The following is a 108,005-nucleotide window of genomic DNA, read 5'->3' on the forward strand; positions in this document are numbered from 1 at the left end:
AAAAAAAAAAAAAATGACCAACATAGCCAACTTTAAACCACACCCCGTTTCACCTACCTACCAAAGTCGCAAAAGACAGTAGCAGTCCGTGGTCCTGCCAAGGATCTCTGTGATGGCCCTGGAGCCCAGAATCACGCAGAGACTTTGCAAGGGAGGGCACCCTGGCCTGGCAGGCAGAGAAATCTGCCCTCCTCCACATCAAGGACCCAGTCAGGCCCTTCCTGTGTTTTTTGTGAGAAGATAACAGTCAGGGGTGATCTGAAACAAACCCAAAGTCCAAATTAAAGTACGTATTTGGGGTGAGGGGAGAGCCATTCGGGCTATAAAGCAGGCAACAAGATGCTTTCAAAGCTCATGGACACCCAAACCAACCAGGGCCACATTAAGAGGCCAGATGAGACTTGTTGGTGTCAGAAACTAGACATCCATAAATTTGCTTTTTGCACTTTATAAGAAGAAACAGAAAAGGATTTCTTTCTTTTTCTTTTTTTTTTTTTTTTTAAGGAAAATTAGCCCTGAGCTAACTGCTGCCAATCCTCCTCTTTTTGCTGGGGCAGACTGGCCCTGAGCTAACATCCATGCCCATCTTCCTCTACTTTATATGTGGGACGCCTACCGCAGCATGGCTGTGTCAAGCGGTGCCATGTCCACACGTGGGATCTGGGCCGCCAAAGTGGAATGTGCACACTTAACCGCTGTGCCACCAGGCCAGCCCCTCTTTCTTTCTTTTTAAATTCAGGGCTGGTTAGATTTTTGGGAGGTGAAGTGCCCCTGGGTTCAGGCGGGACTTCAGCCTAAGACAGCCACTAGAGGGCCCCAGAGATCCAGGAAAACTGCATGGTGTCTCCCAAGAGACGCCCTGAGAGCTGTCAGGCCTGGTCTGGGTGAGGTGTTTAGGGTGAGCCCGGTTCCTGAGAACCTGCTCAGCAGGTGCTCACCTTTCCATGAGAAAGACGCAGCCAGCTCTGTTAGGGAAGCTACATAATTAATGGGCCAGTTTATTCACTGACAAACACTTTCTGCGTGCAGACCCTGTTCCGTCCTTGGTGTGATAGTAAGGACTAGGGTATAGGACTTTTATAAGAGAGTCTCCAATGGAAAAGAAACCTGATTTTAGGGCTCAGTAGTGGTATCAAGGATAGGCTTGGAAGATGTGTACTTTAGTACCCCATTTCTTCCATGTGCTGCCCCAATAAACGTAAAATCAAAATAAATAGCATCTTGCTGTGCAAATGTCGCTTGGAGCAAAGCCCCATCGGGTAAGCAGATTGCCACACATTAATCTCCCCTGTATAGAAATTCCAGCGCTGTCCTGATTGGGGCTCTGCACTGTACATTGATGCAGGGATGGGGCTGACTTCTCTGCTACTACTCAAAGGGCCCTTAAAGTATACAGTAAGACGACATAGCAGAGAATTTTAGAAACTCGTCCTTTCTGGAGAGATCTAGAAAATAGGAGGGGCTATCTAGAAAGGAGACATGCTAGAAAATGACCTACCAAGGTATGTTCCAGCCCAAGGAATTGCTGGTCGTGGGAACCATGAGGACAGAACACGGGGCAGAATGAGCACTGCCTGTCCGCCAGCTTCTGCTAGGGAAGGGATTTGTCTCCCTTGCCCTCATCCTCTGTGGCCCCTCCGGCAAGGCATTTTGGCTAAGGAGGGCCTTTACAATATGACCTACACTTCCCACCCTCACTCCCACTCCTCCACAGCTGGCACAACTTTTGTGAGTCAGGAAGGTTGGGGATAGGAAAGAGGGGTTCCCTAAAGTAGGAGAAGGGTTTCCCAGTCTATGGGTTTGCTCTAGAAGAGCTGAGTCCTAGATGACTTGCAAATATGGTCTCCTCTGTGCAGGGAGCTTCTGGAAAAGGAAAGAAATTGGTTGAGTTTAGTCTATTTTCTTGATTGTACGAGATAGATGGATAAAATAAATGAGATGAAACAGATTATATCAAGCAATATAAGGTTGTATCCCTTTTTAATAGAAATTTCCTTTTCAGAGACTAAAAACCCAGTGAACCTCTTATTTCTCAGTGTCTCATGGATAAAAGGAAGGATGTCTTCGCTGTGAGACTCTCTATTGCTGTCTCCACCACTGTGGCCAGCCCCTCTAGCCCCTCTCTTTCTAGGTGGTATAGTTGGCCATATCAATCCTCCTGTAGATATTGCCTTTGTCTTATTACTCTTTGCTCTCTAGTTCCCAGCACATCAAGTCCAAGCATCCTTACCTGCCTCTCAAGGACAGGCCATCCCTTCCAACTGACACCTCTTCTCTACTCTTATCCTACTGGTCATCTCACTGTCCAATTAAAGGATCCCTGACATTGACCCTTTGCGGCGTTTATGAGTGCTGTTCCCCTTGCTTGGGACATCTTTCCTTCTTTCTGGCATAAAGGTTGAACCCAAGATACAGTTCCTTCGAAGAGTCTTTCCTGGCTGCTTAGCTCTTATTGATTGCCTCTTCCTTTGAACTCCCACAGACACTGGAGGACTTAGTCCAATACTGGTTTTCCTCTGTCTCTGTTATTCTAGGAAGCTTGATTGTGACCCGACAATTAGATGGCTAAGTCTTTGAGGACAGAGGTTTGAGCATAGCATCCCAAGCCCCTAGCATTGTGACCCCATGCACACATTAGAAACCCAGTTCACATCTGCCTGGTTAACTCCTATGCATCCTTCAGATCTTGGGTTGAACCTCACTCCCTAAGGGCAGCCTCCTCCATTAGACCCAAATCTCCTACTATAGTTTCCCAGAGAACCATGTATCTCTCCTGCATAGCACTCCTCAAAGATAGAAATTTTTATTTACTTATTTTATTTTATTACTCTGTTCCCCACATGAGGGCTGGGCTTATGTCTGGCTTTGTCCAGTGCCTAGGGCAGAGACGGGCACACAGTGGGTAGTCTATAAATGTTTATTTAATGGATGAATACATATTGGTTGAATGGCTGGACTGGAATGTGACGTGGACTTCTTGAGAAATGAAGAGAACAGAGTTGAGGATATTAATCTCCTGGGAGCTGGTCTCCTTGAGCACAGTCCTAATCAGAGTTGAACAGCAGAGGCTCAGATGGGCCAAATTAGCAAAATCATATTAGGGTCGTTATTGGCGACAAGTGACATGATATTTCCTCAACGATTTTGTCAGCAAGTTATAAAAGTCATACATGCTCATTGTGGAAAATATTTAAAGTTTAGAAAATTATAAGGAAGCAGAGAAAAGTAACTACAAGCCCATCACTCAAAGGCTTTTGAACACTAATATTTTCTTTCAATACTGGTTCATTACTTTGTTTTACACAATGGAAACCCTACTGGCTATACAATGTTGGATCTTGCCTTTTTTTAAAAAAAAATACTTTAGCCTTAAATGATAGGCATTTCTCCTTTTTATTGAAAACTCTTCATGAATCATAATTTTAAACTCCAGAATGTTCCACTGTATGGAGGTACTCTATTATTCCATCAATGGAGGACATGAAGGTTGATAAATGTGAGTTTTGACCCTTATGACTTTGAAGACATTTTAAAATCTAAAGGCAATAAAGATAAATGGAGATGTATTAGAGATTTCCCAGATATTTCAGTGCGACACCAACCTTCATTCATTGGCATACCACCCTGGCTGTCCAGATCTCAGCCCTACCCAAGTGAGTGCTCCTCCTTCCTTGCTTCCTCATCCCCAGCTCCCTGCTCCTCCATCTGCTACTTCTCCCCATGTAGCAGACACTATTGGCGCCCTGCCCATGTACTCTCAACACTCAGCCTTCCTGGACTTGCCAATGGCTTCTCCCTAAGCACCTTCTTTGGCTACAGGAGCATGCTCAGTGGTGAGTGGAGCAGGCTGGGAGTGCCAAAGTATTAGTGCCCCCAGGAAAAGCCCTCAACCAATGAGAAATGGGAATTAGTGGATAAATATCCCAGCTTCTCATCGCCCATGAGGAATAACTTGGAGATGTGTTTCCACACAGGGCTCCCCACCAAGACTGAGCTCCAGTTACCCACAGGTGTAACTTATTCTTTAAAGCACTTGTATTACTGTCCTTTCCTTCTCTGCCTCATTTCCACATTCTCCTTCTGTGTTTCCTGGGATCACCTCACAGATAAACCATTTGGACTCAAATCTTTCTTTCAGGGCCTGCTTCTGGGGGACCCAGTCTAAGATACCCCACGACCCCATTTCTTAAATATGAGTTCAAGCACTTTCCATCTTAGAGTTCTCCTCTTCTTTTTGACTAAAGTGGAAGCTAAAAAGTCTAAATGATCCAACATATATTTTAAGGAACAGAGTAAAAATGCAAAACCATGCCAGACTGCTGACTCTTTGTCATCAGAACATCTGATAGGAACTCCCAAGGGGCAATAAATTATATGGAGATTCTGGTCACTTTGGAGGTGACTTTGGATTATTCTTTCTTTCTCCTCTCTTTAGTCCTCGTATTTCTTTCTTTACCTGCTTCCTCTGTGGTAGAAGGCATCCTAAGCTGAACTATTTTTGCTGCTGTAGGGGAGGAAGTCATATTCCTTTACTTTCTAGGTTCTTCAGGCTGGTCTAAGAATTAGATTGACATGAGACAGAACAACGGGAGAAAATAAAGCCAATTTAATAACTTGCACATGGGAGAAACCCAGGAAAACTGAGTAACTCCCTAAAATGGCCAAAGCTGCCACCTTAAGTACCATCTTCAGTTAAAGACAAAAGAGGATGTTGGGGGTAGTGGTTTGGGGCTTCCAAGGGGAGGAAGGCCATTCATATGGAGATGGAAAAGCAAATGTTTGGTAAACAAATGTTTGCCATGCCTTGCAAAGACAATGAGATGTGGAGAGGACTTTGATCAAATTAGCCTTGCTAGGTTCCTCCTTGTCTACCGTTATAGATGTCTATGGTGATAGCACCTTCCTGGAACAGACCTTCTATCTTAAATTCTTTTAGGCAGTTAGGGAGAAAGTCAGTTTTCTTCTGAATCTTTTGTTCTTAAAAATAATCAAGCCAAAGAATCACATTTTGGGGCAAATTCCGATCTCCCATAGTGCCAGTCCCTAATTAGGTTTCCAGATACACCCACAAACCTGGATGTGATGCTAGGTGTGCTATAAAGCAATTTCATATTTATTTTATTTAATTAATAGTTACTACTAGTTACTAAGGGCCTCATGCACTCTGAGCTCTCTATTAGGTTCTTCAAAAGATTCTGCAAGGACCATTAGGTAGGGAAAGACTTCTTTGTAGGGAAGATAAGACACACAAACAGCTGGACTCGGGCAAGGCTGAGTGTGATGTCAGTTGAGGGGCATATATTGACCAAAACAAACAACTCTAGGAATTCAGAGAAAGTAGTGATTCATTCTGGCTAGATTTTGAGAAAACTTCATGGAACAGGATAAGAATGATCAGTGGGTTGGATTTTAATAGGCCAAGACAGAGAAGTAATCCAAGCTTCCCCCATCTCCATTCCTAGGGGACTTCTATTTGATGCTAAAAGGTAGACTGCTGCTTGCCTCCCTCTCCCCACAGTAGTTATGAAACCCTGAGTTTCCTTCTATCTCAGCTCCTCCAATACCCAGTGAGGAAACGACGACGTCTTTCTGATGTAAACAGATGGGGCCAGACCCAAACCGTAAAAGAGGCGTATCAGATAGGAAGGCATTTCATTTTAGATATCAGAACGCCATCTGCCAGGAGTTGAAACAAAATAGACACTGATTGTATCTTGTGTTAAAAGAAGACTGGAGATAGGCATTTGTCACGGCTGGTTTAGCTACTCAGCAACATCATCAAGGAGCCAGGCTTTTTCCATCTTCCTCCTCTGCCCTCCTTAAGCTGTTGACTTCACCTCCCGGTTGCAAGTTGGCTGCCACAGATCAGGCATCAAGACTGCCTTCGAGGCAGGAAGAGGGGAGAAGGGCAGTCACAGAAGTTCCTTTTCTTATCAAGACAGCAAAAATTTTCTTAGGAGTCCTTTGCAATACTTACGTATCATTGGCTAGAACTGGATCATGCAGCCACAGCTAGCTGTAAAAAATTCTGGGAAGGGGGATATTTCATTTTTTAGATTCTGTAATTATAGAAAACAAGGAAAAAGGGATAGGGAATGGCTGCAATGAAGTTCCTACAAATTCTGCCTTCCCTTACAGGAAACTTCACCTGCTATGGCCCAGAGGCTCAGAGCCCTGCTCTCTCTCAGCTGATAGCTGATGTATTAGTCAACTATCACCACAAGCGCACTATATAGCGAACCACTCCAAATCTCAGTGGCAGGTAACAACAAGCATGTGTTATCATGCTCACAGTTTTGCTGATCGGCCAGGGTGGCTCTGTTCCATGTGTCTTTCGTTCTTCTGGAACCAAAGAATGGGATGGCAGAAGCACAAGAGAAGCAGGCAGAAGGACGTGCTGCCTCTGGAGGTGCAGGCTCAGAACTGGCACACCACTGCTTTTGTCCATACTCCACTGGCCAGAGCAAGCCACCTGGGACCAGAGCAAGAGTTCTAGTGGAAGGAACTACGGAGTTACTTGCGCAAGGGTATGGGTCTGGGGAGGGACGAGGAATGGGGAACATTCTCAGACCCCAGCTGCATCATCTAATATGTTCTCCATGTGAAAGAGGTGGTGGGGCTAGGACGTTAACATATGTCCCTGCAGGTGGCAAATGTGCCTGTCATAGGCCAGGGCCTACTTAAGGCAATGCCCCATCAGTGAAGTGACTCTAGGGGGTAATTTTAGACCAGGTGTGAGGGAAGGGAAGGCTACAGCACACTAGTCCTTTAGGGAAGGCAGAGCACGTTGTCCTTGAATCACCTCTCATAGGTGGTTCTTCCCTTTTATTGATTGAATATATCCAACAAAAAAAGATTCTGAGGCTCAGCTTCCCACCGTATATCAATTGGCATTACCAGGAGCAGGCGGTTCCTCAGGGCGTTTTCATACCTCGAGTGGGGATTGAAGCCTGCTTTCCCAGCAGTTGTGCCTGGAGATGTTACCTGCATTTCTCAAGGAGTCTTTTCCCAGCTAAACTCCATTTGCGATAATTACTTTAACTAAATTAAACCAAATATTGTGACAATACGAACAGAATAGAGATGGAGACAATTCCTCATAATGGTCATAAGGCCCAGCTTTTTATTAGTGCCGTTCAATTAACCAGAGCATCCTTCACAGGAGAGCTTTATTGGTTTTAATTTAATTAGATTCTGACGTGTGCTCACAGAGGGAAATTACAATACAGGCCAACCGTAGTTAAGGACATAGGTGTGTCTGTGAAAAAAAGCGTGTATACCCTTTTCTTTGAAAATCAGATCCACTCATTCATTCAGTAAACATTTTCAGTAGGTGCTCCTCTCTCCAGAGGCCGCCTGTCCTACTTTTGGTCCCATTTTACAGATGGAAACTCTGAAGCACAGTGAGTTTAGACAACTTCCTCAAGGTTTAATAGCTTGAAAAAGGTATGGATTCCCACACGACTAACTAATGGAAAAGAAGATGGGGCACTTGGTGGAGGACACAATTTTCCTCATGAAGCCACATAAACTTTGAATAATCATAATCATTTTTGGGGAACCAAGTAGCCTCCTCATTGCCAAGAGTCTTGATTTGACATATGAGGAACTTTTCCTGCTCACCATCCCTTCTCTCTCCTCCTGGCTATAGCAACCTGATTTTCCCTCGGGAGAACCACTTCCATTTATCTAGTCCATGTGGTTTGAGTGGGGAGACCTGACCCTCCACCTCCAAGGCTGGAAATCAATCAGGCCTGAGGATTAGTTGAGGAATGAGCATGTGACCCAGGCAGAGGCCAATGAGCATCAGCCATAGGACTTCTGCTGGGGCCTTTAGGAAAGCAGCAGGCTCTCTCTGGTAGGGATGTTAAGGAAGGACATAAGGCTGGGATAGCTGGCGGCCGCTGTTGGAGAAACTCGGACTGAAATTTAAAGCAACACAGGGGGCATTGATGCTGAGAGACTGAGACAAATAAATAATGATATTATCTGAGCCCCTGGATTTAGCCAGGCCTGAGTTTCCCATTACAGAGGCCGCACACTTTTTAGTTGCTTGAGCTGATAGAGAACCTTCATTGTCAAAGCCAATTTCAATCAAGTTTCTGTCATTGGTAACAGAGCCCTGTCTGAGAGTGCGCCAGATCACTGTCCAGGCCCATTCTGCTGCCCTGGGGGCCTCTGTTCTTTCTGTCCAACAGACCTTGGAGAATTAGGCTGATTTCCTTTCTCTGAAGCTTCCACCAACATCCTCCCATTCTTACATGGAACTTCCCTGCTTCTGGAACCTTCTTTAATTCCTTATTGACACCAATAACAAGAACACAGATGCTTTTCATTTAAAGGCTTCAGGCTAATCATTATCAAGAGAAAACAGGTCACATAAAAATTAGCATGAAAAGGCTGTAAAGGTGGAAAAAATCTCACATGTTCTTGCAGTCATGGTCTCTATCTAGTGTTTCGTTGTTCAATATGGCAGCCATGAGCCACAGATGTGAACTGAGCACAGCAAATGTGGCCAATGTGAGAAACTGAATTTTTAATTCTATTTCATTTTAATTAAAAATTAAGTTTAAAAACTTATCTTCAATTCGGTTGTTGGAAAACTTTTTCATGTATGCTTGGAACAATCTGAATATGTGAATTTTTCTTACCAATTGTACATTTTATAAAATCTAAGTACAGATCAAGTATTTTTTTTTTTAAGTATGCTTTTTTTTTTTTCTGGTGAGGAAGATTGGCCCTGAGCTAACATCTGTTGCCAATCTTCCTCTTTTTTTTTCTGCCCAAAGCCCCAGTACACAGTTATATATCCTAGTTGTAGGTTATTCTAGTTCTTCTATGTGGGATGCTGCCACAGCATAGCTTGATGAGTGGTGCGTAGGTCTGCACCCAGGGTCCCAACTGGCCCACCCCAGGCTACTGTAGAGGACCATGCGAACTCAACAACTCAGCCACAGGGCCGGCCCTAGATCAAGTATTTCTGATAAAAACTTAGTGTCTGAATTGAGACATGATATAAGCATAAAATACACATAAGATTTCAAAGATTAGATTTAAAAAAAGCAAAAATATTTTATTAATTTTTATATTGATCACATATTGAAATGATATTTTTGATATATGAGGTTAAATAAAAAAAATTCTTAAAATTAATCTCACCTGTTTCCTTTTACCGTTTTGAACATGGCTGGCGTTATATTTCTGGTGGACTGTGCTGGTCTACAGTTTCTGTCTAACCAGTGATTTGAAGGCCGGACTTGTAGTGTATATGCTGCAGGGTGGTGTTCACCAAATTTAAGATTGTGGTATTTTGTTCTGAAAGTGTTTGAGATTTGAGCTTTTACTCTGGAAAAGCATTGAAGAAATGGGTCAGCAACCCCTCTCAGATTAGTCTTCTTATGAAAGTCTGGAACTATCTAATTATGCCGTTTTTAGTATTTTTCATGTCATTTCATCGGTGAACATCCCTTTTGCTTGTTCTCTTGGTCAGTATGACACTCTTCTAGCTGAGGGTATAAAACATGAGTTCCTGAAAAATACAAAATGGAAAAATATTCTATTTAATGCAAAATGTTAGATGTTGTTGTAGGTTATTTCCAGGAATCTTTTCATATTGCATCAGCTTTGCTGCTGTTTTGTCCATTTTTTCACTCCTACAAGTCTGATACTTTTATGGAAATAATCTGGCAACCCTGGGAAGCTTGTATTTTGCTCCATTTCTCCCACTGTTAGCACCCACAAACCAAGGCTCTTTACCCGCCACACAAGAGGGGCCAAATAAAAACCAGAAGGCCAGGCTTACAGCAAGGAAAGGGTTTTTATTTTGGGTGACATCAGCTGGGAGACGAGAGTGAGCCCTCAAATTCATCTCGTTTCATCTCATCTCCCCGAAAGAGGGGAGGCAAGGGGTTTTAAAGGTTTGTGAGGAACGTGGCTGCTTGTAGATGCGGGCTGGGGTTGGGGGAGTCAGTGGCCTGGCTGGTCGGAGCTTCCCCACCAGCCTGCATTAGGCCTTGGGATGCTGCTTGCAGGAAGGAGGAGGAGATGATAAGGAAATTTGCAGGTGGGCAACCTTGGCTGTTTGTTTCCATGGTGGATAGTGGAGCTGGGAAGCCAGGGAGTAAGCAGAGAATGAGGGTTTTGGCTTTAACCCCATATATGCTGGGTTTAATGTGGGAGAACTGACATTAGGGGCGGCATCACCACTTTCCAGACATCGTGATTCTTCCTTCCATTAGACTCCTTCTCCCCATGCAGAAGTCAGAAGATACAGTTCCAGCAGAACCATAAGTGAGGGCTTGAATCTCTAGGGACATGCCAACTGGGGGGCTCCTGTCCCATTGGGCCCCCACCCCCACGGTAGAGGCTCCCTGCAGAATATCCTTTTAAGCATTCAAAGTTTCTTTGGCACAAAACAACAAAACTAAACTGAAAAACATGATCTTCATCCTGGAAAGCTGAAAATTGGAAGGTTTTTTAAAGAACATCATCTTAAGTCCAGAATGTGCACTGCAAAGCTTGTGCCAGACACTTGTCTGCTTGGGCTCAGATCCATCCTCCACACCTCCCCTGATCTCCTCGGCATTGCAGGAGGCTCATCCTGCAAGCTCCGTCTCTCAGACTTCCCAGCCAATTGGCTTCTGGCTGGATTCTGTCCATAGGAAGCTGGGGAGGAGACGAAAGATAGAAAAGCAAAGGGAATGTCACCTACTACTTGCCCAGAGCAACTCAAGGGAGGTATCAGAAGCATTTGACTGTTCCTCCAAATTGTTTTTTCTTTTTTATTGTGTTAAGAGATATAATCACCAACCACCTTGAACCAATCCAAACCCTACTGCAAGAATCACGCCTGCTCAGAGGGGCTGAAAAGTGCCCGAGAGATGACCTTTGCCTCATTTTAATGCTAAGATCTCTGCCCCAGGAGGAGCTTAGGCCTTATTATTATAACAAGTGATGTATGTGGAAACATATTTTCCAACTGAGCCTGCCTCTCCCTTTTGAATATTCATTCCTCATCTGAAATAAAAAGCCCCTGCTGTCCAGTGCTCAGAACGCCTTATTTGTATGGGCTCCTTTGTAAAACAATTTGCCGGGGGCCCCTTATTTGTGGCAAATAAACTTTACTTTGTGTGACAACTACTTCTGGTAGAGATTCTGATTTCAACTCACCAAGTAGCAGACTCGCTTGGTTTGGTAACAGGAAGCCAGGGAGATGCCAAGGGGCTTACAGCCCCTCTCTCTTTCTTAAGACGCATCATCTTTGGTAATGGTCTTGCGACCTGTTTTCCAGCTCTTGTCTAACAACCCTTCATTCTATGACATTATATGTAAAAATTTAGAAAGTGCACACAAAATAATACTATAAATTGATTATGCATTTCTGTATAATATTTTTAATGATTATAAGAGTACATGTTAGAATATGATTATGGTTGATGGAGTGGGTCAGGGAATGCAGTAGGGGTTATGGCCCGAGGGGACCTGATAGTCAACTGTAATGAATATTTTGCTTTTTTACAAAATAGAGTGAAAGGCCATAATGCAAAGTGTTAATAGCTGTTAATTCTGGATAGTGGAAAAGGAAAGAAAAGAAGAGGAAAGAAAAAAGAAAGGCCACACTTATACACATCTTTTGGGGGAAGAACTAAACTTTACCATAATACATTTTCTCTTTTCTTACATAAGTTTTTCCAGGAATTATTTGAATATCATAACTGTATTTTTTTTAAGATTGCCACCTGAGCTAACATCCGTTGCCAATCTTCTTTTTTTTCTTTTTCTTCTTCTCCCCAAAGCCCCCCAGCACATAGTTGTATATTTTAGTTGTAGGTTCTTCTGGTTGTGCTGTGTGGGATGTCACATCAGCATGGCCTAGTGAGTGGTGCCATGTCTGTGCCCAGGTTCCAAACTGGCAAAACCCTGGGCCGCTGAAGTAGAGCACACGAACTTAGCCACGGGGCTGGCCCCTGTGTTGTTTTTTTATTGCTGCTGCAACAAGTTACCACAAACTTAGTGGCTTAAAACAACATAAATGCATTATCTTGCAGTTCTGGAGGTCAGAAGTCTGACATGGATCTCACTGGGCTAAAATCAAGGTGTCATCAAGGCAGCAGTCCTTTCTGGAGCTCTAGGAGAGGACCTGTTTCTTTGTCTTTTCCAGCTTCTAGAAGCCAGCCACATTCCTTGGCTTGTGGCCCCTTCCTCCATTTTCAAAGCCAATGGGATTACATGTCTTTGACCATTCTTCCATAGTCACATTTCCCACAGATTGCAGCTGGGAAAGGTTCTATGATTTGAAGGACCCTTGTGATTAGGTTGAGCCCACCCAGAAGATCCAGCAAAGCTCCACATCTCAAGATCCTTAAGTTAATCACGTCTGCAAAGCCCCTTTTGCCATGTAGGGTGATAGATTCACAGGTTCCAGGCATTAGGATATGAACATTTTGGAGGAAGGGCCCATTATTCTGGCTACCATGGTCATATAAAATAGGAAGACACCCTTCATCTCCAAACTAAGGGCTCTTGCAAGCCCTTCTTCCACATAGCACACAATCTTTCTGAAAAGACAAAGCTTGTATTCAAGTTCAAGTCCACAGCAGTGAGGTTGTTCATCTTCTCATTATGCATAGCTGAGCAGGAAACTTGCTGTACATTTTTATAATAGAAAACAATGAGAAATTTACAAGCTCATTAAGATGGTTTTCATCAGGATAGCCAGGCAGATCTCAAATTAAAATCTTATAGATTTCCCCCACTGAAGAGACAAGCATCATTTGCTCGAATTGTTGCTGCGCTATAGCAACTCATTTTGGCTGAATGACAAATTAACACAGTTCTATGAGATACTACATTTTGCACTGGTTGCCGTGGTTTTGCTGAAAAACAGGTCAATTTCCTCTGAACCAGGATTTTGCTGAACTGGTTAGTTGTCTAGAAACTGGGGCTTGGAACTAATTATTAGAAAGTGCTAATGTTCACTGACCTACGATGAATAACCCTTCCTTCCTGAATAGGTTAACTTCTCTTTAAGGAAAGAGCTAACGAAATTCCGAACCTCCCAAAGAGATCACAAGGAGACATTTGATTAAGCAAACAAGGTAAAGCAAGAACTTGGTAGATAATCATGAAAACAGTGCTTGTAAAGTCTTTTCACTTTTCATTGAGCAATTGCATTCCTCCAGCAAACAAAGGAATAACGCATTAATGTTCCAGAACTTGAATTATGCAATCAACCAACCAGCAGAAATACTCAAGCTGCCCTTCCAGTTGATCAGAGAACTGCTTTTTCCTATTATCTCCAAGCATTTGTAGGGCTTTTGTCTGCTTCGTTTCTAAAAAACTATTTTAGCAGGTAGAAATTGTTCCAAAATTTAAGACAAAAGAAGGGGGAAATCTCACTGATTTCATAGCTCAAGTCAAAGGTTGCTTGTGAAGGTTAGCAGAAAGTCTGACGGTATTATTTTTTCCTGGCTTCTTCCTCTTTTTTGGACTGGTGGCAACCAGGACAAATGGGACTACGGTTTTCAGGCTGCCAAGACATATATTATCATCCCAAATTGGGCCAGTAACTTGTGGGCAACTGTTTATCAGCACCTGCCTTCTCTAGGCCTAGCTGGGTGCCGTGAACTTCACAACTATCCCTGAGGATACAGTGCTCCATGTTTTAAATTGATTCCTATGCAGCCTCCCCCTTATGGGTGCTTCCACTTTTGAGATACAGCATGGGAGCTGAGCCTTCTACCATTCCAGTCTTGAGAAATCCAACCCTGTCCGTGGCCTGGCTTCCCCCCTATGAGACAGAAGGTGAAAACCACCTTTTCATTCATTCCATAAGTATTTGTTGAATGTTGTCTTAGTTCAGGTTCCCTCAAAAGCCTGAGACCCTGAGACAAGAATTCATGTGTAAGCCTGAGACCCTGAGACAAGAATTCATGTATAAGCAATTCATTTGGGAGATGATACTAGGAAACATAAGTAGGGAAGTATGGAAGTGAAACAAGGAGAGGAGGCAGCCAGAAGGAGGTACCCTATAGAATAAGCTACCACCATGGGCAACTGGAGCTCAAGCCCACTGGGGCACTCTGGGAGCCAGTGTAGAGGACTCAGAGTTGACTTACAAAGGGTGAAGGGGCTGGGTTATATATCCACCAGCCCCTAAGGATCAGTGTCTGAGGACAGCCAGTGGGTAACTTCCCAGATTGTCCAGTCTACTGCATGGAGGCCAGAGTGGCTTTGTGGTGTTTGAAAGAAGGCCCTCTGGGAAAGAGGTGCACATACTGGCAGTTGGAAGTAGAACAAGCTCACAGTGCAGTGGTAAGGTGTGAGGGGCAGTAACACAAACAGCTTCTTGTTCCAGCCTATGAGCAAGGCCTTGAAATAAGTGCTGTAGGAAAGCTTAATCAATCCAAACAGTACATTAACCAGAAGCAGCTGTGTTTTGCTGACTGTGTAGGCAGAATGATGCCAAGTGCTGTAGGGGAAGCAGCAGAGAAGGAGGCATGGTCTCTCCCTGATTTTGAGGAGCTTACTGAGTTGGGAAGACAACCCCGACTTTACCGACAAATGAGCAGAATACAATGTTACTCTAAGCATGAGGGGGGATTGAATTCTTGAGAAAAGCCTCATGGAGAAGGCAGGAAATAAAGGAAGGAAAGTATTTTCAGAAACAGAACAAAAGCCTATAGAGTTGGAGGAATAGTGAGAGAGAGCATGGAGACAAATTTCGCCTTGCACTTGTTGGTAGACCACGAACAAGCCCATGAGATTGAAGTTGATGGAAGAGTTGTAGGGGAGGAAGACATTTCCTCTGCCCACTCTGGGTCCTTCTGGCCAGAAAATGAATTAAATTCACATGAGACAGAATAACAGGAGAAAATCAAACAAAGCTTTATAACATGTATACATGGGAGAAGCTCAAGCAAACTGAGCAACTCACCAAAATGGCTGAAGCCACCACCTTAAATATCATCTTCAACTGAAGACAAAGGAGGATGTTGGGGGTGGGGGGAGTTTGTTAAGGGAGATAACCAGAAAAGCACAGTAAACAAGGGTAAGTTATTATGCAGATTTAAGTCCTTGCCTTCCAGATTGATAAAAGTTTCTAGAGATAAGCTCACCTCTCCTTCCTGGTACAGAGGGGAGACACCTTTACAGATGGAGATTTCCCTTAGAAATGTAAATGTTTCTTAAGAAAGAGCAAGTAAATTCTACTTTTCAGAGTTTCTTTCCTGTCTGCAGTTTTTAAAAGTAGCCAGCCCAAAATAATCCTCATGCCAAAGAGACATATCTTGGGGTGGCCAATTCCAGTCCCCCACAATGCTCAAGAGATGCGAGGATCTTCAAGCTTGACTGGGTAGGGCAGGGCACACAGTGAGAGGTTTGAAGGCAAAACAAAAAAGTCTTGGTTTGTTGTTATCTTAGAGATATAAGTCATTGCCTTGAACCTATGATCCCTTTTAAAAAGGCCCACCCATGCCCACAGCACTGTTGAAGAAGTGGCCAAGTCGTGGCAGACGACCCTGCTTCTGAAGCCACATCTGACTGAGATGAGCAGACACCTGACCCTAGATGGACTAATCAGGTTCTGGTGCTTTGGGGTTTTTTCCCCTGGCATTTGGGCCTAGGGCACTAAGAGATTGACTAAATCGGTTCTCTGTAGAGCCAGGGCAAGAGTTCTGTTCCCTTAGTAAGCCACAGCCATGTGCAAACAATTACCTTACAGTGAAGCATCACAGGGGTATTGAACTGCAGCAAAATCGGCAAGTACAAGTGCTGAAAGAATCAGAGAAGAGAGACCATGCGGCCCAACAAGTTAAAGGTGACTTTCTAATTCCCCCAAGGCCATAGTGTACCTCGGGCCATTTACAGTCTTCTGTAAACTTTTCATTCAAGCTCATTGGAATGCATTTCTCTCCTCATTGGAAATCAAGGGCCCTCAACTAAGACAAAATGGTAGCCATTAATTTGCATATTGCCAGCTCTCGGATTGATTTTTAGTCTCTTGGGTTGATGTCTTAGCTGATGATCCTCAGAAGAAAACCTTGAGATGAGAATCACGTGTAAATTGTTTAGTAAGGAAGGTCTCCAGGGAGACAGTAAAGGAATGGGGGAAGCAGGACAGGGAAGGGAAGGAAGCCAAGCAGGTGGTGAATTCAGACTAAGTGGGTGGAGCCTGCAGGGGGCGCTGCAGTGGAAGTCGGGCCTCAGGTTTGCTTTCTTCCTTAACCCCAGGCAAGGGAACTGAGCTTTCCCTCTTGGCTTACTGACCTGCACTGTCCTGGAAAAGGGAAAGTAAGTTAGACAAGATGCTTGCCCTCAGAAGAGTGAATGATTTAACATGGATGCACCATGCCCCCGCACCCCCTACCGCCCCCCACCCCAAGACAGTAGAATCTCTCAACAATGTACACGTGGCTGATTTCCTCACAGGGACAATTTTCTGAAACCTCCTCCAGAAAACAACTTCCCGAAAAATGACTGTTGAAAGAATGTGGCAAGAACCTGGCAGAAGCCCAGTTTGTGATCAGCAGGCTTGACCCAAGAAAGAGAAGAGTAAATATCAAACAAGCATCGATAAGACTGTTGTGTGTTTTTCTTTTTCTTCTTCCCCCTCAAGGCATGTTTGCTCTTTCAAGGACTGGGAACTTACTGTTTAAAGTATTTTTGGTCCGAGGCTCAGGCTGTCAAGAAAGGAGTGGGCATCTGCTTGCACTAGTGAGGTTTTTACCCTGTGTGACCTCTGTCTCGAGCAGGAATTGTGAAAGTGTGGGCCAGCACTGGGGAGGCTTAAGGGTCCAGACTGCTAAAACACGGAGAGCTTTTTCTTTTTTATGAGCAAATGGTATGCCATATGATATCATTTTATTTTTTATATATAAACCAGTGCTACATACTAGTCAGTTACTCTATGCAGAATTCATTATTACTAAAATTTGGTATTTGTCCGTTTTAAATAGCACAATATTGGAGTTTATTAAAAACAGTAATTCAGGACTCCAATGAAAGTCGGCTTCCACTAAATATTTCACAGCCCTATAAAATGTGTAACGCTGCTGCACACAGGCGGATAGTAGGAATCCCCACAGGCTTGGGGAAAACACTGATCGGTGCATTTGGTGGTGTTATCTATAGTTTTTAATTGCTGCTATTCTTGCTTATTGATCATCAGACATCGTCAGTTCAAATTCATCTTAATCTGCTTTCTTTTATATTTGGTTCATTTTCTTATGTGGAAAAATACTGTTTTAGTTTGGGTGAACCCGGAAGGAGACTGAAATAAGGATGTGAGTGCAAGTAGTTTACATGGGGGTTTTCCCAGGAACCACTATAAGGCAAGTGGGGAAGTGAGACAAGGAAGGGAGGAAAATCCATCAATGGGTATACACAAATGAGCAGAATTACTGCTGTGGACAGCTGGAGCTAGGCCTCTGGGGACTCTTGAGAGACTTTGCATAACATGTTCAGTGTTGTCCCACCCAGAAGGAAAGGATTGGGGTATTTATCCAACATTGGACGGTTGTTGAGGGCTGCTTCTGGAGGCAGCAATGCACAGATACCTCCAGCCTGCCTTGCACTCTGGATCATGCTCCTGCAGCCAGAGAAAGCCCACAGAGAGGATGCAGATGCATTAGAAGAGGCTGTCAGTGAAGAGAAGAATCAGAAGGAAGGTCAGCAGGGATTGGGCAGGGCGCAGGTGTAATGGCACAGGGCACATCTAGTATGGATGCACATTTCCATGAACAATATTTCGGGCCCACGGTTTTCTAATCACTCAACTTTGAAACAAACATGGTACATTGCAATCAACCATATAAGCCCATATTGCTAAATTCAGGGAGAACCTTATGTAAGGACGTAATTCTAAAGTCGAAACCTGGAGGATGGAAAGATGCCAGCCATATGAAGAGGGGAGAGTCATCCCAAAATCTTCTACATCAGTCTGCCCATTTAAATTCTGAGTCTGGAACAAGAAAATTTAAATCCTGGATTACTTGAAGAGTGGTTCTTAGCAATCACATTCTCATTCAGAATAAAATTGTGTCTCCCACAGGATAAATTTTCAAATTTTCCATTTGATATCATTTTAACATCATGCTTCTTACCTTTAGTCAATTTCTCTATGCCCACCCATTTGTCAAATTTCCCAATCCCATTGTCACAGATCGCTACTCTGACAGTTCCCATCTTCCATCCTAGGTTTCTCTAATATAGTTCCTTAGAAAATAGAACATCTCATTGGAGACACAGAAGACCTTAATGCCCTCTAAAGATGGTGAGGATGAAAATCAGATACCTGGGACTGGACTTGCTCAAATTTTTCTGGTTACAAAATTTCCCACTTCGTCTTGTCTCTCCGCCAAGGGGTAATTCCGTATCTCTCAGACACTAGTCCTGAAGTTTGTCTTAGGACCTTAATGTTCTGTGGGTAACTGTGTGGCCTTGAAAAGGACTTAAATCAATTTGTGAAGGGATGTCTTCCCCAAAGGCCCCGAGTCACAGATCTTTTTCTTGCTCTGGAGTCACCGTCAAAATTGCCTGAGTCACGCATTTCTTCTTTCTAGTGTAACACACTCCCAAGGGCCATGTGGCTTCATCCTGAGCAAATTCAGTAAGTAATACGAGAGAGAATACTAAATACTTTAAAGGACTATGAAGCCAGCTCAGACCTCAGTTCTTAGAAGATTTCCTGAAATCTTTCAGATGGAGACAGCATCACTTCTCATCAACAATGGCAGTGTCCCATTCCATCACATTTTCCCCTGGATGGCATCTCCCTCCCTTGGAGTTTCTCTGATATTTCCGACTTTCGGCAGAATCATTTTCTTTTACATGCATTCGGAGTTGTCATCTTCTCTGCACGTGATTGTTTCCTGTCTCCCAGAGAGTCTTCACAATTTTTATTCTTCTGATGGAAATCTCTATGTTTTTATGTACTATTATGGATTACTTTCATCAACTTTTCTTTCACCGAAAAATCTTGCTAATGCAAGTAGACACCTGTACTCAGTTTTTAATTTGATACAATTTTCAACAGCTGTTTATATATGACCTATTTTTTCCATATCTAGCAACACAAAGTTAGCTCTCAATTAAGGCTGAAGCAAATATCATTGTTTTATAAGAAGATCCAACCTAGTCAAGCCATACGCAAACTTAAAATATGGGTGTTAAAGGAATTCTAGGTATTTGGTTGTTTGCCCTTGTGTCTGAAATTTTATATCAACTTAGTTGAATTTGTTTATGTGGTGCTGGGGACCAGGAAAGAAGAATGTAATACATAAACACAGCTTCACATAACTACAACAGAAAAAAAACCCTCAACACTGCAAACCAGTATTTTAATCTGTGTATGAATCCTGTCTAAAACTTCTCCAGTGGTTTTCCAGCCTTTTTTTTTGAATACTTCCAGTGACAGCAAACTCATTATCCCCTCATGAAGCAATTTAAGCCACTTTCAGGAAGTTCTAATTGTTGAAGAAAACAAAAGCATCCAGGAGCTAATTCTGGACAGTTGTAAGTACTGTGCTAAAGAATTTGGACTGTTTCTGTGTCAGTCATCTTGATTAAGAGAACTCTGCAAATAAACTATGTTAGCAACCCAAGTGGAAAAAGAAAACAATTAATATTGAATCTCATCGTCCCCTGGCATCTGTAAAGTTCTCAACCTCTACCCAACATGTTTGTTTATTCGGCAAATGTGTACCCATTTGGGTAAGTGTCTCACTGAAGCGCCATGAATGACGGTGATTTACTCACTGTGTTGTTCAGAATAGATTCACTCTCCTTTCACCTTGTAGCTCAGATAAATCACCACAGCCCAAAGGAGTATTTTTCTTGTTCTTCTGCAGTGGGCACGTTGCCCTAGAAGGGTCTTTGAGGTCATCCACCTGAGCCGTTTGCTCTCCATCTATGACATAGCATAGGTCCCTAGCTCCTGACTTTAGTTATTGTGTCAGAATCTTACCCAGGTCTTATGCAATGATCCCTTTGGAGTAAGATCCAAAATATGTTCTTATTTGTCATGTTTAACCTCATATCATAAAAACTGAAAGGAGATTATCAAGGCAAGTCTTGAGATAGTGTCTTATTGATAATTTGGCAGGCATGATCAACATCTCAGGTTAATCCCCAAGTGGCATGTGGAGGGGTAAGGAATATTCTAAGCCTCCTCGACATCCCTAACATCCATTGTTACCGCTGCCTCCGCTCAGACCCTCTCCATTTCTCCTCTGAATGACTGCTGTCGTTTATTGTCCCCTGCAGCCTCAGCCTTGCCAGGTCTCTCATCCCTTCCCTCCTGCAGCCAGAAGGCTCTTTCTCAAATGCACACCTGATTACATGACTTGGTTGCTTAATTGCCTCATTGCCTTCTGCATAAAACTCAGACTCCTTATCATGGACTACAAAGCCTGTGCCAACTTCTCCCACCTCATCACTTGTCTCGATCTTTCTACCTTCCAGCCATGTGGGATTACCTTTGATCCTGGACAGTATATGCTCCCTGCTGATTCTCCTCTTCCCTGCCTTTGGCTGCATCCATCCCTCAGAGTGAAGCCCTACTGCCGAGCCTCCAGGAAGCTCGTTTCCCTCACACTTTCTTCCCCAGCAGGACAGGTTTGTGCTCCGTCCACCCAGTTCCACTGCATCCTGAGCTTATCTCAAATGCTATCACTAATTGCTCTGTGTCATGATTGTTTTCTAGTCTACATCCTTCCCAAACCTGGAGCTCTTGGCAAGAACAGGCTGGGTCTTTGATATCTATAACATCAGGATGAAACCTTTGCAGTTGCCCCATGTTGCAAATGCATGCTGACTGCAGGTGCTCTAACTCAGAGATGAATAAATATTCGGCATCGGAAAATGTAATTGTGCTGCTGAGGACCATTCTACAGAAAACACCCTTTGAGTGAACTCTGGAGTAACTAATGGTTGCTTTTAGTGGAAGCACTAAAACACGAATAACAGTGATCTCTGGTGGTTTGCCCTCGATTATGTTTTTCTCTTAATAATTTTTCTGTTTTTAAAATTCTCTGTAAGGAACCATATAGGTTACATTTATAATCAGGAATGAAGGTTAAAAAACAGTATATATTATTTTGTATTTGCATTTATCTTTATGGCAAATGTGTACAAAAAGACTGAGACAAAGTCCTCAGCGGATTAACAGTGGGTTTTTCTAGGGTTGGAATAAAGGGTGATTTTTTTCTTCCTTCTAATTTGCATATTTTGTATGATTATGTATTCCTATTTAAGAAAATATTTACATATGGGCCAGCCCCATGGCGCAGCGGTTAAGTTTGCACGTTCTGCTTCAGCAGCCAGGGATTTGCCTGTTCAGATCCCAGGTATGGACCTACACACCTCTTGTCAAGCCATGCTGTGGCAGGCATCTCACATATAAAAAAGTAGAGGAAGATGGGCATGGATTTAGTTCAGGACCAGTCTTCCTCAGCAAAAAGAGGAGGATTGACAGCAGATGTTAGCTCAGGGCTAATCTTCCTCAAAAAAAAAAAAAAGAAAACATTTTTTTAAGTATTTAAAAATTAAATAAAAAACGATTAATAATTTGAATAGTCAAATAATAAAGCCATCTCCTGTCAAGAGACTACTGAATTTAATCAAATCATACTTATTGTCAAGCCGTTTACCTATTGTTTTCAGAATCCATGGAAAACAATATAAATATTGGAATCTATCTCTTAAAATAGAGAAAAATATGACTCTGGAAGTTATAAAACTGGAAAATTTGTTTTAGACCTTTTGGAAGTTAAGTGTATCACTGGGCTGGGAGAGAATTTAAGTCCAGTTATGAATTATAAAGTTGGTTTTTAATGGAATTATAAAGTTGGCTTTTCATGGAATGTAACTCTCTATTTCTGTTGCCAAATCTATTTTCCCTTAGTATATAACACACCGGAGATTATGATCCCGTATATTCAGCAAAAGATTTACTGTGAAGCAGTAAAAATAGGTTTAGTCATAATATATACAGGTGCATATTTATAAGTAGAGCATAAATGTTTGAAAAAAATGGCAGTGAGAGAAAGGAAGGAATCAACATTATTTTAGAATATTATTTCTTTTGATTGTTTTCTCTAAGCACATATGATTTGCATTTATTGCAAGTTAAAACTAAACACTCTTTCAATATTTATCAAACAGTGAAGATTTCCCTCGGTTGTATTTGGCAAGAGCTGAATAAATCAGTTGCTTATGGTTATTTATTGAAAAGGAGATTAGTTATTAGTCTTTAGCCATTATGAGTTTACTTTTGTGAGCCAAGTAATGTTAAGTTCTTACAGGTTCTTGCATATCATCAATTTTCATGAGCTGAAAATGTGATTTACAAACTTGATGATCAATAATTTTCATATAAAATTAAATGTGAGAGTAGTTACTTCTAAAGGTAACTTGGATCAGTCAATATTGGGGCTGAAAATTAAATCCTGGAAATTACACAAATGCTAGTACTTGGACATAGAAGTCCAATAATGCTTACCTGAAAGATGGAAACGCATGTGTATTTAGCACTTTATAGTGTGACAGATAATAAACAGAACAATTGCCAGTATATATTATCCGATTGAGCACTCACCACAAACCTATGAAGTAAGTCTATTAGTCAGGGTAGTCAACAACCTGTAATCTCAGTTGCTTATTGCCCACCATCTCCATGGACAGGCAGCTCTGGATCCTGCTCCATATCTCCTAGGCTGATAGAGCAGCCCGCAGCAGAGGGAAGCAGAGCTCAGAGAGTCTCACAGCTGCAATTTGAACAAAGCTCCAGCCGGAAATAGCAAACATCACTTCTGCTCACCACTCATTGCTCAGAATAGTCACCTGGCACCTCCTTGCCACAAGGGGGCAGAGCAGGGAGTGAGGTGAACAGAAAGTATTTGGTGAATAGTACTAATCACTACTAATCCTCCTCTTTTCTTTGTTTGAGGAAGATTAGCCCTGAGCTAACATCTGTGCCAATCTTCCTCCACTTGATACATAGGTTACCTCCACAGCATGGCTGACAAGTGGTGTAGGTCCACACCCAGGATCTGAACCTGCAAACTCAGGCCACCGAAGCAGAGCGTGCCAAACTTAACCACTATGCCACAGGGTCGGCCCCTAAACAATGTTTTTACAGCAAATTCTGAGCCTACCAATTCTATGTCACCTAGAAAAATACAGGAATTTTAGAAGTAGAACAGAGATTTGCAGGTATCCCTCGGTCTCACTTTTGTGAACACTGAAATCCTTTGGCTATACTTCCAGCTGCCTACCTCAAAAGTTAGAGACTAAAAATACTGACTTTTGTTACTAGAGCCAAGTTCCTCATGAAATTGTTATGACCCTTGGAGTTCTTGGGTAACTTATTGAAGATAAAGAGCAATGTGATTTGCTATCACTTGGAAGAGGTTGTTAGCAATGTGAAGCCGAATAACCCTCAGGAAGAGGCCATACTATGGATCCAATCTGCCTCAGTGGTGTGTATTTTTCATTAAGGTAAATTATAGACAAGGCTATTGCATCACATAACTCCAGGGGGCACTGTTCACATAGTATTCTGTGGTAATGGTACCTCCTAGAGTTGTGCAATGCATTAGTTTAAAAAAGTCTTGGGGCTGGCCCCGTGGCCGAGTGGTTAAGTTTGCGCGCTCCGCGCTGCAGGCGGCCCAGTGTTTCGTTGGTTTGAATCCTGGCCGCGGACATGGCACTCATCAAACCACGCTGAGGCAGCGTCCCCCATGCCACAACTAGAAGGACCCACAACGAAGAATATACAACTATGTATTGGGGGGCTTTGGGGAGAAAAAGGAAAACAATAAAATCTCTAAAAAAAAAAACGTCTTTTCTCCTAGGGGGCAAATGTCATACACATCATCCAATTTCTATCCTCAATAGTATTTCACTCCTTATATGCAGGTATTGGAGGGGAACATATCATAGGTAAAGTCTTGAGCAGTCTACAAATTTTGCACTTCCATTGAGCATTCAGCCAATGGAAGCTCCTTCCTATCATTTCCATTTTAGCATTTGACATCTTGTAATCTTTAGCACTTGCTCATAGGTCCTGAAGAATCAGCACCAAGTAAAGAACAAATTTACATTGCCTCTATATACTGCCCAGGAAGTGCTCTTCACCCTGGAATGGGCCATGAATATTTTATGAAGATCTTCAGATGGTTCTAATAGTAGCCTATGTTGAGAACCACAGACCTAGGAAATAGTTCAAAAGTGTCCTAAGACAAGGTTATTACTAAGAAGTTCGATTTATTAAAAGTTCAATTTATTCAATTTATTAGATTGGGAACATGGGAGGGCTGTAACACTGATCTATCAGAAAGAACAAAGGAAGATATATTGTAATAGATTTGATTCTTCAACCTACCAAATTTGGCTTCTGGCCCACAGTTTTGCCAAGGCCCACAAGCACTGCCACGTCACCAAATCCAATAGATTACTGGTTCCCAACTTTTACATAAGAATGCCCTGAAAAGCTTTTGAAATCCAGACACCCAGTCCATATCCAAGCCCAATTAAAGCAACATCTTTAGGGTGGAGGACAGGCATCTGTGTGGTTTTCTTTTTTTAACATTCCCCAGTTGATTCCAAAATGTAGCCAACATCAGGAGTGACTGCACTGGTTCCTTTTCAGGGAATATTGTACTAAACTTCATAGCAACTTTCAACATTGGCTTCTTCTCCCTTCGTGAGAAACTATTATCTTGGCTTCCATGACTCCATACTCTTCTGTTTTCCTTTTTTCTTCCAACTCCTATAACCACTTTTTTTTTTTCTCATTCTTATGTGCCAGGTTCTCTTCTTCTAGATTTCCATGTTATGGGAACCTTCAGACTTCAGCTCTTAAGGCAGAATTATCGTCTTAATCTAGTTGATATAATTTATTCTTATGATTCCAAATACTGTCATTAAGCCAAAAGCTCCCAAATTTATATCAATAGTCCAGATTTCTTTTTTGAGCCTGTTTATCCACTTGACTGTTTCACAGGTGTCCTTAAATATTTCCAGAACCAGACTCTTGACCTCAGATGTGTTCCTTTTTCATGCATTCTTTACTCTCACTACACAATGCAATCTCTCCAGTCACACAAGCCAGAAATCTGAGAGAGACTCTCAATGCTGCCTCCCAAAACCTCACCAACAAATCCAGGCCTTCATCGCATCTCATTTAGTCTACCTCCAAATATACTTCAAATCCGCTCCCTTCTCTATGTCACCACAACTAAATTACTCATTTCTTGTTGCATCATACATTGTCCTGAAACTTAGTGCCTTAAAGCAACAATGAACGTTTTATATCTCGTACAGTTTGTGTGGGTCAAGAATATGGGAGTGGCTTAGCTGGATGATCCTGGCCAGGGTCTTTCATGAGGTTGCATGAGATGTTGGCCAGGGCTGCAGTCATCTGGAAGCTTGACTAGTGCTGGCAGATCTGCTTCCAGTGGCAGGTCACTCACACAGTGGAGGAGTTTGTGCTGGTTGTTGGTGGGAAGCTTCAGTTTCTCCCCATAGGGAACTCTCCATAGGGCTGCATGAGTGTCCTCAGGACATGGCAGCTGGATACCCCCAAAGTGAGTAATCGATGAGACAGCAAACAGGAGGCTGCAATGTCCCTTTTGGCATGCTTTTGGAAGTCACTCACCACCATTTTTGTATCATTTTTGTATGAGCTTGTGGGTTACACAGATCAGCCCTGTTTAATAATCAAGGGAAATACACCAGGATGTGAAAACCAGGAGGAGATGATCATTGGGTCCAATCCGGAGACTGGCTAACACAACAGCCAACACCTTAAACTATGCCACGATCATTTCTCACCCAGAATATTACAATATCCCAAGTGATAACTTCACTTCTAACTTTGTCCTCATTTCAGCCATTTCCACAAAGCAAGCAGAATGATCTTTTAATAAAGAGAATTGGATCTTACCCATTTGTCAGCTTAAATCCTTTGACTACCGTTATATGAATTTAAAAGGAGATTCACACTCCTTAACCTTCTTTGCAAGGTCCTCAAAATCTGGCCCCAGCCTCCCTTTCAACCTCATCCTCAGCAATCTCCCCCTTGCCCCATCTTTGTTCAAGCCATTCTGGTCTTCCTCTGAGCATGCTCCTCACCAAGCCAGGCTCCTTCTCACTTCAGAGCCTTTGAGGTGCTTCTTTGGGTATAGATTGCTTCCCTCTCTCTCCTCCCAATCTGGCAGCTTCTACTCATTCTTAGGTCTCAGATTAGATACTTCCTCAGAGATGCCCTCCCTGCCTCCCAACCTAAAACTTCACCCGGTACTTTTCCATTATAACATTTGTCACGTTGTATAATGATACTTTGGGTTGATTTAATTACTGTCCCCCCTATGGTGGCAAGAGCCCAGGGAGCATGACTGTGCTTTGTTCAGCATTCTACACCTAGTGCCCAGGATGCTGACGGCAAATAGTAGACCCTTGATATTTATCGAATAAAACGAATGAATGAATGACTGGTGATCTTTAAGTGATGATTTCAGTTGAGCACCCCAAATTTCAGTTTATTTTTCTCTTCTTTGAAGCTTTGCCAACAATTCTAATGCTAGAGGTGAGAAAATAGAGTTAGGAAAAGCAGAAACAACCAGAAAAGTTTAGATAAAAATAAAAACATTTCTCCCTCTCTTCTGGTAATTTTTTCCCCAGAAGCCTGATAAAGATTAGCCTTTTTAGACTATTGATTTTTAGAGTGAGGTATAAAAGATTTAAGAACATTCGCAATATTCAAGATGATTTCTATAAGTAGAAAGGATGTTATAGAAAACCACCAAGCCAATTACTGCGTTTGAATCGATAAGTACATTTTACATTTTTTTTTTTGTCAGACATTTCTTACCAAATGGCTTAGATAACATCATCTGTTCTTGTTTTTTTTTGTGCATTCCTACTCACACATATCGAATGAAGCAAAGCCAAAGGCTTTGTTAAGTAATGGAAAGTATTTTATTGTCAATCAGTTCATGCTACCGCAATTGTGTGGGTCCCTGACCAGGAAAGTGTAAGGCAATGTGCTCTCATTTGCATCAAAAAACATGTAGCAGATTTAGAAGTTAGCACTACGAGGGTAATTTCCTTGCTGCAGAACACATTTATCTGCTGATGTGTGGTCTAGGAATACAGTGTTTTTATTCTGCCACTTCCGCCTCCCACTCCACCCTCCAAAAAAGAAAAACTCTTGCAAAGTCATTTGCAAAGAGTTTTTGAGATGACTTGCTCCTTGCTTATTTGCAGTCCCTTTACTTCTTCAGAATGATCGACAGTTTTTATGCATTTTGGGGCCTGGAGTGGAGCTGAGACTCAGAGGAGCAGGGGCGTCAGGGAGCCCTTCTACCAGTGGGTGCTGATGAGAAGCAGCCATTTAGAGAAAGATTTGCTTCATACAAATAGCTGTTATGAGTGGCAAAAGGGAAAGCTAATACAGTCCAGCAGAAAGAAAGAAGGGAACACTGAAGAACAGATGCAGGAACTCAGGAGAATAACTGTCAGGGATGAATTAGCCTAAGAGTAAACTTCTCTCTACCTGTGACTAGGCACTGAGAAAATACATACATGACTTTTAGTCACATTCCATGACTAATTTTAAAATGATTTAAGTTTAGATTGTGGTGCATTTTCAATGCAGCAGGAAAGTCCCTGGAGGGATTTGTAAGGCAACCACATGGAATTGGGCACGTGGTTGATTTCCATTTGATTCTACTGATTCCTCCCTCGCCCGAGGAATTTCCTTGGTAACGCCACGGTTCTTGGTGCTTCTCCATATTCTTTGAAGGGCAGTCCTTTTTGTATTAGGACTCTCCACACAAACCAACTTAATAAACAGAGAATATAATGGCTCATAAAGCTTAGAATTTCAAAAGGTGGAATGAGCATGACTGGATGCAGGGCTGGAGCACTGTGGCTCTCTCCCCTGCGCTTGCTGGCACTCTCATCCTCCAGCTCCCTTGCTCTCTCACCTCTGCTTTCATCTGTGTGAGCTCCGAGCTCAGCCAGAATGTCCTCACAAGGGAGCGAAGATGTCTACCAGCAGCTCTAGACTTACATCCTGCTAGAATCAAGTTTATTCTTCCCCTTGGTCCAGTAAAAACCTTGGTTGGGGTCTCAGTGGATCTGGCTTTGGCCTCTTCCTCTGCCCAGTTTCTATGGATGTTCTCATCACACTGCCTTTATTTCTTTTCTTGGAATGGATCTGCCCTTCAAAATGCTGTTCCTTCCACCAGACTCTTCCCTTCCATCAGGGCCAACTTAATTCCTTACTCATCCTTCAGATCTCAGCTAAAAGCCATTTCATTAGCGTGAATTTCCTTGATTCCATGGCGCATATTGTAAGTTCACACGTCACGTAAGGACACGGTTACCTTGCAGCTATACTGTGGTAGCACTATGCTTATCTCCTGGGATACCTAGAAGTCTGCCAAGATAAGGATGAAATGTACCAGCCAAGACTTTATAATGTGCTATTTAAAGTTAAAAATTCCCCTGGAGACAACCTGTATTAGCTTGTCTAGACTTTTTAGGGATCTGTAGATTGATAGTTTGTACTTTGTTTAACATGTTATACAGCCTGGGTTTTTATAAGATCCCGGTGGGTATAAAAGACCCTTCAATAAATGTGTGCCTGGGTTTATGGTTATCTTGATAGTGCATCATCTGCAGATAAAGTGTGACCTGTCCTGAGTAACTACAAAGGACCCTGGGAGGTTATGCCTAGAAGTCTTGGACCCAAATATGATTGCCCGTGCTCTCTCCTGCAGTATCGCATCCCTTACCTGTATTAAAACCTTACGTGAGTATACCCTGTGGAATCTTGGGAATCTTGTGATAATCTTCAATTATTCACCCTTGTGTAATTGTCACATATGTATTTTGTGATTATTCTATTCAAATATGTCTCTCCTACCAAACTATAAGCTCATGAGGGCAAGGGCTATGCCTAATTTTGCATTTCATTTTCTCCTGAATTACTATAGTGCTTCATACATGGTAAATCAGAATCAACCAGGGAAACAGAAACCACTCTGAGTTCTTACAGAACTGAAGTTAATGCAAGGATTTGGTGGCACAGGTGATAGAAGAAACTGAGGAACCAATCAGAGTACGGAAAGGCAGCCCAGATATTAACAAAAGGAAGCTGGTGCCATCCCTAGGCTTGAGGGACTGGGGAGGAGGTGGTGCCAGTAAAGCCCAGGGACCAGGGTCACTTGGTGAAATCTGGAACCACAGCAGGATGGTCAGATGGGAACAGAAGCCGTCAGGGAGACAGACACACCTGTTGCCTGGGATGCAGCCCAAGGCAAAGAGGGAAAAGGAGACCTACCCTGGCTTCTCTACTCTTTCCTCTCCTCTCATCTTACCAGCATCTGCCATTGTCTGGATCCAGCTGGAAGCCAGATGATGCAGAAACCCGAGAAAGATAGTCTGTATGGCACAGTCTCCAGTGATGCACTGCAGAGGAAGAGCAAGGAACAGCCCCAGGATTGTCACTATCAGTGCTCAATAAACAGATGTGAATTAATGAGGAAAACCAAATTGTGTGCAGAACAAGCATTGCTTGTTGGTTCAGAATTCCAGTGGTACCCGCCTTGAAAGGTCTAGATCTATAACAGAGGCGCATGTGTTGCATAGACCAGAGGTCCCTACTTGGGGCCAAATCTGGAACGACACAGTCAGCCTGGCTGTTCTATTTAGTGACAGTTCTGCTGCTGATCAATCCTCCTTCTGGTTGACGCTTTCTTTAGCTATGCAGTATGTTGCTTTAGTTTGGGATCCCTTCAGGCTTATCAGTAATACTTTGTCTATTGTTCATTTCTTTCTTTCCGTGTTTATTTCATTATTTAATTTTTATGAGGGAATACTTACTTCTCTTACTTCCAACTTCCTTAGGAGGGGAGCATCACTCTGGAGCCTGCATGTCCCAACAACAAAGAACATCATAATCTCCCATGTTTAGGGAAATATATGGATATTTCAAATCATCTTATAAAAAGTCACTAAACCTACGGAAATCAAATCATCTTTTGTGTATTAGTTCTTCTTTAAAGTCTTATTTACTGAAGATAAAAGGGAAAGACCATCACTATTAATCCTGAATAAAACACATATATACATACACCCCCCCCACACACACACAAAACTCAACTATTTATCTAGGATAAAAGATCTCCAGTGAGTTCCAGAATGTTAACAGAATATCCAGTTCTTTCTTATTGCCCAGATAAAATTCATGATGTAGTAACAATTACCTAAGGATCTAAGAATGTTAATGTGAACTTATTCCATCGACACAAACGCCTCTTCTACCTTCGTTTGTAAATTTCCCGCAGGACCCATTGTTAAAGAAACACAAATCCAGGAAAAAATATATATATACCCTGTACAAATATTTAGAAAATAATAACACAGTTCAGATGACTATTTACTTCAAATATCTCCCTAAGGGTAGAAAGCGTCTGAATTCCCCTCTTCCTCTCTTTTCATGCCACCCTCTTCAGAAACAAACTACAGGCAGGCTGGTTCTCTTGGGTACCTTCACGGGTACATTGTGAATTTGCTAAATTGTGAACTCAAGAAAAATTGCTAAGCCAAATGCAGTGGGGCAGATTCATTTGTACATAATTAGACGTGACTTTATCCTGAGCGTGCGGTAGAATGCAGCCTTCTGTCTCTCATGTTTATAATTTTCAGTGATTGATAATGCTCAACTCCAGTTTGAAGAAACAGAAACTGCCAACAGGATTGGTGAATTGCTTTCTCCCTTTAAGTAGCTGCTGAATGGATTCTCATTGCTGTTCTTGCTCATTCTTTACTCTTAAGAATGATTTAGACAAGTTTGGAAGTTGATAAAAGTTAACGCTTTTTTAAAGAGAAAGTTTGTTATACAAGATGATCCTCAAGAAGTCACCATCCAAAACTTTGCACCCAAACTATGTACCCCAAAGCTGTCATCTGTAGCAGTTGCTATCAGTGCCCTGCCCAGATTCCCTTTACCGGTTGGTGCCCCATTGCTCAGCTGCTGTGGTTGACGGTTGCTTCTGGCTAGAGCTTCCCTCTTCTCGGGAAGATTGCCTTTGGCTGATTGGAACCACCTTGCTCTGTGAGGTTTCTGTCCCCACAAGGAGCTGACCAATGACTAACTGATGCAGGGTACCAGCCAGCCTCCTTCCCTCTGGGCAGGACAACCTTGTGGTAGAGTTCATCCTCCACAGCTCCTCATTGAACCAGGTTGAGGCTAACTTTCTCTTCCTTAGGCCCTCTCCCTGTTGTTTCCTGCTTTCCTCACGCCCTTTCTCCTGGGAGCACTCCCTCAGTAAAGCACTTACCTAAGAGCCCCCATCTCAGGCTCAATTTCTGGGGAGCTTGACCTAAGGCACTGCTGTAATTACCAAACTATTTAGACTCTAAAACAAATTGGTTAGGCTCTAGAGACAAAACAAAAAAAGTAAACATTTGGGCTACTATCCACTAAAATTACTACGACTGGAATTAGTAACTATTCCATAGCAAATGGCTATTGTTCATCTTTCTCTAATTATCAGAAACTAGATAAAGAAAATGTCTACATGCTTGAGTCGCTTCAGCTGACAGTCTGAGAGTGAATCTGCTTCAACAAGCCTTTCCCCCTCTGATTGTCTAGGTCTGGGTCCCCATCCCTGTGCCTTCTTTTGGCTTACCCTGCAGCTTGAGACTGAAAGAAGGTTAAAAACACATCACTTACTGAGCACCAACTCTGCATATACACAAAACTAGAATCCTTGCACATATTACTTCAATTGATTCTCACTATAGATTATTTTGGGGAATATTATTACCCCTACTTTATAGATGATGAAATTGAGATTCAGAGACAATTTGTAACTTGATCCATAGACAGGTACCTAGTAAATGGCAGAGTGAGAATTCAAATCCAGATCCGATGACTACAAAAACCACACTCTTAACCAATTCACCACAGTGTTAATTTAAAGATAAGGACTTATATAGAGAGACTATTTCCTTCTAAAGTTAAGCTCCTATTGATACATTTCTGTAGCACACACTGTTGGTGCCCCTTTTCCCGTACTATGAACCCACCCCCAGCTCCTGCATACTCTCCAGCCAATAGCACCCCCATGACCCGCCAATTCAATTCACTGAATTGCCTTTGAGCACTGCAATAGCCTTTCCAGTACCCTCTAGTCTGTAACTATTAAGGGATGCAGGAATCCAGAAGCCCAGCACATTAGCCTATGCTTTGCATCTCCCCACAGGTTAGACTTAAGCTGGGCCTTCATCAGAAAGCTCACCCCCACTTGCCTGTCCTGCTTCACCCCCTCGCCCCAACTGGTTTCCCCTGGGGAGCATTTCCTTAACAAATCCCTTGCTCCTGAATTCTTGGCTCAGTGTCTCCTTCTGAAATAATCTTAATTAAGTCACTATACATAAAGGAATAAAAGAGGCAAATACTAGTAAAACCACTTTGATATTCTGGACTTCTAGGTCAACTTGTATTTTTTTTCAAAAAAATAATTTTGTTGTTTATTCCAAAGTAATACATGTTCATTGTATAAAAGAAAACTAGAAAATATAGGTAAGCCAAAATAAGAGAATAAAAATCAATTCATAATTCTAAAACCCAGAAAGTTACTATTTATATGTGTTGCATATTTACAAGTCTGAGATTACCATACATATTAAATAGATTTTTTATGTAACTTTGACAGATTGTCTTTTTATGCCGGCAAAATTTCCTCTACAAAATTTTCCTTATGCTTATATAGGATTTTGTACTGCAATTTTTGGGGGGAGTGGGACCAAGCTCCCAGGTGATGCTGATGCTGCTGGCCCATGGACCACTCTTTAAATAGCACGAAGACCTTATAGGGCCATGAAAGAACTTTGGCTTTGCTCTGTTTGGGTTTAATGTCAAACTTGAAATAAACTTAGTCACTCAAACATCCTCTCACACAATTCCCATTCAAACATGTTATTGAGCCATTCAAATGAGTATAAACACTTCATATATGGAGAAAGAGAATTAATAGGACTTGACACTAACACTTTCTCTCAGTTTATGTTCACAAATAGCTGAAGGTGATCACAGAACACCCCTATAAATGAAACTGGCATTGAGAAAGTAGCATTCAGTAGGGTGAATATAGCAGAAAATGATAGCCTCTGAAAATCTGCTGTTACAGACTCATTTTCCTTGTTCCTGAATGAAACCATGGGTAGGCATTTTCCCTCACATTCAAGAAATAAAGTTTTCTCTAGTTATTTTAGGGAACAAAATGTCCTAGTCTCAGGAGCCAGCTTGAAGGAGCTTCCATTGGCCAAATCCGAGACAATTTGAGCACCAAAATAAATACTTCTAGTAAAGGAATTTTACTCATTAAATGAAAAAGGAATGCATGAGTCTATGCTGATTTACATACATAAATTAATGGGGAAGAAGAGAAAGCTCTGCCCTGCCGTAAAAAGTCAACTAAGAAATGTAGAAAGAATGATGAAATTAGAAAGTCGTCTTATGGCAATCATCACTGTAATAATTATTTCAGGCAAGAATCATCCACAAATGCTGAAATTCATGGGCGAAAGTTATGGGACTAACAGGAAATTTACATACTTTCAAGGGATCTATCCATTAGATACTTATTAATTACAAAAGAAAAAATAATAACTTTACAGAGGAGAAACCAGGTAGAAACGACTTTAACCAAGAGATTAAAGTTTACAACGATTACATCATACATCAACATCACGTGCTTCCTGAGGCGATATTCTACAATATCACATCCGTGGAATTCCTGCCTAAAAGGCATCATCTGAATCTATTCTTGAGGAAATATAAGACAAATCAAAATTGAGGGACACTTTACAAAATAACTGGCCTGTAGTCTTCTAATATGCCAATGCTATCAAAAAACAAAGATAGACTGAGGAACTGTCCTAAGCTAAACCAGACCAAGGAGATGTGACAACTGAATGCAGGCCATGATGTGGGATTTCTTTTGCTATAAAGGCTGTTATGGGGACAAATAAGATATGTAGATCTGATAGTTAATTCAAATATTAATTTCCTAATGTTGACAATTATAATATGGTTGTATAAAAGAATGCCCTTGTTTTTTGGAAATATATATTGAAGTATCTATGGGTAAGAACATCCATGTCTTCAACTGACTCTCAAATAGTTCAGAAAAAATCACACACACACGTATGCATACATAGAGAGTGAAAGAGAGAAAGCGATGTGGTAAACGGGTAACATGTAGGTAATTTGGGTGAAGAATACACAGGAATTCTTTGTAAAGTTCTTACAACTTTTCTGTAAACCTGACATTAAGTCAAAATTTCAAAATGAGAAAACAGACCAGAAAACCTCATAAAACAGACAAAATTTAGTTCTACCAGCCAATCTCCAGGCTTTATATTACAAAACCTGTAAGCAACCAGAGCTCAAGCCTGCCTCAGGGGCAGGTGGGCCCTGGTGCTGCTTCTTTCACTCATTCAGCCTCCTCCCCGAGTCCCAGCTACTGTGAAAGGCCCTCGCCCATCCGATGGTGGAAGGGGAGGGAGGGAGTTAAAGGAGACCCCTTTCATCACATATGGCTGACGGCGTTGTAATCTGAAGTTAGTGCCTCCTGGCAAGGCAGATTCTAAAGTGGACTCTGTCAATGGGGCTTTTGTGGATATTTTCGGAGTTCCTGCCCAGCACTCACTCCATTTCCTGGTGTGGGTGATGCCTCCACCAGCTTTTAACTCAATAGCACACCTCCAGCAATGGTCAGTTTTATGTCTTAGTTTGGCTGGGTTATAGAATCCGATTACTCAGTCAAACACTAGTTGTAGGTGTTGCTGTGAAGGAATTGTGCAGATGCAATTAACATCTACAATTAGTTGACTTTATGTAAAGGAGACTATCCTCAATAATCTGGGTAGCTTTGATCCCATCAGTTGAAAGGCCTTAAGAGCAGAACTGAGGTTTCCCTGAGGAAGAAGAAATTCCCCTTGTGAACTGCAGGGGTAGTTCTCGCCCAAGAATTTCCAGCCTGCCCATCCTGAGAGCCTGCCGGGCCAGCTCCTGCAGTCACATAAGACAACTCTTAGCAATAAAGCTCCTTATCTATCTACCTACCTATATCTATCTATCTATCTATCACCTGTCTAACTATGCTTCTGGTTCTATGTCTCTGGCAGAACCCTGATATACCTCTTTTCCAAGCATGAGTCAGGCCTCAGGCTCAAATCCCAATGGACATTTGTAAGGTTTCATGGTGGGTCTCTTAAATCCCCGCTTCTCCCTTTCCTCATACATATTTGCCTTAAGGAAAAGCCACATATGATACCTAGTCATTTTCTATTATATATATATTTTTCTGGCATCTGGCAATTCTGTCCAAAGTATCAGCTAGTGGATGAATACCATTCAAACCGCTTCTCCATTGCACAAAACCCTGGGGCAAATCCTTCTTGCTGAGGAAATGTTTATTTTGTAGTAAACAGAAGATGAGGGAATGCACTTTTAACATTTTTGCTAGGGAACTCAGAATCATAACTAATAGCATAAATATTGTCCTAGTTTGGGTCCATCCAGAAGCCGTCTTGAGACAAGGATTTAGGTGTAAGTATTTGATGATTACAGCCATTCAAACGGGAGTAAGGTGATATCTCATTGTAGTTTTGATTTGCATTTCCCTGACGATTGGTGATGTTGAACATCTGTTCATGTGCCTATTGGCCATCTGAATATCTTCTTTGGAAAAATATCTGTTCATATCCTCTGCTCATTTTTTGATCGGTTGTATGTTATTTTGTTGTTGAGCTGTGTGAGTTCATTATATATTTTGGAGATTAACCCTTTGTTGGATATATGACTTGCAAAAGTTTTCTCCAAGTTGGTGGGTTGTCTTCATTTTGTTCCTGGTTTCCTTTGCCTTGTAGAAGCTCTTTAGTCTGACGAAGTCCCATTTGTTTATTTTTTCTTTTGTTTCCCTTGCCCAAATAGACATGGTATTTGAAATTATGCTTCTAAGACTGATGTTAGAGTATATTGCCTATATTTTCTTCTAAGAGTTTTATGTTCTCACATCTTACCTTCAAGTCTTTAATCCATTTTGAGTTAATTTTTGTGTATGGTGAAAGATAATTGTCTACTTTCATTCTTTTGCATGTGGCTGTCCAGTTTTCCAAACACCATTTATTGAAGAGAGCTTTTTTTCTCCATTATGTGTTCTTGGCTCCTTTGTCAAAGATTAACTGTCTGTAGGTGTGTGGTTTTATTTCTGGGCTTTCAATTCTGTTCCATTGATCTGTGTGCCTGTTTGTACCAGTTCCATGCTGTTTTGGTTACTATGGCTTTGTAGTATATTTTGAAGTCAGGGATTGTGATGCCTCCAGCTTTGTTCTTTCTTCTCAGGATTGCTTTAGCTGTTCAGGATCTGTTATTGCCCCAATGAATTTTAGGATTCTTTGTCCTATTTCCATGAAGAATGTCATTGGGATTCTGATTGGGATTGTGTTGAATCTGTAGATTGCCATAGGTAGTACGGACACTTTAACTATGTTTATTCTTCCAATTCATGTGCATGGAATATCATTCTATTTATTTATGTCATCATCGATTTCTTTCAATAATGTCTTATAGTTTTCATTGTATAGGTATTTCACCTCCTTGGTTAAATTTATTCCTAGATATTTTATTCTTTTTGTTGCGATAGTAAATGGGATCCTATTCTTGAGTTCTCTTTCTGTTAGTTCGTTATTAGAGTGTAGAAATGCAACAGATTTTTGTAAGTAGATTTTGTACCCTGCAACTTTGCTGTAGCTGTTCATTATTTCTAACAGTTTTCTGATGGATTCTTCAGTGTTTTCTGTATATAGAATCATGTCTGAAAACAGCAAGAGTTTCACTCCTTCCTTGCCAATTTGGATAAATTTTATTTCTTTTTCTTGCCTTATTGCTCTGGCCAAAACCTCCAGTACTATGTTGAATAGGAGTGGGAAGAGTGGGCACACTTGTGTTGTTCCTGTCCTCAGAGGGATAGCTTTCAGTTTTTCCATATCGAGTATGATGTTGGCTGTGGGTTTGTCACATATGGCCTTTATTATGTTGAGGTAGTTTCCTTCTATACCCATTTTATTGAGAGTTTTTATCATAAATGGATGTTGGATCTTGTCAAATAGTTTCTCTGCATCTATTGAGATGATCATGTGGGTTTTATCCCTCATTTTGTTAATGTGGTATATCACATTGATTGATTTGCAGATGTTGAACCATCCCTATGTCCCTGGTATAAATCTTACTTGAACACGGTATATGAGCCTTTTAATATATTGCTGTATTCAGTTTGCCAATATTTTATTGAGGATTTTTGCATCTATGTTCATCAGCAATATTGGCTTATAATTTTCCTTCTTTGTGTTGTCCTTGTCTGGCTTTGGGATCAGGGTAACCCATAGAATGAGTTAGGAAGTGTTCCATCTTGAATTTTTTAGAATAGTTTGAGGATAGCTGTTAAATCTTCTTTGAATGTTTGGTAGAATTCTCCAGAGAAGCCATGTGGTGCTGGACTTTTGTTTTTTGGGAAGTTTCTGATTACAGTTTCAATCACTTTACTTGTGATTCATCTATTCAGATTGTCTATTTCTTCTTGATTCAGTTTTGGGAGGTTGTAAGAGTCTAAGAATTGGGGCTGGCCCCTTGGCCAAGTGGTTAAGTTTGCGCAGTCTGCTTTGGTGGTCCAGGGTTTCACCAGTTCAGGTCCTGGGTGTGGACATGGCACTGCTCATCAAGCCATGCTGAGGTGGCATCCCACATGGCACAACCAGAAGGACCTAAAACTAGAATATACAACTGTACTGGGGCCTTTGGGGAGAAGAAGAAGAAGAAGAAGAAGGAAAAAAAAAAAAAGAATCTAAGAATTTATCCGTTTCTTCTGGATTGTCCAATTTGTTGGCATTTAGTTTTTCATATCACTCTCTTATAATCCTTTATATTTCTGGGGTATTCTTTATAATTTCTCCTCTTTCATTTCTAATTTTATTTATTTGATCTGTCTCTCTTTTTTTCTTAGTGAGTCTGGGTAAGTGTTGGTCAATGTTGTATATCTTCTTAAAGAACCAGCTCTTAGTTTCTTTGATCCTTTCTACTGTTTTTGGTTTCTATTTCATTTATTTCTGCACTAATTTTTATTACTTCTCTCCTTCTGCTGACTTTGGGCTTTGTTTATTCTTCTTTTACTAATTCTGTTAAGTACAGTTTAAGATTACGTATTTGAGATTTTTGTTGTTTGTAAAGGTGGGCCTGTACTGCTATGAATTTCCCTTTTAGGACCACTTTTGCTGCATCCCATAAATTGGTATAGTGTATTTTCGTTTTCATTTGTCTCCAGATATTTTTCAATTTCTCCTTTAATTTCTTCATTGATCCATTGGTTGTTCAGTACCATGTTACTTAGTCTCCACATAGTTGCCATTTTTCCAGCTTTTTTCTTGTAGTTGATTTCTAGTTTCACAGCATTGTGGTCCAAAAAGATGCTTGATATGATTTCAATCTTCTTAAATTTGTTGAAGCTTGCCATGTTTACCAACATCTTTGAGAGTGTTTCATGTGCACTTGAGATGAATGTGTATTTTGCTGTTTTTGGATGGAATATTCTATATATATCTTAATATATATCTATTAAGCCCATCTGGTCTAGTATTTCATTTAATTCCACTGTTTCCTTATTGACTTTCTGTCTGGATGATCTGTCCATTGATGTAAGTGGGGTGTTGAGGTCCTCTACTATTATTGTGTTGCTGTTAATTTCTCCTTTTAGGTCTGTTAATAGTTGCTTTATGTACTTTGGTGCTCCTGTGTTAGGTGCATAGATATTAATGTGTTATGTCCTCTTGGTGGAGTGTCCCTTTTATCACTATATACTGCCCCTCTTTGTCTCTTATCATCTTTATCTTGAAGTCTACTTTCTCTGACTTAAGTACAGCAACACATGCTTTCTTTTGTTCACTGTTAGCTTGGAGTATTGTCTTCCATCCCTTCACACTGGGCCCACATTTGTTTTTAGAACTGAGACGTGTTTCCTGGAGGCAGTATATTGTTGGGTTTTGTTTTGTAATCCATCCAGCCACTCTGTGTCTTTTGATTGGAGAATTCAATCCACTTACCTTTAGAGTGATTATTGATATATGAGGGCTTAATAATGCCATTTTATCACTTGTTTTCTGGTTGTTCTGTATTTCCCTTGTTTCTCTTCCCACATATTTCTGACTGCCAGTTCAGTTTGGTGTTTCTCTATGATGATTTTCTCTTTATTCATCATTTGTGTCTCTGTTCTGATTTTTTGTTTAGTGGTTGCCATGAGGATTGTACAAAAGATCTTATAGTTGAGATAGTCCCTTTTCTAATATCCTCTTATTTCCTTAGTCTAAGTAGGTTCCATCCCTTTCCTCTTTCCTGTCTGAATTATATTGTCACAACTTATTCTGTTTTGTGTTGTGAGTTTGTGATTAAAATCAAGTGATTATAGTTATTTTTGATGCTTTCTTTCCCTTTATCTTTAATGTTATAATTAAGTGTATGCTAACCTGTTCTGATAGAGAGCTGTGATTTTATGATTTTGTCTATTTATCTCTTTGTTCAAGGCTTTGTAACCCCCTTTTTTTTTCAGGTATGAGGGCCTTCTTGATCATTTTTTGTAGCATGGGTCTTGTGGTGATCAACTCCCTCAGCTTTTATCTGGGCAAGTTTTTATTTCTCCATTGTATCTGTAGGATAGTTTCACTGGATAGGGTATTCTTGGCTGAAAGTTTTTGTCTTTCAGAATTTTGAATGTATCATTTCACCATCTCCTGTAAGGTTCCCACTGATAAATGCCTTGAAGGCCTCACAGAGGTTCCTTTGTGAGTTATTTTCTTCTGCCTTGCTGCTCTTCTTTCTTTGTCATTTACTTTTGTCAGTTTTACTAATATATGCCTTGAAGAAGGTCTTTTTACATTGATGTAATTAGGAGTTTTATTAGCTTCCTTTACACGTAATTCCAGCTCCTTCTCCAGGTTTGGGAAGTTCTCAGCTATTATTTCTTAAAACTAGCTTTCTGCTTCTTTTTCCTTCTCCTTTCCCTCTTGAATACCTATCATCCTTATGTTGCATTTCCTAATTGAACTTGATATTTCTCAGAGAATTTCTTCCTTTCTTTTTAGTCTTAGTTTGCTCTCCTCCTCCATCTGCAGCATTTCTATATATCTGTCCTCTAAATTACTGATTCTGTCCTCCATAATATCAGCTCTGCTTTTTAAGGACTCCAGATTTTTCTTTATCTCATGCATTGTATTTTTCATCTCCAACATTTCTGATTTTTTTATAGTTTCAATCTCTTTTGTGAAAAATTCCCTCTGTTCATTAATTTTATTCCTGAGATCATTAAACTACCTGTCTGAGTTTTCTTGTAACTCGTTGTTTCTTTATGATAACTATTTTGCATTCTCTGTCATTTAGATTGTAAATTTCTGTAACTTCAAGATTGATTTCTGGGTACTTGTCATTTTCCTTCTGGTCTGGAGTGTTAATATACGTCTTCATGCTATTTGATGGGGTGGCTTTTGCCATTGCATAGTGCTTGTATCTGATAACAGATTCCACCTGCCACCACTGGGGGCAGGTAGAAGCTGTGTTTTCCGAGCCCTCTGTGACCCCTGGCAGATGTGCCTCTTCATTGGAAGCTGTGCCAACAGGGACTGTCTGTATTTGTCCGCTAGCTGCCACTGCTTTACATGTATAGGCACAGGCCTCCCCTGCTCTCACTGCTGGGCCAAGCTGGTGCACCAGGTAGGAGGGTTGCTTTCTTTTGCATGCACAATCTCACATTCCCCCGCTCTGCACTCACTGTCTGCCCACCTGGGTTGCTCGGCTTGGTGTGGACCCCCCTGCAATTGCTTAGATAACTCAGTGTGAGGCATTCCCACAGGGTGGGAGGCAACTCCAAGAGCGCAAGTGTTCCTGTGGATGGCTGCCTTCTCCCCCTTCCCCTCTCGGGGTTGCACACTGGCACTATGCAAGGCCCTGCACCCTATATCACTGCCACTCTGGAGGAAGAGGATATCCCCTTACCTTCTTCCACTGCCTCCTGGGGTGTCCAGCACCCCCAACTTCAGATATATGGTTGTGTGGATCTCTCAGACATCTATTGTGTTGTGTGAATGCCCTCTGTTGGTTTATGAATGTCCTTTTCATTGTATCTTAGGGAGGAGAGACTAATGGAACAGCTCACTCTGCCGTGATGCTGATGCCACTCCTATGTGTAGGTATATGGGAAGTGATCTCAATAAAGACCAGAAGGGGTAGGGAAAAGTGAGAGGACTGGAAAGAGAAGGCAGCCAATGAAGGATGTGTTATCAAACAAATTACCACTGTGATAAACTTGATTTTAATCTTGCTGGGGAGCTCTAGCATCAGTAAGAATGTGCACTTCAGAATAATCTCACCAGAGTGGTGAGGGAGCTGTGCTGTTAACACACTGACTCTATTCAGTCACTGTTTGATAGCTACTTCCAGGAAGTGCTAGTTCTGACATACTTTGGTCCTCCTGTACAAGTTTAAATGTCAGAGGCAGCCTTCCAGTGTCTGGAAGTCAGACCTGAGAGTGTGACAATCACAAAGCAGAGAATAAATGGGTGGAGTGCTGACAGCATCTACTAGAGGTGTCAAAATTTATTTGACCCAAGGTGTCTAACACATATCACTTATAATACTGTGTGAGAAACAATCTCCTTCCTTAATGGATTAAAAACTACTTCTCTTCCCTAATATTAAATTGTTTTCATCAATTTCCACTACAATTATATCTTTAACAAACATAATGGTGTACATCTTGTAAATTTTTTGACAATAATGTTACGTTTATAACCAAAATGCCATTTATTTCACTATATTCTTAAAGAAGATTGGACGATTTATCCAGAATGACATGTAATTCATTGAGAAATAAAACACATCTTCTCTAGACAGCTCAGAATATTTATAGTTGTTAAAACAAAAACAAGTATTTGGTTACAAATTCTTAATTTGTGGATTGCTTTGGGTTTGATGAAAATATCCACTTTCTCCAAAGTTTGGTCTCTGGGCCTCATAATGCTTACCCCAAGAAGCAACTGCTGTGATTTAGGTCTTGAGGGTAGCTTCCATTGCTTGAGCTTTCTCTGCAATATTCTTCTGAAAGGGCATCAGGAAGTCATCAAAATCTACCTCGTAAGTGAACCTCTCCCGACGCAGCTCCCTCTTCCTGATCAACTCCGCCGTTGTGGCTTCAGGACTCCAGATCTTAAATAAGCAACCACATCCAGAGCAGGTATGAGTATGACAGCCAATAAACATGCCATATTCAGACAATTTTCAATATGTTTAATTTAAAACTATCAAATATACTTCTCAATCTATTTTAACTTATTTTTTCCTCTTACATGACATCAGTGATTACATGGACATCATTATTTCTGATGGTGACTATTTGGACAACTAAAATACTCTTCAGTTATCTCTCTGATGATCCTTGGACCTAAAAATGAACAGCTGCTGTTCATTTTTAGGATGTCAAAACAGGGAAACAATGGAATTAGTAGATCATTTGGGTTTACTACATTTATGTCTTATGGGGAAGTCAAAATTATTTTCATTGTAGAAGGCAGAGGGAGCTGGTGGTTTCTTATTCAGTATGGTTTGATGGGCATTGGCAAGACCACTCTTACTCCCCAAAGATATCTCGACTCTTTAACTGTAGATGTTTTAGGAAGCTACTGAGTAAATTCAGTCTTGATTAGCATGAAACTCCCAAGTGAGATGGTGGTAGTGAGTACCAAGAGAAAGGGTTGGCTCTGAGAAGTACCAAGAAAAAGTATCTGCAGAATTTGGTGACTAAATGACTATAGGGAATGGCATTGACCAAAGAAGACTTCAATCTTTTAAGGAAAATTAAAATGTCAATATAGAAATAGTAAGACAGGGAATCAGATATTGGGAGTTAAAACAAGTTGGACTCACTGAGATGGAAGTAGCAGGACCTGACAAAAAGATACCTTCAAATTGTAACTATGAAAGATAACCTTTGGACATTTGTTTGGGTGCTCTGCAAAAAGTATTTGAAAAGTGACACTATAAGTTTATGTCATGTTATGAAGATCTTTCCAAAGTACTTACCCTCCGTGGAATAAATGTGATATCTACTTTCTTGGTATAACCACTAGTAATCAACGAATTGAGATAAACCACATTATCCTTATGCATTTTCTTTTGCTCCGATATGGTTGGTATAGTATACATTGAAGAAAGTGGTTCCTTGAAACAAGACCAAAAAAATCTATCAATTGGAAATACCTATATGCACTTTCTAAAATTGTTTATTGTTCTACAGCTTACTCTGAAGCTGAAAAAAAAACCTAAAAATGCTACTATACGAATTATAATTTGAAATGAAATAGATTATTTTATCAAATTTGGGTCGGGAGAGAATTAGTTTGCCTTATTTAACTCTAGGTAAATAGTATCAGTGACAGATCACATAAGTTTTCAAGATATCCATACTTGACCTGTGGCCATTCATTTATCAGAAGGATGTATTCCTACTGAAATGATAATGGTGCATGTAGTAGGAGCTTTAGTTGATTCATCCTCCTTCACTTCTGGCCATCCTCACTCTCATCCTCCATGTTTGTTACTCTCTACTGTATGCCTACAATCTATTTACCCTACCCACTTACTACCACCTACATTTCTTCAACCTTTTCTAATTTGATAACCTTAAAGCTTTTCCTTCTTGAATTTTGTCCCCTGTCCTGTGTCTGCCAAGAATTTCCAGGGATCCTTCTGCTTCCTTAAAAGAAGCTTCCATGCTAGAAGTGTACTTAGGACCTCCCTGCTAATGACAAAGTCTTGATGTCTCAGAAATTCCCACGCGCAACAGCCTCAACCTTCTGCTGGTAGCTTAGAGGCACTCAAACCACTCCAGATTACCAGGAACAGTCAATTTGGTGCCTGTAAAACCTTCATTTTGCAGGGTATCCAAGTTACAAATAGCCCCATATCCCAGGGTTCAATAGGAATCATTAAAATTCCTTGGGAGAGGAGTGGTGGTAAAGTGGGTAATGAAAGATTATAAGATCAAAATGAAGGAAAATCATGCCTTCATTCCTCAGAAGGGTTACCCTCTTTCCTTGTTTGGGCCATCTCATCAAATCTGTATAATTCAGGACCAAATATAAACATATCCAATACCAGGTGTTTTTTCAACATGCTAATTGTATTTGGCTGAACCAACTTGGTTTTTGTGTGGATTCTGTTTGCAATGAGCACTTTTTAGACTTTCCAGTAATAGGAATTTTCTTGCTAGATATTTCTTTAAAAGTATTGCATAATGGTGCTAAAAATATGGATTGCATATTATTTTGCCTATGTTGTATAGCAATACATAAATAGTGCCATAGCCCCAGACCCCAGCAAGTTTTTAAGGAGCTCCAGTTACTAATGGGTAGGAATTGCTGTTCATACCTCTTCTTTCTTAATTTCAGGGCCTTCAGTCTTGGATTTAGGAGACGGCTTGCCTTTTAGTTTTTGATTTTCTGCTGGTTTTGGAAAGTTACCCATCTTTTCTTTAATCAAACCAATTATTCTATAGTCAGCGTATGCCTTTGCAACATCCATGGCAGTATGCCCTGTTTAAAAGATAAATTCAGAGTTACAATAAACAGATTAATAATAGACCAGGTAGAAAAATTTCAGTACATCAGCCCTAAGAATGTGGTAGCAAGGGTGATTACTAAAGCAATGGTGTGTGTAAAGTCATAGAGCTAGATGAGGTATTCTCTCAGGTGGATCCAGCTCAAAAATCTCATAATTTAAAGTGCCATCTACCAGCAAAACAATTTTTTCTTGTTAATTTTTTTGAGCATGTATCTTAAGGAGTTGATAGGAAATATTGATAGATTACACTTTGAATAGCTAATTGCTGGCTCTCTTCCCACCTTGCACACATTTCCTTTTGTGTGACAATTTTACATTATCCTCCCCCTTCCATGAGGTAAGGAGGTATATTCAAAAAGGTCTGGGGAAGCTGGTGGTCACTAGCGCTCTATGCTGATGGCTGAGTATAAATGACACCTCAGGCAGGCTTAATACAATACTACCTGTGACTCAAAGGCAGCCTGAAGCAGCCAGAGGTATTGATGCTCTCTGATCAAAAGGAAGCAATGGGTCCCACTATAAGAAAATGACATCTCCAAATAAGGAGCTCAAATGTTTATTCAAATGATTATTCTTCACGTGTGATATTTATGACATAAAGTAGGCCTCCCATTTACTTCCTAGAGAGAGCCTCCATTCAGGAAGTACTTTGTCCAGCTTTAGAGGATCCAAAGTCTACCGAGGGTTTAAACCACGTCAATTATTAGGAACAGAGAGTAAAAACAGTGTGATAACTCAAACTTGATCTGCATAGTGGTTCAAGGCCGTAAACTAATAAAATAACTACAGAAGTTAAGAGTAAGTGTTTAGGGGCCTGCCCCATGGCTGAGTGGTCAAGTTCACGCGGTCTGCTTCAGTGGCCCAGGGTTTCACCAGTTTGGATCCTGGGTGTGGACCTAGCACAGCTCCTCAAACCATGCTGAGGGCGGCATCCCACACAGCACAACCAGAAGGACCTACAACTAGAATATACAACTATGTACTGGAGGGCTTGGGGGAGAAGAAAAAAAAAGAGGCAGATTGGCAATAGACGTTAGCTCAGGGCCAATCTTTAAAAAAAAGAAAAAAATAGTAAGTGTTTAGACATTTTTATAGCAATTTGATAGAAGAATTTCTGTCATTTGAATCTAATGATAAAAAAAGTTTGGGCTTGTATTTTATGGCTTTTTCCACTACATTTTTCCAGTAAATAATTTTTTTATTGTATTTTATAAAAGTATCAGTCCATGACAGATTGCAAACATAAAGAAGTACTCCTTTAACACCAAAGATTTGAGAAGCATTGAGTATAAGACAAACTTCCATAACATTTAATTCAGGCTTGTATTTGCAGCGGTGACTCAGGGGAAAATGTGGTCCCTCAAGAATAAAATCAGAAGGGGTTTGGAATCTGACATAAATCCCCTCTTCTAACCCTAACCATTGATAATATGAACACGTACCTCTTCTATTTTCCAGCTGGAATTTAGCACCAATATCAAGTAAGTATTTTACAGTATCCAGTCTACAGCTCTCGATGGCTCTAGTCAAAGGAGTTGAGTTGTTGATGGAAGGTGCATCTACTACTGCTCCAGCTTTAACAAGAAGCTCAACAATATCTTGTTGGCCTGCATGGCATGCAAAATGAAGTGGAGTCCACAGAAAATTATCTGTTGCGTTAACGTTAGCCCTACAAAAGAAGATAGACGTAAAGCTAAAAATATGAGTTGTTCCAAGCACTGGAGGGTAAAATGCTAAGTAAGATTTCATATAGTCTTATCAAGTTCTTCAACTGTAAACCAAGGAAGCTGAGAGTAAAGTTAAACTCTATGCCGTAATTTTTGTTCTGCGTTATCTGACAGTCTTAACTTCCTTTGTGTATATACACATTTTGTTTAGTTTTAAAGGGCACTTAGAGCCTCGGGGTTGCAATTTTTGCAAAGGTTAAAATCAAGGAAAATTATAGAACTGGATCCAATGAAGACAAAAGCTGTCAGAAAATATAAACGTTATATTATTCCATTTTCTGTCTAGTTTCTCTGCATGTGATGAATTTTAAAATGCACCTCCATTATTAAAATTCTAAGCATTATAATGTATTGTTTAAAATTTTAGTCTTTTTTAGCAATTCACTGTCCAAAAGTTCAAATTCTCATTAGTTGCTTTATACTCCCTCTTGATAATATACAAATTTGAGTCCCTCTTTGACATTAAACATAGCAATAATAATAATAATACCTTTTATCAAGTATGCATTACTGTGCTTCTAAGTGTTTTACATATTTTAACTCATTTAATCTTCAACAAATTCTGTGAACTGAGTCCCCATTAGAGCCCCGTTATAAAAATGAGAACACTGAGGCACAGAAAGGTTAAGAAACATACCCCAGATTATTCAGCAAGGGTAGAAGAAGGAATTACACTGAGTAACTGCTTTAGATTAAAAAATTAAATAAAAATGTCATGCTTTGATATTTTAAAGATATTTACAAATGATCCAAGGAAAAGACCACTCCCTCTGGAGGAAGGAATGAAACACATCCGTAGTCATTATGGCCACTATCCCACTTGTTTAAACTTGTTGGGATCCCCACACACAAAAAAAGAGGCAGCTCAAAAAGCAACTCCATGTAAAATGAGTGAGTTCTGGAGATCTGCTATGATTACAGTTAACAATACTGTACACTTAAAATGTGGTAAGAGAGTAGATCTTATGTTATCTGTTCTTGCTACAATAAGAAAATATTTAAATTTAAAATAAAATAAAAAGTGACTCCACACCATCGAGGTAAAGCTGTGAGATCAAGTTAAATTGTCTCTGAAGGCCAGTGATACCCCATCAGAAGGCCTCTTCTACCCCTACAGTCAAAACTCCTTTGCCTTCCCTTTGTGCATTATTGTTACAGGCAAACTATCTTTGTGTACACACTCCTATGCACCCGTTAGCCTGGTCTCCATATACGAGCTATCTGTATTCTAGATTTAGGACTGAAGCGCTTTCTTATGCTACTAAGATCCTGGAGTTGACTGTATCTTAACCTTCCTTTTACTTCCTGGAAATGAGAAGAGCTATCAAAATTTAAACCTCACTCGACCAAAAAACATACCCTTTTTCAAGAAGAAACTTGACCGCATCGATGTTTCCGCTGGCACAGGCAGTCATCAGTGGTGTTTTGTAATAATTATCCTTCATATCCACAGGTATTCCTGATTCAAATGCCTTTTTCAGAGAAGCCAGGTCTCCTGCCTTGGTGATAAAATTAATGTTTGAATATACCTTCCCTGGATCGTCTATGTACCAAGCAGAGTCATCCTGAATGGGATGTTCTGGCGGACGGTCTTGATTAAACCGATTGCAATCAGTTACATTCTTGTAGGTTTCAATCATGTAAAACGGTGGCCCACCGTCACTCCGGCGTGGAAAGACATGATCAGGGATGACGCAGATTGGGAGAGGTAAAACAAACTTGCCTTTCTTCATCTTTTTGCCCATCCCTTTTCTCTTTTTCTTAGGCCCATAGGATCCCAAGACATAAGCCTTGCTTAAGAATCTGGTTCCTTTAAAGAACTCATCAATGTTAACCCCTCCTCCCCGAACTTTTTCATGAAGTTGAGCTATGACAGCCAGCTGTTCGGAGGTCACAAATTCTTGCCTCTCCTCCAGCGCGGTCACAAAGTCATCCTTGCTGACTGTCCCATCGCCCCTGTCCACAAACGAAAAGGTTTCCCGAAGGAAAGTTTCATGTTCTATTGACCAGTCGTGAAGTCTAAGTGCCCAGAGTGGATTAGGGTTTTTAGCTCCTGGCCGAGCCAGTTTGTTGGCGATTCGCTCCACCCTCCGTATTTCTTTGCTGGCTGCTTTGAAGCCGCCTTCCTTAGCCAGGTTCTTAGGCGTTTTATGATCTAAATTCTTCCATTTCAAGTCACATCCTAAAACACGAAGCATCATTATTATGAATGGTGCCGAAGCATCTGCATGGCTCTACAAATGACATTCATGCAACTTTTTTCTTAATTTACAGGGATTAGTCAAGTTTGTTCCCAAACTATTCATAGAGATGAGCATATTTAGCTATTATAATTACAAAATTAAGCTGCAATTTTTTTCTTTCTGTGAGGTTCACTTTGGTGAATTCTGAGGGAGACATGTTTTCAATTTACATTTTCTCTTCCCAGAGGATTAGACAGTAATCGCTGTAGATACTGGAAACAAATATTATATTGGGATACTTGCTAAGGAGACTTCATGCCAAGCAGGAAAAGAGTAAGAGTGACGTTTGAATTTGGAAAGAAGCTGAATTCAGACAGCTTACATAGGACCTTAGGAACTCAGAATGCTGAACACCACCTGTTTCTTTTTGAAGATTATGATTGTAAATCTGTGTACAATCTTAAACTAGATTTTATCCGTATTCTCTATGAAATCAATGCAATTTATATTGATCTGCTGTTTGGTGGTAAGGTCATGTGAACAAGCTAATAGAGGAAAAAGTAATTTATTCATCAAATCTGAAAAGATTCTAGTATTCTATTTGCACAAGTTAAGCATTAAAACTCATTTTCCTTCTTGGTCCCTTACATAAAATGATGAGACCAACATTACATGTAAGCATTCTTCAAATAAATAAACTTTTCTGAATGCATCAGGAAGTCCACTTAGTGCTATGGGGAAGGCTGTATTGTCTATAATGTGTCTTGAGACATTAAAAATCTATTATGTGTAGAGGAATTCCAAGATGGCGCCGTGAGTAGTCCTCTTTGTCTCTCGCCCTTCGAGTCTACAATTATTTGGACACTTATCGCTTGACAAAGGATATCCAGACAGCATCTCAGGACGTCTGAGACACCCACGCGACTATACATCGGAAGGCGGACGGACTTTCCTCCGGGAGGATGTGGAAATAGGTGAAAACTCTCCGACCCCGACGGGCAGCCTAGTACCCGCAAGCGGCTTTCTTCCAACGGACGCCCCCAGAGGATCCACACACATCTAGGGCAGGAGCGAGAACACAACAGAGGAGCGACGGTGGAAACAGGTGACCAGAACCCTACTTAAACCCCCCGCAATTACTCCTAAACGCAGAGGGAAACTTTGGAGTTGCACACCTGAGCCCGCGGGGAGAGTCTCTCCCCGCCATTGGCGGGGAGACCCGGCCTGGTGCTCGGGGCGCCCGGAGGGTCCCAGAGAGAGACACGGTGGGCACGGAGGTCTCCCAGCTGCCGTTGCCCGCCCCGTGGGACTAGGGATTGCCGGAGATCTCGGAGAGGACCGGGGCGGGGGATCTTTCAAAGGCGGGTCCGGCGACCCGGTGGGGAAGCGCCGGAGCTCCGCCAGGCAGCAGACAAAACTCTCTGTCTGCCGGTAGCAGAGGGGCCACGCTGAGCACTCAGGGCTCCCGGCAGAGGGCCGGAGAGAAGCCCAGAGGGCGGGGCGACCCCCAGCTGCCGTTGCCCGCCCCGGGGGACTAGGGATTGCCGGAGATCTCGGAGAGGACCGGGGCGGGGGAACTTTCAAGGCCGGATCGGCGACCCGGAGGGGAAGCGCCGGAGCTCCGCCAGGCAGCAGACAAAACTCTCTGTCTGCCGGTAGCAGAGGGGCCACGCTGAGCACTCAGGGCTCCCGGCAGAGGCCCGGAGAGAAGCCCAGAGGGCGGGGCGACCCCCAGCTGCTGTTGCCCGCCCCGTGGGACTAGGGATTGCCGGAGATCTCGGAGAGGACCGGGGCGGGGGAACTTTCAAAGGCGGGTCCGGCGACCCGGTGGAGAAGCGCCGGAGCTCCGCCAGGCAGCAGACAAAACTCTCTGTCTGCCATTAGCAGAGGGGCCACGCCCAGCATTCAGGGCTCCCGGCAGAGGCTCGGACAGAAGCCCAGAGGGCGGGGCGTCCCCCAGCTGCCGTTGCCCGCCCCGTGGGACTAGGGATTGCCGGAGATCTCGGAGAGGTCCGGGGCGGGGGAACTTTCAAAGGCGGGTCCGGCGACCCGGAGGGGAAGCGCCGGAGCTCCGCCAGGCAGCAGACAAAACTCTCTGTCTGCCGGTAGCAGAGGGGCCACGCCCAGCATTCAGGGCTCCCGGCAGAGGCTCGGACAGAAGCCCAGAGGGCGGGGCGTCCCCCAGCTGCCGTTGCCCGCCCCGTGGGACTAGGGATTGCCGGAGATCTCGGAGAGGACCGGGGCGGGGGAACTTTCAAAGGCGGGTCCGGCGACCCGGAGGGGAAGCGCCGGAGCTCCGCCAGGCAGCAGACAAAACTCTCTGTCTGCCGGTAGCAGAGGGGCCACGCTGAGCATTCAGAGCTCCCGGCAGAGGCCCGGAGAGAAGCCCAGAGGGCGGGGCGACCCCCAGCTGTCGTTGCCCACCCGGTGAGGCTAGGGATTGCCGGAGATCTCGGAGAGGACTGGGGCTGGAGAGAGTTCCAGAGACCCAGCTTAGTAGCCTAGGGGGAAACCCTACAGGCTCACAGAAGCCTTAGGGAAAGCCTCTGCACAGCACCAGTAGAAGGCACCCAGCCGCCAGCCACAAGGCTGGAAGACCCCAGGGCAAAAGCAGCATAGCTAGGTGTACTAACCACAGACTGTAGAAGATGCCAATAGCTCTCCTGCGACCCATAGAGGACAAGTGAGATTTGGTGGGTGCCGACAGCAACCGAGCGACAAATAAAAGTGATCCCACCCCTGGCCGCTGGAAAAGCCCATAACACCGTTGCAGACCCCAAGGAGAGAGCGCATCTAGGTGGGCAACAACAGTAGGCACCTGCAGTCTGAAGCCCCCCGTGACGGCCCCCACGGCAGAGGAGGGAATCCAAAGGGCCACTGTGGCTACGAAGAGGGGCCCAGGCCCAGTTAGCAACTACGGACAGGGTTCCTGGTTGGTGAAGTATAAACAGCTGCTCCCCCCACCGCAGCAGCTGAAACAAGTGAAAGGAGCAACTAAACTCTATCTCCATGCGGAGGCACAAATCAACATCATCAAGCAATATGAAAAAATACATTAAATCTCCAGAACAGAAAGAAAGTAACAAATACACAGAAAACAATCCCAAAGAAAATGAGATATATAACCTAAATGATGATGACTTCAAAACAGCCATCATTAAAATACTCACTGAGTTAAGAGAGAATTCTGACCGACAACTCAACGAGTTCAGGAGCTATGTCACAAAAGAGTTTGATACGATAAAGAAGAACCAAACAGAAATACTGGAAATGAAGAACACAATAGAGGAGATTAAGAAAAATCTAGATGCTCTGAACAGTAGGGCCGATAATATGGAGGAAAGAATTAGCAATTTGGAAGATGGCAATATAGAATTGTTGCAGGCAGAGGAGGAGAGAGAAGCAAGACTTAAAAGAAATGAAGAAACTCTCCGAGAATTATCAGACACAATTAGGAGATGCAACGTAAGGATTATAGGTATACCAGAGGGAGAAGAGAAGGAGAAAGGGGCAGAAAACCTATTCAAAGAAATAATGGCTGAGAACTTCCCAAATCTGGTGAGGGAGATGGATCTTCAGGTGACAGAAGCCAATAGATCTCCAAACTTTATGAATGCAAGAAGACCAACTCCACGGCATATAGTAGTGAAGCTAGCAAAAGTCAACGACAAGGAGAAAATATTAAGGACAGCCAGGCAAAAGAAACTAACCTACAAAGGAACCCCCATCAGGCTATCAGCAGATTTCTCAGCAGAAACTTTACAGGCTAGAAGAGAGTGGAATGATATATTCAAAAATCTGAAGGACAAAAACCTACAGCCGAGAATTCTCTACCCAGCGAAAATATCCTTCAAATACGATGGAGAAATAAAAACTTTCCCAGATAAACAAAAATTAAGGGAGTTCACTGCCACAAAACCTCCTCTTCAGGAAATCCTCAGGAAAACCCTCATTCCTGAAAAATCCAAAAAAGGAAAGGGGCTACAAAACCAAGAGCAGAGGAGATAAGTAGAAGGACAACAACAGAGAGTAGCAGCTCTACATCAGAACAGATTAAACCATGGGACGAGAAACAAAGGAAACTGAAGAAAACCGGAAAACAAGACACAAAATGGTAGTGGTAGGCCCCCACGTCTCAATAATCACTCTAAATGTAAACGGATTGAACTCCCCAATCAAAAGACACAGAGTGGCAGGATGGATCAAAGAACAAGATCCAACAATATGCTGCCTCCAGGAAACACACCTCAGCCCCAAAGACAAACACAGACTCAGAGTGAAGGGATGGAGAACAATACTCCAAGCTAATAATGAACAAAAGAAAGCAGGTGTCACTATACTAATATCAGACAAGGTAGATTTCAAAGCAAAACAGATAAAGAAAGACAAAGAGGGACAGTATATAATGATAAAAGGGACTCTCCACCAAGAAGACATAACACTTATAAATATATACGCACCCAACACAGGAGCACCAAAATTTGTAAAGCAACTCTTAATAGAACTAAAAGAAGACATCAACAACAATACAATAATAGTAGGGGACCTCAACACACCATTAACACCAATGGACAGAACATCCAGACAGAAAATCAACAAGGAAATAATAGAATTAAATGAAAAATTAGACCAGATGGACTTAATAGATATATATAGAACACTTCATCCAAAAACAGCAGGTTACACATTCTTCTCAAGTGCACATGGAACATTCTCAAGGATTGACCATATTTTGGGAACCAAAGCAAACATCAATAAATACAAGAGAGTTGAAATAATATCAAGCATCTTTTCTGATCATAACGCTATTAAACTAGAAATCAACTACAAGAAAAAAGCAGAGAAAGGTGCAAAAATGTGGAGACTAAACAACACGCTTCTCAACAAACAATGGATCATTGAAGAAATTAAAGAAGAAATCAAATATTATCTGGAGACAAATGAAAATGAGAACACGACATACCAAATCATTTGGGATGCAGCAAAAGCAGTCCTAAGAGGGAAATTCATCGCAATACAGGCTCACCTCACTAAACAAGAAAAAGCTCACGTAAGCAACCTCAAACGACACCTAACAGAACTAGAAAAAGAAGAACAAACAAGGCCCAGAGTCAGTAGAAGGAGGGAAATAATAAAAATAAGAGCAGAAATAAACGATATTGAAACAAAAAAGACAATAGAAAGGATCAATGAAACAAAGAGTTGGTTCTTCGAAAGAATTAACAAAATTGACAAACCCCTAGCCAGACTCACCAAGAAAAGAAGAGAGAAATCGCAAATTAATAAAATCAGGAATGACAGAGGAGAAATCACAACAGATACCAATGAAATACAAGAGATCATAAGAGAATACTATGAAAAACTATATGCCAACAAATTGAACAACCTGGAAGAAATGGACAAATTCCTAGACTCCTACAATCTCCCCAAACTGAATCAGGAAGAAATGGAGAATCTGAATAGACCAATCACAAGTAAGGAAATAGAAACGGTAATCAAAAACCTCCCCAAAAACAAGAGTCCAGGACCAGACGGCTTCTCTGGAGAATTCTACCAAACATTCAAAGAAGACTTAATACCTATTCTCCTCAAACTGTTCCAGAAAATTGAGAAAGATGGAGAACTCCCTAACACATTCTATGAAGCCAACATCACTCTGATCCCCAAACCTGACAAGGACAACACAAAGAAGGAGAACTACAGGCCGATATCACTGATGAACATAGATGCAAAAATCCTCAACAAAATTTTGGCAAACCGATTACAGCAATACATCAAAAAGATTATACACCATGATCAAGTGGGATTTATACCAGGGACACAGGGATGGTTCAACATCCGCAAGTCAATCAATGTGATACACTACATTAACAAAATGAAAACCAAAAACCACATGATCATCTCAATAGATGCAGAGAAAGCATTCGACAAGATCCAACACCCATTTATGATAAAAACCCTCAGTAAAATGGGTATAGAAGGAAAGTACCTCAACATAATAAAGGCCATATATGATAGACCCACAGCCAACATCATACTCAATGGACAAAAGCTGAAAGCCATCCCTCTGAGGACAGGAACAAGACAAGGGTGCCCACTTTCACCACTCCTATTCAACATAGTTCTGGAGGTGCTGGCCAGAGCAATTCGGCAGGAAAAAGAAATAAAAGGAATCCAAATAGGTAACGAAGAAGTAAAACTCTCGTTGTTTGCAGACGACATGATCTTATACATAGAAAACCCCAAAGAATCCACAGAAAAACTATTAGAAATAATCAACAACTACAGCAAAGTAGCAGGGTATAAAATTAACGTGCATAAATCAGTAGCATTTCTATACACTAACAATAAACTAACAGAAAAAGAACTCAAGAACTCTATCCCATTCACAATCGCAACGAAAAGAATAAAATACCTTGGGATAAACTTAACCAAGGAAGTGAAGGATCTATACAATGAAAACTACAAGACTCTCTTGAAAGAAATAGGCGATGACATAAAGAGATGGAAAGACATCCCTTGCTCATGGATCGGAAGAATAAACATAGTTAAAATGTCCATACTACCTAAAGCAATATACAGATTCAATGCTATCCCAATCAGAATCCCAAGAACATTCTTCACAGAAATTGAACAAACAATCCTAAAATTCATATGGGGCAACAAAAGACCGCGAATTGCTAAAGCAATCCTGAGCAAGAAAAACAAAGCTGGCGGAATCACAATCCCCGATTTCAAAACATACTACAAAGCTACAGTGATCAAAACAGCATGGTACTGGTACCAAAACAGGTCCACAGATCAATGGAACAGAATTGAAAGCCCAGAGATAAAACCACACATCTATGGACAGCTAATCTTCGACAAAGGAGCAGAGGGCCTACAATGGAGAAAAGAAAGTCTCTTCAACAAATGGTGCTGGGAAAACTGGACAGCCACATGCAAAAGATTGAAAATTGACCATTCTTTTTCACCACACACCAAAATAAACTCAAAATGGATCAAAGACCTAAAGATTAGGCCTGAGACAATAAGTCTTTTGGAAGAGAATATAGGCAGTACACTCTTTGACATCAGTTTCAAAAGAATCTTTTCGGACACTGTAACTCCTCAGTTGAGGGAAACAATAGAAAGAATAAACAAATGGGACTTCATCAGACTAAAGAGCTTCTTCAAGGCAAGGGAAAACAGGATTGAAACAAAAAAACAGCTCACTAATTGGGAAAAAATATTTACAAGCCACTTATCCGACAAAGGGTTAATCTCCATAATATACAAAGAACTCACACTGCTTAACAACAAAAAAACAAACAACCCGATCAAAAAATGGGCAGAGGACATGAACAGACATTTCTCAAAAGAAGATATGAATATGGCCAATAGACACATGAAAAGATGTTCATCATCGCTAATCATCAGGGAAATGCAAATCAAAACTACACTAAGATATCACCTTACCCCCGTTAGATTGGCAAAAACATCCAAAACCAAGAACGACAAATGTTGGAGGGGTTGTGGAGAAAGAGGAACCCTCATACACTGTTGGTGGGAATGCAAACTGGTACAGCCACTATGGAAAACAGTATGGAGATTTCTCAAAAAGTTAAAAATAGAAATACCCTATGACCCAGCCATCCCATTACTGGGTATCTATCCTAAGAATCTGATATCAGATATCTCAAGAGTCCGTTGCACCCCTATGTTCATTGCAGCATTATTTACAATAGCCAAGACGTGGAACCAGCCTACATGCCCAGAAACTAATGATTGGATAAAGAAGATGTGGTATATATACACAATGGAATACTACTCAGCCATAAAAAAAGACGAAATTGGCCCATTCACAACAATGTGGATGGACCTCGAGGGTATTATGTTAAGCGAAATAAGTCAGTCAGAGAAAGACGAACTCTATATGACTCCACTCATAGGTGGAAATTAGTATATTGAGAAGGAGATCTGATTGGTGGTTACCAGGGAAAAGGGGGGGTGGGGGGAGGGTACGGAGGGGGAAGTGGTGTACCCACAACATGACTAACAAAAATGTACAACTGAAATCTCACAAGGTTGTAATCTATCATAACATTAATAAAAAAAAAAAAAAATGTAAAAAAAAAAAAAAAATCTATTATGTGTATATATAAATCAGACAATGAAGAAGCTCTTTCTAGTGTTTTGCATCTAGAAGAAGGCTGTTCCGTTGCTTTCCAACATTATGTAATCAAAAAAGATTGGTACCCAATTAGCGTCTCTAGGAACCAACACGGATAGGCAGCTGCATGCAAAAAGAAAACGTGCCCTCCAACACCTTCTAGTTTTATTCCTTGTCAAAAAGAAAATTAATCACCAATGCTTTTTGAGATTAATATTTCCTTTGGTATTGTCAAAAATTAAAATTTTATCTAAGGCTGGTAAGTTTACTAGTGATAAAAAAAACCTCAAAAACAATATTGGGACAATAAAGATTTAAAATTTCTATATTGGACAGTTTTAAGAACAGTGACTTAAATACTGTATGATCTCACTCATAAATAGAAGATAAAAACAACAACAAACAAACACATAGAGACAGAGATTGGATTGGTGGTTGCCAGAGGGGCAGGGGGAAGGGAGGAGAGCCAAAGGGGTAACTAGGCACATGTGTGTGGTGATGGACGGTAATTAGTCTTTGGGTGGTGAATATGATGTAATCTACACAGAAATCGAAATATAATGATGTACATCTGAAATTTATATAATGTTATGAAGCAATGTTACCTCAATAAAAAAATAAAAAGAACAGTGACTTACTGGGAAGGGGACATTGAGACTGAACTCAATAGTATAATTCCACAGCGCAGTAATTCCATAGTAACTCCACGCATGTTGTTTTTACTGAGCTTTTTTGCTCATTCAGGGTGTCTGGGGTTTTATCGACAATTTCCTGAGCCACTCCTTCTATATTCATGCCAGCAGAAGGATCAGAGTTTAAAGCTGCTAATTTATCTTGCCCTCTTCCATTTTCCTCCTAGTTAGAAACCTTTATGTAGATAAAAGACTCCAACATTCCAGCTTAAAGATCTGAAGGCATTTTTCCTCCCCTTTTGACTTGGGACTTTTTGTCTCCTCTTTTACAATTAGTAAATAAAGACCCATTTATTCCCTCTGTGACTGATGTTTCTCTGTGGTTGAGATACTCCACTTTCAGCTGGCTGGTGCTGTAGAACTCCAGCAGCCAGAGGCCCATGAGAAGGAGAACTCTCCGTGGGGCACCTCAGGAGAACTACGCCAAACCCCCTCCTCTGCCCCTGGATGTGGCACTCTACACTGCTCACAGGGACTCGTAAATAGCTCCAGCGACAGGACTAGGAGCAAAAGGGGCATAATGAGAAAAGTCTTTACATTGAAGTATAGAAGAGACGAAACCCAGGGAGTTTACTTAGAAATGAGCATCTCATTCCTAATGGTTTCTTGCTGCTCCAATTGCCTTAAATCTAAGATTCTAAGTGTGGAGCTGTGACTGATAACTGCTATGGAAATGAGTCATCCACATAGGATCTGGTGAAGTGGTTGCACTTCCAAACACATGACAGAACTCAGAACATTTTCAGACATTTGTTTTAGAAACACAGTCTATTCTTAGGATTCTGACAGGAAGATGAATCTTTTCTGCACCATTGGGTAAGGCCTTCGGCATGGCCCACGCTGGCCCTTTGCTTCTCAAACTGCTTTCTATGAGTTTCTCCCAGGAGTACATACATGATAGAGTATATGTTTAGTGATGTTTGTCCCAATAACAAAGCATTCAACATGTTAAAGTTGAAGAAGCTGTCTCAATCTGGGCAGATCTTTAGTTTTTAGAAATGCACAATGTTAAAAAAGTAATGTCAGATAAACTGATAGTCATAGATTTGAAAACAAGACTGATGAGACAGTTTATGAGGACAAAAATTGCATTTGACATATTTTCCTTCCTTGTTAAAAGTGTTTAATATTTTAGGGTGATGGGGAAGGAGTATGAGCTCTGTATAAGTTCATAAAAAGTAAAAGTGGATCAGTTATTACACTATTAGTTATGCAGGCACGTTACTTAGAATATTAGTGGTTACAGTATAGGCTCTCTAGGTTCTAGTAACTTCTAAAATTCTGTGCCTGTGTAGAGCACAGAAAAACAAAAACACTTTCTCTGTTCTATTACAGTCATTGGACTTAAGTTTTTGCCTATTTCTCATAAACTGGAAAAAAAAAAAAACCCCACTACCGTAAAGTTCAGTAGGATGCAGTTCCATCTATGAGTTAAAAACTTTTAATGTACATTCAATTAGCATGTAATTAACACCAAACTGATCCATATCTTTAAGCTTAATTACTTAATATTATCATTTTAAGGAATACGTTAAGCTATACATAACCTAGTTTATATTTCTAAATTAATAAAGTTACCTAAAAGCTATAGGAAAATCTAAAATAATAAGTATTACTTATATTTCAAATTTTCCATTAAAAATTTCATTTTATTTCATGTTTATCCTCAAAATATTTTCCCCATAATTTCAAATTATCCAGAAAAGTTATCGTTGCCCTTGACACAATAGAATAGTTTAAAAAATAAAATAATTAAGAATCCAGACTAAAAGACATGGATTCCAGCATTTGTCCTTTTTTAGATTGATGTTCACATTTTTAAAAGAAGGAGTTTAATAACTATGAGCATTTTAATAATTGCCTGACTCATGAAAAATAATCTGTAGATTCTTAACAATAACCTAAAATTATTTGGGAAAATGGGTTTTCATCACTTTTAAGATCAGATTTATGATTTAACAGAAGGTAAAGTAAGAAAAAATTTCAATTTTCTTTCTACATATTTGAGTGAGGTTGGGCTATTGAAACAGATAAGCAACTGACAAGTAACGGGCCCAAATTCTTCACTCATCTACAACACAGGTAAATCAGAAACACTTTCAGCATAAAATTGCTAAACAATTTTACCTCGTTGAGCTATATATTTACAGCAATCTGCAAAACCACCCATGGCAGCATAATGAAGTGGTGTGTTCCCATTCATTGCAATCAGCCCCACGTCTCCATTGTAGGCAAAAAGAAGCTTCAGTATCTGCAAAATAAATAGTGGATATGTAGAGGAATAGGAATGTGCATTTACTGAATGAAGACTGGCACCTAGACCTGTGCTCTCCAATGCATTACATGTTAGTGACATGTGGCTATTTAAAATTAAATTGAAATGAATTAAATAGAAAACGAATTTTAAAAATTCAGTTTGTGGGCCAGCCCCAGTGGCCCAGTGGTTAAGTTTAGCACAATCCGCTTTGGCGGCCCAGGTTTGGTTCCCAGGTGTGGACCTATACCACTTGTCTGTCAGTGGCCATGCTGTGGCAGTGGCTCACATACCAAAAACAAAAGGAGGAAGGTTAGCAGGAGATGTTAGCTCAGGGTGAATCTTCCTCAGGAAAAAAAAAATCCAGTTCCTTAATTTCACTAGCCATATTTAAAATACTTAAAAGCCACATGCGGCTACTGTTTTGTACTGTATTGTACAGCACAGATATAGGACGTTTCCATCATTGCCAAAATTTCGATCAAACACATTGATCTAGAGTATAGAAAACTCAATACTCAGCTGGGCACTACCATTTTGGTAAATGTAGGCAATCTGAGAAGGCATCTGACTACGGCAAACATTATCCAGGGAGCAAATTCTTTACCAAATGTGACTTCTATTGTGATCTATGCTTTTATTGCAGGGAAGAGACTTAATGAGAAACATAAGGATAACTATGTTAAAACTCAGAGAAAACTGAGTAAACAAATGTTAGATATAATTCAGAATTTTTAAAAATTGGATAGCAGTGGCCCAGTGGTTAAGTTCAGCATGCTCTGCTTTGGCAGTCTGGGTTTGGTTCCCCTGCATGGACCTACACAACTCGTCTGTCAGTGGCCATGCTGTGGCAGCCGCTCACATACAAAAAGAGGCAGATTGGCAACAGATGAGTGAATCTTCCTCAGCAAATAAAAATAGGATAGCTTTGCTTCCTATTTTGTTTCTAAATGTCACTGTACCTATGAGATATCCTTTGCCATGTCCAGATAATCAGAATACTTAGAGTTTAAAATTAAGATGAGTCATTAGATGCACACAGACATTAGGGAGATAAGAGTATGTTGATATTGTTCTCTTGTTCTCCCCACAATTAGATTAGACCATATTTTGAAGATTCAAGCATGCAATGGAGGCATAAAATAGAGTAATCTCCGTTGGCAAAACTTTTAAATTGTTGTAGTTAAGAATACAGAAAAACATTATTAGTAATATTAAATGAATAAATTAGCAAGCAGACTAAACTTAATAAAGAGCCAGAATATGTTTTTAAAAAATAATATTTTGTATAAAGCATAATTTTAGAATTATTAAGGGAAATCAAGATGGTAACTGAGAAAAAATTCTCCCTTAGTGTAACCTACATGCTATTTTAAAATTTGGAGGCAAAGGAGAGAACATTTTTAGCAACAAATTTTAAAGCAAAGAGCAGGTTATTACATCAAAAAAGCCTCCTTTGGCAGCAAAATGTGCAGCGTGATGTCTGTCGTTGTCAAATGCATTCACTTCACCTCCTCTTTCCAATATCCCTCGGACTAGCTCCACCACTCCCTCTCTCGACGCTTCCATTAAAGCCGTGCGACCTGTGGACTGGATGGGAAACAGATGAGATGCTATTGTACCGGCCGCATTAAATAACATATTCAGTGTAAATATGGTGTAAACCCACTTGGCCTTATAGTCGCACTACATGTTTAGCTCTCTACATTTTTAAAGGTTTTGTATAACAAATAAGAAAAATGAAGCCAGTACAATGGGTCAGTCTTCAAAATGTAAAATTCTAAAATCAGAGTCCGGGTCACCCCAGATGTCCCTGTGAAAAAGTCATGCTACAAAATGCATCTCTTGCAAAGAAAGTAGGACAAAAAGGGAGAAAAGAGGTTAAAGTATATGCTAAAAAATTAGGTTATAGGTGTTTTGTAATGAGAAGAAAATCTACTTTTATTGTCTGGAAATGACAATTAAAAGAAAACTCAGTAAAATTAGCCAAATGAGGAGAGGGAGAAAAATAGATAAGGGAAACAGCAGAACTACATATTTTCTCTCCAAGAAGATGAATTTTTATTAGGCATCAGTGATATCTTTTTTTATTTCCTACAATGATCTTTTAATATTATACATAATAAATACCAATTTTCCAAACATAATTAGGAAATAGACTGTAGAGTCATGGCAATATAAAGATAATGAAAGTATATCATCCTAAAGCATTCTGAGTAGAAATGAACAGTCTATATGCTAACAGGACAATTTCACTATATTTAAATGCAAAAATTACACTAATAAGACTCTATAATTGAAAAAAGGAATGTTTACAATCACAGGAATAGTCATACCGAGTTGATAGCATTTGGATTGGCTCCTCTTTCCAAAAGTGTCAGGCACACTTCTTTAACATCATGTGCTTCTTCACAGGCTCTGAGGAATATTGGCTTTCCTTCATAGGTGGAATTATTGACGTCTGCACCATGTTCCAGGGCAATCAATGCACAGCGATAATGCCGCTTAGTAGGTAAAATGCAGTAAAACAAAATACCTGCAGAAAAATAGAATCCCCAAAAGGTACTTAATAGTCTCTAAATATTTGAATCAAATAAAAGGGAAAAAAATAATTCTAAAGCCCATAAATTAGCCAGTTGAAGGTGGTGGGCATCTCTGCCTTGGTTGTCCCTCTGAAACCAGCTGAAACACCAAGATAAGGAAACAACAACAAAAGTTTAACTTCTGATAAAGTAGAAAACAGTCACAAACAAATGTGATAGGACCCAGTTTGGGGAAGAATATGAGCGCTGATGTGTGAGTCCCTGCCGACCCTGGGTGTTTGCAGTCTTGCAGTCTACACCCCAAGTGTTCCTTCTTGGAATGTTCAGGGCAGAGTGTGCTAAAGGGCTCCTGGTGGGTCCCTGGGCCCCCTCTGAAACTGCAGAGTGGCAAAGGAGCTGGTACTGAATGATGCAGTGGGCAGATGGGCCATGTTTATAAGAAGCAGGCTGTCAGTATAGTAGCAGTGAGAAGAAAAACTGTATGGCAAGTGGCTCTACATTTTAGCAAATCATTTTGCTCCACCAAAGAGAGGAAAATGCTAAATCCCCACACCCAGCACCTACGACATACAGACTCTCAATATAATCCATGTCAAAAACGTACTACAGATCAGGGGTATCATTATAATCCTGGGGCAGAGTGTTGGTAAGAAAGTCAGGTAAGCAACAGTCATACTCCAAACTGACTTTGTAATGATCTCACTCTACAAGGAGGCTTCATTCAAAGAGGAACAATAACCAATGAGAAACCAGCACGTGACCTATGAAAAAAAGATACTGAAAGAAAGGAAAGGAACCTGATAATGAAAGCTGGGGAAAAAGTATATACTAGAAACGCTGTACCATGTGAAAATTATTGACTGACTCACTTCCATGATAGCAAAGAAATGAAATAAAACTTTTTCTAAAACAAAAGTGCAAAGATAGACCAAGACCTAAAAGAAGGACATTTAGAAGAGAAACAGAATGAAAAGATGAAATCTAGCCAGCAGAACTTAGGGAAGAAATGGTAGACAAAAATAAAACCACTGAAGAAATGAAAGTCAAATTGGAAGCTGGAAAAGGGAGAGAGACATTGCTGAAACCATGGTCAGGAACATGGAGAAAAACTTGAAAGAACTAAGAAAAATGTAATTGAGAGGATGCAAGGGTTTAAATTGTCTAGAGAGGCAAAGAATATTTAACACGTATGTAATTGGTATTCAATAATAAAAGACCAAATGGAACAGAAAAAATATGAAAGAGATAAGAGAAGAAAACTTTCTTGAAGTAAAAACTCAAACCTGAAGATTGAAAGAGCATCCTGGGTCCCAGGAAAAATTGATTAAGATCAATCAACAAGACCTCGCTAGGTAAAGAAAGTGTCCCGTAAGCATCCAGGTAAAAATTCAAGTCATCTATAAAAAGGAACAGTCGCGTTGGCCTTGAGACTTTGCCATAGCAACATTCAATGCTAGAAAATAACTAAAGGACCTCTATGATGTCACATGGGAAAGAAAATAGAGAATTTTTATACTTATCAAACTGTTGTTCATATATAAAAGCAGCAGACATGCAAGTTTAAGGATGCAAAACATCAGAAGATACACGCCCAACGGAGTGAGCTAAACTACTCAATGACAAAAACCAGTCTATTAGGAGATCAATAGAGAACATGAGACTAAAAGACCAGTGATAGATGCTGACTCCCTTCCACTGGCGAACCAAAGCTAAATCACCTTAGGAATTCTAGATACAGAAAAGAATATTGTTCATAATCATGCAGAAATCATAGTGTAATTTAACAAAAACTTGGAAGGAAAGAGAGAGAGTATAAGCATTTGATTTTGTCATCTTTTACCATGGGAGTTTGAGATATTATTGAATGAAAATAAAGAGATTAAGGGACAGATGTTTAATATTTAAAGGTATAAAAGGAATCACTGAAAGAACTAAGATGATTATAATTCATTAAAATTGGGTGCTGGAAGGGAGAAAAAAGAGGTGAGAGGTAGAGTTATAGTACTAATCTCATCTCTCATAGTAAAATATCAATAAATACTGTGCAAGGTGCTAATTCAATATGTATTTGTAAAACTATCAAGTTAACCATTAAAAGAACTAAAAACAAATCTCATCACAAGAAAAAAAATTCTGTAACTATGTATGGTGACAGATGTTAACTAGACTTATTGTGGTGACCACTTCACAGTATATACAAATATCGAATCATTATGCTGTACACCGGAAACTAATATAACATTGCATGTAAATTACACCTAAATAAATAATAAAAATAAATACACTATTATTCCAACAATGACAACAAAAGAGCTAAGAACAGACCATTAATTTTAGAAAATACAACTAGAAGGAAAATAAATGCAGGGCAAAATAAAACAAACAACATATGGACCATATAGGAAAACATTTTTACACATTTTTAAAATATATTTTTTATGTATTTTATAAACATTATTTATAAATATATATTTATATAATATATTATATTATAAAATTTATATATTTATAAATATTATATATTTATATATGACTATATATTATATATATATAGTCAAAATCGAAATATATTTCCTATAAACGAATCTAAAATAGGGTTACTGGGAACAGTTAAAAATAGAAAGATAGTCAAGGACGTGGTTGAAAATAGAAAAGACAGAGCAAGTCATAGGAGGTAAAAGTGGACCAAAGCAACAGCAAACAACACCACAATCCAGAAAACAATACCAGGTGAGGTCAATCCATTACAAAGGCCCTAAGGCACTCACTTATCAAATGGGTATTTTAGATGTGTACAACTCATGCAGTTAAACTCACAAAGTCTGTCCGGGCCGACTATTTAAGCCATAAAGAACATGAATCAACAGTCCAAAACTAAAGCGAAACGAAAGAGAAAAAAAAATTGTGTCATATATAATAGAACTGGCCCGCTGCATTTAGGACTAGGTGTGCATTCCTACAAATGATAGAACAGTGGAGCGGGTAATTGTAAGGAGCTCTTCTAGCTTAACCCTTAAAGAGAGTAGTTCCAGGCACCGTAATTAATTCCCTAGGACAACATACAAGAAGGAGTTTATTGGCTTAGAGCTTTACCTTCTCCACATTCTGCAAAATAGTTCAAAGACAAAGGGCCGTTTAGGCCTAGAGTGTGTCTCATATCCTTCTAAAGATCCAGCAAGTATTTTAACCGCTTAAATGTTTGCTTGTCCTTTAGAAACAATGCGCAGTGAGCCAAACATCACTGGAAAATAGGATGTTAATGGCAGAAAGATTACTGTAGAACAATCAAAGCAGGTTGGCAAATGGCACCTGAACTGAGGGATGTGCAAGGTGAGCCAGGTTCAACGATGTGGGGAAGACGAGGCGCTCTGTGCAACGGGTGTACCATGGGCTACACAGCATCAAGGCTGTGGGGGGCAGTACTAACAAGTTATGTGTGAAACAAGATTTTCTATCTGTTTCAAGTTTTGTTTTACATTTTTACTTCTTCTTGTGTGATTTGTCAGATTGTTTTCTCATACATCCATCTTCCAGAACCTTGAAAGATCTAATATTAATTTGAATGAGGACAGATATTAACTATATGGCTGTTACATTTGCTACAAATATTCACTTGGCCTTGTTTCCAATTTTACCTTGATTGTTTAGTTTTAATTTTACAATTTTAGATTTTTATGCTATAAAATTTCTCAATTTGTTTTCTTTGTATTTATATGTCTGTTTCAAACTCAAGACAGTCAACTTTTCTCCATTATAGTGTTTTCCACAGTATATTCCATAAAACTCCAGGTATATAAGATGCTATAAGAAAAAACTATTTCTTGCTCAAATAAATATGGAAAATGTTACTGTCTTTGGTCCGTCTGACAAATGTGAAATAAACATGTCTAAATTTGTTACATCTAATGTTTCTCTAATGAATTTGACAGTATAACCAATTTGGCATGTAGCATTTATCAACATCCCAGTGATTCAGTGGTCCATGGAACACACTTTGGGAAATATTCTGTATTCTATAGAGCTTTGAGAGGCTTCTGTTTTGTTCAAGACTTAAGATTTTAAAACACATTTGATCCTGAACGCATCTGAAGTTTATTTGTTATGTGGTGCCACTAAGTAATTAAATAATTGTTCCTTTTCTTCGTCCGCTCCTCCTGTTTTAAGCAAATCACTTATCAAATACCAAGTTCAGTGAGAGTTGCAAAAGCAAATTGCAGAAAACATTAATATTATAAAATGGGATTCATTTCTCCAATGTGGGGCTGGTGTTAATGGCTTTGTACTTGAAATGACTCTTTGAGACAACTGATTAACTCTACCAATTTATATTAAGCCTGGTGGTAATTTTCTCAGTGATTTTTATGAGGCTGTGTCAACTCCTGCTGGAACTTTAAGTTATTTGGGCAAGAAGCTCCCAGGCCTGGTCTTAAAATGAGATTAGAGAGGAGAACAAAGTACGGCCATTTCATCTGAATAGTCAGGGAAATGCCACGTCTCAAGTTTGAAGTCATATTCCTAAATACATTTAAAAATGACCCTAGAAAGTTGAAGTTTATGTCCAAATCCACCTAGTCCTTCAAGTTTCCAAATGCAATGCCTTTCTTTATTAGACTGTTCTTGAGAAGGGACAAAATCCTTTTTGAATCCTAAGTCTAGTATTACTCGAGGTTCTAAAATGTAGAAAAGAATAAGGAATGCTCTTCTTCATCTTGATTTTATATTTTATAATAAATGATTATGATTATGGTAATATCCATGTGTTTGATGCTGAAAATTCTCCACATTTGGAAAAAAAACAGATTAATCTAATTTTCTTTTTAAATGAGGAAGTTCTCAGAACTAGTTTCCCTAAGACATACTTGTACTGTTTTCAAATTATGGGGAGACAGTGTGCTTCGGTACAGGAGGAGAATCTAGTCTTTCACTTAAAACCATGAGTAATTCACTTCTGAAGTTGGAAAGCAAAAAAGTCCATTTTATTGATTTCTGGCTGAATTGTAGTGAATTGTGTCTCCTGGGTAGGATGTGGGGATTTTTACCTTTTCCTTCATTGTCAACTATAGTCATATCAGCCTTCGCCTTGGCTAGTATTTCCATGGACAACTCATGGCCCAGCTCTGCCGCCCTCATTGTCGGAGTACAGCCCATCCGGTCTTGCACATCAGGGTGAGCACCAAGGTCAAGGAGAAAGCTGACCATATCAATGTCATTGGAAACCGAGGCTAAGTGCAGAGCACTGTGTCCATTGACGGGTTCTGTGAAATTGATTAGTTCAGGGTACCCAAGCCTGGTCAGCTTCTCTATCTGCATCTTGTCTTTGTTCCGAACACACTGAAGAACTTTGTAGATCTGCAAATTCTCAAGTCTCTTATCTGCTAAGGCCATACTTGACCAGCTTCTCGAAAACGCTTTTCTGGACCAAAACAAAAACTACAGCAGCGAAAGACAAAAACAAAAACTCAAAGTTAATTTTGTCATCTTCACTTTAATTAAATGACAACAATATTTTATGCCTTCCCTAAGAGGCTGTTTCTTAAGAAATATTATTACCATAAATTATTGCAACGGATTTCATGAAAATAGAAATTACATATAAATACAAAACTATTCAGCTAGCATCAAGTTAAAATATTTCAAAACAAACCTTCCATCATAATGAATGCTAGCCTTGCTATGCAGTTTTCTTGTTATCTCATTTAATTTTCCCTGCCCAACACAACCTTCCCATTTCCCTATGAAGAAGGTGAGGCTAAGTAAATTGCCAAGGTAAGGATTTATGCTCTCCGCTACATGGTTGTACCAGCATGTCCCCCACAATGTAGAGACCATACAAGCTTTAGTAGTCAAAAAATGTTATAAGAGTATTTTGAGATGCTCATTATAAACAGGCATCTACTCTGCTTTGTGAGATACCAAAAATGAGATGCATGATTCCCGCATCACCTTATGTAGGAATGAGGTAGGTAAATGGTTGAGAGACAACTGTTAAGTTTTCATAAATAATCCCATTGTTAAATTGTGACGAGCATTCTACTATGTAATTTTATCTCCTTTTATTATTTATGAAAAACCAATCTTTGGAATTGAGTAGTAGGCCATGTTAGGTATGCTCAGCCTGCTAGACTTCATTTTATTCTGGGAAAAGAATACAATTATCACATAGGGAATCCATTCCACGCAGTACCGTGGTACTATCCAAGGTCAAATCACTGCTACAGATGCTAACTTTCTCATTGCTTCCACAACAGCTCCCTATAATCCATTCTCTATTCAGTCCCCAGAAAAATCTTTTAAATATGTAGATCGGATAAGATTGGACAAACTTCCACCCCCAATATTTTGGATGGAACTGTCTCTTCTATCCCCTGTGATAGGAATGGGTCTGAGTCCTAGGCTGAGCCTGTTTGAGTGGGCACTCCCTCCAGTACAGTGAATGTCTCAAGCATATGCTCAGAACAGACATTAGCCAGTCAGCGTCCTACGGGACCCTTCTGCCAGAACTATTTGGAAAGACCACTCTTTCTGCCGAAGCTGTTAAGCAGTAGGTGCAAGGTTGTGGCTGCAGGCAGCCATCTTGGCTGTCACAGAGAGAGGGTGTGTTTGAGACTGAGGCTGACAGCAGAAGTGGCACTGGGGACTTAGTTGTGCCAGAATTCGCCTACACCCTAATGTGCAGGGTTGCGAGAGTAAATATATCCTTTCCCCCAACCTTAACTTAGCATAAGCTAATTAGCTGAGTTTCTGTTATTCACAATGAAAAGATTCCACATTACTACAAAATCTGAAACTGCACCATCTTTTCCTCACCACAAACCTGCTCCGTCACCTCTGTTCTCTGTGGCAGTAAGTTGACTGTTGACCACTCACTCCTTCTTTAGATGTATATATCTCTCTAGGCAACCATAACATCTCCACTGCCTCTTTGCCTCCTAGCTCACTGCCCACTGCTCAGGCTCCTGGGCTGGCTCCCCCTCTTCTGTCAAAAGCTAATTATTGCAGTGCTCATGGCTAGGCCCTCGGGACCCTTTCTCTATTCCCTCACACTCTCCTGGTGATCTCATCACATCTCAGGACCTTCATTTCAATTTGCAGTTTCTGATTGTTCACTCTTGAGTTTATACAGCCATCTCTGACTCTCCCCAGAGTTCCAAAGTTATATATCTACTTGTCAACTCTCCATTCCCCCTTGGACATCTAATAGGCATCTAAAATGTAACATGCTCAGAGAAGAACTCGTGATATCATCCTGACCTTCTCCAGTTCTCCCCATTTCCAATAATGGCATCACCATCCATCCACCTACTCAGATTAAAATACTAAGAGTTACTCTTCATTCTTTCTTTCTCGCACAGATCCCCTCCTCTTTAAGTCCATCAGCAAATCCCATCAACTGCCTCCAGTATAAACTGGAGGGACATCAACTGACATCAACTCCCAATGGTCCTATCCTAGGACAAAACATTGGTACCGCCTTTTAATTTGTCTCAGTGCTTTCACAACGGCCCCCTATAGTCCATTCTCTGAGCAGTAAATCTTTCAAAAAGGTAGATCAGATGAGATCAGGCTAGCTTTCACACACATCTCCAACATTTTAGTATAAATATTCTTAAATGTAAAAAAAGTTGAACACCCATATATCTACCACTGAGATCCTTGCTTTATCACATATCTACCCATTAACCCAATTTATTTTTTGATCCATTTCAAAGTAAACTGCAGACATCCTCCAGCATACATATCCTTAACTGGAGTTCAATAGATGTTTATAACTATAAACTAATAGCTTATATTTCTCTTTTTGGTCTTTTGAGTATATAATGAAATGTGCAAGTATTAAGTGTAACATTCCATGAGCTTTGACAAATGCACTTGTGTAATCCAAACCTCTATCAAGATAAAGAACATTACCTTCACCCAGGAAAGCTGCCTCCACACTATCTTTTAAAAGCATTGCAAGAACTTTCCATTGTGATCAGAATAAATCCAAATTCTTCATGATGGTCTCCTAGGCACCCCTCCCCTACCCCCGACCTCACCTCCCCATTATCCCTTGATTTAGTGATTTCCAGCTACACTGGCCTTCTTTCTGTTTATGGAATGAAAGCTCAACCCTGCCTTTGGAAGTTCACCCTTCTTGCTTCCTCTGCCTGGGGTGCTCTTTGCTCAGAATTTCCATTGGTCAGTGCTTCTCACCATTCAAATTGCTGTCACCGTGTTACTACACCCCTCTGTTTTATTTTCTTCATAGCTCTTACTGTCTGAAAGCATTTTATATAGATACATAGATAAATTCAATTTATGTATGTCTCCCCCACTAGAATATAGTCTTCATGGAATAGAAGCTTCATATTACAAGGGCCATTATTTCTCCATCACCCAGAACCTGACTCATATGAGGTATTCGATAAATGCTTGCTCAATAAATGATGACTACAGGTTAAAGGAATTAAGGAGTGGAAGGAAAGAAAACACGCAGGTTTCTGGCTTGAGCAACTGGCTACCTGTATCTGAGATGGGGAGCTCAGGATGGGGTCTAGATTAGTCAGGGACTGTAGACAGTTCAGCTTTGGGCATGCTGAGTTAGAATCCACAAGGCAAGAGGGAGTGTGCACAATTCAGGAGAGAGCTCTGAGCCTTATCTACGGGGAGTTATGAGGTTTCCGGTGGTTGCGGGGCAGGCTGAGAGGGAGGAAGGCAAGGAGGAGGGTGTTCTCCATGGGAAGAGGGACCACCACGGTCACATGTGTGCTCTTGTCTCATCCTTTTCTCCCCACTCTTCTGCCTGCCGTTTACTCTTTGTGCTTCCTCCTTTGCTGCTGGGACATCAGCCATCACGTGGCTGTGGCTTCCGTGTCCTGTTCGCGGTAGCCCCTCTCTTCCCTTCTAATCTGTTTATAACGTGTGGTGGACTAGGAAACCAGATAACGCCGCTTGTTAGAACCGTGTGTATAAATAGGCTCTCAATAAATCCTGAGCTGCCCCAGAAGCCATCCATGTGGCCTTTACTGCTTGGCTTGATGACATTTATTTTAGCTGCTATTTATGGCTTGTTTTATTATTATCAACCATATTCTGGTTAGGTGCAGTGTCGTCATACTGCATATGTACGCACGTCATATATGGAATAGGATAAGACGCTTCCAAATTGCTCATTGATTGTACTGCCACATTGTTTGTGCGGACAGACTTCCTAACCAGAGACATCAATGTCATCTCTGACAGCACCCACACCTAACAGAGAATTAGCAGCATGTGGCACTGTCCAATCAAGCCACAGTGATGTAGGCAGCAGTCCACGGGCCAGTGCTATGTCTGGCATCCCTCACAGCTAAAGCCCCGAAATGCTAGGGAGGGATTTTTGCCCTGTGTAATGTCCTTCACGAGTGACCAAGAGCCTCACCCCACTGGAGGAAATAATACAAATTCTGCCCTCTAGTCCTGGGTTCCTCGCAAAGTGTGTAAATTCCTCGCAAATCTCTGATCCTGAGGAGGGTGGCCACACAGACACACACCACATAGACACACATGTACTTTACTTCAGCATGGTCTTGGGGTACCTTGGCACACCCCATCTAACCATCTACATGGACAATCTCAAAAGTGGAGAACAGGATTTCTTGAGGTCCATGTTTGGGGTCTGAATCTGAAATTACAAGAAAATCTGTGTGGTGTGTGTGTGCAGGTGCATTTTTCTCCTGTGAGGAGTGAGCCATAGAGCTCATCAACTTCCCAAAGGAGGCTGTGAGACAAGGGTGCTTTGTTAGAAAGAAGAATGGAGGGAGACAGGCTTGGAACAGCGGAAAGAGTGTAGGATTGGAGGCGGGGAAATCTGTTGTTGTTTGCCATCCTCCTTCCTGCGCATCATTATTTATACAAACTGGTTGGATAAACCTGCACATGTTACCCATCTAGTTTGTGCCTCAGTCTCTTCATTGTGAAATAGGAATAACAATAATACCCAGTTGGTGGGGCTGTGTGAAGAGGAAATGAGATAATCCTTGTAAGGTATTTAGCAGCCTCACTATGAACAAATCAAATGTCCGTGGGTTTCAACTCACCGTAAACCACGGTTTACATTTGGGGGCTTCTTTAGTGTCTCAGTTTTTTTTTCTTTTTTTGTGAGGAAGATTGGCCCTAAGCTAACATCTGTTGCCAATCTTCCTCTTTTTGCTTGAGGGAAGATTGTCCCTGAGCTAATATCTGTGCCAATCTTTCTCTATTTTTTGTGTGACGCCTCCACAGCACGGCTTGAGGAGCGGCACTAGGTCCTGACCGGGATCCGAACCTGCGAACCCGGGGCCAGGGAAGCAGAGGCCTGAACTTAACCACCACGCCACCCGCATGCCGCCTGTCTGATTCAGTTTTAAACCTCAGGAAAATCGGGAAGGTAGGGTGGGTGAGATGTCATTTCAAGGGAAAGAGCAAGCGGCAGAGACCAAGGTGCCAGGCTCACCTCTTATTCGCGGGGGCGATCGGAAGCAGCGGAGGACCCGGCACCGACGCGCGTCGGCCTGTGGGGGCGCCCAGGGGCCGGGCTCTAGGTCTCCGCCGCCTGGCGCCGGCCCCAGCCGCACCTCGGGCTCCGGGAACCCGGCCTGGGCGCCTGGCCACGAACGCTGTCCCTTTGGGCAGAGCAGGCGAGCCGGCGCGCGGGGCAGCAGGGAGTGGGGGGTGTGTCCATGGGCCCCGGGTCGCCAAAGGCAAGCGCGGCCCGGTGAGCGCAGGGGGCGGCGGGGAGCTGCCGAGACAGGGCCGATTGTGAGCTTCGGCCACGCAGGGCCCGGCTGCCCGAGCAACCGCCCCGGGGCGGGGCCGGCTCGTCTCCGCCCGCCGCCCGTCAGCACCTCCAGCGCCCACCCAATGCTGGGGTCTCTGGGAATCCTCCCGTCTTTCATCCTCTTCTCCCACCTCCTGCCCTCATTCAAAACTTAATTAGAAACGTAAAGCTCATATAGTATAAATAAATAAATACTTTTAAAAGTAAAGTTATATGAAAAATATAATAAATTATACAATAAAATGAAAAGCGAATCTACTTGTCAGAGACAACTGCTGTAGATTCTTGTTAATCTTTCCCAAGAATTTTCTTTGCATACTCTAGGATGCATATACGCTCAAAAATATACGCAAATGGGAGCAAATATATCAAGATCATTTTATTTCAGGGCCAACAAATGAGCCCCAACCCCAACACACTCACTTTTGGAGCCAAATTCTGAAAACTTTTATTTGTTTATGTGCATGTAAAACATGCATGCTTTTAAAAATAGCATGCAATAGCGTCTAATTAAAAGCAATAGTTCCCCCACCCCAATCTATTTTATTTTCTACCCGGAGACTCTGTTTAAAAATATTACTAAGGACTTTTTCATGAACACAAAAGAATATGCTATATAAATATGGAAAGTAGGAAGAAACAAAACATACCATGGCTAAAGAAAAAGAAGTCTGCTTCACTGCTGGACTCTGTGTATTTCTTCCCCATACTACATCCTCCCTCTCCTGTCTCCAGAAGTAACGACTATTCTGCATTTTGTATTTATCACCCCTTGTCTGTTGAAATGTGTTGCTTCATGTAAATGCTTCCCTTAAAAAAATGTGTATTTAGTATTGCATATTTTGAGAATTTATAAAAATCGAGTAGAATAGTATGTACTGTTTTGATCATTTTTTTCCTTCCAGTATCTTATTTTTGAAATGTATCTTTGTTGATATGTTTAATTATTGTTCCTTTATCTTAACAGCTGTATACTATTCCATTGTATTATCATTCCACACCCCTTTTAAATCAGTTCTACTATTGATGGACATTTGGGATGTCTCCAGTATTTGCTATTATAAGCAATGCTGCTATGATCGTGCTTGTACGTGTCTTTAGATGCACAAGTTCAGGAGTTTCTCTAGAGTAAATGCCTAGGAGTGGAGTTTCTCGGTCATAGATTATTTATAACATCAAGATAATATTGTCTTGTTTTCCAAGTGTATATGTAGCAATTTAGACTCCCACCAGCAGTATGTGTCCTAGCCAAAACTTGGTTTTGTCACACTTTAAACTTTTTGCCCGTCTAGTGGTGTAAACTGGTATTTCGTGATTTTATTTTGCATGCTCTGATTATTGATTATTTGTCTGAGAGTTTGATTCCTTGGAGATACTCGAGTATAACTTTATTCACCCTCAAGTTCTTCCCACATAACCCTCTTAGATTATTTTAACTGAATCTGGGCACCGTTTCTTGAATTACTCTTTCTTGGTGTGGGCAAAGCCTCACCTTTGAGTTTGATTTATTGACCTAGTGGGGTTTGGCGATGATGAGCAAGTCACTCAGGTTCCTTGGGTCTGAGTTTGTAAAATAGGAATAATAGAAACTGCCTTTACAAGCCATAAAAGAAGTAGGCGTAACAAATAATCTCATCTTGGCTGTGGTGGACAAGCGTGACTGGTTCTTGGGGAAGGCTTCTGTAGATGAAGGGTTCTGAGTCTGTATCACAGGTCAGTGACGGAGTTTTGCAATGATAGTCTTCCTCATTTTGGAGACAAAGTTGATGTCAATGGCAGCACTATTTAACTGTGGAAAAAGTGCCTAAAGTTATTTGAGGATTTGGTAAATTTTGGAAGAAGCATCTAGAAGACTGAAGGGAATAGATTAGTAATGTGTAAACTGTGCTTGGATTTGTCAGAACTGTTAATGCAAATATTTTGAATAGAAGTTGGGTAAACCTTTGTAGTTGAATGAGACCCTGGAAATAAGCAAAGCAGTCTGACTCACTCTCCCAACTTGATTTTAGGGAAATTTTTTCCCTGATAGGCTACTCTCTAGTTTTATAAAAACTCTTTGATTTTATGAGCAGGTAGCTGCTGCTGAAAAGTAACTTCACAATGATGATCATATTTGATTTCAAACTTTTTGTAGCCCGGGGAGGCAAGTTATGCCAAGCTACTTAAATACTAGCTTCCTGTTAATGAGGGGGCAGGCATAACATGGGTAAAATTTTAGAAATCCCACAGATTAGTAAATAGACACAACCTTTCCCCTCTTTCGCCAGAGATCTTAAAAACACTGCAGAGTTCTTAACTTGAACTTTATTTTATTTTGCCCTAAGCCATTTGGCAGTACAGCTGTCAGAACTTGGGCAACACAATGAAAAAACAGGAGAAAAGAGCATCAACAGTTCTATTGCTTAAAATAAAGTTAATTGAAAAGCGACAGAAAAGTTTATGTAGTTCTTACCAACACGAACTCGGAGCCAGACTGATGGTTGGGATACGTTCTCCACCGTTAATCTAACTTGTGCTTCCATCTTTATCTGGTATTAAGTAAAATTTTATCTTTAAGTTACAGCTATGCAAAAAGGTTGTACATTTACAACTTCTTACAGTCTCAGGCTTTCTGCAAAATGCTTGGTAAATAAAAGTGGTTCTATTGAATAGCTTCACACCTCTTTATAAAAATTGGCATTAAAATCCAGTAATAAACTTTAGCTACCAGAGCCCTTAAATTCTTATTTACTAGCTGAAAGGCAGCCCATAGAGTAGTTGTTTCATAGCAATAACGATATTAATTAATTTAAGTGTGAAAATAAGGGAAATATGAATTAGTAACTGGTATGGCATTCCAGTGAGTGATGGTATATTTAATTGGAAATAAAACTTGTTGAATCATTATGGATCATTTTGTAAGACTGAGGCAAAGTTAATAGCATTTGTTGTTCTTGTTATCTTCACAAATACTTACAAAATTCATCTCTTATAATGCCCATGAGTTAGTATTTTTTCCCTCTAAAAGTACGTAAATCTTTTAGGCTGCCTCTGTGTTTTGAGGAAGGCTATTTGCTATTTTGCACTGCATATTTATTTTGAAAATTATGTATTGTACAAGTAAATGATGGATTGATAACAGATATTTACTTGTTTCTTTCCACAAGGAAAATGAAAATGTGTCAAATGGCTTTGAAATGGGAAATAAATAGTTGACAACATAGAGCACTGCTTACTACTTCCATTAAGGACTTTCGTATCGATTCTTTTATATTGTAGCAATTACAAAACACCTCTCGAATGGATGAATGTTGAGCAACCACTCCTTTAGAACATGAGCAGTTTGCAGATAAATCGATTTACATGAGGATCTGTACTTTTCTCTGGCTTACAGTAAAGCCTTCTAAGATCACATGGGAAAATTTTTGTGAATCTGAAATAAACACCTCAAAAGTTCTCTTGCTCCTGAGGATGTTTTCAGTATTTGTAGGCTACTGTCATATTATTCAGATTTCCTGTATACTTGGCTATTTTTAAATTTACTGTATCAGTCTAATTCTTAGAATATATTAAATCTCTCACAGTAAGTATACTTTTTATCAAGTTCTTCTTATATCTCTAGTAATTTTTAGTGCCATACTGTTTGTGCATATAGATTTACGACATCTGATTCCTGGCTTTTGCTTTTTATTGTTACATAATGTCTCTCCTTTTCTTAGGTAGCAGCCATAACTTTTAATTCATCCTGGTCTAATATTAATTTCTTTTTGTTTGCCTTGCCGCCAATCTCTTATTTTTAAACTTTGATTATCAATTTGTTTACAAGTATGTTTCTTGTAAATGCTAAATAGCTAGACTTTTCTACTATTTAATCCAATCTGTTGATGAGATAATCTAATCTATCAACATTTAGTGTAACAAGTGATATACTTAATTATAGTCTTTAATCTTATTTATTGGTGATTATTTAGTTTACTCTGCCATGACCTCTTTTTTCCTTATTTTTCTGGTTTGCTCGAATTCCTCCTTATTAACTTGGGAAACCTGATGAACTTTTCCATTTTAATTTTTCCATTAGTAATCACCCTCCACTTTCAGGCACTAATAATCTATTTTTTCATTTTATAAGAATAAGAGAGCTTTTCCCCACTTATCTCCAGAAGCTCTGTTCTCCCAATGCTTTCCCCAATCTGAAAAGAACACCTTCATTTCCCCACTTTACTCCTCCACTCTAAGATCTTGGGGATGATTTTACATCTCTCCAAAGAGTTGGTTCCAACTCTTGAGTTTCACCAAGATGATTTAGAACTTCTAATTCCAGACAATTATTATACCATCACTGGCAGTATGAGTCTTCCATGTCAATGCCTATGACACATTCCCTTTTTCATTGAAAGGCAGTTTCACTTGTAGTGATGAGCTTGGGCACTTGAGTCAGACTACGTGGTCTTGTGTCTCAGCTCCCCTGCCAGCTAACCATAGAAACTCGGGCAAGTTAAATAACTTTTTTGTGCTTCAATGTAAAGAATAACAACACTGTGGTAGTTTAAAATGTCCACACGTTCTTTGCTCCTTCCCTCAAAAAAGTGGAGCCTAATTCCCCTCCCCTTGCTTGTATGCTGGATTTAGTCTCTTGCTTCTAATGACTAGAATAAAGTGAAGGTTACGGTGTGTCACATCTGAGATGAGATCATAAAAGATATTGTGGGTTATGAATCTCTCTCAGAATGTTCACTCTGAGGGTTCCAGCTGCTATGTCATAAGGACACTCAGGCAACCCCTTGGAGAGGCCCATGGGAGGAGGAACTGAGGCCTCCAGCCAACAGTCCTGTGAGTGAGTCCTCTAGGAAGCGGATCCTTCAGCTGTAGTGAAACCTTCAGGTGCCTGCAGACCTGGCTGACATCTGGACTTCATCCCTCGGAGAGACCCTAAGCCAGCACCAGTGTTCCCAGATTCTTGACCCACAAAATGTGTGAAGTAATGACTGTTTGTTGTGTTAAGCCACTAAATTTGGGGGTAATTTGTTATATAGCAAAAGATAACTAATACACTCACTTCCCAGGGTTGTGATTTGGAATGAATAAGATAGAGCACGTAAAGAACTTCGCTGTTATTTTTATTATCTGATCCAACAGCTTGTGTTGAAAGATTCTTTCCTCATCCCCCTTTTTTCTTCATTTCCCTATCTTGACACTTCTGTCTGGGTCATTTGTTTGCAGTTAGAGTTTTGTCTCCAGGATTTTCCACAGTGGGCTTCATGGATGCCGGATTCTCTGAATCTTTGTATAGCTGCCCATATCTTTATTCCACCCTGACCAGTGAATGGTATCTTGATTGTGTGTTGAATTTTTAGGGTAGGTCCTTTCCCCTCAGCACTCTATAAATGTTATTCCACTACCTTCCAGCTTCTCCTATTTTCTTCTAGTAGATAGTTATTCTACTGTCATCTAGCAGATGATGTCTGTCACTAGATAGCTTTTCCTTTTTACTTTGTATGTGAATTATTTTTTTCCTTAAAGTTTGTGGTATTTTCCCCTTCCTTCTCTAAATTTTGGAATATAACCAGGATATATTTAGGTTGGTATCTTTTCTTATCAATTCTGCCTGGAATTCAGGAAGATATTTCAATCTGCAGACTTTGGTCTTCAGCTCAGAATAAATGTTATTTTATCATTTGTTTAATTGTTGCCTCTAGTTTCTGTGGACACTGAAAGCCCAAAAACTGGTAAGGCAGTGCTTCTAAAACTTTACAATGCATAGGAATTACCTAGGAATCTTGTTAAAATGCAGATTTAGAGTACCTGGAAGGCTGGTACCTGCCAACGAAGGGCATTCTGTTGCAAGAAGGTAAGTTAGTAATAAAATATATGTGTGTAAAGTTACTTATAATACACACTTATGATATACATCAGGCTTTTTTCTCTTCAAGATCATACCTTAGCCTAGATGACCCATGGCTAGGATAAATGGAGACTGTCACAAAATGATTGATTTGTTCCTCTCTCACTCCCAACCATGCCACAGGAGGTACAAATAGGAGGTGGGGGAGAGAGAAATAATCTGGAGGAGCCAGAGTTTAGGCAAGATAGTTTGGTGCCTGAACACTTCCTAAATTCAAGTGGTCAGGCAGAGCAGAGGCCTGAACATAAGACTTTTTGAAGTTTGCATGGATGCCGGACCATATTGATGGTACCTCTGTCTCATCTGGAGATACTGAAGGCAGGAGATTTCATGCAGGATCTGAGCCAACAGGACATGATGTGGTTGCAGGGTAAACAGAATCACCCACCCTCTCTTCATTCCCCTAAGGTCTCAGAGGGCAGCAAATATGATCCCACAAGTTTCTGCATTTCCAAATGGGAGATCTCTAAGATCAGCTGAGGGGCAGAGGCTGTGAGCTAGCCTGATAGTGACAATGGAATAATGGGACACACCCCATAAAGGGCGTGTGCATGATCTGTGGGATCCAAAGGAAATTGCAGCTGAGATAAGGCTGGCGGTCCAGCTATTTTGAAGCCAGCACATCAGTAATAACTAAAAAATCAGACACTCCCTATCTGCCCAGCACCTGGGCAGGACAAGCTGATGACTCCAGGAGTATAAGACAGCATGGGCCAACTCTTTCCACCAAGAAACCATCAGTCACCATCACTCATCCAAGCAGATTCTATTTTCTCCCTTTCCTCTGTTCTCCTTCCCACCAGCACACACCAGTGATGAACAATGTGCTAATACTGATAGTACCTGGATTTCATTGACTAATTACTTGTGACAGCTATTATAATAACAGAATTAGACATAAAATCCTAGATTGGACTAGATTATTGAAGAGGAAAATAATTTTCCCATCACCAAGTGAGAATGGGACCTTTACAAAGAATCGTATAATTGGTTATGAAAAGGGTGACTACGTATCAATGGTTTGAGGGACAACCTGGTTTACACCTTGTGTTCAAGCTTCATCATTAGGAAGTACTGTAACCATCTGACCACAGGGAACAAGCCTCAGGATAAAAGCCACCAGCTAGGGCTAGCAGAATGAATTCCAAGAACTTGCGAACTTTAATTAACTTGAATTAATTTGAACCTGCCCTACCTCTGACTTCATACTAAATGAGATAATAATTCCTCCAATTTTTAAGCCATTTTGAGATGTCTCTTACAGCCACAAACATCCTAACTGCATAGCATCATTTGATACCCAACCAATGTTCATCAACATTTGATACATTTGTTAAATAAATCTTTTGATGTCTATCTCTTCTATGTAATGTAAATATCATCTGAATATCCATCCAAAAATTATAGCTGGTCTGTAAAACTAATATATGGCCTACATTAATTGATAATTATTCCTTCTCAAACTTCTTGTACTATTCCATATATAAGCAGAGTAAACCTACATTGTTATGTTAACTAGACAAAGCATAGCTGTGAAACCAGGAAGTTACTGTTCATTGTACATTTATTTCAATTACAGAAAGAGCTAAAACCTTTCTCTCCTATTTAACACTTCTCTAGAAAAGCAATTGAAATAAACTGGTACAATTCTAAAACGATTTGCACACTATGTAGACCAGAGTATGAGGACGTACCTACAGAAAATAAAGGCACAATTGTTCTAGAAATTAGATCTTCATGAAAAAACAAACTTAAATGATTGACTAACCTCAAGCTGATTAGATATTTTTATTAAATGCATCCTTAGCCAGTGCTTCTTTTCATGGCTGCAATAATTAAAATATATTACATATTCAAATCAGTAATTGAATTTGGTAAAAGAACATGCTCAGCTCTGTGAAGACTTGAATAAACAGAATTCAAGTACCATTTCTTCGTACTTCATAGCACTTGCCTCATCTTAGTTTAGTGACTGCTCTGTCTTGTACTACAGGAAGATTTTATTTTCACTTCGTTTTAGACTATTCATAGGTTCATATAGGTGGGTCATAGGCTGCATCTAGGTATGAAATGGACTGGGAGTTTGTTAACTACACAAGATGAGAGGTAGTAGAGACACAGTCCAATTCGTTTTGCATGCTTTCGGTCATATTTCCCACTGCTCTGTCTGGATTTGCCAGTAAGATCCGTGACATTATTTTCATTTCATATGACTAAGCAGTAAAATGATTATTGCATTGAGAATTTTGTTTGTTTCTCTGTGCTAAGTTCTTAAAATAACTCGTGTTCAAAACAGTGAAGGAAGACTTCTTTTTATAAAACAGTTTGGAAAGGAAATTATTACTGTGTTTTATGTTGCTATTCTCAATATTTTAATGATTTTAAAGTATCTTTCAAACATTTTAGGAAGATCATTTAGGAAAAAGGTAGAAATAATACATTCATATTGTGTTAAACCGTGACCATTTTTTTTTCTCTTGAATTCCTTTTGAAATTATCCTTACGCATCTGGTGGTACAGAAAGATGAATCCAATAGAGTAATATAATGGGGCAATATGAATTTGTGTTCTAGTTCCTGTTAGTTGCATCCTTGTTTGAGTCACATTTAGAAGAGATCCGACCATGACACAAAGCCAAGACAGCAGATAAGGGTGATGGCAGATAACAAGATTTAGATCTCGGTCTTCAGTGCATTATCATTTAACTTTCATTGGCATCACAGCAATTCACTCTTCATTCATTTTTTCCAGAGAGTTTTGAATAATTGAACAATTTTAAACATAATCTTCTGTGCAAAAGGATATTTATTCATTGACTCACTCATTTAAGAAATCATTATTAAGTACCTATTATATGCCAGGCACTGTTCTAGACACTGGAGATACAGCAGTGAACAAAAGAAATAAATTCTCAATTCTTGTGGAGCTCATATACTAGTAGGGGGCAAGCAATATATGCAAACCAACAAACAGAAAAACATACAATAAGTCAGGAAATGATAGGTGCTATGAAGAAATGTAAACAATGGTAAAGGTCACATCAAATGCTGAGTGGGTACTGATATATACAGGTTGACAAGAGAAGGCCTCGCTGAAGAAGTGACATTTGAGAAGTGAGGAAGTGGGCCCAGTGGATTCTAAGGGAAGAATATTCCTAATAGAGGTAATAGTAAGTCCAAGATTCATCTTCTTGGCAGGTCAATAAAACAGAAGGAGTGTGCTATGGCTGGAACACAGTGTGTGGGGGTGAGAGACGGCCACCTCATATAGGTGATAAGATAAGGACTTTGGCTTCTAACCTGACAGGGGACATCATTGGAGGGATTTGAGCAGAGCAATGGTAGGATTTTACTTAGGATTTAAAAGGATTGCTCTGGTTGCTCTGTGGAGAAGAGATTTGGAAGGCAGCAAAAGTAGAAGTAGGGAGAGAAGTTAGGTAAATGCAAATACCCAGATGAGAATTGATGTCTTAGACTAGGACGGTACGGCAGATTGATTTCATTTGATGGGCTCAATTAACGGCCTTCCCGTTTCTTCTTTTCTCTTGAGCCTAGCTTGCCTCCTGGAAGATGACAAACCATGTGGAACAGAGCCAATCCTGCCAGCTGAGGCCAATTTACATCAGCCAACTGGCAGCTTCTCATCATGTAATTGAGCCCCAGTCAAGACCAGAAGAGCTGCCTAACTAAGCTGAGCGAGACTGGCAGAACTTCTCAACTCATAAACTCACAAATTTAGGGGTAGTTGTGACACAGAATTATGGCTTTATTGTATGCACTGTATTTATTGTACTGCATTATACAGATGGCAATCAAGGAGATGGTGAAAAGTCAGTGGATTCTGAGTATCTACAGATAGAAGAACCAATTGGCTGAGTGAGAGAAGTTGCATGACTCCAAGGTTCTGCCCTGGACCACTAGAAAAATGAATATGGATAATAGAGGTGGATATTGAATCCAAATTGAATCTTTGGTCAATATATTGTGACACATTCAAATGAAAATCATAACATAAAAATTGTCCCGAATGTATATAGTTTTGTAAAGTAGTTCTGCTCTTCCTGAAGGGAAAACTAAAAAATAAGCATGACTTTGGCTAGAGACACAGAGAAATAGAAAACCTGCTTCTCATAGTCATTCTGCTAGAGGAAATATATCAAAGTCATGCAGCCCAATTGTTTAATTTAATAACCAGAATTTGGATAAATATTTCTCCATCACTTGTGGAACTGGACTCTGGTAGATGCTGACCCTTTACCTGACTAGTGCATGCCCCCCAGCTGCTGTGACTGCTACTGCTAATAGCTCGCAGTTGCCCATTCTGAGCACTGCCTTGAGCCGGTGGGGCCCGCATCCCAGGAGATGCCCAGGAGGATGCAATCCACCACTCATGCATCAAATGAGCAGTGCAGGGTTAACAGCTGGTGCCATTCACACTCCAGAGCTCCTCCTGTGATCAGGCTGAGGCTAGATTTCAGTTACATCCCTGTGGCTGCTTAGCTCCCTTCCCTGGCGCTCTTCTGCTTTCCTCAGTCTCTTACAGGTCTCCCCTGAGAGCATTCCCTCAATAAATCGCTTGAACAAGAATCTCTGTTTCGTGCTTTGTTTCAAGGGAAACTGAAATAAGACACAAGGCATCAGTCAAATTGCCAAGTACTCCTAGGCTATTGCTATCATAGGAAGACAAGTATTTTTATTATTTTTTATGTTCAGACAACTGACTTTATTGTCAGGACACATGAGCATATCATCAGTCTCATGGACATGTTGAAGAAACATGCAATGCGATGTTTTCTATGTTTAATTGAATGATACCAGAGAAAGAAACCATCTTTACAGTTTTCTGAAAATAGATTTTATTTATCAAGGCAATAATTGTTAGCAGAAATCTTAGAATGTTTATTACATCGTAAATTGTTAGTAACTTGGACTGATGGAAAAAGTTAACCTGAATTAACGGTAAAGAAATGCAAGTATTAAATGTCCCTAGCTTGGTGGCTTTTTACCAAAATGTTCACTTCATCTTTGGAAAGCATCGTGTTAGCAGCCTTTTGTACAAATATGGTAATTTGCACATTGATTTTTTATAAAATGATTGATGTGAAATTTGGAAAAAAAGAAAATGAGTATTAAATATACAGAAAAGGATTAATTTGAAGAAGACTTACATGTAAATATCATTTTAACCAACTCCATGGGATTCCTAAGTTCTTTAAACTGTATTTTGTTTAATTTGTTTTATCAACAATTGTTTGCTAAAAATATATCACTAGAGAGAATATACTGTTATGATTATAAATGTTGTGTTGAATTTGACCTGTAGCTGCATCTATGTATAAAAATGTTAGACCTCACAGACTCCATTCTGAATCATACTTTGTATTATTTATGACTGACTCTGAAATATATAGTCCATAAAATTAAATGGTATATTTGGACATGATAGAAATTTAGAATTATCTGATGTACAGCCAAAAGAGTGAGATGCTAGAGAAATCTAGTCCAATTCCTACCTTATTCAGTTGGGGAAACTGTAAGTTAGAAAGATTAACTGATTATTCCAAAGTCACGGAGGTAATTAGTGTCATATCTGGAACCAGAAAGCAAAACAGGGTCTAATAAACATATTTAGTATAAGATATAACTGTTTAATTGTAGCTATTATTGAAAAAAAGAACAAAAAATACATTGAGAATGAAATGGAGAACTGACAATTATTTCAAATGGCTTACATCCACATAATTCAGACAGAAGCCAACATTGTAGTTTACTCATAAATTAAATGGATATTTAATAATAGTTTTCCATTGCATAGGAATTAACACAGAAAATCCTAGTTATATTATCTAGTTGCTTCCTCTTATTTAAAATCATTTAATTTACTCAGTAAGGTAGTATCTTTGGTCCTTCTGCCATTTTCTGTAACTATGATGTCTCAAGTCACTTACTGGAGAGCCAGCAGCTATATGGGACAGAATTGGGCAGTGTTGTGTGGAATGTCACTTGGGTTGAGTTTGTTGAATACAGCAGCACTTCTCAAACTGTTAACATGTGTAAGAATCATCTAGAGGTCTTGCTAAAAATGCAGATTTCAAAATGCCAGGCCACAAAAATGACATTAAGAAACAATTCCATTTACAATAGCATCAAAAAGGATAATACATTTGGGAAAAAGTTAACAAAAAAACATGCAAGACTTGTAACTGAAAACTACAAAACATTGTTGACAGAAATAAAAGAAGATCTAAATAAGTGGTAAGGAATCCCATGTTCATGGATTGAAAGACTTAATATTGTTAAGATGCCAATACTCCCCAAATTGATCTACAGATTCAAAACAATCCTTACCAAAATCCCAGCTATCTTTTTTGCAGAAATTGACAAGCTCTTTCAAAAATGCATATGCAATTCAAGGGACCCAGGATGGCCAAAATAATCCAAAATTGAACCTCTACCTCACAACTTATACAAAAAATTAACTCAAAATGATCAAAGACCTAAATATAAGAGATAAAACTATACAACTCTTAGCAAAAACCTAAGAATAGATCTTCATGACCTTGGATTAGGCAATGGTTTCCTAGTTATGGCATCTAAAGTGAAAGCAACCGAAGAAAAGATAAAGTATGTTTTCATAAAAACGTGTGCATTCACTATCAAGAAAGTGAAAAGACAACCCATGGAATGGGAGAAAATATTTGCGAGTCATGTATCTGATAAGGTTCTAGTATCCAGAATTTATAAAGAACTCCTACAACTCAACAATAAAAGACAAGTGACCCAATTAAAAATGGCCAAAGGATTTGAATTTTCTTCTCCAAAGAAGATACACAAATGGCCAAGAAGCACATAAAAGAAGGTCAACATCATTAGTTACTAGGAAGTGCAAATCAAAATCACAATGAAATACCACTTCATACCCACTGGGATGGCTATAATCAAAACATGGACAGAAAGAAGTGTGGGTGAGGATATGGAGAAATTGGCCTGTTATACATTGCTGATAGGAATATGAAATGGGGCAGCTGCCTTGAAAATAAGTTTAGCAGTTTCTCAAAAACTTAAACTGCCATATGACCTAGCAATTCCACTCATAGGTATGTATCCAAGAAAACTGAAAACATATTTACACAGAAGCTTCTTCACAAGTGTTCTACATGAGTGTTCATAGTAGCCAAAAGATGGAAACAACCCAAACAGTCACCAACTGGTAAATGGACAAACAAAATGTGGTTTATCTATAAAATAAAATATGATTCAGTTATAAAAAGGAATAAAGTACCGACACATACTATAATAGGGCTAAACTTTAAAAACATTATTTTAAGTGAGAAAAGCCAGACACAAAAGCCAAATATTACAGGATTCCATTTATATGAAATGTCCGGAATAGGCAAATTCATGGGGACAACAAATTAGTGGTTGTCTAGGGGATAGAGGAGGAGAAAACGAGAAGTGACTGCTAATGGGCCCAGGATTTCTTTTTGGAATAATGAAGATCTCTGGAACTAGAAGTGTTGATAGTTGCACAATGTCATGAACACACTAAAAAACCTGCCGAATTGTACACTTTAAAAGGATGAGTTTGATGGTATGTGAATTACATAAATGAAAGCTTGCGGTGGGGCCTGGAATTCTGATTTTCTAAAGTTCCTGGGTAACACTCATGCTCCTGGTTCACAAATCACACTGGGATAACAAGGGTTTGGAGAACTCCTTCCAAGGTCTGGGTGGGGCATATAGCATTTTGCTTCTGCACCTGATATTAGTGATGTGTAGTTGTTTTTTGCTGGAAAGGGAAGTCCTCTTATATTTCCACTGTTAAAGTAGTAACTCGGAACAACAGATCTTGGGTCAACGTGTGATATATATATCTCACAAAGTGACATAGACCTGCCTCCTTAAGATGGTATGTAGGCCACACATCCTAGCACACCACCCACTCCTGCCCTCTGAGGGTCAATCAGAGTGGGTTCTGGCAGAATGCGCATGAGGGATTTTGCATCTGGGAAACTAGACACCATGTTGAGAACTGTATCAAGCAGGACTCTACCATGGAAGCTAACAGTTCAAAGTGTAACCGAAAGTTCGGTCTCTGAACCCGATGCCAATCCAAATCACGAGAACAGAGTCTTGAGTGGAAGAGGAAAGGTTTTTACTATGCCAGGCACAGGGAGCAAAGCAAGGGCTCATGCCTCAAAAATTGCTAGCTCCCCGATGAGGAATGGGTAGGGATTTTTATTTGGGGTTTCGGGTAGGGGAGGGGGGAACATGTAGCTTGTGCAGCTCGGTGCTTTCCCTCCAGCCTGCGTTTGGCCTTGAGAGGCTGCTTGCAGCAAGGCGGGGGGAGGGTGAGATAGGAGGATGGCAGGTGGGCATCCTTCGCCGTTGTCTCATCTTCTTGTTTGAGGCAGGTTTGAGTGCTGGGAGTCGAGGAGTTGAGGTCTGGGAAGCCTCCGCTCCTTGATACTCTTGAGACAGCGTCTTTCCTGGCAAACTCAAGGACACAGGATTAGCTAAACTTTAGTGTGCCTCCAACTCCAGGCCACCTGGGCTTTTAACAATTTGTAACTCCCATTTAGTTGTAAAGCTCAAAGAGTCCAAGTTTAAAGAAACAGGTATTTACATATGTGTGGAGCTAGAGAAGCAGGAAAGGGGGTGGTGGGTTTTAGTTTTAACCCCGTATACGCTGGGTTCAATGTGGGGAACTGATATCAGGGCTGATGTTAAGAGCCTGTAACAAAAGTATTTAACACAGAGACAATTCTACTGGCGATTGGTTGCACAGGTACTGAGTAAACTGAGATGCCAAATGGGATGATGATATAGCCCAGAATTTACTAACAGTATAAAACAGTATACTAACACTCCTTGGCTGGAGGGTCAAAGGGAAGAGGCTATATTAACAAAATCTATGGGCCAGGTCATACCTAGGAAATTGAAAGCACAGTGAGTCTGTCTCACTGTCTGACAGGAGCTAGAGACACAGAGGGGACACAGCTGGAGGCACCACACAGGCCAAAAGAGAGGGGGAGAAACACCCTGCCTTCTCCCTTTCTCCCACCCTCCGTGTCAGTGCAAGCCACTATAACAAAAATACCATAGACTGTGTGGCTTACACGACAATTCTGCAGACTGGGAAGTCTAAGATTATGGTGTGGGTCCATTTGGTTGCTAGTGAGAGCCCTCTTCCTGGCTTCCAAACAGATGCCTTCCTGCTGTATCCTCACCTAGCAGGAAGAAAGCTCGTCTCTCTCCTGCCTCTTCTTATAACGGCACTAATCCCATTTATGAAGGCTCCACTCTTATGACCTAATTATCTCCCAAAGCCCCACCTTAAAATACTATCACATTGTGAATTAGGACTTCAATATATGAATTTTGAAGGGACACAAATATTCACTCCATAGTACTCCAGGATCCCCGGAAAGGCCTCCCACTAGCTGCAGACCATTGAAAACCAGCGGACAGGAGCCTGAAAACGACAGCCTATGAGAATCAGCCTTCTCAAATGCACAGAAGGAGGGAAGGAGAGAATGAAGTGGAGTGAAAATGGACCAAAGTGGAATAAGAACTTAAACGAAGTGTAAAATTGTAATTTATCATCATAAATGCCAAGGAGTGACAAAAACAAAAGGTCTGGTTGAAAAGCTATTACCCTCCATGCTTCCCAACTTTGGCTGCACATTAGAATCACCTGAAAAGGTTTTTTAACTCCCCTGCCAAGGCTGCACCCCAGACTAATTACATCATAATCTCTGGGGGTGGGCCCCAAGCATCAATGTTTTTTAAACCACCCAGGAGATTCCAACACTCAGCCAAGGTTAAGAATCACTACTCTAGAAAAAGAGGTTGGGCAGATAATATTTCATGTAGCTTACTATTAGGAATTATGATAAAAGGGGGCATCATTTTTCTATTAGCCTTGTATTGCAGTAGCAAAATAACTCAAGCACGAGAAGAAAGGAGGGAAATAAGAAGGACAGACAAGGAAACTTCATAAATGGGGTCATTTTTATAGTAAATGTAACACTTTAGAAAGACGTCTAGGAGAGGAAAACATTGAGTGGGCAATCTTGATCAGAAGGGGCTCTTAAAAGGGAGGGTCTGATTAGGGAATAGGAAAGCATCAACATTAGCAAGTGGAACTGAGAGAAGTTAAGGTCATAAATCCAAGAGAAATTAGACAAATCAGCTGGACACTGCCGATAGAGCTGCAAAAAAGAAAAGAGGCAGGACTGGGGTTGGGGTTGCATTATTTTGACCACAAACTGAGAGGATCCAAAAGCACAACAGAAAAACTAGAGGTAGGATCCAGTCAATAAGCACAATGCTTGTGCCACTTCTGGTTGCCCAGGCAACAGGAGCCCTTTCCTCATGCTAATAACAGTATAATAAGGAAAACTACATGCAAATATAGTCACGAATAATTAGAGGTGGAGTCACACATGTCCAGGGAGCTTCCTTTGGGAAAGGCTAGGTAGGAATTGGGGTGGGATTTGGGTGAGAGGTTGATGTATTTGATTTACATGTGAAAGCAGGAAGTTGAGGTCTCTGTAGATGGTGATGGGAACACAGGTGGCTACTTCTCCCTGTCCTGTCTTGATGCACTGTGCAGTTCACGGGGGAATGAAAATCCAGACAGCCACGCCCAGGCTGGCTCTCCACTCAGGAAGTGGAAACACTGATTTTTGATGTAGGAGGAAAAATCACAATTTACAAAGTTCACCCTGCCCTTCTTGAAATATGTAAATGCTGTTTTTTGTTTTGTTTTTACGCAGTTGTCCTGTCTCCCTAGTTACTGAAAAGTTCTAGTTTTATGTTTAACATTTTAGCATCTTTTAATATTGTGAAAGGTTTATCTTCACAAATTATCTTTGATGTTTGAAGATACTTTCAAGTACTTTTCACATATTAGGAAAGAAATTTAAATAAAATATTTTACTTCTTAAAGTTTCTTTTTCAGTGATTAAAGCAGAAATCAAGATGCTTAATGTTTTAGAACAATGCTTCTCAAACTTTCTTATGCACAAGAATCGCCTGGGGATCTTGTTACAGATTCTGCTCGTCTGAGGTGGGGCCTGAGATGCTGCATTTCCTACCAGGTTCCCAGATCCTGCCATTGCTGCTGGTCCAAGGACCTCACCTTGAGTAGCAAGATTTTAATCCATCATAGTAGTTGCTGGGAAATATAAATGGTAATTTGGTAGTTAAATTAACCAAATATAATGTTTTCGTTTCATGAAATTTTTCCATTTCTGGAAACAATTTTTGTCAGATTTTTCTTTTCTACATTACACAAGTAATGCATAGTTATAAAAAATTTACCAATTATAGATATAAATGTAATAAAAGCAAAAATCCATCTTCATTCTCCATCTTTCTCCTCCCTCAACTCTTTCCTCTGTGGATAATAAATACTTTCGTATACTAAACACTGTGTATATATAAATTTTCAAAAGGGAGTAGCCTGATGAATACTTTGGTATTTACTGAGAACTTTTACAATGCCATAATAATGCTACATAATAAATTCACCTAAAAATTTACCACAAAATTCAGTGGTTTACGGTAAGCATCTGTCCTCATGCTTGATTTTCAGGTTGACTGCTATGGCGTCATCTAGAATAGGCTTCATGGGCAGCTCTCCTTCAGGCTCCATGTTCCAAGATGGAAGCACCTGCTGGGATTGGGTTCAAGTTGGAACCAAGTTTTATTCTGGGGCCAAGGCTAAAGGAGAAGGAGTAGCAGTTACTTGGGACATGCTTTTCTCATGGAGGCCCACAGTTGCCAAGAAGACATGCCCACCATTCAAGTTTATGTCTGCCAACATTGTTCAAAGGAAGTTACAAGGCCAAGCCCAGAATCAAGGGGAGGGATTGTTCACTTGGCACCGTGGGGCCATGGCAGAGGTTTGTATTTACAATTTTATTAAAAGGAAATGAAGAATTGGGGTGAATTTTTAATCTATGAAGCCACTGAGAGTCTTTCCTTTCTAGTTTCTCTTTTGTGCTCTGTCTGGCCTTCTTTCCTCAGTGAAATCCACTGCATTCATGCCAAGTTTTCACACATTGTCATCTGGTTTTTCACCAGAAAACATCAGATGGAGAAAGAGAGGGTCAAAACTCCCCTCATCTTTGAGTGACTCCACCTTAGTGATGGTCCAGAGCAATGACTAGTACAAGAAAATCAAAAACTCCCCTATGGTTTCCACGTGTTCACATGGGAACAGAACCGAGCGCTTGTTATCTAACATGGTTCAGTGAGGTCCTTCGTTTATAGGCCAGAGCCATGAATATGTCGGTTTCTTTCCCAATTTGTTCTTCAGTCACAGCAAAGGGGATTTTTATTAAGGGCATCTAATGCCATTCTAAAGTTTTTGTCTACAAAGTGTAATAAATAATCTCAGTTTCTAAACTAATTTTAATTGTCTCTAATCCTTTACTAATTAACTATGCTTCTTTCCACCCAGATGCTAGAAGGAGGTTGTTGCTCTTGTTTTCTTTGTGTTGGGATATTTTGCCCATAGCAAAACGATCTCAGAGTGTATAGTAGAAGCTACTGATGTCCCAATCTACATGCCCTCAGTCAACTTCTGGATTCACTGCTGTAGTACACCCCAGCCCCTCCACCTCAACCATCCACACCTCTCTGCTTGCTTTTCAGCCTGGGGGCTTTCTTGGCACCAGAAGAGCTTTCTCTGCCTCCATGCAAGCAGCTTGGAATTCCCAGTAGCAACCTTCAACTAATGAGCAACTGGAGCCTGTGGTCCAGACACCCCAGCTCTCCGTCACTCAGTGGGGTACATTCCCAGAAAGATTCTGACACCAGTAACCTGCTCATGCACACACACTTCCCGGCTGCCTTTCCTTCCCTACCTCACTCCTCATTCTTTTGCAGCACTTCCTGGGGTCACCTCCCAAACAAACAACTTGTACCCACATCCTTGCCTCAGGGTCAGCTTTTCAAGAAACCCAAACTAAGACAGGTTATGAGCAGAAAAAGCTGAGAGCTTTCTCTAAAATGCACAAAACTCGGAGCACCTAAAGCAATAAAGTAACTGAATTTATGTGCAGATAAAAATGGCTGGCAGATGGCATTGCTCTTCAGCTGGCAATTTAAAATAAGTAGCAACTAAATACCAAAAACGTGAACAGAGAGAAAGAAAAACTCCCACCCAGGTGTTGGTCTGTGTTTGAAGCACAGACAAGGTGGAGTTTGGCCCTAGGTAAAGGCAATGCACCCGATGTCCTGGCTTCTTCTCCTCCCCAGCTAGTTTCTCTCTCTGGCTGCCCCTTGGTTGAGTACCCCTTTCTCTGACTATTGTCCGGAAGGGATGGGTATGATCCTGTGCTCATTATTTCCAGAGCAGACAGATTTGCATTAGACTCATGTGCTTCTAAAAGCTGGTGACAGCCCCCTCTTGTGCCCTGGGTCACATCCTCTTGGTATGCCTTTTTATAGTAACTAGCTTGGTGGAGGTGTCACCTGACTGCACCCCACGTCAGCAGCAGCACCTATCTCTTGCTTCCTGCCCTGGAGCTGCTCTGCTGCTCTCTCTCAAGATGCCTTCTGGAAACCATTCAGCTGTTGGGCATGTGCAGTCCTGGAAGGGCAGGGTCCTGAACACCCTGTTGGGGCAACTCTTGACCAATGGGAGAAGAAAGCTGATGCGTAATCTCTTGCTTGTCCTTCTGGTGGACAATTTTGAGGTGTGTTCCATGCAGCTCCTCAGAGCACCCCCTAGAGGACTGAGCCCCAATTGCCCACAGTGGTGTTTAGCTTGATAACTTTTCAGTCTCTGGCTCTGGTTTCTTGAGACAGAATTGCCTAAAGTAAACTTCCAGCATACACACTCTGTGTCCAGCTCAGCTTTCTGGGGAGCCCAGTGCTGCTTAGCTACACATTCCAGAATGCCCAGCTTCCCCCGTTTCCCCTTTTCCAATGGCTCCTCATACACCTCCCAACCCAACTGCTCTTATGACACTGTCATGGCTTCCAATGAACAAAGGTGGGAGTGTCTAAAAACTAGAATTTGGCTGCTGATTAACTACTCTTAAGGAATTAACCATATGTGAACAAAGATATGAACAAACATTTAGGACTCTAACTTCTGGACCTTCTTGTTGAATTTTTAGGATTCTGGTAAGCTCATTTCTCAGCTGATGTTCCACCTGTATTCATTCTGCCTTTCCTTGAAATGTACAGTATTGGGCCAGCCCCAGTGGCCTAGTGGTTAAGTTCTGCGTGCTCTGCTTCAGCGGCCTGGGTTTGGTTCCCAGGTGTGGACCTATACCACTTGTCCATCAGTGGCCATGCTGTGATGGCAGCTCACATACAGAAAGAGGAAGATTGGAAGTGGATGTTAGCTCAGGGAGAATCTTCCTCAGCAAAAAAAAAAAAGAGAGAGAGAGAGAGAGAAAGAAAAAAAGAAATGTACAGTATTTATATCTGTGGCTGTGGATTTTATGGGGGTTTGTTGATTCAGAAAAGTGTTTATTAATATTCACCGCTCTTGAATAGGCACAATTGAGAATGCAGAGCAGCTGAGATGCTAAAGTTTAGGGATAATCTAATAGGAAACGGGAAAAACTTTACAAATAACCAAAGCGAGTAAAATAACAGAATGTGATAAATATGACAAAGTATTGACAGGGTGTTAATGGTGGAGAGAGAAGTTACGTCTGGTCAAAGCCAGAAGGAAGCATAGACTTCACACTGTTCCTCAATCAGATTGTGGAAGATGCTCCGCTTGGACCACACTGAGACCAGCAAAAGCAATGGTCGGTTTTGCCACAGTGGCAAAAAAGCTCGCTTTTGATTGGCTAAGGCATTTTGAAAAAACATTTTCAATTTGACTCTTGGACATTTTGGTGGCTCTGGATAGTTCAAGCTCCGAAGACATTTCAACAAGTTTTAGTACATGGTGTTGAACACCATTTTTATCCTCTCCAAGGTTGAGCTTTTAGAGTTATGACATCTATCTTTACTGAGGTTGTAATGTCATAATACATGCATTTTTGAAGCATTGTGATTCTTCATGCCTGCTGGGTATTTCTGCTTGTTTATGAGAATTTCACTGGTATTCATGTGTAGATGGCGGTTTGACCTAGAAAGAACAAAACATTAAAAACAATAATTACAGAATTCATGCCATCCCTAATTAACTATGTTTCATTTTCTAAGAGCTACAGATGTTATATTACTCATGGCAGTCTGTTCACATATTATTTATGTCACACAAATAGGATGTTTTTAGCTTGAAACACTTAAGCAAATTCTGTGTGTTTCTCTAAATTAAAAAAGCAAGTATTGGGGTATATTAACCATTTTCTGTGCCTATAAAATGACGAGCCAAGCTAGCTAAGGTCTAAAGCCTTCCTAAAACAGAGTCTGGTCTTCAGGCCATCAGCATCAGCATCACCTATGGGCTTTTAGAAATGCAGAGTCCTGGGCCCCACTCCAGAACTACTGACTCAAAGCCTGCATTCTAACAAGATGTCCAGTGACTCATGAACAGTGTAATGTTTGAGAATCCTGATCTACTGTTTTCTAGAGCTAAAATTCTCCAAGGTTTAAGAGCTAACTTTGGCCTTAATTGCAATAATGTCTGACACACAGGACAGTCTCAAGACACCTGGTGACCGTGGTACTTGGCTTTTAGAATAAGTAAATATATTTTAAAATATTTGTTTCTAGTAAAGATATATTTTGCTCCTGCTAAAACAAGCCCAGTTATAGATTTAAAGGATCCTTAATTAACTATGGTACATTTTCCGTGCTCTGATGATTTATGTACTCCTGATTCACACAGGGCAAAGTTTTAGGTTTTAGAAACTTAGAACCACGTTACTAGTCACATACTGGGTACATCTCTTCGAGAGTAAAAGAACATTTTTCATATCTGCCCAAATGAGAAATGTCCAAATAGTATATTCAATGATGCTCAACCATATTCAGAATTTTTTAAACTTTTTTTAAAGATAAAATTTTCCACCCATCAGATTGAGTAATAAATGGCATCATAACTCGAGGGTTTTGGAAGGGGAAACTAGCCTGATGTACAACTGGTGAGGATATGAATTAACTCTAGGCACTGAGTGAAGAAGAGAGGAAACGAAAAATGTATAAATAAAAGTCCTGCCCATGAAAAACAGCAAGAGCAAAGGCAGGGAGGAATTAACACTCACTGTGTGCAAACTGGAAATAGAACGCGAACCGTGCATTGTTCTTCAATGTCAAGTTACTGATAAGCCATACGGTGTCTATTTGGCTTGTTTAAAATGTACTTTCAAATATAAGAAACGAAACAAATTGTATTTCAACTAACTTCCGTCTTTCTGAACGAGGAAACTGCCCTTTCTAATCCCCTATTGTAGAGGAAACAAACAGGTTTGATCAGTAACTATCCTGTTGGTGTAATAAGCACGTCCAAAAATAGTGAGTACCAGATCAAATAGTGTTAATATTCAATTGTGTTAAATAGCCTCATTTGGATATTTTTCCCGAAATAAATCTAACATTGAAAAACAAACATACACAAACATAATGCATTTTAGAACTGAGTGATGGCCAGTGGGATACCTGGGGAAATGTACTAAAAGATGAGGCTGCAAAGATAACTCTGGTGCAGGCCAGCCTGGATGCTCTGAGAGGTTCTCTGCCCAGCCATGGGTCCGTTTTCATGCAGATGCCCTGTTATGGGCTCTCCCCTTCCCTGCCTTGGCTTGGCTGCTGATCCCTTGCTAGCTGCTTTTCCATTAGACTTAGCCCATCCCTTGCTTCCAGATGAAGCTTGCCCGTAATCGGGTCTCTGGGCCCTTTTCCTCGACTCTCCGCCCACCACCACACTCACCTGACTCCTTGATCTCCAGCCTGTGCACCCTATCCACAGTTGTCCCTTTTATCTTTTATTTTTTGTCATTTGAGTCAATACAAAGAAATACATAATCTCTTTTCCCAATGAACCCAGAAGATTAAAAAAAGTGAAATACAGGTATGACTAGAAAATTCAGACAGTTCTGAAAGAGATGAAACGGAAAGTGAAATTCTCTCCTTTCCCTACAGATCTCTTTCCTCAAAGGGTACGTTGTAATTAACTTCTTGTGATTCCTTCCAGGAAGGGTAATATGTAAATACACTATAGTCTCTCACTGGGGGTCGATCTTGTGAATTCTATTTCCAAGACAATCCTCAAGATGAGCAAAATTTTTCAAATTTATTTGCAGTTGCAAAATACTTTCTTTGGGTATTTTTAAGTTCCTCTCTGTTTTTGATTCTCCATTTTCAAATATTAAAATTGTGTTTTCTCCTTTTGTTGGTTAGATTCATCAGTAAGTTACCTGTCGTGTTGCTATTTTACCTCTAATTACTTGCTTTTTAGTCAATTCATCCACTATTTTTCTGTTTTCTAGTTCATTAATGTTGCCTTTATCTTTGTTATTTTCTTCCTTTTCTTAAGTATATTTTGTTATTATGTCCTGACTTTTGGTCTTCAGTAGTTAATTCTTTTCTTTTCATTCTGTCCTGTTATTTAGGTGGATATGTGAGGCCATGTATTTTTCTCTGCTAAATTTTTTTTTTTTTTAAAGATTGGCACCTGGGCTAACAACTGTTGCCAATCTTTTTTTTTTTTGTTTATTTTCTGCTTTATCTCCCCACCTCACCGTACACAGTTGTATATCTTAGTTGCAGGTCCTTCTAGTTGTGGGATGTGGGAGGCCGCCTCAACGTGGCCTGACGAGCGGTGCCATGTCCGCGCCCAGGATCTGAACCCTGGGCCGCTGCAGCAGAGCGCGCAAACTTAACCACTCGGCCACGGAGCCGGCCCCTCTGCTGTTAAGTTTTAATATTTATTATTTTAATTATAATAACTTTTTAAATACTCTGCAATTACAATTTTGATTACTTTTTTGATCTCAGATATTTTATGGGAGAAACATTACAAACTTCTAGGTAGTTGTAGTTTTTCTCCTTGATTTTGGTTATTATTTTTTAGTTTTATTTTGCATGTATGTGTGCACATCTAGAATGTAGTCTGTGCTATCTCTACTTTTTGTTCTAATACATGGAAAATTTTTTATAAATTTGAGTGATTAAAATAAAGTATATTTTTTGTTATAGGAATATGACATTTACTATATTTTTATTGCTCTATGTTCAATTTTTGTTTAGAATTTCAAATTCTTACATATCTATATCTATTTTGTTCCCTAGCAATTCTTACAGTTTATGGTTTATTTTTTGTTGTTACGGTATTTACTGGTTAAATTTTTTTTGCTATCATATTATTTAGGGTAAATATTTCTCTGGATTAAACTTTGCATCTTTCTGGTTTTGTCTCTTTCAAGCTTCTCTTCCTTAAATTTGAACTTCTGTGATATTAATATCACACCTTCAACTTTTTATTATTTTTCTGGTCCTGATTTGTTCATCCTTTAAAAGTTTACCCTTTCAGTATTTCTTTATATTATCTGTGTTTTACACAATATGTATTTTTTGCTGTTTACCCAGTCTATGATAATATTTTTACTCATTTTTATTTCTATACTGACATTTTTGAGAGAAAAGTTATATTTAGACTTAATTCTGTCATCTTAACGTCTTTTCTGCTTTCAATACCATGAGTTCAATTGAACCAGCTTTTAAATCTGCAAACTAATATTAATTTTACTAGATTTTTTTCGAATTTGGACCCTTCGATTTTTGGTATAGTCAGTGCTATTCAGGAAAATTATTTAGCTATTACTTTGCCAGTGGTAGGATCGGGCTTATAGTAACCTAAGGTATAGGACAAAAAGACATTTACAGGAGTTTCTGTGAAAATGTGCTTAATCCAACGAATTCTCCTGAAAGCTACAAAACCAATGTGGGTTTGAGCACATCTAGCATGAAAATAGTTTCTGCAGAAAAAACAAAAATAAAAACAAAAGCAAAATATACTTGGATCTAAAAAAAAAATGCATTATCAACATGAGTTAGAGCAACCCAGAAGCAGTGGTCAAGAATATTACTGCTCAAAAGTTTGTAGGTCAGCTGGTTGGGTCTTCAGATCTCAGCTGGCTCCCCATGCATCTGTGGCCAGCTGTGGGTCAGGTAGGCAGCTCCCCTGATCTTGGGTGGGCTCTCTCACGTTTGGGGTCAGCTGACTATAGGCTGGTCATGGCCTTGGCTGGGCAACTGGGTTCCACTCTACATGTCTGGCTGGTGCTATTCCCAAGGTGCTGGCAGGACTCCACAAAAGAGAGCAAAAGTTCAAGGTCGCCTGAGACCCAGGCTGGGAACTGGCTCACTCTCACTTCTGCCATGTTCTGTTGGCCTAACCATGTCCAAAGGTCAGCCTGGATTCAAGAGGTGAGTAAAGGGATGCAGCCACTCTGATGGGAGGATTTGTAAGGTCACAGTGCAAAGAGCCTAAAGGGTTGAAGAATGGAAACACTTTGACAATCAATGTTCCATATGTTACTACTTGGAATTAAAATCCTTTTGCACTCATATCCTCCAGCTCATGCACCCCAAGATTTCTTACGGGCTTGAGCATTATTCACTAAAAAGAAGACTATTTCATCACTTTTACAAAGGGGAATGAAGTCTATAGTGCAGCAATTCATTCGGGGGCACTCAGAATGTTTTATCCTATGCTCTGAGGTCAGCACTTCCACTTTGAAAGTTTGAGCCTGTCTCGACTCAGGGAGAACTGAAAATGTTTACCTAGCTACTTAGGAACTTTGCAAGAGCCTATGGTTTTCAGACTAAAAAAAAATTGGAGAAAATTATATATTCATATATTTGTGTTTATAAAACATTAGTATGACTTTAAAAAGATGGATTTTATATAGCTACTCACAGGTCTTATTATAGTCATGTCCCTTTTCAAGAATTGTTCTTTTTCTCTGAATGATTAATTGACATATGTGAGATTTGTGAGCATATAAACACAAATCCCACGATTCCACGAAAGTTACATTTACATTATTTTTAAAAATCCTATTATAAGCACTCTCGAGTGAAATAAACCTAGCTGTAAAAAGCATAACCCTTAGGAATAAAAAGCCTTTCCAAATATATTTGTCTAAATTTGGCAGGCCTATTTTAGAAACATGAGTCTTGTTTTAAAAGAAATCTGTGATTTCCTCCTTGAACTTGTCAACATTAACAGTGACATGAAATTACAGTGTTTCATAGAGATGTTATCTAGCAAAATGGGTAGGGAGCAAAACTTGAGATGAAAAAAATATCCAGAATGTATGCACTAGTCACTTTTTCTTATTCAGCAAACCATTCATATGGAAAGTGAAACGGAGAATTCTGGCAATTCTTAAATACTTTCAGTGCTATTTAATTGAATTAGTAAGCCTTGAGAGATATATTGGGATAATTATCACACATAATTAAAAGAAGGGAAAAATTACTTACTTCAATAAGTTATCTCCTTTGTGGTCAATATCTATTAGCTGCTATTATGAAATGAAAAATTTTGAAGCGATTATGGTATCCCAGATTATTAAACCAAATTTAAATGATTAGCTAATTGATTATTTTTATTATAATCTATTTCTGTCAGTGGTCTCTAAGAAAAATTAATTAATATAGGAATACAGTTAGCTACTTATCCATAAATTAAAAATTTTGCTCTGCTCTTAATGACACCTGGTTACTAACTAAGGACAAATCAAGTAAATAAACATAATGGAAGAGAACTAAAACCTACAGAGACTATAGTCTAGACAAATTATAAATAAGGACATCTATTTTCTGGTTAGTATTTCGAATTGTATTTCCATATTTTATCTCATTTAATCAACACAGCAATATATTTGTTATTTTGGACAAGTTTTACTAAATAAACTGTGGACTTGTGAGTTTACATGACTTGCCCAGGATCAGAGTCAGCCTATGGTGGATCCAGGATGTTGTCCACCCTAAAGACCCTGTTCTCTCTACCAAGACAGCACTGACTTCGGGCCTCGTCTATGTACACTTCTGGGGGAGCTGAGCCACCAGCAATGATGATGGAGGTCGAGGAAGGAATTCAAAGGACACCTGATGGTACAATTTCCAGCTTTGAAAAATGGCCAAAGAAAGGGTAGATTCCAAACACTTATTTCGAGCAAATGAGCCCAATCTCTGTTTCACTGGAGTCATGGAAAATCTCAAAAAGTAAAGCATGCGAATTTCAAATCCTCTATTAAAACTTCACCCTGACGATGTTAAGCCTGCGTTTGATTTCATAGTAAATAAGAACCACTTAATAATATTGATAATGTTATTGATTATGAAAGTTTTTATTCTATTATGTCTCGTGGGTATACTAAATTATTGTTCAGTATATATTCACCCACTTCATGACCTCCATGGAAGGAGTGTATTTCTTTGCCCCACTGATGTTACGTGACTTTCTTTGGCCAAAAGAATGTGACTCAAAGTGACTGTGCCAACTCCAAGCCTGCACCTTAAGTCAACACAAGGGTCCCTCTGTCTTTCTTGTACTCCTGCCATCACCTCAAGTAGCTCCCAGTCCAAGGAGGATGAAGGATCTGAGGACCAGACATAGACCCAGCCTATAGCTTGGAGCCTAGCCCAGCCATGTCCAGCCTAGGTCAGCTGAATTTCAGCCAACCCACAGGGGAATCATTGGTCTTAAGCGGTTAGAAGGCTGAGACTACCAGATCAAGGTATTCACGTTACTCTCCTTCGGGTGAATGGGAGCTACAGCAAGTCTTTGAGCAGAGAAACAAGTGCCATCGTCATCTTTTACCAAGATTATTCAGGCAGCAATATGCAGTTCAAAGACTTCAAATAGAGTCTATTTCTATAGCTCCCACAGAAGAGGAAAAACATAATTTCAATTTGGTGCCAGGACTTTTAGCACGCATGATGCAATATGAGGAATGGCTGGAGCTGTGTGAAGAACTCAGGGTTGGAAATTTACAGCATGATGGCTTAATGCCCAAAGGAAATAATGAATCCCAACCTCTGGAAATATGGTTGTCACCTAGTTGGAGAGTCTTGCATAAGAACAATCACGTAGTAAATATTCTGTAATTGTTTTCTGTTGTCCTCACTTTGGTCTCTCGTGATAGGAGCCTTCAGATGAGCCCTTCAGTTAACTTGTCTTTTCTTAAACGTATTTGAACCGCCTTCCTAAGAATTAACTGCATCAGAATGTCAAGTAAATTATTGACTCATCTTGTTCGAGACTGAAAGCAAATCTAATAAAAGTGCCATTAAACTCTGTTATGAATTGTTTTTAATTTATATAAGAATCTATAGTACTTATTTGTAGGATTTACATGCTGGGGCTTACAATATTGAATTCCTCAATATTGATTAGCTAGCTAATCACTGGGGAGACCCATGGTTATTAGTGCCAAGAAGAACCCCAATAGTCTCTGGCTGATAAAGATAATTCAGTAGTAGAGCCGAGAGCAGTTTTCAATTCTGCCCACACATTCTAATCACCTGGAAATATTTTTTTTAAACCCCAGACCAAATAATGATTATTTTGAAAAAGCTGTCTGGATGATTTTACTGTGCAGTCTGGGTTGAAATACGGCATATGTATTTTATGCAATTTTGTAAAATCCACAATAATTTGGACAATTTACCTATATAAAATGCCCCATGAAGAACATTATCCCCTATAGCTTAGTTCTATAGCCAGGTGAAAAGAAAATCTTCACTTTAATTTGTACGATATTCTATATATTGATTCAGAAGATAAATGTAATTATCAAATTTTGCCAACCACCATCTATCCACAGAAGTATTTCAAACTCTTTGCAAAACTTAAACTCTGTGCTTATTAAACAATAACTCTCCATTTCCCCCTTCCCCTAGTCCCTGGCAACCACCATTGTACTTTCTGTCTCTATGAATTTGACAACTCCAGGTACCTTTCATACGTGTAATCACACAGTATTTGTCTTTTTTTTTTTTTTTTTTAAGATTGGCACCTAAGCCAACAACTGTTGCCAATCTTCTTTTTTTTTCAATTCTTCTCCACAAAATCCCCCAGTACATAGTCATATATTCTAGTTGTAGGTCTTTCTGGCTTTGCTATGTGGGATGCCACCTCAACATGGCCTGATGAGCGGTGCCGTGTTTGTGCCCGGGATCTGAACCCACGAATCCCTGGGCTGCCAAGGCGGAGCACGTGAACTGAACCACCCAGCCACAGGGCTGGCCCCAGTATTTGTCCTTTTATGAGTGGCTTATAGTGTGCTTAAAGTTCATTCACGTTGTAGCATATGCAAAAATTTCCTTCTGTTTTAGGGCTGAATAATATTCCATTGTATGTATATATCACATTTTGTTTATCTATTTATCTTTCAACAGACACATGGGTTGCTTCTGCCCCTTGGCCATAGTGGGTAATGCTGCTATGAATGTGGGTGTAAAAACATCTTTTCAAGACCCTGCTTTCAATTCTTTTGGGTATAGAGTAGACTTGCTGGATCATATAGTAATTCTATTTTTAATTTTTGGAGGAACCACCTTATTGTTTTCAGTAGTGGCTGCACCATCTTACGTTCCCACCAACAGTGCACAAGGGGTCCAATTTCTTGAAATCTTTACAAACACTTGTTATTTTCTGTTTTTTAATAGTAGTAATCCTAATGAGTATGAGGTGGTATCTCACTATGATTTTAATTTGCAGTTCCCCAGTGATTAGTGATTTGAGCATCTTTCATGTGTTTATTGATCATTTGTATATCTTCTGTGGAGAAATGTCTATTTAAGTCCTTTACCCTGTTTTGTTTTTTTTTTTTTGCTTTGTTTTGTTTTGTTTTGTTGAGGAAGATTGGCTCTGAGCTAACATCTGTGGCAATCTTCCTCTATTTTGTAAGTGGGTTGCTGCCCACAGTCATCGGGTTCACATCCCCTTCTTTTCAAATGGGGGAATGGAGGCCTAGGGAGGCAGTCACTTGACTCAAATTACACTGCCAATAAGCAATGTGATCAAGATCCTAATTGAACTCCCAAAACCAAAAACTTATATATTGTTAGAAATGTCACCAGAAGCAGAAACAAACAAAAAAAGGGACAATAGATATGCATTCCAGGACTTGAGTTCCCTCCTCATCTTGCAGCTTCTGAAAGCTTGCTCTCCCTCAGCCAACCAGAAAACTAGAAAACCTTTGGCTTCTAGCACCCTAACTTCCCAAGCCTAGTAACAAAGCCGTGGGGATCGTGGCCATACGAACGTCCTCTCACCAGTCCTAGGTTCACTTTAGCTGGTCCCCTTGCCACTAGAAACGGGACAGCTGGACCCTTTCCCAATTTTCTCTGCTTTTAGCTATCTTTGATAAAAGGGGCCTCATTCCATAAAGATTAGCGTACTCAAACTGTTGCTGTTTTTGTATTCACAAAAAATTGTATTGACAAGATTGCCAATTTTCCAAACTTTTCAAGTTCATCTGAACTTCCAAATAACAACATCCACTGGAAAATTATTGGACATCTGTGAGAGTCATTTGGAGTTGAATTAAATTTTTGATGTGCTGTGAAACTGGGTCAGTGCATTAGAATTACATTTTAATAGTTATAAATGTGCTAATAAAATGACGTTCTTTGTTGCAAATTGGCAACACTCCCAGACTACAAGAAGCTTCGAAATGAATTTCAAAATTTCTGATTAACAAATATGTACAAGAAGTCAGAAAAGACAAATTAAGAATCCTTTATAAAAGTACACAATAAACCCTAAATTTATCTTCTGAGTTATGATCTTAAATGGGGCTATTTACATAGAAAACAGCAACTTTGTTCAATGGTGTGAGTAGCAAGTAGGGAATTCATAAGGAGAGAAGCTCCTCTTTCTTCTTAGAGTTTGTGATTCCAGTGAAGTCACTGTACTTAGTCAACTCTTTTCTGGAGTGCTTAACAGAGCAGAAGTAGGACAAAGAGATGGGAGTTGTGGGGACTCTGATTTCTATCGGATTTTATAAAGAACTTCCTAACAACAGGCTGCTTTGTGCGTCTCACGAAAAATTTTTAAACTGAAATTGGACGACCACCTTTCAGTGATGTTACAGAAGATATTTCTTAATTGGATGAGAAGTGTACTCAATGACTTTCAAGATCCTTTTAAATTTTAAGACCGTGCTGCTACATTCTATGAAATAAAGCTAAAAAGAGCCCTCGTTGAATCGCTGGTAAATAATATGTCTCAGAAATGAATTCTCACCCAACAGCATTAAGAATTTAACAGAACTAAATCTAAGTTTCTGGAATTCACGTCGGGGCTTAGGGGCAGTCACAGCTTTGGATGCGAAAAGGACTTCAAGGGAGCTGCAGGAGCCTGGCAGAGCCTGCAAACTCAATGCCCTGAGGGGCCAGCAGGTTCTCTGAAGGCGGCCTGAAGACAGCTGTGTGGTGAAGGTTGATGGCAAACCTCAAGATATTCAAAATGTAAAGCTCTTTTGCTTTCCTGTCTTATCAAATCATTACCATTGACCCTAATCCTCTACATTAGGAAGACAGAGGAGTTCAGAGAGCTCTGGGACAAATGGCAAAGACCATGCAAGAAATCTTTGTTGGGGTGTAACTGTGGCCCATTACCCCTGAAAGGTAGCACAGTCGAGTGTAGAAGTTTCTTAGGTATCCAAATGCTTATGCAAAGCAAAATTTGTTTGCTTATGCAAGACAAAATTGCGTTTTTGCCTGGGTGCCCTTCAGTCTGATGACACCCAAGGCTTGCAGGTCATGTCCCTTCTCCCTTTCCCACGCTCCTCTCTCTCGCCCCCCACCGCTGCTTAGTTCTTCACTAGGATCCCTGACTCCAGGCAATACCTCACATTCGGGACCTGTCCTAAAATTGGCCTGAGCTGTGTCCTCACCTCTCTGCACCTTCTAGAGAGGTCGCTGAGTGAATTAAGACTTAAAGACAGATAGGAACACACTCTGCGTACCTCTTCCATGACATTTGCATGGTGGTTGAGTTTTCTTATCATTGAAAAACCATTTCAATTTTCATTATTTTCAAAAAGCAAAATAATGTTTCTGTAATTGTAAATTTCCTGCAGGTGGTCAGCAGGTAGGGGCAATAGTTTGATAGTTTAAGGTGCGGACTCGTCGTGAACCCACATCCCACAGGATAGGTCATCCCCTCTACATTTGTATAGAAAGTCAGAAACTATGTGATGGAGAATTATTTTAGAATCCCTTACTACAACCTGCTCATTCAACAAAATGTATCAGTTTCTTCCGTGGAGCAGTTATTAAACTCTTAAATGCCATGACTGAAACATGGATAATGTTATTATACTAAAGTTAATTCATTGTTTTCTAAAAGTTTAAGCACTTTTTTTTCCCTCTTTGAGCTTTTATTTACTTTTCATTTTTGGACACATTATGCTCTATTTTTTTTCAGCTTTCTTAATTGGAAATTATATACACTTAAGGTGTATAACTTGATGTTTTGATATACGTATACATTGTGAAGTAATCACTGATGCGGGGTCGGTGAGCTGAGGAGTCGAAAGAAAGATTTCTTGGACTCTCAAGATCTGGCAGTAGTGCTCTTTTATTTAGAGAATAGTGTAGCATGGGGACAGGACCCATGGCAGTCAGGCTGCTGCGTGGGGACAGGACCCGTGGGCAGTCAGAGCTTCTGCTGCCGGCATGGGGACAGGACCCATGGCAGTCAGGCTGCTGCGTGGGGACAGGGCCCACGGGCAGGAGGAGCCGCTGCTGCTGCTGCTTCTGCTTCAAAGTTGGGTGGAGAGTAAGGCTAAATTTAAGGCGTAGGTATGTGAATTATCTCTTTACAAGACAAAAAAAAAGTTAAAATGGTACCAGTGCCCATAGGGTCTGGCCACTGGGCCGTCCCACAACTTTTAGATAAGAATCAAACCAGATTGCATAAATGGCAGAAGTCACCGCTTAAATATCATCCTCAGCTAAAGACAAAAGAATATTTGCAGGCTGGGGGGAGGGGGGGTCACTTACATGAGATTGCCAGACAGTAACCAACTTAAATCCTTGCCTTCCCCATTAAGAGTTTCCAGAGATAAGGCCATCCCCCCTTCCTCCTGGGGCAGAGAGGGAGGCATGGAGATTTCCTTCACAAATGCAACTGTCTCTGATCAAAGGGCAAGCAAATTCCACTCCTCGGAGCCTGCTTCTCATCTGAAGTTTTAAAATTAACCAGCCTAAAATCCTCATCAATCACCACAATCAAGCTAGTTGACATATCCATCACCTCACTGAGTTACTATGTTCTTTCTTTTCTTTTCTTTTAATTTTTTCTTTGTTGCAGTGAGAAGGCTTAAAATCTATTAAAAATTTAAGTATTTATTGTCCATGAAGCTAAGCTTATTATTTGTCCTTATTGAGTACCATTTTGCTACTTTTTTGGTAAAGAGTGCATTTAAGTGTTACCTTACATAAAGACTAACATGATTTTACAGTTTGTTGGAAAGACATGCTTTAAGAAGTTAAGGTGTCAAAAGTCCACTAGGCAATGGAGATGGATATGGGGACAAAGGTTTGGTTTTAAGAAGTTAGAATCACAATTGCTAAAATTGAATTAATTTACCAAAAGCTTCTGCAAACTAACCAGATACTGTTTTCGAGAAAAATGTATCTATATACCATAAAATATATGGATTTATACCATGAAAACCCAAACACAGAGCAGCTATGGTGGCCATTTATCTGACAAAAAACCAAGACAAAGTCGATTCATCTGCTTCCACTGCACCAAAGCGGTAAAATTAACAAGGAACAAGATAACTCCAAGTGAGTCCAGCTGCAGAGTTTGAAGTGTTAGTGTTAGGTCACCCTGAAATTTTTCCCCTGTTCACAGGACACCGAACCAAGAAGAGAGTAAGTGTCCTTTCTGCCGTTTCAAGGGCTCAGGCATTGTTTTTGCTCCAAGGACCATTTTGAAAATACACTGTGCACTCAAGGACAACTGCTGATTGTCTTTATCACTTAGAGTCAAGGAAAACAACCCACAGTTGGAATGAACATCCCTTTTCTCAAACTTTCTCTTCTACCAAGCCTTTCAGCTAAACTGCTAGAGAAGACTGAAACAGAAGTTTCAACCATTTTTGACCTGTGTATAACCAATAATTGAGAGAGGCAATAACACAGGTAGGACCCCCTGATTTACTAGGTAAATGAGACTTTCAGCTGAAAACAAAAGCTGGTTGTAGTCCCTAAAGAGGACTACATTTTTGAAATGTAGACAACTCCCTTTGTGAAAAATGGAAGGCGGTGATAAAAAGCATTTGTTTGTTTTTCTTCTCTCCCCTCAAGCATGCATGTTACTTGTATTATCTCAGTAACAAAAGGGAGAATTAAGCTCAGCATTCCACAGACTCGCCTTAAAAATTACCTCTCACTTGGGTGGATGTGGCGTTCTGGCAAGTCTTCCCCGTGTCTCCTCCACCTCAGAGAGCTCCTGTTCTTTAGAAGACAGAACCATTCTCTTTGGGCAAGAAGGCCCCTTCTCTCCTGCTGGAAAATGGACAGGAAGCATCCTGGAGCTGGTTCTCTCTGTGCTGCCTACAAATGGCTTCCCAGCAGCATTGCTGGAATCCACTACCCAGACTCCGCCCTTGTTGAAATCATAGTTTTTTTCCCTCTCCCCTTTGAAAATATAGAAAAGGGCTGAGATGAAAATACTTGTGGCTGCTATTAAGTAAATAGCATATAGGATAACAAAAATGGCCAAAGCAAGTGTGAGATCCACAACGAAAATGATTAGCTTTGCCAACATGTCTGTATTTCTCCTTGTTCACAGAAGATATTTAAAAATTCCCGAAAGCACCCACTGTGCAATTATGTCCTTGTGAGATGTGGCCAGGAAAAAGGACATTTCTAAACATGCTAAAGTGTGTTGTAATTCCTCCAAGTATCTACCAGAAGAGCCGTAAAATGAAACTTTTGATTTCTCAACTGACACAAAATAATGGCTAAAAGTAAAATATGGGCTATTGCTTCACCATGAATAACCTGATGGAGAGACATCCAAAGATTTATTTTATCCCTTAACTGTGTAACTGATTCACTTGGATTGTAATTTCCAAAGAATAGGAATGCACCAA

The 108,005-nt window shown here is 40.2% G+C and overlaps 1 protein-coding gene and 1 long non-coding RNA gene across 7 annotated transcripts; one reads left to right on the forward strand and one right to left on the reverse strand.

Annotated features, from left to right (window-relative positions):
• Nucleotides 1-9,047: 9,047 nt before the first annotated feature.
• On the reverse strand, nucleotides 9,048-107,659 carry ANKEF1 (ankyrin repeat and EF-hand domain containing 1). Of its 6 annotated transcripts, none has more exons than XM_070247199.1 (11): nucleotides 107,294-107,467; nucleotides 67,331-67,721; nucleotides 62,085-62,284; nucleotides 61,189-61,338; nucleotides 59,622-59,745; nucleotides 47,827-48,649; nucleotides 46,183-46,409; nucleotides 44,549-44,712; nucleotides 43,202-43,339; nucleotides 42,148-42,328; nucleotides 9,048-9,529 (listed from the first exon to the last, which is right to left on the reverse strand). In XM_070247199.1, exons 2-10 carry the CDS (start codon nucleotides 67,674-67,676, stop codon nucleotides 42,170-42,172), a joined length of 2,331 nt encoding a protein of 776 aa, XP_070103300.1. In that variant the 5' UTR covers nucleotides 67,677-67,721; nucleotides 107,294-107,467; the 3' UTR covers nucleotides 9,048-9,529; nucleotides 42,148-42,169. The 6 variants fall into 6 exon arrangements, with proteins under 6 accessions (XP_070103300.1, XP_070103297.1, XP_023481891.1 ...); XM_070247196.1 differs by lacking the exon at nucleotides 107,294-107,467 and adding an exon at nucleotides 72,745-73,116; XM_070247198.1 differs by lacking the exons at nucleotides 9,048-9,529; nucleotides 107,294-107,467 and adding exons at nucleotides 16,945-17,959; nucleotides 72,745-73,116.
• Nucleotides 77,781-83,535, forward strand: LOC111769958 (uncharacterized). Its single transcript, XR_002802797.2, has 2 exons — nucleotides 77,781-78,025; nucleotides 82,504-83,535. It is a non-coding gene; the product is annotated as an uncharacterized lncRNA (long non-coding RNA).
• Nucleotides 107,660-108,005: the final 346 nt, after the last annotated feature.

This window comes from Equus caballus, chromosome 22 (genome assembly GCF_041296265.1).
Source record: "Equus caballus isolate H_3958 breed thoroughbred chromosome 22, TB-T2T, whole genome shotgun sequence".
NCBI classification, from domain to species: Eukaryota; Metazoa; Chordata; class Mammalia; order Perissodactyla; family Equidae; genus Equus; species Equus caballus.

What these genes read in the sequence shown, in the direction of transcription:
- ANKEF1 (XM_070247199.1), bottom strand. Translation starts at nt 67,676, where the DNA reads ATGGCCTTAGCAGATAAGAGACTTGAGAATTTGCAGATCTACAAAGTT. An exon ending in TAAATATATAGCTCAACGAG is followed by an intron (nt 48,650 to 59,621) that starts GTAAAATTGTTT and finishes TTCGTGTTTTAG; the next exon opens with GATGTGACTTGAAATGGAAG. An exon ending in CCAGCTGGAAAATAGAAGAG is followed by an intron (nt 44,713 to 46,182) that starts GTACGTGTTCAT and finishes TCTTTTAAACAG; the next exon opens with GGCATACTGCCATGGATGTT.